This window comes from Meriones unguiculatus, chromosome 16 (assembly GCF_030254825.1).
Source record: "Meriones unguiculatus strain TT.TT164.6M chromosome 16, Bangor_MerUng_6.1, whole genome shotgun sequence".
NCBI lineage: Eukaryota > Metazoa > Chordata > Mammalia > Rodentia > Muridae > Meriones > Meriones unguiculatus.
In genome coordinates, this window is record NC_083363.1 from 30,859,290 (window position 1) to 30,999,786 (window position 140,497).

The following is a 140,497-nucleotide window of genomic DNA, read 5'->3' on the forward strand; positions in this document are numbered from 1 at the left end:
GATGTCTAATATCCCTGAGGAATTTCTTCTGAAACTGACTGGAAAAGATTTGCTTGAACTGGGATAAGGGATTCAAGGGAGGAGGGATGAAGGCTTGGGTCCCCAGTACTGTGACAGTGATGGGGTGCAGATAGAAAGGGCACCTCAGAAGAGAGGTCATGCCAGTGTCATTAGGCTTTGAAAACGTAGTAATGTCACTCTACTCTGGCAGGGCATCCTGAGCACCTCCTACCAAATGTCTCAAGCTGTGATCCTGGGGGAGATGGCTGGGTGCTTATGCCTTAGCCATGCAAGCGTGGGGACTAGCATCTGGATTCCCAGAACCCACGGAAATGCTGAGTGGAATGATGTTCCCTTATGATCCCAGATTTAGAAGTAGAGAGAACAAGTTGGCTATCAAGACTAGCCATGCTGTTAAGCTAGGTTTGGTTGAGATGCCCGTCTTCAATTAATAAGGTGGAAGAAAGATGGAAGGTGATTTCTAGCATCAACCTCAGGTCTCTACATGCATGCACACACAGGCATGTGTGTGTGTGTGTGTGTGTGTGTGAATGAACACCCCTACTATACACATATGAAAAGGGGAGAAGAAAGAATGCTGGCTGCTTCCTTTGTGACTCTAGGGCTGACCGGAAGCTGCCCAGCATCCTGAGAGCCTTGTATATGCCACTAGTCTGAGCAAGGACCAAAACTCAGGATTCTCAATCCAGTTCCCAGCAGATACAGAGCACATTGAAAAACTCACAAGACAAACCACCACGTTCAGGAATTGTCTGTCCAAAACCAATCCAGCCTTGATCATGGTAGGCAGTTCACAAACACAGCGAATGCACTGCAGAGTTCAAATTAGAACCCAGTTGTCTGGCTCCAGGTCCCATGCTCTTGACTGCTAGTTAGTACTTAAAAAATATAAAGGGATGAACAAGGAGGCTGGGAAACAGTGGGTGAAATGAAGACAGGAAATCAGGGATGAGGTGGAGACAGGGCATACTCAATAGAGAGCGGTGTGGGTGGCAGGGCACAGGAAAGTTGTTGAAAGACCAATATGAGGGGCTATGTAGATTAGATGTCATGATTGTGGACAAACATCTTCCTCCCTTCCTTGAGGTTCTCATTCTGGTCATTTAGAGAGTGTGGTGAATGCTGGGTCCAGGATAGCGTACCATAGGCTAGATCCTATGAACTCCTGTGGAGTTTAGTGTTCAAGAGAATAAACTCTAGAACAAATCTGAGTAGACTCCCAGCTCTTCCACTCTGTGGCTGTGCTTCCCAGCTAAACCCTCTCTAAGCTTCCATATCTCTGGCCTCACTGAGTAGTTTCTACTGGACACAGAGCGTGTGTGTACCCCCATGACCCTGGAAAATCACAAGAGGAATCACCACAGTCAGGAATTATCTGTGTTCCAACTGTGAGTTCTCAGAGAACCTAGATGGAAAGGGTTACAACTCTTAGCTCTGTCCGTTCATTTCTACCCACAGTTTTTCTAGTTGCACCACCAACTCTGCAACCCTTTCAGAAAAGAGAGAGCAGAGTGAACACTTCTGTTTTCCCATTTCAGCCATTTTTGTTTGTTTATTTGTTTCTTGGGTTCCTCCATTTCCACTTGCAATTTTTCCAACTGTTCAGCCATTCTCCTAATCCATTTTGAAGCAGAACATGGGATGAAGAAAACAAAAAATCCCCTCTTAGAGAGCAAAGCAGGAAAGCAGCCTCAACAATTTTCTTTTGCTGCCATCTTGAAAAAAGAATATCCATCCCTTCATACCCTGCCATTTTCTCAATAGCATTTGAAGTAAAAATTTCCATTCTGCCTAGACCCTCGTCTGGGTGCCACTTGCAGCTGTTCTGTTGCCACCCTGTGGGTGCTTTTTTCTTCCACCCTTCTCCACCCCTTTCCTTCCACCCTTTCAAACCCCTAACACAAGCTAGGAGAGAAAAGAGGATAAAGGGGATAGGAGCAATGCTATTGTTAGACTGCTTTCCGCTAACTAGGGATGTCAAGTTCCTTGGGGCAAGTTTGATCTTCAGCATCAGGTTATTAATTTCTTCTTGTTCTTTCTTAACAAACTGTGGCCAACAGCAATCAACTAACAACCAACAACCCTCCCTGCCTCTCAGGGCTCTTTCATTTATACACCCCCTGAAGAGTCCCCAGAATCCCAAACATCACATAACTGCAGAAACTCTCTGCAGCTGGCAAAACCATGCTGCTGCTAAAGCATGAAACAAATCATAGCCAGCTGCTTTGGACAATCTGAAGCAGCCCCATATTCCATACATGGGATTAAAATGAAAGCATATAATATTTCCATGTTTTTCAAAGAAGCCAAAATTCTCACTACACAGGACTTAGCTATATTACACTTCTTGGTGCCTCTTTTTATCTCAAACTGTTCATTTTGTATTTTTCTCTTGCTCAGTTAGATCCTTTTTATTGTAACTTTACATAAGACATGTTATTAATAACAATAAAACACAGTCAACACTGCACTGTTTTGAAATCTCCCTTGCCAAAGCTGTGGCCTTGGCTGTCCTGGACTCACTTTGTAAGCAAGGCTGGCCTGGAACTCACAGCAATCTTTCCTGCCTCTGCCTCTCTGAGTGCTGGGATTAAAGGCATGTGCCACCATGCCTGACATCAGGCAGGTTTTTTTGGACAAGGACAAAAAGCAGCCATATTCTTCAACAAAATATCACAAGAATAATCTCTAGGCAACATACTACTAATTTTCTTCTCTGGTACATCTTGATCTGGATTCCCACAGTTCAAATCATCCTCAGCATCATGTTCCATGCTCGCACCAGGATGAGCCCTGAAGTCCCACTTAAAATGACCAATCACTTTTCTAGTCTAAAGTTCCAAAGTGTTCCATATTCCCCCCAGATAAAAACATGGTCAGGCCCCTCACGGCAATACCCCACACTATCAACTTCTGTCTTAGTTAGTGTTCTATTGCTGTGTAGAGACACCATGGCCACAGCGACTCTTGTAAAGGAAAACATTTAACTGGGTCTGGCTTACATTTTGGAGGTCTAATCCATTATCATCATGGCAAGAGGCAGGGCAGCATGGAGGCAGACATGGTGCTGAAGAAGGAGTTGAGAGTTCTACATCTGGATTCACAGGCATCAGGAATAGAGAGAGTCACAGGGCCTGGCTTGAGCTCCTGAAACCTCAAAGCCCACCCCCAGTGACACACTTCCTCCAAGAAGGCCACACCTCCTAGTAGTGATACTCTCCATGAGCCTATGGGGGGCCATTTTCATTCAAACCACCACACCAACCACAGCTCTTTAACAAAATTATCACGTATGGGTCCTAGTTAAGGACTGTGATGAAACACCATGACCAAAAGCAATTTGGGGAGAAGAGTTTTTATTTGGCTTATAATTCTACAGCACTATTCATCATCAAAAGAAGTCAGGACGGGAAGTCAAACAGGGCAGGAACCTGGGAGCAAAGATGATGCAGAGGTTATGGAGGAGTGCTGCTTCCTGGCTTGTTCCTCATTGCTTACTCAGACTGCTTTCTTGTAGAATGCAGGACTACAGCCCAGGGACAGCACCAGCCACAATTGGCTAGGCTTTCCCCCATCAATCACTAATTAGGAAAATGCTCTACAGGTTTGCCTACAGCCAGCTCTTATGGAGGCATTCTCTTAATGGAAGTTCCCTCATCTCAGATGACTATCGCCTGTGTCTAGTTGACATAAAACTAGCTAGAACACCGATGTAAGGCTCTAAGTTCTTCCATATAGTCAGAACGCAGATGCCAGAGGAAGACAAAGACTACTGATACAGCCTCAAAGAGACTTAATGGGAAACCAGTGATGTTCAGCCTTGCCTAGGGCTATACCAGCTCGTTAACAAGCCACCAGTCTATGAGCTGAGGACTTTTAAGGGAGGGACACAAAGAATCTTTCCAGTAAGATATGGAAACTAGGTGGCAAATGCCTTTAAAAGCTTTTAGAAACTAGGCTTGGTGATTTACAGCTATAATTTCAGTCCTTGGGAGGCTGAGGCAGGAGAGTCTTGAGTTTCAGAATGGCTCAGTGAAATAATGAGTTCCCAATTTTTTTTTTTTAAAGGAGGTCTAAAAGATATTAAATAGCCCCTGGAGAGGGCACAATAACTTGAACAACTTCTGTGTGGCCCTAAAATTCCACCCTCTCCCACAAACCCAGAATGAGACCTAGCCACATAGCTAGGGAGGAGTGGCACCCCTGCACATGTCCCCCTGAGAGATTAAAACACGGATACACACAGCATTGAATGAAATGTAGATACTCACCAAAGGGCCACACCACAATCCTGTGGGCAGAGAAGGCAACTGGGCCAAAATATGTTGTCGATGTGGGAACCGGGGTGCAGAACACATGGAAAGGGGGAATAAGGAAGGCCTGAAAAGAAGACGCCTACAAGCCGCATGTACTTTTCAAGCTCGAGGAGTTGGTACAGGCTGTGGGCGAGGGGCAAGCTCATGATGACCCGTGCTCCAAACCTCAGGCTCCCTCTGAGGTCTGGATTCCTCAGGAAGACAGCAGAGCCCCCGGCAAGATTTACCCTTCTTTTTACTTTCTGTTAATTTGTTTTTCTGCACACTATATTTTGATCATGTTTTCCCCTCCCTCAGCTCCTGCCAGATCCCTCCCACTTTCCACCCACCCAACTTCATGTCCATTCTCTCTCTCCGTCGAAACAAAAATTTTGTTTGTTAAGGTTTATCTTCCTTTTAAAGCAGCAGATCTAAGCAAGGAGAAGAGAATCAGACCAGGCCAAGGGCATCATGATTTTGGGGGAATGTCTGTTCACCGACTCTCCCTCAAGTGGACTAAGAGCAAATCTGCCAGGCAGGAAGCTGGTGCGGGAGACGAGGGGGGATCTTATACTTCCAAGGCAACCCAGCGTCTCCAAGATCCCTTCACAGTTCTATTTATACAGAGAACATCTGTGGCCGGGATCAGAACTGTCTCCAGGCAAAGAAGGTGGGAAAATGCCTTGGGGGAGTGGAAGAGATCTGAACTGTGGCAGTTTTTAACTTTCCTGCAAGCAAATGGCATGGGAGGGGGCACGAAAGAGCATGGTCACAAGTTTCCAATCAGCTCCAGTTGTCGCTTTCACTCCAGATCCCCCGCCCTTAAGATACTACTCAGAGCTGCAACCTTGCAGTTTCCTGGATCCTTTCCTCTGCATGAGACCTCACAATGAGAACTCTGTTTTCTTCCTCACCTTCTGGCTTCTACAAAAGTCCCGGTATCAGGTACCAGGCACCAAGTCTCTCTGGGCTTAGCCAGGCTAAGCTCTGACCCCCATTCAGTTGAGCTGCGTGACCACCCACTGAACAGCTTCCTTCCCGTTTCTCATCCACGGGAACGGTGTCTTCATATTTTCTCATTCCCCTTTGGAAAACCCACAAAGGGTTTGCATCTAAAACCCAACCTGAAGGGCCTTAATTCTATTTGCCCTTCTAATCAAATTTCTAATATCATTCAGGAACCCTAGGAACGATCTATGAAATGGAAAGCGATTTCCTAGTCTCTTTTTCTCTTTTCTCCAAGTCTGTCTTTTTCTCTCTGGTCTTCCTACCCATGCTGCTTCAACGGCTTGTCTGTAAGTTGCAACAGGTCAGGATGTGTGAAAACTGGGGGCTGCAATGCCTGCGCCCTTTCTGCTACAAGCAGCTCCTGAGGTGTGTGTGGACCATTTGTCTGTGATTTTGATCTCAAATTCTACTTGAGGGTCCGATCCCTCCACATGGCTCTGGCTCCCAGTCTCTCTCTCCATGAGGACCTGAGCATCGCTCGCTCCTCCCCACCTTCCACAGCCACCTTCAGGAGTCCCAAGAGCACACTCTCCCTAACTCCTTTTTCAATGAACTCAGATTTTATTACAAAAACATGGCCTCATTCAAAGGCCAAAAATCGGCATACCAAATTTCCAAATCCTCACAACCACAGACAAATGATTTCCAGATATCTAAACTCTGCTCTGTGCCCCCAAAGTCTCTTATCTCTAAGTCTCTACTTCCCAACTCTTAAAAAATTTTTTTCTCTCTGATTTCTTTACGCTCTGCTCTCAAAAGAGAAAAAAAAAAATCTTAGGATTATACTGTGAACTCTTATCTAAGGAGTTATAATTTGCTTATTGGGCATGATGTTTAAAATCTAAGTTCAACTTTTATCTTAGGCACTTAGTGTGACAGACAGAAGCACCCAAATCCTAACAGTAACTCCCCAAAGTCTCTAAGAAGGTGTAACCACAATGGCAGATGACTCCAACCACTGTGAAGACTGCCCCAGTGCTCCTACCTGCTGCTAGGGTCCACCCTGAGCTGTGGAGAAACTGGACCCTTGGAGTGTTACTGTCCTGCGTTGCTGAAGATGAGGTGAGGTCAGCCTCTCCACAGAAAAAGCCTCTCATCTTCCGTGCCTGATGGCCAGACTGCTTCTGCCCACGTTGACATGGAGACGCCAGGAACCTGAGACAACTATCTAGGAAATGGACTGTAGACTAGGCTCTGTCATTTTAATTGACACACAGATTCATTTAGATTACAGTTTATCCTTCTCAGGTCTCTGATCACATTGATGGCTGAGCTAATGGTAGTTTGACAGCTAGAGAACAGGCAGTTATCTCCCTACCCCAAGCTAATCCACCATGTTAGTTTATTAGTCAATTCATTAGCTAGTTAAAACTACTAGGTTTGAGATCTCTTATTTTAAAAAGGACAAACAGGTTTGTCTTACTCACAGACCTCATGTTAAAAGATAAACAGGTCTCAGGTGTAATTTTTTTTTTTTTAACTATTCCTTAAGCTAAAGGACAGAATCTGCTCCCAGCAGTCTCACCTACGTCTCATGGTAAATATTTGAACAGGAAGAAAGATGTAAAGCTCACATAAGGTGTAAGGACACAGAAGCTTATGTTGTGAGAACCTAAGAAAGTATTTTAGGGTCTAAGAAGGTGTTTTAAGATTAACAAATACAAGTGAAAACCTAGATGGTTATAAGAAGGTGATTTAAGGTATACAAAAGAATAAAATTGCTTCAGATTTCTTTCTGTTGCTATACTACTGTTGTATTTGAAAGAATCAGACTAACTTTGTAACCTATGTTTCTTTTAATTGCCTTATAACTTATATTTGCAAGTTTTAGGCCCATGTTAATTAAAGCCTCTTAGTGCTTCTCCAGAGAACCGAGAAATGTAAAAGTTCCTGACATTAGCCATCTGTGAGGGCAGAGATAAGGAAGAGAACAAGCAGAGATCTCTACTAAATGGAGAAAAAATCACTGGCTGGCGCCGGTGAGATGGGCTTTGTTTGGAAACTGGGCCAAATGGCCCCAATCCTTCTCCTGACCTTTGATCCAAAGCCTGTAACCCCCACTCCTCAAAACAGACATGGGATGAGTTAATCACCCCCCACATTTAACTGTGGATGGCAGGAAATTCCAAAGTGACTTGAAGATCAGATATTTACGACAGGGCTGATCAGACCTAAGGGTGCCCAGAACCAACCAATTATTTTAAAAGTTAGACACTTCATCCAATCCTAACTTGCCAAGAAGTCAACCGCAGGAGATTCCCGCCTTGTGTCTTTTAAAAACCTAAGTTCTTTGTCTCCCGGTGCCACTCCTAGCTGACCAGCAGGGGTGACCCCATTGTACAATGGTTAAGAAGAGTCTCTTGCGTTTTTGCATCGATGGATGATGATTAGTTTGCTGAGTTCTCTTCATACCTTCTTATATTTAGGCTCTTGCTGGGCCTAACAGTATTAACTGTTCAGAGCTTTGACATTCCACTATAAACCACTATCATAATTCCAAGCTCAAGATTTTAAGTTTCCTTCAGTTTGCCTTTTAAGTATAGACTTAAAAGTTGTTTCTCATTGTGGTAAATTTATATACATCCAGTCTTTGGATAGAGGATAGAAGTCCCTCTTTCATGATGCGTAGTCACACTGAAAATCAAGATCAAGTGAGCTTTTACATCTTCTACTTTATGGTAGGTTTTCTATCTTCCCTGAGCTCACCTTAGAGTGTTCATGCTGTTAAGCCGAAATCATTTTCCAAGCCTCTACTATGCTACCACACAAAGATGTGCATCTACTGCCTTTTTCTACAATGTGTATTTCACTACAGATTGCAAATAATGGTAGTGCTAACATGTCTGAAGTTTGTCTCCGTTTGTAAACTTAAAAAGATTCTTGTAAGCTACAGGAAATCCAGTTGGATCCTCCTCCAGCTAAGTACTGTCAATCAACAGCCTACCTTCCCCACCTATTTCCTATTTCAGAGGGTGGGATCTCCCCTGCTCCCATCCCCTGGTTTTGGGACTCCCCTCCTCATACCTACTAAAACCGTGGGCCTAGAAGCTTTAAATGTACACCTAAGAAATAATTTTCTCCCTAAGCTCCTTACCTTTGTCTTCTGCCCATGTATTTGTTCCAGTAGCCTGTCAAGTCCAGACAGATGCTTCCTGCATCCAAGACAGCCCTGAAGCAGCTACCCACAGGCGCTCCAGTCTAACTTTGTAGACTGTTTCAGCTGGGCCTGCACTATTCTTTTTATCTGCAAATGTTCTCACAGACCTTGGATAGCAGTAAAAGAGCAGGCTCTCCCAGGACTTTGCCAGCATCCCAATTTCCTTAGGGTCCCCAAATATGTCATATGTCATCACCCCCAAGTCAGCAGGAATCAGCCTTTCTGAACACAATATCCTCATTCCCGCTTCCCCTCCCCTAAGGTTGTAATTTTTTAATCAAACCAAAAGGGAGGAATGTTGGTAGGCAGGCGATTAAACTGGGCAGCCCTTAGGAGCCTTCAGGGTCCTGACAAGGTTCTATGTCATCACCTGCACCAGGGGCTTGGGATATAAGGTCGCATATGCCACCCCAGCTGACTCTCTCTGTCTGAGTGTCTCTCTGTCCCTCTCACTCTCTGTCTTTTTCTCAGTCTGTCTCAGCCTTTCTCTCTGTCACTTTATCACTCTCTGTCCTCATGACTCACTCAGACTCTTAACTCCTCTCTCCTTCCCCTCCCCTCAAATAAACCTCCTTTATACCAGATATGTGGCATGGCCGTAATCATTATTATAACAATGATGTCTCTTCAGAGCAACAGAAACCCTAAGACATTCCCCAATTTGCTTTTTGGTCATGGTGTTTCATCACAGCAATAGAAACAGACAGACACTAGACAAAGTTTTTTCTCCTCCTCATTCTGCAGACTTACTCTTCACTCTGGTGGTTGCTTCCTTTGCTGTACAGACAACTATGTTTTTTGACATAGTTATTTACAATATATTATCAGAATGAATATCTTCCATCATTCCTTTCCAATAGGATCTCCACCATATATAGCCACGCCTTCCCCAAATGTTCTTTTGAATACTCCCTACCCCACCGGACAAACCCTACTCAGACACACAAGAAGTGGTGTCCAGTTAAGTCTAGTTAACAGGAACTTGTCATCATTCTCCCTAGCACTTGCTGTTCCTGAACAAAGCATCAGAGTAGTCATGCAGGTAAATTCGTGGCTTTTGGCTGTGGCCTCTGGGCAAGAGGGCCCAGGGACAGTGTACTGGGGCAATACCCAACTTTTATTACCTCTCAGAGATCAATATCTGTTCTCCACGGGGCCATCTGTAGTCCTCCAAACCCAGAGGTCCTTCCAGTCCTCATTTGAACCCTATATGTCATTTTATGCCATCCCTGCCAATTAGGAAATGCTATATTTCTTTAAAAGTTCAGACTAGGGTGATGGCTTAGTGGGTAAATTGCCTGCGCTGACAGCATGATCCCCAGTGTCCCCCCAGGCATGGAAGGGTGCACCTGTAATCCCAGCACTGGGAAGGCAGAGGCGTGCGGGTCTCCAGAGCTCCATGACCAGGGGCTCTAGCCTGATAAATGAGTTTCAGATTTGGTGAGAGAGCCTGCCTCAAAAAATAAAGTGATAGAGAAGGACATCTGACGTCGACCGTTGGCCGCCACAAGCATGCACACACAGGTACACGAGCACCTGTAAGGACATGTGCCCACGTCCACAGAGGTTCATTCTTTGAACTTTTATTTGCCACATTCAGCTAGTTGTTAGAGCAACGTGGGAGAACTACACCCATCGGCCTCTCTGGTAAATGATTTTAGGCTACTTGACAGCAAAGGAAAGAGGATTTTTTGATCAACACGGGCAGAGCTCCAGGTTGGGTCCCAATTTCGCTGTGGTTCTCTATGGCCCGAAGAAGAACCAGGACAATTTGGTTAGGCTTCTCATTTCTCATGAGGGTTGTCTGAAAGTTGGCTCAGGAAAAAAGGATTACTGAATTTTTCCAGAAGAGTTTGAAAAAAAAAAAAAAAACCAAAAAAACAAAAACAAACAAAACCAAAGCAGATCATGTCCAAGGGTAGCTGAAGGGTTTGTCTAGCCAGTTGTTTGGCCATGGTGATCTGTCCCATGTTGAAACAGGAAGATAAGAAGAGCACTGCAAACTTGAGTAGGTACCTGGAGAAGATTCTGGATGGAACATGCTGTCTCTTTGGCTATGACCAGTGAGGCTGTGATGTACTCACAGTAAGATTATCCCCACTGATTTAAGAGGAGGCAGAAAAAGAAGGGTCTCAGTGCCTGTGGCAGATTTTATTGAAAGTCTCTCTCTCTCTCTCTCTCTCTCTCTCTCTCTCTCTCTCTCTCTCTCTCATACACACACACACACACACACACACACGGTAGGATAGGGTGGGGGGGCATAAGAGAGAAGAGAACTGGAAACTGTCTGAATCTTTCTGAGGATTGGGGCTCTTAAGCTTAGAGGGGGAAGGGTTTCCATTCTCCCCTGAATTGGATAGTTTGGGGGTATCTCCAGGGATAGGTAGGAAAGGTAGGAAAGCCGACTGGTTCCTGCCACAGAAGCCTATCAGTGGGAGATTTGACACTCTCAACCTCACAAAGCCCACCATTGTCTTCAAGTACCTTCAAATTGGCCATTTTAAACGGTTAAGCAGAAAGCACACTAATCTAGACCACCTTTTCCCTAAGGGTGGATGGTAGCTGACTCCTAGCCCCTCAGCTGGGATCACCTTGGTGCCAGAAGCTGGGCTGGAGCACAGTGTGTCTTTCAACTTTGTCAGAGAGCTCCGTAAAGCAGGAAAGCGGGGCAGGGCTACAGAGAAAGCACCCTCCTCTCTCACCACTAAACATCTGTCCGTGGGCAGGGGAAGGTGGTGAGGAAGCGGTGCAGCTATGCTGAGATGCCTCCTCCCGTGGGCTAACATCTGATGCTTCCTGTGGGGAAGCGTCTGAGATCTCACAAGCTCCTCAGCTCTCCTTCCTAAGAGGGTTGGTACTGCTAGAGGAGGCATGAGGGTAGGTGCTCCAGAGCTGAGGTCATCCGGTAAATCACATTCCAAAGGTGACTCCTGAAGACGGACATCTGTGATTCTGGAACAACCCTTCTTAACTGAGTAGGCGGTGGGGCGGGGGGGGGGGGTGTCCCACAGCCAATCCAATCCCCACAGGCTTTCAAGAAGCCATGATGGGAGGCACAGCTATTGTGTTGATCTCCTTGAAACATAAGAACAATTTCTTCTTAAGAAGGGAGCACCCACAGAAGAAACTTGTCTCCTAGAGAAAGATTTCTAACTTGTTGCATGACCTGTCCAGAGATCCTTGGAGCTGAGACCATGGTGGGAAGGAAGAAGCACCTTCTCAGACTGTTTTCGTTGTGTGTCTCTTGCTCTCTATTTGCTCGAAGTAAAACTTCCATTTTATTTTTCCCAGCTTTTTTTCCCTCTTGTTCTTAAGAAGCTTCCTCCACATGGCTGTGGTAGAGACTGTGATATGGTCATCAACTCGGCAGGGCGGCTGGTCCTTCCATGAACAGCACAGCTCACATGGTAATGCAGCTTGACATCGAGTTTGGGAAGAACACAAGCACTGAAGACACTTGTTTTGGATATGTCCGTGGTGTCGGTGGCCCCTACCATGTTCTGAATGGCAAACTTCTTAATGGCCTTGTCTTTGGGCCCTCACTGAGCAGGTCACTGAAGCAGATTGACTGTACATGGCTGTAGCTTTTTTTTTTTTTTTTTGAGCAACCATTGTTTCTTCTTTCTTTGGTCAACTGTGAGCCAAGACACAAAAGAAAAGTTATTTATTTTTCAAGTTATTTAACTTTTATTGATCTTTATGAATTTCCTATCATGTACCCCAAACCCACTCATCTCCCTCTCCCTTTGTATTTGCCCTCCACACTTGCAACCCCCCCTCCAACAAAACAAAACAAAAAAAACCCAAAGGGGCTGGAGAGATGGCTCAGAGGTTAAGAGCACTGACTGTTCTTCCAATGGTCCCAAGTTCAATTCCCAGCAACCACAAGGTGGTTCATAACCATCTATAATGAGATCTGGTGCCCTCTTCTGGCATACAGGCAGAATACTGTATAAATAATAAATAAAATTAATAAACAAAAAAAAACCCCACCATCTAACAGTATACCTTTTTGTCTACACATCTTGTAGTTGCAAATGTTCATTGCAATGATTCTTTGGTCTGTTTGAGGCATCTGGCTTCTGCTATTCTATCAATACTAGATTCTCACTGAGACTCCTCTCAGATATCCTGTTTTTACCTTCTGCAGCTTTGATCCTGCAGCTTTGGATGTGCAGGACTGGCCCTTTCACTTGCTCTAGCTGTTCATAAAGGGGGTAGATGCTGTGTAGGCATAAGGTTGTGTAATTCAAATGCTGATTTTTATAAATCCCATATCTGGTTGCAGTCCTTGTTAAGAATCTCCTGTATCAACGTTGTGTAAACACTGCTCTCCAATTGTCCCTTGATATGCCAATAAAGCAGCTTATAGCCAGTCGCTGAGCAGGGGAGATACTAGGGTAGGATTTCCTGCCATCTGTGGGGGGTTGGGGAGGAGTTAAGAGGATGACCTAGGGGACTGAGCCCCAGGCAGAAGTCCAGGGGACATTAGAATGGAGCTAGGAAGGAAAGCTACAAAGTGCAAGTATTCCTGGGATTTTGGCAAAGAGGAAACCAGATTAGTTTAGAGGGTTAAGAATAGAGTAATAAATGCCCAGTTATTATGTTGCAAAGCTTATTAAACAAGTATAATGAGGTCTCGGTAATTTTAATGCTAGGGGAGGGAAGAAACTGAGAAACAAACAATTTTATTAAAATAAGTTTAACAATGTTGCAGTAGGCCAACTCAAAGACCTGGGTTTGGGTGGTAGCTGAGTTGTTCAGTCCACCAGCACTCCTGTGCCACACCACCACAGCCAGCTCTCTCAATCTGCCCAGACGAGGAGCAGGGTCAGCTCTCCTAAGGCAGCTGGCAAGGGACAGTACCTGCTCTGCCAAGCTCAGGCCCTCAGGACTGGCTCATCAACAACCAAGCCACCAGGGCCAGCTCTCCTGCCCTGAAGCTGGCTCTCCCACCTGCCCAGGCAGAAAGGGACCAGTGGAGGGGGCATCTGTTCTTAGTCCATGCCCTCTGGGATACCCACCACCACTACTACCAGGACCAGGGATACCTGTGTGGCCTTTGCTGGTAGCATGGGTCACACACATCAACAGACCCCTGCTGTTGCAGGGACATGTACCCAAACATGACCCTCAGTGGCAGCATGCACTGGGATTTCACCAGGGCCTCAGGTGGCAGCATAGGCTACTCACATCATGCTGTTCCTCACCATCCTTGAACCTCCAGTTCTGCCTCTCTCTGGGTCTTAATTTACAGTTTTTAAAAAGTGTGTATTTCTGTATGCAGATCTGAAAACATGAGTGGGTGTCTACAGAGGCCAGAAATGGGTTTAAGATTTCCTGGAGCTGGAGTTACAAGCAGTTGTAAGGTTACCAACTTGGATGCTGTGATCTTGGCCCTCTGCAAGAGCAGCAAGATGTCTTAACTGCTAAGCCATCTCTCCAGAAGAACATTGCTTAATGAGAAAATTACTCTGCATTTCTAGCCACATTACATATTACACTCTCTAGGTAGTGATAGAAAAGCGGGAAGAGTGGTGTTCTCGGCAACCTTTAGAGGTGTACCTTTAGAGAGCCATGAGAGTAAGCAAAGACCTTCAAACGACACTCTCCTACGACAAATCCACTTTCCTTTGCCCTTGCTTCCTCCCCAGCTTCTGCTTTTTAATTCATTCAACCTTGTCTATTTGACTTACTCTGAAATACAAACTTCCTCAAAGCTGAAAACCTGCTTTGCCTGAGGGCTGTGGTTACGACTGAAGCATCACAGGGATCCTCCAAATAGAAGCCCATCAGCATGGCTGTGGTTCCTAAGTGAGGGTGCATTAACTGGGTTACCCTCAGTTAATCCAATCCCAATGGGCTTTCCAGACACCAGCCACACAGGAGAGCAACAACTATTGTGCTGGCTCTCTTTGAAACATAAGGACACTTCTACAATAAAGCAGGTCACCTGGGATGGAAATCAATAGTTTTCTCTTATCACCACAGGAACTTGATTCACCTATGAACTTAAGGACATGACCTACTGTTACCCAGCTGACTAAAAGTAAACCCTAAGCATCAGACTGAAGCTATCCAACACTGGCAGTCCTTTTCCTTGTGAGAGCATGTTTTCTGGCAGGGCAGGTCTGCTGCATCTCATCTTGAGCTCCCAGTGGTCTGTTTTTTTCCTCACTCCTGGTTTCAAGAGCCACTTGGCATAAATGGAGAATAAGACACAAATAAATAGCTTTCTACAATTTCCGGCTTAAGCACTAGACATTAGGTCTGAGGAATCCCTAAACCCTTTCCTCAGAATCCTCACCACCCCAAAGATAAAAATTCATCATGGTCTTTGTTGCTCAGATTTTGGGAGATCATAAAGCAGCCACTGAAGTCTGTGGGTTTTGCAAGTGCATATGTATCTACGGAAGCCAGGTCAACCCTGGAATGCCACTCCTCAGGTCTGTCCATTTATTTCCCCCCCTAGAGCCTTTCCATTGATTTAGAACTTGCCAAGTAGGCCTGGCTGGCTGCTCAGCAAGCTCCAGGGATTGTCCTGTCTTCACATCCTGATTGCTGTGATTAATCATGTGTTCCACCATGCCTTTTGTATGTAGTTTTTAGAGACCAAGAATTAAAAGTTTAAAGCACAAGCCTGAACAAAGGTCAAACAGGTAGAAACATGTCCAGCCACCTGCAGGGGAGGAACTAGCCATACCACAGTTCTTTTCCTGCCTGCTATAGATACAGTTGCTAGGAAACCGGCCCAGATGGCCAGACCAGAACCCTTTATGACCTTGGTGCTAAAGTAAACCAATCATTTCAAAAGTCAATTTCCCTTACCCAATCGTGTAATGCCAAGGCATGTAAACCCACTGCTTGCAGTTTTTCCCCTTAAAAGCTCTGTTTCCCTAGACTACGGGCTGCATTCCTCTCCTGCTTCCACAGGAAGGTTTGAGACCCAGGCTCAAGCTTATATCCAATAAACCCTCATGTAGTTGCAGCGAAGTTTATTGCTGGTGGTCTTTGGGGCTCTCATGAACTGGGCATAACAGTTTCTAGAGCTCTAGAACTGAAATGCAGCTTCTCTCAGGCTTAGGCAGAGGTAGCCCCACAATCTCAGACTATCGATTTTGGTTTTGCTCAAAATCTAAGAAGTATATCTTCACTCTGTTTAGGTCTAGTACAGAGAAAATGGGGGCTGTGTTGGTGATAAGAGGCTAATTCTACTCAGAGAATTACTTATTTTGATGTCCAAGAAGGGGGACAATTAAAGAGAGCACAAAGCAGAAAGGCCTGACTCCTGACATCACATGTTTATGTCTCAAAGTCACAACTTCAGCATTATGAACACATTTCCAGGCACAGAACATGAAGATTCCTCAGTTGTCATCCATGCTGTGTGTGTGGGTGCACACCTGGCAAGGCAGGAAGTTCGTAAGTTCTTCAGTTGGAGGCTATCCTGTAGCTAGTCTAGGTCTCAAAAAAACAAAACAAAAAAGCTTCCCCATCCCCAAGCCAAACCCACAAAAAAACAACAACAAAACAAACAAACAAACAAAAAAAAACAAAACAAAAAACTCAAAAGCCAAATGAAAGTCAACAAAGTCAAACCACTTTTTAGCATTTTTATAAATTTATTTAAAAAATTGCAATGACATCAATGATCACCTGTATTCCCCTTATTGGTGGGGAGACCTACATAGTTGAGTCCCAAATGAAAATCAAGACATTATTATTAGGCACCCTGTAGCCAGGAGAGGCTGTTGGTGCAGTGGTCTAGACACTGGGGTGTCCCAATACCAGCGCAGTTAAAATATGTACATTTGCAGTTACCCTGCAACAGAAGCACTCAGGAAATAGAGTGCTGTGTAGACCAGCAGCCCACTCCTCCACTCACTCTGTATCTTTGAAGCCATCACTACAATCACAAGAACAAACAAGTAAAAAGAACTAAGTTAAACAAACAAAAAACCGGCCCCACCCCCTCTGGGCTATTGCACTGTGCTAGAATGACCACAATGAAAGGGCCACAAGCTAAGTGCAATGCAATGACAAAATGGCAACCCAAGTATCTGTTTCAAAGGAAATAAAACTCAAACTTGCCTTCCTTAAAGTGAAACTCAGCAACAAAATGAGATTGGGATTATGTACAAACTTATAGACACAAATAAATAGCTTTCTACAATTGCTGGCTTAAGCACTAGACATTAGGTCTGAGGAATCCCTAAACCCTTTCCTCAGAATCCTCACCACCCCAAAGATAAAAATTCATCATGGTTTTCAGTAACATCTGAAAGCTCATATAAAGAACCAGAAGTTTCTAGTGAGTTTTCTAAAAAAGATCAGCCCCCTCTGACCGCTGGAAGCCAGGAGAAATGGCAAGATCCCTGGGAGTAAGAAGAGATGGCTTACTTCATGCTTCTCCAATTAAACTGGTCTCCCTGTGATATTTCTTTATATGGTTCAATTCCTTCCCATCTTTAACACAGAACAAAGTCAAAGAGCCAGTCTTTAGACTTGACTTAACTAACCTCAAAGTCTTTGGAATGTCTGTGTTTGACTTTGATTGCAGAGCAGAAAGGCAGTCAACTCTTCTGAAATACCAGCCTTGTTTTTGTCTTCCAGGCTCAGCATCTACGGGTCTGAGAGCATGTGTGTGTGTGGCTCAGTGGTAGGGTGCTTGTCCAAGAAACATTTCTTGAGGCACACCTCATCCTGGGAATTGTGGCCCAATTCCTGACCCTGCAGGAATCTTCCCAGTCTGTAGTTGATCCCTACAACACAGATGCACTGGGCAAACCTTGCTGCAAGGTCTACAGGGAAAGGAGAAAACAAGTGGAAACTGGCACCAAAGAATCAGCTGCCATGGGAAGAAGTTCACCCCTGGGCCGGAACACAGGCGGGGGGTGGAGCCCACGCCTCTTCTCCACTCTGAGCTCCAGTAGTGCTCCGGTCTGCAGCCAAGGATGACTGCCTCAACACTGCTTGCCGAGGCAATATAAGGAGTGCACCTCAAACTTCTCTTTTAGTGCACATCAGAAGATGCAGTGTGATTTTGACTTGGTGTCTTCAGCTTAAGCTCCATGCCCGGCGTCCTTCCACTGGAGAGTCACACTCTATGGCAGCCCTTGGGCAGACAGGGCACTTGTTCTCTAGTCTGATATGCACAGATCCTTCCATTCCTTCCTCACTCATAAAGCCCATGATTAAATATCCTAGGTTTGCCTTTGTTGAGGAACTGTCGTGCATGTCCTCAGCACCTGAGCACAGATGTTGTGAAGTTTTGTTCTCTACTGGGAAAGTCAGCTGTGAGGTCGACTTACTCTCTAATCTGTCATTAAAGTGGCCATAGTATGAACTATGGCCCAGACGGCCATTAGTAAGTATGAGCAGACCACAGTCAAAGTTAGAGATTCAGCAATGTACCTTTTTGATCCTCAAGGTCTTCTATCCTTTTATCCTGAGTCCAAAATACCCTCTTTGTACTTTCTTGGCTGAAGTAAAAAATACCGACCTAGCATGTGAGCAGACAGTCTTATCAGCACAGGTCAGAGCACTGCAGCTCAGTTGGCTGTTTCATGTCCTAACAGGAAGCCTCCTTCTTTGGGAACCACCTGAGTGCAAATTGTCCTTGCATCAGGCAGCCCGACGTCCCTCCAGAGGATGGGTGCTGTTGACTCCACAGGAAGGCAGGGGCTGTGGCTGCCTTGACTGTAGACCAGGTTGAAAAGGCTGGTCTCCCCTACTGCAATGGCCAACTGGCTGGCCTTGCCACTCAACGTAAGTGCTTGTGTATGTAATGCTGGGCTGGAAAATACCTCCTTTTATCATCCGAAGTCACAAAAGGTCAATGTTGCCAACAGTCTGAAACAGGTCCTGAATGAAAGGGTGAGACAAAGGCTTGCCACTTCAGTTCATCAGCCATGCTACAGCTGTAATACCGAGCTAAGTAGTTTCTGTCCTGAGAAAGGGCAGAGTGCAACCATCAGTGTCTCGTAGGAAGTCAGTCCATGTCCACGAACAGTGGAGAGGAACATGACTCATCAGCTCTGTTATCCTCCTGTGGTTAGGAAACTCGGATGATCTGTGTCATGGCTTCTTCATCGGCTTGGTTTGGATCCTACAAAGACAGCACAGTAGTCCTTTACAGTAGGAACAGGAACTGGCCTCACAACTTAAAGTGCCTAAGTATTCAGAGGCTAGGACAAAGGCCCAGAGTAAGCACAGTGACATGCTCTGCTTCTGTGTCCATATTTTATACGATAACCTTAAAAAAAAAAAAAAAATGGAATCCCATTTTTTTGCCCATGGGGCAAAACTTTTAGTGCTTTTAAAGGGAAGTTAAGAAACTACACTGCATGCTGTAGATAAAGTGTTTCTTCCTTGAGCAGAGGACTGCCCGTTGCTGATAATGAGAAGGCAGGCAACGGAGAAAGGAAAGATTCCATCTCCTTACCTGCATATGAGGACTGTCCTTTTCTTTTGGAGAGAAGAACCGTCCTCCCTCACCACGTTTCCGTGCCATGGCGTGTCGATGCCGAGACTCATGGAGGTATTTCTGAAGAAAGAGATCACTAACTGTTAGTGAGCGCTAGCGGTAACCTACCACAGATTCAATCGTTAAAAGTTCCAGACAGTGGCAATCAGTCTAAGGAATGATGAAGAAAATAGTAGGGTAGCCACTGGCAATATGACTACACTGAATGCTAACTAAAGTAGAAGGGGAAAGCGATGATCATTACCGTCTTCCTAGCACTGACCCTTCCACTGTTTCAGTAACTGACCGAGGTTTGGTTGAACAAATAGCAGTTTAGGAGAGACATCATTTTTATGCCATCTACAGGTATGTTAAATTGGATCATTAGATGCTCGCTAATGTGACAGATGGACTCCTTTAAAAAAAGAGAGCCTCTTTCTTATTCCCTTGGCTCCTTGGCTAGAGCCCAACTGCCATTGTGGACTACAACCAACACAAGGGCACTGCAGTGGTAAGACAAAAGAAAGTCCTCAGAACAAGTTTTCTCTGAAGTTCTTTACTCTAGAGTGGAAAAACCCCTGCTTACAGGCCACTGTGTCACCGTTCTTACAGTAAACCTCCTGCATTCCATTGTTTGGAAGCAACAAGGAAACACACCGTATTCTTGAGGCAGAACTGTGCTGTTTCCTGCCTTGCACTCCCCATGGCATACACACCCTTCTTTCCTTTGGAATCTTCCCTTCTGCCTCTAGCTTAGCACGCGCTTGTCTCCTCTTGAGGATGCGGTGATACTGTTTGGCATTCACGTACAGGGGCTCTTCTTCCAGCATCTCTGCTCCAGGTAAAGGGATTCTCTGGATAGCAGGCACAGAGCCAGCTCCTGGCACCATCTGCATAAACAGGAGGCCAAGTCTGATTAGTGGCATGGAAATTCTAAGTAAAACTGCACGTTCACAGTCATCTCCTTCTGTATCTCCAGTGTCTAGAATAGTCTGGAACATAGGGAGGCATCAGAATGAGCTATGCCTTAAGGATGGAGCTAGCTTCAAGTCAAAAAGTCAACATGAGAAGCAACTTCACATGAGACACCAACCCGCAGCTCAAAGACAGGAGACCCCGTGGAAAGCTCCAGTGCCAGAGAACAGAAATGCAGGAACCACTCTCCTTACCATGACCATTCCTCCTGAGTTGACCACATTGCCTGCCACTGGCAGTGTCACAGTGACAGTTCCTTGCCCACTGCTGGTTGTATTGGTATTGGCTCCCGTCTGAACGATCTGTGCTCCTGCCAAACTGGCTGCTGGGATGGTGATCATGCCTGAAACAGGGACTGTAACTTTAAGAAAACAAAACATAAAAACAAACAAACAAACAGGCACACGGAACAGAAAGGAGAGAGGGTTAGTCCCTTCCACTTGGCCCCGTATACCTCCTGGATAAACTGACAAACACCAGGGAAGAAGGCAAGCACCCTCCTATTTCTTTACTCTGTTTTGCTAAGTAGTCCACCTCAGTTCATTTTTGAAGGTTTCTGTTAATGGTCTAGGGCCCAATTCCAAATAAATTATACTCTCACCCTCACACTGAACAACGGTACCTAAAGGGCAAGATGATGTGGAGGCCTCCCCACTACAGCACCATTCCCACCACCACGCAGTTACCACCGTTGGTTTTCTACGTGGAAACTGCAGGCAGCTCGAGGACCTGGTCACACTCTGCCAGACATCTTGCTCAGCCCAAACTAGTTCTCTCCGATGTGAATAATGCACCCTCTGGATTTGGTACACTGTAAAATTTTGATCTTAACCATCAAAATAGAATCTGGCTGAGCTCTCCTTTCTAGTCTTAGTTAGCTTCCAAAAAATTTACATCTACTTTGAGCATGTCTCCCCTCAAGCCAAATCTACATTTCTCACAAGACATCTTGGCTTCATGCATCTCTTCCTAGGGCAGACTTCTCTAAAGCTCTGCACTTTCTGCATTCACATCTTCTTGGCTAAAATGAGCTCTCTGAGAAGTCTTCTTGCTGATAAGTAAACACCTGTATGGATAGATGTGGCAGTCTAAAACTAAACTCTAGTTGACAAGCAGCACTGGTTGGTCGTATTCACTGGAGATCTGGTGGAAACACTATTGTTTAAGCATGAACTACAGCACAATTCTGATGTACTCTCAGGAACTCAAATGTCCCAGGGCAATAGTGGCAGCTTACCTTGCTGGAGAATCGTGCCATCTGCATTAACTGGCTGGTAGACAATAGTTTGCCCTTCAGCAGTCTGGGCCACTTGCTGTCCCTGGACAGCAATCTGTTGTTGCGTCTGTAGAAAACAATGATATACTCAGAGGCCAAAACCCCACAGAGAACCCAAGCACATTTTGGTGGCTTTCTTGACATCTTATGTGAACTAGGTTCTTTGCTGCTCCATCTGTACTCCTGTGCTGGTGGAGCCGGTACACTCACTTGAGTCTGGCCAGCAGTGACTGCAGTTTGTGGCTGCTGAATGATGATCTGCTGGGTCTGACCCTGCTGGCCTTGCACCTGCACAGCCTGCCCACCTTGGATCTGTATCTGACCAGGGGGTACCAACTGAATCTGTGGAAGAAAATACACAAAAAGGTTAGCACCAAACCAATACTACTCTTGAACAGAAGTCTTGTTCTAATACCAGCTATAAGTTATTAAAGTTTTTTTCCCCATTTTTCAAATAATTTTAAATATTGTTTGGGTATCTACAATTAAAGAATCAGTGTTCATTTAAAAAAATACAATCGGTGGCACAGTTATTTTTTAAAGTACATTCTACTTAAAAATGCACTTTAGCACTTTATAAATAAACAACAACAAAACCAAATAAACAAGCAAACTTTTAAAACATATTCTTTCCAAGCCAAACGTTAAGCTAATGGCAGCCAAGGATAATACTCTGATTAGGTCTTTGAGACAGACAGACATTAGCTGTCAATATTCCTGATCCACAGAAACTGAAATGGATAATCCTCAATTAGACTGGATACAGATCACCATGGCACAAATACCAGCCTTGCCTGTTGAGAGTATCTAGATTGGATTAACTGAGGCGAGAGAACCTATCCTAACTGCAGGTGGCATCTCAGGCCCTGAACTGAACACAAAAAGGCGAAAGCAAGCCAGACAGCAGAGCAGCACCCATCACTCTGCCTCCCGACTATGGATCCATGTATTCCTGTTGCCATGCCTTCCCCTTGCTGGACTGGTTCCCTTAAAATGTGAGGCAAATGCTTCTTGCTGGGAGCCAACAACAGCAGTAGATAGGTAAGGAGATGTGACATTGTATTCCTCTCAATCCTGTCCCCAACCGCCCACTATAACTCAGCACTTCCATGAGTGTTCACCTATCTCTTGTCCACTTCTACTTTGCTTACAGGTTTTGGAGTGCCAAACTCACATAGCAAACATGGAAAGTAAGAGATCCTGTGTGGTAACCAAACCTATTCTCTTTTCTTGTCTTAACAGCTTAGTCACTTATCTGGAGTATCATTAGAAACTTGACAAATTTTGCAAGTTTTTCTTTGAAATCTTCTAACTTGAAGAGGGAAAAAAAGCCTTAACACTTTGTTCCATGAACAGAATCTTGTTTCCTTGAGTACTGGATATAAAACTTTAAAGATTAGGAAGGACCTACAACTCAAAATTTCTAGTAACTTATACTCAAAAATACCCGCAACCCAAGTCAGGATACCTAGCTACTTAAAGGAAATCACTGTCCCTGGCCCCACCTGCAAACCCCCTCCTCCCTTTCTTCTCACCAGCTTTGGAAGCATTCTACCACCGTTTATCTTGAGCATTGCTTCATAGATGTAGCAGTCTGGGAGTTATTTTCAGAAAGGTGAGTCTGTGAAGGACATGCCTAGAGCCTCAAGTCCCCACCGCTCTCCAGCTGACTGACTGCTGGTAGAAGGGAAGGGGAAGGAAAGCAGGCCATGGTGCGGTGTCTTAGAGACATTCTTGAACCACTCTGCTAGGCCACACACTAGCCAGGTTTTCTTAAGGACTCTTGAGTACTACTAAACAAACAATTAAAAATGTTAGCAGCTGACTAAAAGTCTACCTGGTCACGAGTGCTTTGCTCCAGGGTTTAAGGTGGCTAGGGATACTACTTTCATCACAGTACTGTACTTCTACAACAAAGGCAGACAGAGACTAAGCACCAAATAAGGCCTTGGACTCAAGGAAAAGTGAATTATCTATCTATCTATCTATCTATCTATCTATCTATCTATCTATCTATCTATCATCTATCACAACAATCTCTTCTTCAAAGCATCTACTCTGCAGCTAGGCAGACAGCTCAGATGTAAAGCACCTAGTGTATGGCTCGAGGATCTGAGTGCAGACCTTGGTATCCACAGGATCACATGGCATGAAGGTTTGCATCTGCAACAGCCCTGCAGTGGGTCAGGGGTAGGTGAGGCAGATACCAGTAGACTTCCAGAGCTCACAGCTTCACCAGTTAGTAAGAGACTTTGACAACTGACCTGGCCTTCACACGTACATACGTACAAATTTCCACACACACAAATACATACACCATTCATACTCATACCAAACTTCTACTCTGATATATAATCTAAATACTTTAAAAATACCACTCACCTGCTGTAAACCCTGTGTTCCAGACACAGGCACTTGCATGATAGTTTGGCCTTGTCCACCAGGCACAGCCTGGACCATGATCGGTTGGCCAGTTGATGTAATAAGCTGGCCTCCACTGACTTGCACCATTAATGGCTGTCCCTGGACCTAGAATGAAATAAAATATCAACAATGAAATAGTGTAAGACACAAGTGGCTTCATCAAGACAGTCACTGGTCACTGGAACGGCCTTGCTGCAAGAAGGGAACCAAGACAGACTTTGGAAAGTCAGAATGTGTCTGGCCCTCGACCCCAGGGGCCTTCCTATGCAGTGCTGGCTGGCCTCTGCCTCGCGAGTACAGAGACGAAAGGCTAGCGTGAAAGGTTTTTAAACTCTCTTTCTCTCTCTGTGTGTATGCGTAGGTTATGTACATATGCTACAGAGAATAGGATCAGATCTTTCTGGAGATTGAGTTACAGGTAATTAAGAGCTGCCTGACACAGTGCTAGGAACTGAACTCAGATCCTCTGCAGCAGCATGTGCTCCTCAACTATCGAGCCATCTCTCTAGCTTCAAGAAAGAAAGTCTTATGTTCTTCGGATACCTCTGATATTTTTGACAAGTTAGATATTCAAAGGTCAAATATAATGAAACCTATTTAGAGTGTGGAAAATCCCAATAGATGTAAAGCATGTATCACTAAACACAGGCTAAACCCAAGAAAATGGTCAAGTTACCGAGATTTTCAAACTGATACCCAGGAATGGTTTCTGGTAAAGACTGGAGCAGCAGCAATGACAGGGAGGTAATGGTGGTGGGGGATGAGGAGTGAATCCACGTGCAGCCCTGACTTTAGAGGGTGGACAGGAAGAGCTCTGAAAAACTTGCTTGGATGTTCCTCCGGAGTCTCAAGCAAAAGCAAAATATGAACATTAACCTCTATTCTACACTGAAGAGTCCAGGAATGGCCACTGCTTACAGAGTCTACCAATAAAGACTCGTGGAACGGGGCAGGTAAGTAATCTCAGCACTCAGCAAGCTGAGGCATGGGTTTGAGTACAAAATGGGCTGCACAATAAGTTTCAGGTAAGCCTGATGAGACCCTGTTTCAAAACCAAACTAAACTCCAGAAATATTTTCCAGCCAGTTTGTGATCATCATAGTGTTCTTCATAGTCCACCTTAAAATATTTGCAGTTATTTTAATTACCAGAAGCAATGAATCACTGAAATCAGACAGCTACTGTGTGTAAACAAAATTTCCAATTTTCAAGACTCCTGCATCAACAGACCACTCTAGCAAGGAAGTCACTCTACATGCTCAGTCACATCTTGACCTCAATGTGAAAACTTAAGAATACATTTCAGAGGCCAAAACAGAAGTTGCTTTGGATTAAATGAGTCTAACAGGACAAATCCCAAACTCTCATTGTAGAGTCTGTCTCTACTTGAAGGAACGAACAGAACAGACTAAAACACTCATCCTTAGTTCCAGTCTACCTCAACAGCCATCAGCCAACTGTGCTAATCATTTGTCCTAGATGAGTACCTTGCTACTCTCCACCAGAATCATCAGGAGCAGTACAACCTTAGGGCTGTCCCTTGAGAAACTTATCGACTTTATGGCCTATTCATTCGCATTCGCTCCTCTTAAGTCTCCATTTAAATTCTCTTTGATACATTAATGCTTTTGTGTGTTGTGTTAGGAAATTTACCAGAAGCGTTACTACAAAAGTAAAAGAAAGAACTATTTACAATTCTCCTAAAATGATGAGACTCCTCGAGAAGTTCCATCATGCCCATTTCTTTTCACCGCCATCTAGATCGAGTTAAGCTGACACAGCTGTGTTGGTACTGAGCACTGTATGGGTGTGCGGTTCCCTGTGTGAAGGAGGCCAGACGCTGACACTGGATGTCATCTTCTACTGCTTGCCACCTTGGGTTTGTTTGTTTGTTTGTTTTTTAAAGTCTCCTGGGGCTCCCTGATTTAGGCAGATAGGCCCAGGTTCTGCCTGTTTCTGCCTGCCTTTGCTAGGGCTACAAGGACAAACCTACATATTTAAAATGATTTCTATAGATCCAAACTCACAGGTCTTCACACTTGAATATCAAACTATATACTGAGCCATCACAATAGTCCCCAAAGCTGACATAAATTTAAAAACTTAATAAATTTCTGGTTAGGCATCATCTCTATGCACCCCCCAACATGCTATATATGCATGCAATAAAAGAGACTCCGAAGAGACTCTGAAGAGCTCACTGTGCTTACAACAAATGAATAATCACAAGGACTCATGCATGAGACGAGAAGCCACACAGTTAAGAGCATGTTACATGACAATCTCAGACACTGTTTCATGTATTAAAAAGGTGAAGCAAGCAGGAACAGAAAGCTGCTGCACTCTCCGAGATGCCAACTGTGCAAAAAGACAAACAAAGTGACCTCTCATTGTAATATGTGTAAAACTGGCCACATGTCACCACCAAACACTACTAAGTGGCAAGGTTGGGACAGGTAGAGAGGGTCAAATGCTTACAGCAGTAGCTTTCAACCCGTGGGTCACCATCCCTTTGGGGGTGGAATGACCCTTTCACAGGGGTTGCCTAAGACCACTGGAAAACACATTCCAATAACAATAGCAAAATTACAGTTATGAAATAGCAATGAAAATAATTGTTATGGTGGGGGGTCAGCACAAGGCAAAGGACTGTATTAAAAAGGGTCACAGCACTAGGAAGGTTGAGAACCAGCAGCTGACGGGAAGGGGTGGCTCCTGCAGGAGGATCTTGGCAGCACTGGCAATAAAGAGGCCAGTCTGACTTCAGAGGCCCTACTGAGTCATTCCAGTTCAACAGAAGAAAAGGGAGAGCAGCTGAGTCTTGTCAATTTCTTAAAACCTTTAGTTCTCAACAGACCCAGAAAAGACCAATGTTGCTATTCTTATTTTTCACAGGAAGTTAGGATATTTAAGTTGACTATATATGATACTGAAAAACAGCATTGACTAACTCCAGTTTTTTCTTTTTTTTAAGCATATCAATGTAACCAGTAATAACGTTTTGTTTTATTTTTTTAAGAGAGCCTAACTTGGTCACAATCTCTCATTCCTCCTGCCTCCATATCCCAAGTGCTAAAACAAGTGGCATGTACTTCCATGTCCTATGCTAGCACTTAGAGATATGCAGTCATCTTGGCAGAGCTTGTAATTGAGACAAGAAAGGTTATTCAATTCTCAGATAAACTTTGCTCAGTTCAATAGCTGTTTAGCAGTCAAACTGCATTTTTAGCAAAAACAAAAATACAGTGTAGCCCATGTGTACAAGCCCTTCTCCAGTGTAATACAGTTCATGAAACTTTGCCACGTGGCTGGATTGGTATCTAAGCACTGAGTAAGATCTAAAGCCACCTGTAGAATGTTGCTTGTTTCCTGGGACTTCTAAAGCAGCACACTTAGCCTACACTTCTCAGAAAACAAGCACAGCAATAACCACACATATTGGCATGGTACACTGTCATGTTGGTCTGAGACATGTTAGCAGCACAATAGGCATGCGACTTTGCCATTCAACTTGAGATCCAAACACAAACAGCAGCGACAAGCAATGTTCATGCAGTGCTCACGGAGAATCAGAGAGGGCACCACTACCTGGAGGGTCTGGACTTGCTGGCCTGAGGCGGATGCCACTTGGGCCTCAGTCTGCAACTGGACAGCAGTGACACCACCCTGCTGCTGAGAACAGGAACAGGAAAAGCTTGAAATGTATCAGGATGGAAATGTACAGCTCAAGACACAAGATCACTCTGAGGGAAAGGGAAAAATCTCTAAAAAAACCTCATCCCACACAGGAGCTTTCAAAGGTATAGACTCCATATTCAAGCTGTCACGTAGCAAGATCTGTCCCCAGAGTGGGCCTTACGACATACTTCTATGACTTAAAACATAAAACTTTATAATGCAGTTCTTCCTAGGAATTTCACCCTTAATATAAACATACACTTATGTTAAGGATCTTTTTATTTCCTTAGGTTCATAAGAACAAAAGCACCAGGTTTTAAAGACTTGAAACTATAACAAAGTGTTTCTAGGGCTTTAATGCATCTAGGAAGAAGGAACTGTAAGTAGAGATCCAAATTCCAGCCCCAGAAGGCCACTGCTTTTACATCCCCAGTGAAAACTTACTCCTATCCAATTGACTGCTTTAGAGGCAATGTTTTCAGAACGTCAACCTGACTTCCTATCCTGGGGACCCTCACAGGAGAGAGCCCCACCAACAAGGCTCTGCCCATGGGGAGGCCCTCCAAGGCCCATTCTCTAAGGCAGTTCAGGAAGCTGCTAGCGCTATGGCAGAGTGTAGATAGAAAAAGGGCTAGCGAAGCCACCATGCTTAGCTAATCCCTCCTTTAATTAATTAATTAATGTAATTAATCCCTTCTCCTTCATCAGTGGGCTTGAACTCACCATCAGTACTTCCTTCACCCTCCATACTGTTTTGTATCAGTGAACCTCCATTCTGAGGAGAAAACATGCCAAGGACAACAGTCCTGGCCTATGATCAAAGAGAAACAATGTCTTTTTTCCAAAGCTTAGGAGTAGGGAAAAAAAGATTCACTACTATAAACCCAGGTAAAAGCATGAAAAATGTTATCTGTGCCTTAATTCAAACATCTGGCCAACTTTCCTGTGGAAGAAGCCAGCGGCAGGAGCTTCTCACTAATATTTACAGAGTAAGACTCAAATATAATTCTAATATTAAACCACAATTGTTTAAACAGATTCTATGGTAAATCAGAAACCAGTAGCCTGCCTACAATCTGACAATTGTCTGTCGTGGCCAAACCCTTACTTTATCACAAGCTGGCATAAATAAGGGAAACAAGTAGACTGGGTGCAGAGAAAAGCAGAGAAGGTATTCTGACTTCAGTGACCTAGAAAAGGCAATCTACTTTAAAGTGATTTTCATGAAAAACAGATGCCAGGTGGCAACAGACTGATTCACAATGCAACACTAGTCAAGAGACCTAGGACTTTATAAGGTCTGACAGGGCCCACATACTTCTACAGAGTAAGCATAAGCCCGTTGCTGCATCACCAGCTGAGGTAACTGTGGCGGTCAATGCACACGTGCTCCCATACCTGTTGCTGAATCTGGCCAGCCTGCACCACGATCTGCTCAGTGGAACTATTGCTGTTTGTCGTATACTGCTCCATGGTCCGGCCACGTTAAGAGTCCTGAAGCTTTACTCTATAGATCCCAGGCAGCTGCCAAGTAGGGACTCCTATTAGACAGAGAAAGAAAAAGCCTAAAATGAGTCAATCAGGCACTCTTAAGATACTTACAATAACTTATTATTATGTACTATTTTCAGTATTTAGAATATGAAAGAATACCAGTAGGAAATGTTCATATATTCATTTTTTAAAAAAGGACTACACAAGCACAGACATAAAAATACAATGGTCATCCCAGGTTTGGGCCAGCCTGGGCTACACAAACCTTTTCTCAAAAAGACTAACCAATAGAACAAACAAACAAAAACCATTTTATTTTATTTTCACACTTTTAAAGAATTATTTATTTTGGCTCTGTTTCAGTCCACTGTGTATGTGTGGGAAGGGGGTGGGGGACGAGAAATGCAGTTTTACACCATGGTGGCCAGGACATAGAGAATAAAAGTGGCCAGGGCAGATATAGTTCCCAATAAAAAACACTCCCCTCAGTAACCTACTTCATTGGTAGGCCCCACCTACCAATGATGAATGACATAAACCCACCAAGGGATGAATCCACCTACAGAACCCTCAGGGTGCAATCCCCTGTAAACAACTCACTCACAGATATACCCAGGTGTGCTTCACTAATTTCCTGTTTCTTAATCCAGTTAAGCTAATAAAACAACCACCTTTCAGTATTACCAAAATAACACTTAGAAGCACTGTTAAACCATCTCTTGATGGAAGACCTACTTTCAAGGTAGCAGGTCTACTTTAGAGAATTTGTACCACACATTTGGGCCCAAACATGCAAGCTGGAGGTTGTTACTTACTAAGTCCTTAATAAGATTTTAATAAGATTTTGCTTATCAAAATCTCTACTCTAATTGGGCCAAGGGAGGGGGTGTCTTGTGCTTATAATCCCAAGGTAAGATAATAAGGAAACTGAGGTACGATAATGACCACTGTAGTCAGGGCAGCCTTTACTATATAGTAAGTTCAGGACAACGTAGCCTCGAGTGAGATTTTTGGCTACAAACAAACTCCACCTTATATACAGAATCATTATTAATCTATTAAAATATTAATTTATTAAAAACAAAACAAAGTCCCCAGATTTCCTGGGCATAGTGATACAGGCCTTTAACGCAGTAGACAGATCCAAATTGAGGTCTCCACTGGGAGTTCCAGGCCAGCCAGGGCTACTTAGTGAGACCCTATTTCAAACTTCATTAAGTAGCACTAAGTAGGAAAGGTCTAGGAAAGCTTTGGAAGTGATGCTGTAGTCGAGGATAACGAATACAAAGATATGGTATCAGCGACAGCAGAGACAATTAACACTTGGTACAGCAGCACCTGTTTACTGTCCCAATACTCACTCTGGGCATCTAAAACACCTTTTAGTACCAAATTTTATATATACTATTCTTTGCATATTCACCCCGCAGCATAGCCTAAACAGTGAGCCCAAATGAATCTTTTCTTGGTTGATTACTTCAGGTGTTTCTTAGAAATGAAAAGGCACACATCAATATTCAAGTGTGTGCCCAAACAGTGACATTAAAACTTACTTTATGTTCTATCTACTATAATTTCCCTGATACCTCTTCTAGTTGCCTTGTGGCCCTTTCTAAATACCCACATAAATATCCACTCACTCACTCCCACACAGGTAAAGCTAGGATTGCCCATGGCCTAGGAGAGAGAACATGTTTTTTGATTCTGACTTCTCCTGCTTAATGTAAAATGCATTAGTCATGGTTCTCTGGATGAACAGAACTAAAGAATAAATCAATATATATAAGGGGGAGGAAGTAGCAGAATGGCTTACAGGCTTTGGTCCAGCTAGTCCAACAATGGCTGTCTACCAAGAGATAGTCCAAGAATATAGTAGTTGTTCAGTTGGATGTCTCAGCTGGTCTTCAGTATAGCTCAGGAATACAGAAGTAGGCTCTAGCCAGTGAAGGAGCAAGAGCAAGCAGGCAAAGAGGGAGTTTCCTTCTTCCATGTCCTTTATACAGGTGGCCACAAGTAGAAGGTATAGCCCAAATTAAAGTAGCTCTTTGTTGGGGTGATGTTTTTGTGTACTGTATGAAGATTATCCTTTTTACTGTATACTCAAATGCTGATTTCTGAGGTGGGGCAGATTTGACTACAAGAATTTTCATTTTTACCAAGCATTTCCTGTCTCAGTGTTGTGTAGATATTGTTAATAAAGAGCTGAACAGTCTTTACTGGGCAGTAGAGCCAAGTAGGGACTTCTGATCCCAGTGAAGGGAAGGGGAGCCTCATTTGGGGACAATGAAAATGGAGTCGACATCAAAACAGATAAAGGAGGTGCCAGAAAAGATTAAGATGGCAGATAAGGGCCACATGGCTAGAAGTAGGCCAGGCCAGTGTCAGAATATCTGAGTATCTGCCCAACTATTAGTACCCAAAGCTTTTAATAAATATAAAGATCAGGCATAGAAAAAAACCTTTACATTTTACAGATCTTCCTACCTCAAAAGATTGGTATTAAAGATGTCTTCCCACTTCAAATTATTCAATCAAGAAAAATTCTCTGGGAGGAAGGTGGGATGAGGGGGTGGGGGGGATAAGGGAGGGGACTACAGCTGGGATACAAAGTGAATAGATTAATTTAAAAAAAAAGAAAAAAAATTCCTCACAGGTGTACCTAGCCCCTTGGGTTTTAGTTAATTCTAGATGTTGTCAAGTTGATAACCAAGAATAGCTATCACATAAAATTTTCCTGATTTATGTTTTTCTTGCAAATTTCATTTTTATGGCTGTATAAAATTCCATTTTACATATCCATGGCATTTTCATTATCCATTCTGTTGATGACATCTAGGTTGTTTCCGTTTCCTTGGTATTGTGTAAAGAGCAGCAGTATCTCTGAGGTAGCATAGAATCTTCTAGGTACTGAGTCACATGGTAGCTCTATTTAACTTCTTGATGAAGTGGTATGGCTGGGTTACATGGTAGATCTATTTCATTTCTTGAGACCTCTGTAACTCATTTCCACAAATCAGCAGAGTAAAAAAATAAGGCTCTTCTTCCTATATCCTCAATAGCATTTGTCAGTCTTTAGTTTCTGGATGAGAGCCATTCTGACTCAGGTAGGAAGGTGGGTTAAGTAAATTTTAATTTGCATTGCCTTGGTGGCTAAGAATGTTGGTCACTTTTAAGCTACTGGCCCTCTGTGCTGCTTCTGTAAGAGCTCATCTAATGACTGGTAGTTCTAGGGCTGGGAAGATGGCTCAGTGATAAAGTACTTGCCTCACAAGCATGAGGACCTGAGTTTAATCCCAAAATGCCCAGAACACTGGGTGTGATGATGAGTTTATAAGGCTGGGGTTGGGGAGGAAGGGACAGCACAACCCTTAGGGATCCAGTTCAGCTTAATTGGTGAGTCCTATACCAATGAGAGAACTTGTTTCAAAGGAGGTCAGCTACCCTGAGGATGAGCAGTTCCCTTCAACAAACACACTAATAATTTTTGCAGATATTAACCATCTGTCTAAATTACGTTGGCATTCTGTAGGCTTTTCACTTTGCTAAATCTTAATTTCACAAAAGCCCATTTGTCAATTCTAAAGACCCCAGTGACACTGGGTCCTACTCAGAAAGTCTGAATCCTTTACTGCTATACCACCATGGACACACCTGACCTCATGTGTGACCTCAGAAGCCAAGTAAGGTCAGGTCGATCAGTCCTCAGTACTTGGATGGGAGTGCATTCTCTTCTAGGTCTTAAATAGAAAGTGGCACCCCCCCCCCCCCCAGTAATAACTTACTCTTAGTGATAAAAAGATGAATGAGATTATGGAGAGATGAACCAGCATTTAATAGGGTAGGTGGTACACATTGAGTCTAAGTACTAGATACATGGGTATTCATAACACACTTTCAATTTCACTGTCTGTAAATTGCTACATTTCAATATCGGGAAAAATGTTAATAATAATAATAATCAGGCTTATCACCCATAACCAAACAGACCACTGTGTCTTTAGTGTGGGTTCCAATGTACTACTTACCTCACAGATTTCTGGCTCTCACTTGAACTCACAAAGACTTGCAAAGGGAAGATAATATGAATGGCAGAGTAAATGTAATCACTACCTTATTAGCAATATATGCAAACTTGACTGCTACTTTACTAGCATGTGTTCATTGTATAAACAATGGTTTTAAAACTATGCATGTAACCTGTCTGGACCACTCTGACACCATTTTCCACTTTACAAATACTATCCCAGCAGTGTGTGGGGGTGCACACCTTTAACCAGGCGCTCAGGCAGGCAGGCAGGCGGGTTCAAGGCCAACCTGGTCTACAAAGTGAGTCTAGGATAGCCAGGGCTACAGAGAAACCCTGTCTCAAAAAAGCAAAACAACAAAACTTCCAAATAATCTTCTTGTCTTTATCTAGAGTATGCATATAGAGAACATATTTCGTATTTGTCTTTCTGAATGTTTTCTTTCCCTTACTATAATGCTCCATTTCCTTTTGAATGACATACTTTCCTTCTTTGTGTATAACAGAGTATATATAATTTTTTTCTTTATCACTTCACCCATCTGTTGGCACCTACAGATTCCCTAACTTGGTGGTGAAGGGACAGCAATGAAGTGCAGTATGTTGACTGATTTCTCCAGGTGTACGCCCCAAGAATAGTATAGCAGCATCTCTCTCCCTCCACACACACACAATCTATCTATCTTTTTTGAGAACTTGTATACTGTGATGGCCTTTCTAGGTGTCAACATGATAACCTGGTATTAACTAAAACCCAAGCAACTGGGTATATCTGTGAGGAATTTTTCTAAATTAAATCATTTGATGTGGGGAGGCCCATCTAATCTGGCTACACCTTCTGGTGGCAGCCTATAAAAAGGAAATGGTAGAAGGAAGCTTTTGTTCTTTGCCTGTTCACCCTTGCTGGTAAATTTATTCCTTCACTGGCCATACACCTACTTCTGGCATGCACTGAAGACCAGCTGAAATATCCAGCCTCATGAACTGAACAACTACTGGATTCTTGGATTTTGTGTTGGCAGACAGCCATTGTTGGAGTACCGGGACTACCTGTAAGCAACCTTAATAACACACAGTCAGTCTTTCTCTATGTTCTATTACTCAAGAACCCTGACTAACACACACACCAAGTTCCATATTCTTTCAATAGTGGCAGAACTAATGCATACTCCAACCCATGATGCTTATGAGCTATTCCCAATTCCTATCCTCACCAGCAATCTCTTATTTTGATGACAGCTATTCTGACTGCAGTAAGAAGGAATTACAGTATAGTTTTGATTTGTATTTTCCTGATTGCTCACTATGTTATTTTTTAATACATCTACAGGCCACATTTTTTGAGAACCATCTTGATGATTTGCCAGTTTATTGGTTAGATTATTTTGGTTTTCAATTTCTGAATTCTTTCTATATTCTGGATATTAATGCCATCAGATGAAAAGCTTTGGCTAAGTCTGCAGATTTTTACACCAGCCTTTTCTGCCGAGCCAGTTGACTGAGATGGTTGTTGAGAGACTCCAGGTACAATATGGAAAACAGTCAAATTAAGAGGCTCCACTAGGAAAATCCCCGTTTCCCTTGTTTTGTTTTGTTGCTTTTTGGGGGGTGAGGTAGGGGGGTTGTCAAGGCAGGTTTCTCTGTAGCCACGGCTGTCCTGGAACTCTCTCTGTATACATCAGGCTGACTTTGAACTTAGAGCTCCACCTAACTCTACCTTCTGAGTGCTGGGATTAAAAGTGTACACTACCACTGGCCCATGTTTCCAAGTTTACCTGGTGTCTAACACACAATATATCCATCTTGGAACTAATAAAATGATGGTTACAATATAAACAAGCATAGCCTCCATCCCTAAGAAACTCTTGGTAACAGTAGCCCAGACAGAGAACAAAATGAGTTCCTTGGGTACCAGAAGGGAGGTGGAGGGACTGCCCAGACCAGCTAGACTTTCTGCGGGTGTTTTCAGCCTTTTCCTGAAGAGGGGATTGTACAGGTGTGAAGAGCTTTAAAAGCTCAGCAAACATACACACATACAATGATTACACTTTGATGTGAAAACATATAGTAACATTCTCTGTGTTTCAACACTTCCACTAGCCCTATGACCCCTTCCTATAAGACTTTCTTCTTGGCTAAATTTCCATAAATATTCACCTTATCAGATTAACATGTAGAATGGAGCTTGACTTGGGCATGAGGGCAAGAATGATTGTAACACTTAGATTTAACATGTTTATCCTGCTGATACAAACGCTCCACTCTCAGGCCATTGGAAACTACTGTACTTTGAAGGGTAAATCTAGCAGCCATTCTGCATTAACAAAGGAGTGAGGGAGCTTGAAGCAGGACCCTCAGGCTGCTCACGGTGCCCACTTCTTGGCTCTAGTGGTGCTACATGCTCCTGTTTTTGTCAACCTCAGCCAGCAGAACTGCAACACAACCTGACACTGCCTTTCCGCAAGCACTTCTTTGCCCAGGATTAGGCTAGAATTGAGCCAGCTGGAGTTAGTCTGTCTAGTTCTCCCACAAAACTATGAATGTGTTTTCAAAAGTGAGAATATGAATGAATATGAATGAAAACGGATTTATTCTGGCCTTTGAGACATTCTCTTTCCATAGCATTTCCTGCCCATTTAGAAGACACAGAAGCAGTTGGCCAGCACTCACAGGGGTAATCTCTCTGAAGAGATTCAGAAATTCAACTACAATTAGCATGCAACCACCATAGGCCATCTGACTTGATAGTCACGAGCAAACACCAAGCTAGAACCTTTGAAGGCTCCAAATGTGTTCCTATTCTCCACTAATGATGTACCATGAATTAAATACTAAGATTCTAACTTCAAGGAGGCTTTTAAGTCTACAAAGGATGAAACATGTATATTAAACTGCTTAGAGAAAGACAAAGGAAACAAGAGTTTAGAGGACAGAGGCTTTTCCAGGTGAGGATAAACCAAGGAAAACACTAGAAGGTGTTACAGAATTAGATTTAAGTGTGAGAAGATCTTATCCAGGTGATGATAGTCTATGTGAAGTATTCCAAACAAAGGGAAAAGTCTTGAGCTATGTCTAGAGAAACCGAGAGCCTGCACTACTTAAACAATGCAGATGAACCAGTGAAGGTTCCACAGGCTCAAGCAACAGTGAGCAGAGGATAACTGCCTTTTGTCAGCAAAAACATTTGGCAGTTCTTAAGTGGCCAGATGCTTCCATTTTTAAAATAGCAACCTAGGTTAGACACCCAGTCCAAAGACAAGTATATTTTTAAAAAGCCTGAAGCCATGCCGATGCTGTCCCTTTTACTATTGCAAATGTAAGAAATTAGCTCAGTTTCTAGTTAACTTGACAAAAGCTAGGGTCTTCTGAAATGAGGGAACATCAACTGAGCCTCCGTAGACTGGCCGGCCAGTAGGAAGGCCGGGCTTTCTGGATGAATGTGGGAAGGCACAATCACTGCACGCCTGCTGTGGTGTCACCTCTGCACAGGCAGGCTGGAGCTTAAGACAGGCTGTTCAAGGGAGAGGAGCACGCCAGTTAACAGCACCTTTCCATGCAGCCTCTGCTTGAGTTCCTGTCTTGTCTGCCCTTCTTGATGGTCAATAAAATAAACTTCCCCGAGTTGCTTTCGGTGTGCTGCTTATCACAGCAATAGAAAAGTGGGATTTAGAAAGCACCTTAAAGAAACGCTCTTCCTAAAATGTGAGTAAAAGTTGTTCCACTTGGAAGAAGCACTGGATTCGTTTTCTCAGACCCACCATTTAAGAGTACAGTAAATCTGATCTAAGAAACCACACACAGTAGGGTGTGTTGGCACCCGTTATCCCAGCACTCAGGGAGGCAGAGGCAGGCGGATCTCTGTGAGTTCCAGGCCAGCCTGGGCTACAAGGGGAGTCCAGGACAGCCAAGGCTACACAGAGAAACCTCATTTCAAAAAAAAAAAAAAAAAGGAAAAACCAAACCAGATGCAGAAAACAGGTTTTCGGCGTCATCTGAGTAAAAACAATTTCCCTCTCCTAGATAAAAATGTCCTCTTCTCCCCTCCTCCCCCAATTCAGCCATTATTATAAGGGTAGAATCCTTAAACCAGCAACTTTTTCCCCCCAAAGTTTGGGGGAAAATCCACTCAAGGTCACTTTTAACCTCCAGTCAAAACGGTTTTCAAACGTTCCTTTGTACGATCTACAAAGGCAAAAAAAAATCTACAAAAGCTTTTTTTTTTTCAAACTGGATTTTCCCGCCTAAATTCTCAGGGCCCTTTCTGCAACCAATAGCACTATCTGCTGTCTACACGTTTTCTTCTGCAAGGACATTATCCCCTAACGCCCAATCAAAAGTGTGGCGATGAAAACTAAATGGGCTTCCTCATTCAAATGGCACTTCTCGCTATTGCATTAGTCCCCTATATAACACTAACCCCCAGGTATTTATTTTCAACAGTCAATCTCCACCGAGAGGCACGATTCCAGCCTCTACCCTCTCTCCGCCTTGCAGCATTTGGATGATACCCGCCAAAGATTAATGGCTAACAGCCCACGGAAGCCTTCCTCTCGCCCGTAGGTGGTTAGGGGAAAAAAAAAATCTCAGCAAGTTTTTAAGCATCAGCTGAGAAAACGTTCACTCGGGGTTTGGAAGTGTATTAGAAAAACTAGACACCAGTGGGCTGGGCTAAGAATGGAGCGTAAGACTGATACAAAAAGGTTAAATCGGCAAGCCTTCGAAGGAGGAAGCTCACGGAAAGAGCCTTGAATAGGAACCGCGAGATGTGTGTCCCCAATCATTAACAGCGCGGAAGGCTGTCCTGCAAGAGCAAGGTTCCAAACACCGCGCAAAAAGAGGAAGGTTAGGCTCCAGCACGGAGGTGTGCCGGTCCGGCGGGCCGAACGGGGCGGGGAAGGGAGGAAATGACGAGCCAGAAAGGGGTGGTAACGGCGCCGGGCCGGAGCCACGGGGTGGCGGGCCGGGAGGAGGGGTGCGGCGGGCGCACTAACGGCCCCGGGGTCCGTGTTGGGAGGCCGGGTCGCGCGTCTCCGCCCGTCCTCGCTACGGATCTGTAACCCGGCCTGCGCAGGGCCTCAGGGTCCGGGGGCCTCGCCGGGGCCCGGAACGTGGGGACACAGGAACAGCTCGTAGGGAGGAGGCTGGAACGACATAGAAAACTGCCACGGCTCGTGCTGGGCGCTCAGCCAGCTGCCCACCCGGGACCCGGGGATCGGGGGCCAGGGGCGCCTCCGCCACCGGCGCCCGGAGGGGATCCCGCCACGGACCGCCCCGGCGGGCCTCCCCAGGCTCCGAGCCGGTGCGGCTGGCCACCCAACTCCGGCAGCCTCGGCTCGACTCCCGGGCTCGACGGACGCCTGGGCCTCTCCTGAGTGGTCAGCGAGACCCGCCAATCGGGGCGCTGGGGCCGGCTCTGGGCCGCTGGATATTGGCTCCTTATACTCACCGTGCCTCGCTCCCCCGGTTCGCTGCCCGCGCTGATTGGCTCCAGTACCGGACCCCGAAACCCAATCAGAGGCTCCAGCCGCCGCCGCCGCCGCCACTGCCGCTGCCTCGCAAAATGGCGAATCTGAACAAAGGCGAATCGGGCCTCCCTCCAACCGCCTTCGCGCAAGCGCCTTTGAGACCACGCCCCATAACCCGGGTCAAACTGGCCCCGCCCCCTGGAGGGAGCACTGCGCAGGCGTCCCATAGGCCACGCCCACTTCCTGGATTTGACACCGTCTTCCGCCAGAGGACTACGCAGGCGCCTTCTAGAGGAGCCATGCTCTTTTTCTTAAGCACCGCCCAGCGTGATATACTACGCAGGCGCTAACACGCCCGTTTTTGGGTTTTTTTTTTGTTTTGTTTTGTTTTTTTCCTGTTGTCCACCATTTGTAAGGGACACACACCCTTGGGGCCAAATGCGCAAGCGCTCTTCCTCTCAAATCGGGGTCGATATCTTGGTACGCATGCCTGAGCGGCGGCGGGAGACTACGGAGTTTACCGCCGGAAATTCTGAAGCCTTGACCATGGAGAGCCGGCCCGTCTCTCTAGCTAGAGAGGCTTACTTCCGCCCCGTTAAGGGATGGGGGCGGCCATCTTGAGTGCGTGCAATTAAAGGCCTTGGCGGGATTGGTCCGCGTCCGGGCTCTGCTGTTGCTCCGAGGGTTCCACAGCGAACCCTTCCCTGCGTGGAGGAGGGCCTGCTGACGCCCGATTCCTTTTGCAGGTGAAGGATGACCCCAGCACGCACTTCTACGGGACCTACGACTTACCCTCCTTAGGGTAGGGGGAGAGAAAGGGAAGCTATTTCAGACTTTCCTTCCCGCCCCTCCGAGAGTTCGGTACACTGATTGCCGCTCCTTCCTTATTTTCTTCTTAGTCATATCCTCTGGGAAAATACCAGACTGTCCTAAACCTACCCTGCTAGGAGGCTAGAAGAGGGTTCGAAGTAAGGAGGTGTGTCTTGGGGCCGCCTGTCCTTCCGATCCTGGAAAGGTGTGGATACACGTTGAGGAGGTGGGAAGAGCTACGTGGGGGTGTCAGGGCAATCCGAACACGCTATGTTCAGGCTGCCTGAGCGTTTTCACTTTCTTTTCCTTTTCATTAGCAGAAGAAACTCTTTAAATTCTGGAAATAGTGACTCAGTATCATGGCCAGCCGCCTTAATGAAGATCCAGAAGGAAGTCGAGTGCGTAACGGCTATTAAACTTATCGGTGAAGTGAAATTCAGAGTAATTGAGGTCAAAAGCATAAACACTTTTTAATTAAACCAATAATTGGATTCCCAACTCCCCCCTCCACACCCCCCCGTTTGTTTCTCTGTAGCTGATTTACTTAGGAAAGGCTAATAGAATCCTAGGCAGAGATCATCCATCACTTTCCTCTTACAGATACTTTAATATATGGTAGTTTAACTCCGTAAGATGGGAAGGTTTGGCCTTCAGTCAGAGTGGTGAAGCAGAGAAGATGCAGTGGAAGTGGTGCTCTTGTTGAAGATCCGAAAAGAGCAATATTCTGTTTTTAACAAGCCTTTTCTTTCCCTTTGCACATTTTAGATCACTTATGTAAAAGGAGATCTTTTCGCATGTCCCAAAACAGACTCTCTAGCCCATTGTATCAGTGAGGATTGTCGAATGGGTGCCGGAATAGCTGTTCTCTTCAAGAAGAAATTTGGAGGAGTACAGGAACTGTTAAGTCAACGTGAGTTTTGAGAGCACCGTAGCCTATTCCATGCTTGCTGAAGCCTGGTTTGCTCTTCCATTATACTCTGTATATATGTGCATTCAGAGAGATTTCTAGTGACCGAGTGCTTTTAACTTTTAACTTTTCAGATTTTTTTTTTTTAACTTCCTCACAAGAATCGCTTTTGGTTTGGATCTTTACTCTCCCTTTTTTTTTCTTTGTGTGAGTTTGTATTGTGCAGATACATGTCTGGAGGCCAGAGCTTGACCCCACCTCCTCAACTCTATTTATTTATTTATTTATTAGCTCTCCACTCTATATTTATATTTTTGAGACAGTGTCTCGTAATGAACATAGTTTGTCCATTTAGCTCCCAAACTCAATTTTCCTTCCAAAATATTTCACTTCTCTCAAACCTTTGGTTAAATGTAGGGCATATCAAGTTCCATATGTGTTGCTTAGAGGTCAAGATCCTGTACTGAATATTGCTCTATGTTATTTATTTGTTTGTCTGTTCATTATGAAGCAGAATCTTCTTGCCACTTGCTGTATAGCCTAAGCTTGTCCTGAACTCTAAGCAGCCCTCCTAGCTCAGTCTCCTAAATACTGACATTACAGGCATGAGCCATGACACCAGGCTTCTTCAATTTATTCTTCAAAAGGGGGTTTGGGCTGGACATGATAGCAGGCACCTTTAATCCCAGTGATTGGAATATAGAGTGGGGTGGATCATTGTGAGTTCAAGACAAGCTGATCTACATCAGGAGGCCAACCAGGGCTGTATACCTATGAAGAGTGGTTTGTAAACCACTTTACAGACCCCCTCCACCACTTTCTGCTAGTGACTTTAAATCAGGACTATGCATTACAGTCCACCTGGCGCTTCTGAAATGATCTCTCACCACATTTTGGGCCTGTCTCTCCAGAACAACTCCTTCTCCAGACTTACAGGCAGTGTACCATTCATTATATCTCCAGGTGTGGACAAAGCAACTTCTTACTGAGTTTGATTACAGTTATTTAAAAGGATGACATTGAGCCTGGTGCTGGTGCATGCCTTTAATCCCAACACCTGGGAGGCAGAGGCAGGTGGATCTCTGAGTTCAAGGCCAGCCTGTTCTACAAAGCAAGTTTAGGACAGCCAGGGCTGTTACACAGAAAAACCTTGTCTTGAAAAAAGAAATCAAATAAATCAAATGATGACATTGTTTCTGAATAAAAAATGTAATAGCTAAAGGACTTTAAATGTTTCTCATAGCAGAGTGTGGTGGCACACACCTCCAATCCCAGCATTTGAGATGCAGAGGCAGGTGGATCTCTGAGTTCAAGGGCTGCCGGTTTACAGACCAAGTTCAGGACAGCCAGGGCTATACAGAGAAGCCCTGATGGTGTGGTTGGGGCTGTTCCTCATAATGTTTAATATAACTGTGAAAGGGCTGTTGTTGGGACTGGGGCCATGGTTCATTTTTGTAAAGAGCTTGCTGAACAAGCATGAGGGTGTGAGTTACATCTTCAGAGCCCATGTGTTTTGTTTTATTTTTTAAATTAGATAGATATGAAGATAGATAGATAGAGTGCTCTAGAAGAGCAATAACCACTGAGCCATCTCTCCAGCCTCTTTCTTTCTCTCTCCCTCTCTCTCTTTCTCTCTTTCCTTTTCTGCATATAGACATCTTTGCTCCTAATCCTGGGGAGATGGAGGTCGATGGATCTCTGGGGCTCACTGGCCAGCCAGTAGAGCTGGTTCAGTGAGCTCTAGTTTCAGTGAAAGAGTGTCTCAAAAAGAAAAAAAAAAATAATAATAAGGAAAACAAATTCAAACATTAGATGGGTTGAGAATGCTGTTGAGATGGCGTGTGTATCGCTTTTGAAGATGACCTGAATTTGGTTCTTAACATCCACATTGGGTGTGTCGCAATTCCCTGTAACTCTGGTTCCAGGGGATTTGATATCTCTGGCTCCCAGAAGTGCACTGTACTTGTGCATACATGCACAGACCATTTAAAAATAGTAAAAGTAAATTCTTTTACTAATTAGATGGAAAGTATTTGAGAAAGACACTCAACATTGTCCTCCAGTCTCTGTGCTTACCCATATGTGTGCGCACACACACACACACACAAATACCTTGTTGAATAAATATGTTTAACAAATTTTGAATAGTGGTACATTCTAAGACAATTTCTAGACAATAGTGTTAATGTGCTTTAAGTGGGCAGGTGACAGTGCATTCAAAATCAGGTTAGGTATGCTCAGGTCTACAAGAATTTTTTTATCATAAGTGTGGAGATGGACATTTCTGGGGTTCCCCCCCTTTTTTTTTTTACTATTAAATAACTGTTTTTCTTAGAAAAGAAGTCTGGAGAAGTGGCTGTTCTGAAGAGAGATGAGCGATATATATATTACTTGGTAAGATGGGGCCACATCTTCATCCCGTTAGATTGGCAGATAAATGGACTTCCCGGCATTGGTCATGATGCTCCATCCTACACAGCAAAGGATGCCAAACATCTCCCCATTTTACATCAGCTCAGCTCCGGAGGTGTTGGCTGCTTGGAGCACTGAGTTAGATATACCAGGCTGTGCCACGGTTTCATGGTGAGTCCACCATAGGCCTGTGGTCTAGGAGTGGCAGGCCTTATGGAGATTCACTGCCCTTTCTTAGGCACAGGGAAAGGAAACCCCGTCTCGAGAGATTTTCCTGAGGGCCTTTTCTCTGATCTTCCCTGACAAATGTAGAGGCACGAAATGCCCTGCTCCTCTCCTGCCTGCTGGAGGAAAGGGATTCTTTATCATCCACACAGTATTTGGACCCAGAAGAGATACGGCTTCCTTACAGCTGGTGGGGGGTGATTTAGAGCCAGCCCACACAAGCCTTTCTGGCCAGCCAACAGAGCCAGGAAATACTAACCTGTAAAGTGCTGTGCTAAAAGCCAAGAATGATTTTCAGTTAGAAGAACTATCCCTTGCTGTTGCTTTCGTAGGGAAACAAAAAGCAAGGGAACATGATTTCTAAATGAATAGAAGGGCGCCACCTGGGCAGTAAAAGTACCTTGGCACAAGTGTGCCCCTTACCTGGCACACACTTCACCAGTGACCTGGCTTAAGCACGGCTTTCCGGTGCTGTGGTTTTCCTTATTACATGGTAGAGTCTGCTTCTGAGTCACTGGTGGATTTTCCTGTGGCTGCAAAGATAGTGTCATTCTTGCTGTAGATGAATTGGGAGAATTAATCATTAAAAATATGCTTATTCTTTGAATCTTCAGGATGTAGAGGAATCTGGTGGCTTCCTCATCATTGAAGATGTTCTGGGGAGGTGGAACTAATGAGAGTTTGAATCCTCTTTTGTGTTCAGATTACAAAGAAGCGGCCTTCACACAAGCCGACGTATGAAAACCTACAGAAGAGTTTAGAGGCCATGAAGTCCCATTGTTTGAAGAATGGAGTCACTGACCTCTCCATGCCCAGGCAAGTAAATCCTGAATTGATCGGTGAAGTGTAGTCTCAAACTTCTAGGCCACACCAAGAATGTAGACAAGTTACAGGTAGACAAGGCCCAGCTTTTCAGAGCTACCTGCTAAGTTTCGCTGAGGCCACAGCATAGCTGTTTTCTACCCTGAGTTGGATGAATCAGGTAAGTAATGAAAGGCACACACCTTCCGTGGGGAGTGCCCTTGGCCTTCAGACACATCTGTTGATTTCCTGCCATTGTGTTTCAAGTGTTGGCCTCAATCCTGAAGTAGTGGAATCACAGATTGGAGACTGAGTAGCTGCCATTCCTCTCAGGCTACTTCTGATCTCCTTAAATTGAATTTTGTGCCAGGAAAGTTGTCAATGACGTCTGCCTTTTATGCTGCATGTCTGCTTGTGGTTCTTGTGGGTAGCAGTCAGGGCCTGTCCCTGATGTCCCTTTGAGGACTTAAATGATTTGGGGTGTTCAGTGGGCCTTTGCTTCCTGTTGAGGAACTGGTCCATACCCCTTCTCTTTTTAGCACCTTAGTTGTTTTTAGTCAGTGCTGACGACATTCAAGTGACCACATTCAAGATGGTGTCCACACCATCTCCCTTTTTTTTAAAATGTGCATTTGTATTTTGTCTGTATACATATCTGTGTGAAGGTGTCTGATCCCCTGGGCCTGGAGTTACAGATAGTTGTGAGCTGCCATGTGGTTGCTGGAATTGAACCCTGGTGCTTTAGTAAAGCAGCCCATCCCCTTATCCCTTTAATATACTTATGGCTTATGCATCACTAACACTTTTTTTAAATTGCTGTTCAGGAACTTGATTGTCTTGCTGTAAATTTTAAGCTTCCCCTTTGTCCCTAGGGCTGTTGAGGATCAGTACCGTGTCATACTAGAAGAAAGGTGTCAGGCAGTACAGTTGACCAGCTGATTGCAAAGACCTCACTCTTGGGCCACAGCCAGCATTTCTGGACATTCATTTTTTGACTTCCTCTGTAAAGGTCCTCTCCTTGCATCTTCCTTAACATTCTGTTATCTTAAGTGTGTTTTAAACCACATACATTTTCCGATCTGTTGAAGATAGTTTTCATAGAAAGAGGGTAACTGGGCTAGTGGCCTCATGCCAAAGAGTGAAAGAATTAGAAATAATTGGAAAGCAAAGAGATATGATAGAAATAATTGGAAAGCAAAGAGATATGACAGGCGCCTAAGAGCTGTCTTGAGTGGCTTCACATGAGTCGACTCGTAGATTCTTCATTTTGGCTGCCTATAGGTGTGAGGATAACTGCTTTGAATAGAGCTCAAAGGAAGAGGAAAGGAGGAGGAGTCTCCTGAATACTTTAATCACAACCGATGGAGGGGTTTTGTTTTTCACAATCTAACCAAAAGACTAAGAAAAGCTGAGATTTTTGTTTGTCCGTTTTCAGAATTGGATGTGGCCTGGATCGTCTGCAGTGGGAAAATGTATCTGCGATTATTGAAGAAGTGTTTGAGTCAACAGACATCAAGATTACCGTGTATACACTCTGAACAGATGGCAATTCTGGATGGGCCCAGTCTTTTGTGTCAATCCCTACTTGGCTGTAGGACTAAGCAATTGTAGGACTTAATGGCCAGAGGACAGTCGGTGTGAGGGAATCTGTGTCACAGATGAGGGCTTCTGTATTCCAAAAGGATATGGTGGGCACTGCGCCCAAGCAGTGTTGCTGTATTCTTTTGCAGGAGGGTAAGGTCTGTCACTAACCCAGGAAACCAGATAGGTAAGCTGTTCTAGGGCCTGTTTTGTTTGTCCACTACTGGGTTTGTTTGGCTGGTCACTAGGTGGCAGCATTGGTTCTAATTTTTCTTTTAAAGAGACATTATGGGAAGGGTAACCTTTTGAGATTCTTCACGTCTCTTGTGTTTGTACACATAGTGTTAGTTTGATGTCATCAAAAAATCATCATAGGAAAGGGTATGGTTGTTACAAATGTCACCAAGGAGTTTGTGGTGACAAGAGTGGAACAATAAACCTTTCTCTTAGGTTCACTGAGATTTGTGTGCAAACACGTCTGTTTTCTGGATCTTGCGGACAGGCTAAACCTGTGACTTAATTTTGAAGAGCCAGGGTTCACTGGGAAGAGCAACAAGGAAGGAGGGAAGCATGGACAAGGATTGTGTCCACCTGGCTAGAAGGCAGGGTTAGAGTGTGGGGGCTGTTTTCTGTCTGCTGCATAGTTGATGCAGTTGACGTCTCTGGACTTAACAGGAGGCCAGTGAAATAAATTAAAGACTCGGTGGCAAGGTTGGGTTCCAGGTTTGTTTTTACCTCCCTAGATTATGGCATGCTACTAACTGGAATCTCAAGAGCACCACAGCAGTTATTGGTCCCTCTTCTAAAACTGAGGACAAGCCTCATGTGTATGGTAGGAGGATAAAGCCCATGGATTCAGCCAGTGTTACTAGAGCTATTGGGAAAACTAGGAATCCTCCCTACCCCACGATGGTAGTAGTTAACACAACCAGACAAACCAGAGTTTGTATTCTAGTGTGAATGCTGGTTGTTCAGGAATGGGTGATTCTTTCAGTGTGAAAAAAACAAAGTTAGCTGGGCATGGTGGTGCACGCCTTTAATCCCAGCAGAAGCAGGTGGATCTTGTGAGTTCAAGGCCAATCTGGTCTACAGTTTGCATCCAGGACAGCCAGAGCTACACAGAGAAACCCTGTCTCAAAAACAAAACAAAAACACCTAACTTAGAAAGGGCTTGTGGAAACATGGTCTAAGTACTTTAGACACGTGATCTTACACTGCAGCCTGATAAGAGGCAGTAGTTTCAAAAAGTGTTTCACTTTTGTATCTTGGTGCTGTGGGGGAAGTCCATTACTAACTTAGACCAAAGCTACTATTATATCTTATTTGACTGTGGCAAATCTTTACTTTCTTTCTCTACTGTGGATTATATCTGTTGCCTTTCATGTTAGACTTCCTCTCCCACCTGCACTCTATGGAATCATCCTATTGCTTGGTCTGACTGTTGCCTTTGTAAGCTTCCCTTTATTTTAAGGCAATTATAGTTAATAGTTAATTTTCGTCCGGTAGCCTGATTGACTGTCAGTGACTTTCTGGGCGTTGGTGGAGATGTGACCTTGGGGTCAAATTCCAGTGACTTATCACAGATGATGCCTGAGGAAAGGAGAGCAGGCCTGATAACAGAATGGGCACAACTGCTGTGGAAACCCAGTTAAGAGTCTGGCTGACCCCCAAAAATGCAAGTGTGATTTCACTCCTGCAGAGGACTCTGACAAACTTTTTGAGAAATGACACTTGCCACCATCCTGTCATCATTTCCAAGTGCTGCTTTTTGGAGTCTCAAGGCCTGTCTGAACATTTACATTTGCTTGGTCATTGAGATGTGGATATCTGATAAAATTTCATGAGCCTTGTGTTCCCCAACCGCATTATCCTCAAAGGAAAGGAAATGCTCTTCTTTGCGAATAATCCCAGGAGAAAATGTTTCTTTCATTTTTCAGCAGTGACGGGGATGGAATGAGAGCCTTCCGTGTTCATCCTGCTGGCCAACCCTTACAGCTCTGCTGCTGACACCTTATCTGAATCAGTCTCCTGCCTGCCACTGGGTAGACCAGGTTGGCTAGCCCACACACCTCCACTGGGTTCCCTGTGCGTCATCGTGTGTGAAGATTACAGACTCAGGCTGCGTCCTGCTTTACTTGGGTTCTGGGGGTCTGAAACCCGGTTCTCATGTTTGAAGCAAGAGCCTTCCACATGGAGCCGTTGCCATCTCCCCAGCTCTCAAGAGGAAATATTCTAAGATCAGGACCATGGTGAGAAGTCAGCCTGGGAGAGTTAGTTCTTCATTGTCAAACTGGCTTTATCTTCCTAATATCATCACTTGGTTCTCGGCCTACAGTATTCCCTGTGCCCAGTTCCACTGTCTGTGGAACTTTCCAATGTCCAACTTTCTTAAAAGAGCAGGCCACAAAAAACACACCATTTCCTTTATTAATGTTGCTGTTTTACCTTAAAAAAACAAACACCCAGCCCAATTCAAAACACTTTTCTGGATGGATTTCGAAGGTCTGTACCTTGAATCTGAGGATCTTTATCTCAGGTAGCACCCCCGGAGAGGCAGCAAGACCCTCCACCCCCAGGTACCTGGTGCCCACATACAGTTGCTTTTCTTGCCTTCATTTTCCAAAAGGCATGGTTGAATGGATGACAGCCTGAGGTGTGCTTTGAGTTCTCTGAGGGAGGGTCTTGTCCAATGCAATTGGTTGCTGTCAAATGTCCAACTCCAAGTATAATCAGGGAGACAGGCATGCCCTGGATGTCATCTGTGTCACTGCGTCTCTGAGTGGCAGCCGGCAGACCTTCATGGGAAACAGCATGTTACTAAGAGCCTTGCTGACCCCAACAGCCAACCCTCTGAGATAACTAAGGCTTCTTTGTACCTTCCCTGAAAAGATGGTGGATGTCTCCTCCAGGGCCTGTGGCTCCTGTGGGAACTGTTTCCTTCATTGCTTTGGTGTAACCACAACCCTAGAGATCTGTTTGGATTCTGTTCTCCTAAGTTAAATATATAGTACAAATATTCTGCCTTTCTTTGTCTAGCCTCTAACTCTGGTCTGTGTAGCTCTGCCTCCTATATTGTGCTAGCCTTTCTCAAAGCAAAAGATGAAATAAGAGATAGACAAGCTATTTAAAAAATGCTTTAGGAAGGGCTGTTCTTTAGGGGCATTTAGACTCCGTCATAGCTTTTATTTATTTATTTATTTTTGTTAATTTGATCTTTCCCTCAGGAACTCGGAAGACTCACACATATGCACAGAGAAGTGTGCTAATAGGCTCAAGAATATTGGTTGTATCTGTATAGACAAGAAGGAGTTAAATTCTTTTAAAAATTACATTTATTTGTATGTTTGGAGGTTGGAGAATAACTTTTGAGATCAGTTCTCTCCATCATTTGGGTCCCAAGGATGAAATTCAGGTCTTCAGGATTGGTGGCAAGCACTTTACTCAATGAGCCCCCTCACCAGCCCAAAATATTTTACTTTAAAGTAAGCTAAGACATGTAGTTTTTGCTTATACTGAATATCAGTTAAAACTCTCAAAAACTTTTTAATCATCTTTGAAATTCACATTTTTTTTGAAATTCACGATTTTAATGAAAAAAAAAATCCCTGAAGACTTGCTAGTTTGGTAGCTGGCAGAAGTGGCCTATAAAAGCCTTCAAAGGGGCAGGCGAGACAGCTCAAATTAAGATGCTGGCTGCCGGTCCTGACACGGGAGTCCCATCCCCAGAACCCACAAGATGGAAGCAGAGACCAACTCTGGCAAGCTGTCCTCTGACCTCCACATGTGTGTGTTGATACGTGCCCCTCCCACACACATAAATAAAAATTAAACAATCCCATTAAAAGTGGGATTTTTGTGAGGGAGGTCTTTTATGTTTTGTTTTTGAGATGGGGTAGGTAGTCCAGGCTCAGCGTAACTTTCCATTCTCCTCAGTCCACCTCAGGGTGCTGGGAACCCAGGTGTGTACTGCCATCCCTGGGTTATTTTTACTATTGTCAGTGGTCCTGAAAATTGAATCCAGTATGTATGCATGTTAGGAAAGTATCTCACAACCAAACATATCCCCAGCACAACTCTTTGGGTTTTGTAAGCATTCTACTACTGAAAACCCATAACCTAAAACTCTCGGGCTTTTGGTTTGGTTTTGACTCTTGTTTTATTTTTGAGACAAGGTCTTGTTAGATTGCTTAGGTTAACCTGAGACTTGATATAACCCAAGATAGCCTCTAACTCGTGATCCTCCTGCCTCTGCCTCTGTAGTGCTGAGATTCCTCACACAACACCATATTTCTCTCTCCCATGAAAACTGCAAAACAGAATATCTCGGGGTTAAAATTAAGTCAGCAGTCACCATTGTGGTGAGTTTTATGCTGGCTAGATAGTCACTGTGGTGATACTAACAAAAATTTTGGAGGATTTTAAAAGCAAGTTCTGTATTTTCAGGGATCATTCTTGACATCTGTCTTTACTGCTGTCACAATCCAGTGTCCAGTGTCACTTTACCTCATACAAATAACTTTTGGGATCACTGCCCACAAAGTCTTCAAAAGAAGAATAAAAGAATAGACTGAGAATGTGTCTGCTTGGACAGGAAGATGATCAGCTTGAGGGTGCCTGGGCACCCCATGTGCATGCCTAATAGCAAACACCTGCCAACATGAAGCTCCGGAACATCAAGATTTCCAGAACGTGTCTGCCAAGCTGCATTTTCTCTTAAGGGTATTAGGAGTGAGAAACATCAAACATAAACTGAAAAGATTGTCATGGATGCATGCTGCGTCCATGTTTTATGAATACAGGAGTCGTTCCAGAATTAGACTTCAGTAGGAGTGCAATGAAGAGCCCTCTCCATCGCTGGGAGATTTTGATCAGTAACTCTGGCCTTGGGAAGGGGTTCAGTCACAGCAGTTCCTTGGGAGCAAAGTAGATCAGACCAAACTCAAAAGATAGGGAAGGATCTTTTACCCTCTTTCCTGAGGATAATTGGCCTGTTTCTGTGAGAGTCTAATTTACCCTCAGCAAGAGGCCAAATTGGCCTTAATTGTGTCCTAATTATTTGCCTAAACAGCTCATCTTTATTTCTAGTTCTCCTATCACCTCTTGACATCTATAGGAGGCTACTTCTGAGCTGCTGCTTCAGTCACAAACATTTCTTAACCCTTTAGACACTCCCGTATGAACTAGCTCGCTACTCTGAGCTGATCGAGTTTGGTTTTCCATGCATTCCTGGGCAAAATTCTCAGAAGAATGCCTGGTTTTACCCATCCACATAGCAATCACTGAGCAACTCAAAGAACAGATCTCTGAAACCAGATGAGCAGATCTGGCTAAAAATCAAAAGATGAATACGGCTGGAGAGATGGCTCAGAGCTTAAGAGCACCGGCTACTCTTCAGACAATCTGGGTTTGAGTCCCAGCACCACTTGGTGCCTTACAAGTGCCTGTAACTCCAATTCCAGGGGATCCAGTGCTCTCTTCTGGCCTCCTTGGGTACAAGGCATGCACATGGTACATAAACCTACATGCAAGCAAAACACCAATACATGTAATTAAAAAAAAAAAAGATGGAACGAAATTGCCCTCAAGAGTGAAAATCCTGCATTACGGAAGAACAGAGGCTGTGAATTCGAGAATAGGGTCTATAAAGTATCCATAGTAAGGGTCTTGGAGTCTCTAGAACTGGAGTTCCGAGTGGTTGTAAGCCATCATGTGGGTACCAGGAATCAAACCTGAGTCCTCCGGAAAAATAGCCTGGGCTCTTGGCCACTGTGCATCTCTCCAATCCTTATTTTTTATATCTGTGTGTCTGTGTGTGAGTATGAGCAAGTGCGTTCTAGTGTCAGAGTCCAGAGGAAGTGTTAGTCCCCTGGAGCTGGAGTCACCGGCGGTGTGAATCCACTCCGCGTGCGTGCTGGGAGCCAAACTTTTCAAGAGCAGCCAGTGCTTTCAATGGCTGAGCCATCTCTCAACCCTAAGGGTTGGATTTAGGCAAAGGGATTCCGTGGAAAGGAGAAACGAAACAAAATGTACTAAATGTTTCTACAACTAATTCATTCATACAAAGGGATGCACCCCTTTCGAATTGTATTTCTTCCTACCTCACTTCTCCCCCACGTGAACAGTTAATACAGAGACGGCGCCAGGGCACCAAGAAAACTCACAGAAGGCTGAGCTCTGTTGCCTACTTCAAGATGTCTGCCAGTTTCTCCTCATAGTATAGGAAGTTCTCCTGAATGTCCTCCCAGGGCTCAAAGGCCTTGGATTCGCCCTCTTCTTGCTCCACAAAATTCTGCCAGATGTACTCGAAGTCCTGGGGTTTCATGATGCGAAGTTTGCAGCCAGCCTCCTTCAGCTTTTTCAGGGCGGCCTGGACCTCCGGCTCCTCCCACATGAAGAGCCGGCCCACCAGGATGAGCAGGCGCAGGTTCTTGGCCTTGCTGAGGGTTTTGAGAATTCGGTCAGCGCAGGCCGCGCAGGGGCTGGACGACACATACCAGGTGACGTTGTACTTCAGGGCCGGGTCGAAGGCTGGCAGGATGGTATTGAAGAAAGCCTCCTCGGCATGGGCACCTGCGTGCTCATCCTCCAGGTAGCCCCGCGACGCCTGCACTTGGCCTCCTTTGCTCTGTGCTTCAACAACGTAACAGAGAAAGGTCTTGTTCCGCCCGGAACTGTATTCCACATTCCGGAACTGAAACTTAAAGAAGTTGACAGGCAGCCGCTCCCTGTAGGTCAAGGAGACAAGGCAGGGAAGAAGGGAGTGATGAGCAGGCAGAGCTCCAAGACCCATTCGTTCTTCCTGAAAACTGGCCTTGCGTATGCTGACCACACACACACACGCGCAAGCACACACACGAACGGAGTTACAGAGGTTAGGAGTGCTTGTTGCTCTTCTAGAGGACTTCAGTTTGGTTCCCAATATCCATGTTCGGTGACTGTCTAGTTCTAAGAGTTCTGACACCCCCTTCTGGCTTCCAAAGTCACCTGCACATACTCAGGGACATACACACATCAGTATAAAAATACCTACCTCTCAAACAACAGACTCTTTATGTAGCCCTGGCTGTCCTGGAACTAACTATATAGACCAGGCTGGCCTTGAACTCACAAAGATCGATCTGCCTTTACTCCCTAAGAACTGAGACTAAGGGCATGTGCCACCTCGCTTGGCACAAAACTCTTTTTAAAAGACTTTCCTGGGAGAGAGAGAGATAATCTGGATTTGAGTTTGTGTTCTAGTTGTTACCCTAGACCTAGGGTAAGTGTCCCCAGTGTTTCCACTGTTGACTCAGTTTCTCTTCCTCTCTTCTCTCATACCTCTCTCTCAGTGGGGTCTAGTTAGCCCCGCTGGCCTGGGTCTCCAGGTCATCTTGTCTCAGCCTCCCAAGTTCTGGGATGGCAGGAATGTGCCACCCTCATCCTACCCCATGAATGCACCCCACAGCACGAAGCAGCAGGTTGTGGGATTTCTCGTGATGGAACAAGACAAAGATTGAACAGAGTGTTCTGTGCCTTCATTTCTCCTTGCAGCTCTCACAGATGGCATTTTGGTCGTGGACTGGCCTATATCTCATGCCACGATGTTCTTCTCTTGGCTGTTTTTCAATTGAAAGGGGTTTCCCAGGATCAGGGGCTAAGAGTGATCTTTGAGGCAAGTCTCAAGGGTACTACGAGGTCATTAAGCCTGAGTGTAGTGTTGGACCATTTCAGTCTTGAGGGCTTGGCCCTTGGCTACATGGCTGTCATGTAGCAGCTAGGATCTAGTTAGACTGGGAAGCTGCAAATAAACAGCCAGGAATGCCAGAACACTGCAGAAGTGGGCAGGAGCGGACAGATGCAGTGGGGTGGTTAGTTTGTCAACTTGATTTAGAATCACCCAGGAGACACATCTCTGGGCATGTCTGTGAGGCTGTTTCCAGGGAGATTTGCCCAAGAAGGGAGGAGCTATCCTAAAAGGTGGGTACCATCGCATGGGCTCAGGGCTCAGGTTGACCAGAAAGGGGAAGAAGAAGAAGCGAGCCGAGCACCAGCATTTAGTGCTTCTGGCTTTGCGACTGTGGCTGCCATGTTACCAGGCCTTCCTGCTCTGACAGGTTGTGTCTCCTCACACTGCGAGCCCAGAGAAACTCTTCTCCTGTTGCTTCTTGTCAGGCATTTGGTTATAGCCATGTGGACAGTCTTTGGACAAGATATGGGTCTTGAAAGTTGAACCTGGATTCACGAAGCAGTACAAAATGGTTTCTAGTTCTTGAAAAGGGGTGTGCTACAAATGACATCCAGGGAGACCCTGGACACCAGTGGTGACACCAGGCTGACATAGTGCAGCTGGGCATAGCCTGAGATGTAAAGAGCCCTCTACATGTCAGGACATTGGTAAGTAGAAGATTTAAGGAGAGAATAATATCAGGAAGTAAATGGAATAGGAGTAGCCAGGCATTATAAAGAACAGCTTGGCCCTGATTGAAAGAGAGAGAGAGAAGGCATCAGAGTTTACAATCCTGTTCTTTTAAAATTCCATTTGTTTATTTATTCACAAGGAGGGGGCACCCATGTCACATCAGGTGTGTGGAGGGCAAAGGACGACTTGCAAGAGAAGTTTCTCTCTTTCCACCCTGTAGAGGAGCGGGACAGAGCTTAGGTCATTAGGGTTGGCAGCAAGCACTTTTACCTGCTGAGCCATCTTGTGGCTCTCAAAGATTGTTTTTATTTTTCTTGTCTGTGAGTACTTTTCTTAAATGTACAGATTTCCTGTACAGATTTGAAGGCCAATGAAAATGAGATTCTTTTCAGTCAGGAGTGGAAAGGAGAAGGGCCAGCCAGAGGGGCTGCCTTGCTCTAACTGGTCACTGGGCTAAGGTGTGGCTCCCGGAGAGTGCTTGCCTGGCATGCAAGATTCAGCGCTACAGAATAAACGTATGATCTCTGCACCTGCTGCAGAACATGCCCCGTGGCGCCACCAGCTCACTCGGCAGCGCTGTCTCTCTGCGTCTTCTCTTTCCTTAGAAAGGTCAGTTGACCCCAGGGCTTCGGGGGAATCCCTAGTGTCCCAACTTTGGCTGCTTAAGGAGAAGCAGCCAATTCGAAGAGCAGAGGAAGCCCCAGGGCTTTACCTTCCCCTCGCCTCATCACAAAACGCTCTCCACCCAGTTTCCATGCCTCCTGCCATCAAGTTAGTTTCCAATATGGAGATAGATCTGTCTGAGGACCCGGCCCCAGGATTCCTTTATGGCTATATTTAGCTCTCTAAGCCCCTCCATACCTGTCTGGCAGTGTTTATTATTTACTTAACATTTCAGCAGGAGCAATCAGCGGATGTTTTTTTCTTTCCTTTCGCAAGCAAACCCACCAAGTGGAAGAATACTCTTAATTGCAAAGTTTTACTCACCCACCAGGCCACCCTCCAGCTCTGCCTGTCCTGGTGGGGTGTGGGGGAGTGGGGTCCTGAAAATTTTCTTTTCCTGATGATACAGAACTGATGTTATCTTTCTTTCCTTCCTTCCTTCCTTCCTTCCTTCATACTTTCTTTATTTTGTTCTTTCTTTCTTTTCCCAGACATTTTTGGTATTTAAGGACTTTTGCAAGACTCCCTCCTTCCTCAGAGTCCAACCCAGAGCCACCTCTGTGCTGGATCCTGGGGAAGGGAGGGAAGGTGGTAGAAATACCTATGACTACTTGGGACTTTTAGCAGTAGCTGCCTCATGTTATTTATCTTTTCCTGGAGTTCCCAACACTTCCCCCTATGCCCAAAGCATTGTTCTAAGTTTCTCCAGTGTAGCCTCACTAAAAGAGCAAGAATTTGGCCCAGCCAACAGAAGCAAGGGGGCTGACTGATGAGATCAGATGGATGTCTTCTCAAAGCCCCTCCCTCATAAACTCTGACATTTGCCCCCTCCTCTGCTTCCCAAAGCATGAAGAGAGGACCCAGAAACCTTAAACCCATGGGAGAGGAGGAAAGGTCACCTCACTATAAATATCCATTTCTGACCCAGTCCTGCCAGCAGTCCCAGGGCCCGCCCTGCCTCTCACAGGGCCTCTGCCCTAGCTGCTTATGGGAGAACTTGCCGCCTACACTTAACTTAGGCTCAGCTAGAGCCTGTGCTTGCTTGGCTCCTCAGTGGGCTTCTTGATCAGAAGAAGCATAAAGGTCAAATAAGGTTCTTTGAGTGCCCATGGACGACTTCAACCAGGAGAAAGCTGGCAGAGGTCTGAAATCATTGCAGAGAGCTGGATGGCACGGCTAGTTCAGGCAACTGTGAAAACATGGGATAAGCCAACACTACTTCGCATCATACGTTAAGGAAAGAAACAGAGATTTCTAACTTCTCAGTTGTAAACCTTTTCCCTAATGACAGGATATGGCCAAGTACTACCCTCAACCCCAGTAGATTTCACTGCTAAGGGAGTGGACGTTCTGTCTCTGTGTGTGTGTAACTGTGTACATGTGTGCAGGTGAGTGGGAAGGGTGAACTGGAGAGTGACAATGACAGGAAGTCTTGTTTGTCTGCTTTTAGTCACTCATTCAGGTGTAGGTCAGGGGGTTTGATTCCAGTTCTCGCTTGTATGCACCACACACACACTGGGTATTGCAAGGAACAAATAGGGAAACCCAGGATCCTAATACCTAGAAAAAAAAATCTGCTGAGCGAGAGAGAACTAATGTGGGTACATGTAGTGTGTGTTTTTTCTAAAGTGTATGCTTTAAACATTTGTGTTCCTTGAGCACAAATATGCAGCAGAGTAGGGGTCCCTAAAATCTAGCTGGTCAGAGGTGAAATATTTGCTACAAAAGAACCCATGGAGTGGACAGTCCTCTCAGGGCTGGCTGAATATTGACTTGTTTCTGTTTCCCCTTGCCAGAGCGGTTTGGGAGACCTGTGAATGAGGAAAAGTCGCTGCATTCAACAGCCACCTTTCTCGTGCCACCTTTCTCGTACCCCCTTTCAATATGGATGCCAAGAGTGGGCCCAGCCAAGACGAGGAGTGCAGAGCAAAGCAGAAGTTTCTAGAACTAAGGAGAGAATGCTAGATTTGCAGGGCTAGAGGAAGTTCTGTCCAAGGCAAGCCAGAAGTTAGGGTCTTCTCCATGGGAGACACTCTTTCCATACAGCTCTGACCTTCCCAAAGGCCAGGGTGGCAGTTGGTGGACTATTTTCTGTTTCTAATAGCCCATTTCCAGAGGCCAGGGTGAGGAGATGTGGCATTAAAAATAGTGTTGAGGGGGCTGGGCATGGTAGCACACACCTTTAACCCCAACACTTGGGAGGCCAAGTGAATTAGAAGCCAGCCTGCTCTGCCTGGTTCCAGGACAGCTTCATAGCCAGACCCTGACTCTACGGTCTATGGACCTAAAATTCAGTCGCTAAAGTGCTTGCTGGGAAAGAGCCAACACCTGACTTTGAATCCCCAGACCCTAAGTAAAGCGCCAGATGAGGCAGTGCCCTTTTCTGTGATCCTGACATTCCTTCAGAAATGTGAAAGGCGGAGACAGAAAACTCCCCGGCACCCCCTGGGCCAGCAAGCCTGGCAGACACAGTGGAAAACAAAAGACCCTGCCTCAGACAAGGTGAACTTGGGGACTGACTCTCAAGGGAGTTCTCCTCTGACCTCCACATACACATGCTCCCACATTCACACAAATGTATGCACACACACATACACACAAATGGCGTTGAAGGCTCATTTCACAGACATACATGTGAGTTAAAGCATTCATATGCATACAATAAAAGAAGTAAATCTAGAAGAATAAGAAGATGTAGTTAAAAGAGGACTCGTTCTGCCGTTTATCTTCATTCTACCGTAACCCTGTAATAGCAGGCCATGCTTTCTACTGAACATACATGGTAACATGCTTACAAGGATGGTGCTAGGGAGGGCCAGGGTCACTCATGGCACAGATGGAAAGGTGGGATCATGTTGCCCTAGAGCATCCCCGTGTTTGCTGCAAGGGCATGCCTGGAAAATGTTGTCCATCTTGAGAGCTGCAAGTCTCTTTATATTCTGATCTCTGCATAAGAAGCCCTCCCTCCAGCCCAGCTCCTGTCACAGTGGCTTCCAGAGAGCCTGGTACCTGCAAGTGCTCATTCATTAGTCCACTTATTTACCCTACACCCATTTATTGAGTACCAATTGAGAGCTAGAGATAAAGTAATGAAAGGGAGTCCTTGTTCTCATGTCAGAAAGCTATTCTAATGGACGCAAGCAGTTAAGTGTGCAATTCATAGATGGCAAATACTTGTGGATATAAAAGTCATCTTTATGGTTTGCTTGGGGTAGCGTTGTGCTTTGTAGTCATAAGGTCCTGGGGTTCATACCCTGTGACCCTGAGTAACCTTAAGCAAAGTCCCTATACTTCTGAGGTTTATTTCTCTATGCAAATGACTGAGTAATCCAACCTCTCAGATTCTGAACAATGACAGACAATAAGTCACAGCTAGGGTTGATGGAATGAGATATCTTCTCTAAGCCTCAAGTTATATCTTTCAAAGAGCTTTAAGCAAACCACAGAAAGAGAAGCTTCTGGACCTGAGAGAAATATACCCAGCTGTCTGAGAGAAAGAGAAAATAAATCCCCAAGTTGTGATGTGTGCTGATTTTTTTCTTACACCATCGTCATTGTGTGCATGTTTGTCGCACATGATGTGTGCTGTGGATACATGTCTGTGCACGTCCTGCCACCTGTTTGGAGGCCAGAGGACAATGTTGTGGAGCCAGTTCTCTCCTTTCCAGCTTTATGTGAGTTCCGGGAATCGAACTCAGATGTCTGGGCTTGCATGACAAGCTCCTTTACCTGCTGAGCCATTTTGCAAGCCCAATATTTGCTGATTTCGCTCATGTAAATCCTGCACTATGGAGACTTCAAAGTATCGGTGGAAATCACTGGGTACAGGACAGGGAAGAGGTGGGTAGAATCTACTCTCCAGATGGGAGGATCTGGCTGCAGCACACCCTGGGGCTTTGGATGCCTTTCCAGAATCTTCCACCATCTTTCTTTGTTCTTATGCTCAGGTCTGCTTTCTGTCCGTTCATCCGAAACGCCCATGCAAACAGAATCACAATTGACAAATCTCTTCATTCCTCTCCAAACCCTCCTCATTCCAGGCTGTTCCATGAAAAGCATCCCCAAATCTAAGGAGTATTTTAGACCCATTCCCTGTGTAGTCTAGACTGGGAAAGGAGAGGCTTCACTGGCCCTTTGGAAAGGAAGAAAAGGAGAGCTATGGTCCCTGGCCCCACCTCTGGGCTATTTTAAGTATCTGTTTATCCAGCGAGGCCCGGGAGACAGATCACCACAGCTGTTGCCTGTGTCCAGGAAACAGTGCTCCATCTCCATCCAGAAGCACTCTCAGATTCAGAGCGCTGTCCCTCTGTGCCCCTTTCTTTGAGCCTTGGGCTGTGGAAAAACTTCTAACTCTCATTTCCATAGGAGACCTGTGGGCAAGCCACTTGGCCAGGAGTCCCAGGACCTGCCACTTTCTGGTTCTGTGATCTTAGGCATATTGTTCAGTTTTCCCAAGTCTGTCTGTCTGTCTGTCTCTCTCTCTCTCTGCATTATCTGAGGATGAATGAGGGTGAATTAAACACATCTTCCTCAGTATGTTTTGAGAAGCCTTAGACAAATGACCCACCTTGCCCTGTACCTGGGAGAGCAAAAGCTGCAGGGAGTGGAAGGTATGTGTGTAACTCAGGACAGCATGGTCCAGCATGCTTAGGTGTCAGTAAACGAATCCTCTGCCATAGGCAAGCCACTGGAATGGAGGACCCTGCTGGCCTGTTTGCCCTAGGCTTTCCCTGTGTCTATATTAGTCTGTGCCCAGCTGCTCCCTTAATCCTAGGATGAGAGCAAGATTAGCTGGTGAGCAGGAGTGAATGGAAGTTCAATGGCCGCTCACATCTCAGGAACCAAGCTACATTTCCCCCTGGGCTCTCTTAGAAGTCAGAGATTATCTGAGCAGGAAGGGACATTAAGAATCAAGTCGGGTAGCTTCCTCATTTTAGAAATAGGAAAATGGAGGCCAGGCCTGGGGCATCACATGTCAAGCATAAAACAGCAAGTCCAAATTACTACCCAAGCCTGCTTCTCCCCTTCATGCCTTGCTCCTTCTGAGACTCTGTGCCCCGACCCGGCCTTTGCTCGTTGCTGGAGACTGCTGTGGAGGGAACCACCACAGGGAAGAAACTTGCCTCCAGCCCCCCTCTTACTCTGCCTTAGATTTAGCTGCATCTTCCACTCTAGGAGCGGAGAGAGACGAGGAGGAAGGCTACTTGCGTTCATTCCTGGAGATGGCACAATCTGGATGAGAGGGGACCCTGCACATGACTCTCTCCCTTGGGGGCCTGGAGACTGGTTGATCTGAGACAGTTGCTCTAGGCTACACCAAGCTTGTGCACCAGCTCCTTTGTGTAAAAGCTCCCAGCGTCTGCAGTCTGGGCGATGACTGTCTTGCTGGGGCCGTCTTTAAATGTGCCATTCTCAGCGAACCCCCTGGAGCCGAGCTACATGCACAGGGGCAGGTGATGCCCAATACCTGCAGGCAAGTCCAGATGACCACCAGGGGCCCCTTCTCCCTCTCCACAGCCTCCATGCTAACATTCCTCCTCAGCAGGGCACCCATTCTGCCTTTGCACATGATCAGAGACTGCCGTGAAGAAAATGTCGTGTGGTTTCCATTCTATGGGTCTCATCTCCAGAGGCACTCCTCTGACCTTTTGATTAAGGAGTCCAAGGGTCACCTCAAGAAGCTGAGAATAGCTGGACCTGTTAGTATGTGTTTTTTTGTTTTTGTTTGTTTTTTGAGATAGAGTTGAGATAGCCTTGGCTGTCCTAGACTCCCTTTGTAAGGCCAGGATGGCCTTGAACTCACAGAGATCCACCTGCCTCTGCCTCCTGGAGCGTTGGGATTACAGGCCTGTGCCACCACACCCAGCAATGGAGAAGCAGAAGTAGGAAGATCTCTGTGAGTTCAAGGCCAGGATGTTCTACATAGAGAGATCCAGGCCAGTCAGAGTTACTTGGTGAAACACTGATTTAAAAAACAGAAAAACAATACAAACAAACAAACAAACAAAACCGGGCTTGGTGGCACAAGCCTTTATTCCCAGAGGCAGAGGCAAGGGTATTTCTGCCAGCCTGGTCTACAAAGCCAATCCAAAATAGCCATTTAGAGGAAATACTGCCTCTAAAAACAAAGAAACAAACTCCAAGAGGTATTTGCTGCCCTGAAGTCCTCGCTAGCTGCTGGGCAACAGAGCTTGTGACTGACCTTGGGCCCTACCGTGGGTCCTAACCTTCTGCAACCTGCTCAGATCCCACCCTCTCCCAGGCAGAAGACCCCAGCCCCCACACAAGGCTTACCCAGTGACAATCTCGAAGGGCGGCAGGTCGATCAATTCCTTCAGCTTCTCAGGGTCTTCCAGGTTCTCCAAATCATCTCCATTCTGGGAGGCCGGTGCCTCAGCCTCAGCGGCCTCTTTTTTCTGAGCCATGGAGGAACTGTGGCCGAAAAGTGGAGAGTTGCCAAGCCAGCCAGGACCTGATAGCAGAGTCCCAAGCAGCTGTCACCAGCTAAGCCTGGCTGGGGATGACAGAAAGAGGACCAGGCTTGTTGCTCTCACCCACTCAGCTGCAGGTTTTATAACCAGGGCCTCCCTCCCCTGGAGCTGTCTCGCTCATCCTTTTTTTTTTTTTTTAATTGAATGACTGGCGGGTGACAGGGTGGCGGCATGGAAACTCTGGCTATGTCTATTCCCCTATTTATCAGCAGGAGGACAGGAAGCTGGCAGGTGGCAACGGCTAGGCCAACCCTTCCCCACATCTCCCTTCTCACGTACCCAGACTCTGAGCTTTAGGGAAGAAGCCCTCTCAGTGTTTTAAATGGGATGAAGCCTGTGATGAAGGAGGGAATTGTGGAGAATTCCCTCCTTTGTTGTGAAGGCAACAAAGGAAGCCATTCCTGTTGAGGGAAACCAGCTTCAGGAAAGGAGAGTCTTGAAAGGCATGGGATAGAAACCAAAGATTTGAGAGGAGAGTTTCTGTTGCTACTCTGACAGGCTTCTCATGAGCCTAGGTTGCAATAGCAATCGACTACTGGTCTTTTTTCTTTTAAGGAGGTGGGGGTGGTGCGTGGGGGTTGGTCAGTGTGAGCGTATGCTCAGCTGTGTGTGCAGTGGCCAGAAGACTCTATCACCCTCAACCTAGTTCTTTGAGGCAGGGTATCTCCCTCACACTGTCTGAGTTAAACTAGAAGGCAGTAACCCCCACCCAGCCACCCTCAGGTCTCTGCCCTGCTGAAAGGCAAGTTTACAGGTGTTTCGAGGTCACCCAGCTTTTTGTGTTGGTCCTGAGATCCAAACTCTGTTTTCATGATTAAACATGAGCAAGTTTAACCCTCACTGCAGCTGCTGAACACTAATTTTAAAGCTGTAGGGATGTCCAGTTTACTGAGTTTCAAAGTTTCTAAATGGACTGACTGGGCAGTAAGTCTAGTGAGTTACCTGTAGGAGTATGTTTAAGACTCACTATAGCCTGGGGAAGCAACATGTGATATTGTCATACTAAACACAGGGACACTCAGATTCACAAGATGTTGGGGTCCTAGCTTGTGATCATATAGACTTTAAGTAGCATTGGTAGGATTAAAGTCCAGTTTAGTGCAAAGCATAAAATGTTCAGCCCTCACCCCCCCTTCATCAGTCCTGTGCTCATCTGACAAGTGCATACTGAGCAGGCACTCTCTGCTAGGAACTGTCTCAGGCACTGAAGCTCAGAACAGACCAAAGGACGCAGCAAAGGAGAGCCCTACTCTCATGGAGCTTGCATGTATTAGCTGCCAAATAAGCTAAGTAAAAGTATGTGAAATGTTTTGGTAAGTGCTGGAGAGAACAGGCAAAAAGGGATTTGAAAATGACAAAATGCGAGATTACATTAGGAAAAGATGTTTACTTTTTGTTTGTTTGGTTTGGAAAAAGGGTCTCTCTGTGGGGCCTGGGTTGTCTTGAAATAGTAGGCTGGCTTTGAACTCACAGAGATACACCTGCCTCTGCCTCCCAAGTGCTGGCATGTACCAGTACACCTAGCCCTTATTTTTTATTTTTAATTATGTGTTTGTATGTATGTCTCTGTGTGTCTATGTGCATCTGAGTGTAGGTGCTTGCAGAGGCCAGAAGAGAGCATCAGCTACCTTGGAGGTGAAGTTACAGGAAGTTTGAGCTGCCCCATCTGGATACTGGGTTGAGGTCCTCTGCAAGAGCAACGTGTGTTCTTAATCACTGAGCCCCAAGATTATATTTTAATAGGGAAGGACTTTGGAACATAACAGGGGGCATGCTGAAGGCAACAAAGGAAGCATTCATATGCTTATCAAAACGGAAAGTTTTCCCAGCAGAGGTATGGAGGGGTGAGGAGGAGGTGTAGATTTTCAGGGGTGGGTACAGAGGCCCTGAGATTTCCTACTGTCTTTGAGGAAGTAGAAGGGACACCTGAGTGGTTGGAGAGCCTTAGGACAGAAAGCCAGAAGGAGAACAGAATACGGAGGAGCCATTGTCACTGAGCTGATGGGATATATATCCCACATCTGTTTTTGCAGGATCAGTGTAGCTGGTGCACAGTGTGATCCCAGCATTTGGGAGAAGGAGGCAGAAAAACCAGGAGTTCAAGGCCAGCATTGACTATGTGCTGAGGATGAGGCCAGCCTGGGCTGTAAGAGACTCTTCTACAAGCTATAATATATTATATATACTATGCTATGCTATGATATGCTATGCTATACTAAAATACCATACCATACCATACCATACCATACCATACCATACCATACCATACCATACCATACCATACCATAATATATTGGGGGACCCATTAGAAGACCAATCAAACCAGGTAGAAAAGGAATTGAACTGGGGTGGCATTGGAGGACAGCTGGGCAGAGTAGCTCATGTGCTGAGTGCTTAGCAGGCCCTCCAGCTTTCTATATTTGCGGTGGTACAAATGCTGCAGAATTCTCAGGGAAGTGAAAAATGCTGGTTGAAATGAGGAAGGATCCTGATAATATCGGTTGCAGGTAGGAAGGCTGGATACATAACTTGATGGAATGCTTGCTTAGCATATGCTAAAGCCCTGAGTTCTGTCCCCAGCGCTGAATACACCACGGATAAATACATCCAGCACTGGGGAGATGGAGACAGGAGGACCAGAAGTTCAGGGTCATCTTTGGCTATGTAGCAAGTTTATAGCCAGCTTGACTTACATGAGGCATTCTAGGGAAGTGGTCTGGAGCCAGACTAGAGAGGAGGAGTCAGGCCGAGCTGAGTGTGGGACTCTCTTTTTCCAGAGAGTTTTGAGCAGCATAGTGCACCATTAGTATGGGTTCCTAGCATTTAGAGCGCCGAGGACGACAAAGGTTGCTTTTATTACTCGAGGCTTTCTAGTCGGGAAGCACATTATATGTTTGTCCTACTTATTAAATTGATTGCTGATAGTATTCGTGTCTGGAGACTATAAATTTTCTTTGGAGACTCAAACGCGGGATGGAGGAAATAGTGCCAATGACCACAGCGCATTGTCAGTAACAAGTGATAAATAGCTGAGTGTTTGTTGTGACATAAGCATACAGCGTTTAGATGCAAAGCATTTGCTTCATTCTTTGATTTTAATCAACGTTTAGTGAGGGCTCCTATGAGCCAGGTGCCATAGTGAATATCAAGGACGTAAAGATGAATATGCAGGACTTAAGTCTTTATAGCATCTGGGACATTCATCAGGCACTCCAGCATGCCTCATCTCATTTCGTGTCACACACGTGAATTATTGGGCTTACTTTGCAAGCTAAGGGCTGGAAAGGGAAAGGGAACTTGGAAAGGGAACTTGCTCTGTGTGGGACCAACATGGGTCTGTGCTCAGGTCTTCTGCTCCTTCATCCAGTCTCACTCCTAGGGCTGCATCCAGGTCCTTTTCACTCAACATCTTTAAAGTGTTATGGAGATGAGGCTAGGGGAGATGGTGCAGTGGTTAAAGGGATTGCCACGCAAGCCTAAGGGTCAGATTTTGGATACCCACAACACACCTAAAGGCCGGGTATGTGTCTTGGCGCACCTGTGATGTCAGCCTCATAAGGCAGAGAGATGGGATCCCCAGAGAGGTCTGACTAGCGAGACTACCTGTATCTTGAGCTGTTTGATTGTGAGGCCCTGCATCAGTATAATAAGATGGAAGAGTGATGGAGGCTGATTCCTGACATCAGCCCCCGCTTCCACATGTACACACATGGGCACGCACACATACTTAAAATGCACAAACATGCATATACATGCCATAAACACACAAGACATAGAAAAAAAAATAAAGCACTGTGCATCTGAGTTCCTCATCCTCTTTTCAACTCTGGGGATGTGCTTGGATCACCTGAGGAAGACCCACGGGTCTCTGGAGGCCAAGTCCTGTCTGTTCACTGGTTCTCAGGGAAGGACTTTGACCCTAAGAATGTGTTCTTACCCCTTGATTCTCACGGGTAACCTTGGATTAGGAAGGTCAGGGATCCTGATTTACAGTCCCGTCTTAGCCTGATGCAGGGTGGGCTCTTAGGCAGCTACTTCACATCTCTGGGTCTCCGTTTCCCTGTCAAGCTACTGAGCTGTTGCTCTAAGGAATGAAAGTAATGACTAAGGGTGGGTGAGGGAGGGCAGGAGTTTCCTGACTCTGGGAGAGAATAGAGGAGGCTGGTCCTCACTTCTACAGCATCCTTAGATAATCCTTCTCCCTTAGACCTTTTGGGGGAGTGCCCTGGGCCTGTCCCCAGAGTGACGACTGCCAGCTTCCTTTTCCACTGCCCCTTTCCAGCTCCCCCACACCCTCCCCACTGGAGGCCCTCTGGCCAGTGCTGACTATTTATAGCATCTCCTAGGGACCTGAATTCCTCGCTGGTCCCTGGCTCTCCTTTCCAAATCAGGCCACTTTTTCTCATCGGGCCCAGAGTGCAGCAGCTAATCTAGGAGGGATCAGGTGCCAGAAACCTGGCTTCTCTCCATGCAGTTACCCCTACACTCTTTTTTAAGGCTAGCACGCTCTGTCCCCTTTGAAGCCCGTGGAGGCATGGGTCTATCAGTCCTCTCCTGCATAGCGGGGTATTTGATTCAAGGTGACACAAGTAGTCTAGTGGGGGTGCTGAAATTTGATCCCAGCCAAGGCTTTTTCCCACTATTGTCATGATGCCTGGAATTCAGCAGCAGGGAGTGATGGCATTCATATGCCCTGGCTGCTAGCATGACACTCTCCTGAACACCTGCAAATGAACTAATTTATTCCTCACCAGGATATCTCTGGCTGGTCTTGTTTTGGGTGCCCATTTTACTGATAAGGAAACTGGGTGCTGGGGGTTGAGTGACTGGCCTGAGATGGTATCGCTGCAGAAAGTAGAACCCTTGGCTTCTAGAGCTGTTTGTAGCCTTTATCAGTTACTACTGCTGCCAGGCTCCCAGGACAGCTGAGGAATGGGGTGGTGAGAGGAATGGGGGAGCTGGAGAGCACAGAAGGAGTTCTTGCTGAGAAAGCAGGCTCTGGAAAATAGTTGGTACTGAACAGCAGTATGTGTTGTGGTTACAGGTACAGAGACACTCCACCGTTTGGATGGAAACCAAAAAGGTTTCCTCTCTTCACATCTCCTTCTGCTGGTGGGAGCGGCTTGAAGGAGTTCGGTTACCCTGAAAGAAAGGTGCAGACTTTCCCTCCATGGCCCATTCCCCATGGTCATTTCAGAAAACATTCAGGATTTTCCCGGTGGCTGAGGAGGAGGGGTCAGGGCCAGGCACAGGCATTCCTTTGTTCATTTGCTCTTGGAGGAAAACAGAGCTGCCTTCACTGGGAAGGGGGCAGAGCGGCTGGTGGAAAATAGAAGCCCCATCAGGGGAACCTTTAAATTCTTACTCCGTGGAAACAGATACCTCAGGAGTGTGTTGACAGAGGAGGTGTTTTATGACTAGGGACAGCTGGGACCCTAACAGAGTGTTGCCCAGAGACCCAGCTCAGGCGTGCTGCCCCCTCCGGTCACTACCGAGACAAGGAACACAAACAACTGCCTGGGCTGGGCACCAGACACCCCCTGGCGGGCAGGAGCATGCCTTCTCTGGTAACCACTCTGTTGACATAAACATGAGGTGTCCAAGGCTTTGAGCCAAGGCTGGGGACAGGGGTGCAAGGCCAAGGGTCTCCCAGAAATCGGAGGCTGGGCTTGGAGAAGAGACTGAAATCACAAGGCAGACAGGGGTGTGCATTCTTTTGCACAAAACGTAGTAGTTACCTTGTCTTGAGGGACACACTGCCCTGGGCAAATAGGGACAGTGTAGAACTTTGGTCCTGGTTACCACGGTCTTCCATTCCAGTGGCCACTCCTAGCACCAACCAAGCTGCCTGGCATTGCTCAGCTGGAGTCTTTGAGGAAAATGATCTGATAAGAAGATTGTCCATTAGAGTGACTAATAGTGTTCCTCTTTGAAGGGTGCGCGTAAGGCCAAGCAACGAGTTCCTGGAAAAAAACTATGAGCTCAACCACCAACATTCGGGAAGAGAATTTAGCTCTTAAGAGGAGAAAAGGTTTTAGAATGGATGCAGGCAGAAAGGGCTTGGGACTTTGGGGGTGCGCCTTTGGACGATGATTCCTGCATGGGAGGAAGAGCTCAGTGATCTAGTCCCCAGATAATGAATGGTGCTAAACACCACTAAGGCCTCCAGTGTGACCAAGATGGCGTTTTCCTGCTTTTGTGGTGGATGAGATGACCTGTGTGTGTGTGTGTGTGTGTGTGTGTGTGTGTGTGTGTGTAGGAGGGAGGGTAGGGGGGAGGTAATAACGGGATGATTTCAAACTTAGGGCTCTTAAAAGATAGTCGTTCCGGGCTGGAGAAGTGGCTCTGTTAAGAGTTCATGCTGTTATTGCTCCAGAGTGGCAGGGAGGGGGCAGGGAGGGGGTAGCGGGGAGGGGGGTGGTGGGGAGGGAACTGGCATTTACACACACACATCCCTCATTTGCACGATTCAAACACAAATTTGAAAAAGCTTTCTTTTTTAACAAAAAGTTTTAATTTTTGATCCTTGTAGGAAATATGTAAGAGAAGGGACTCTTGCCCCGTAGGTCTACGCCCAAGGACCTGGCCTCTACTGCTGAGAACCAGAAGGTGCAGCTTGCTTGGTAGAGTGCTTGCCTAGCTTACAGGAAGGCCTGTGCTCAGGGCCCGGCGCTGCAAACTGCATGTCACGCCTGTAGTCCCAGCACTCAGGAGGTGGATCAAACGTTCAGTCATCCTTGACGATAAGCAAGGTTGCGGCAGCTATATGAGACCCCGCTAAAACCAAAAAACCCACCACACACATACACACACAAACCAAAAACCAAAACCCAATCCAAACCCAAACAGGGCTGTTGAGATACCTCGGTAGGTAAGGACACTGGCTACCAAGCTTGGTGACATGAGTTTGATTGCCCTGATCCCCTTAACCTACATGGCAGAAGGAGAGAACAGACTCTCAAAAGTTGTCTTGTAACCTCCGCACAGGTCGTAACCTTGAACAAAAACTCCCTTCAGGCAAGATCTGGTCACTGCTGGTCTGTTAGGCCAGAGGTTTTAGGGCAAAGGCCAAGATGTGGACAGAGAGATGCCTGGCTGTCTCTTCCAGCCAGGAGCTGGCACTTGCAAAAGCCCTCGTAAAACACTGGACGAGGCCGACACGGAGCAGACCCTTTGAAGCTGTCAAAATACACCTCTCTTCAGGTTGTTCTCTCTGGTATTTTGGTTGCAGCGATGAGGAAGTTAACTGGAAACACTTTCTGTCTGTTGTAACACAGACACAGAGAAGGCAGAGACAGACGGAGAATGGCCCAAACTATGCAGCATCCATCTTTCTATTTTGTGTATTTTTGAAGATTTTTATTTATGTGTGTGGTGTATGTATGTATGTATGTATGTATGTATGTATGTATGTGTATGTATATGTGCATTCATATCTCATGCTTGTAGGAGCCAGAAGAGGGGATCAGCTAGCCTGGAGTTACAGGTAGTTATTAGTCACCCCACGTGGGGACCTGAACTCCAGTCCTCTGCAAGAGCAGCAAGTGCTCTTAGCTGCTGAGCCATCTCTACAGCTCCTGTTTGATGTTCTTCTCTAGATTCGGAAGAGCATCAGGGCCCAAAGCCAGTTTGTTTGTTTGTTTGTTTGTTTGTTTGTTTGTTTTTGGGGAGGTGGGAACTTCAGTAACGGAGTCCTCAAAAGGTGATAAGCTCAAACTGAGCTTTCATAGAGGGCTAGCTCTCCAGCACTAGAGGACTCTAGACCCCAGGTTTGTGTCTTCTGCTGTCTCGAGGGAAATTAGAGTTAGATCATAGGTGTGAGACATCTTCTTGGGAGGGTCAGCTTAGCATTAGCAAACATTGTGATGTCTGAGATGATGATGATGGTGACAACAGCGGCAAGTACTTCCCAGGTATTCACTTGTCTGAGGTCACATGTGAGAATGGAGCTAGGATAAGAGCCGTTGTTTTGGCCTGGTCAGATGGCTCAGTGGGTAAAGTTGCTTACCACCAAGTCTGATAACCTGAGTTCTAGAACCAAAACCCACATGGTGAAAGAAGGGAACCAGCTCTCCTGGTTACCCTCTGACCTCCCCAAGCATGTCATGTCATATACATAAGTAAATGTAATAAAATATCAAAAATCCAATGAGCTGGATGGTCATGGCACAAGCCTTTAATCCCAACACTTGGGAGGCAGAGGCAGGTGGATCTCTGTGAGTTTGAAGCCAGCCTGGTCTATAGAGCAAGTTCCGGAGCAGCCCAGGCTACACAGAGAAACCGTGTCTTGAAAAACCAAAACCCAAACCAAACCAAACCAAAAACAAACAAACAAACAAAAAAAAAAACCAAAAAACAATGTACTGTTCTTCTCAGGCATAGCTAACATTTATAAACTTAAACTGATTTTTTTTTTTTTTTTTACATTTTTAATTACATCTGGGAGTCAGTTCTCCATTCTCTCCTTCTACCACATGGGCCTGGGATCAAACTTAGGTCATCAAGCTTGGCAGCAACCCTATTTCCCTGAGCCCATGTCACAGGCCCAATTTAAAACCATTCTTAAAAGTTAGGTGTGGGACTGGACATGTGGCTCAGCCACTGAGTGCATGCCACTGCTGTAAAGGACCCAAGTTCATGTCTCAGCTTCTACCTCATATGGTTCACAGGGGACCCAATGCTTCTTGGCTTCCATGTGTACCTGAATTCGAACCTGAACCCACGCAAGTACACACACACACACACACACACACACACACACACACATACACTCAAATAAATCAATCTTTAATAAGTTACAGGTATAAATAGAGCGATAAGCAAAATGAAGTTGTTGGTTTTCCTTGGCCTCACTTATTTTAGGCAAATCCCCGCTACTGAGCCAACCCTAGGTCAGGTTTTAATAGTTTTGTTGATATACAGACAAATCCACACAGATGTTCGCCGTCAAAAGCCAGTCATTTTGGCCCTGTGGCCACAGTTGGGCCAGCTCACTGATCTGAGGGTGTGACTTCTGACCCTTAGTGGGTCTGAGGAGCACTCTCTGGCTCTGTCTCCGAAGTGGCTACTTACTAAATGGCGGCTTCCTGAGTTTTGTGCTAGGACGGCTAACATTGATTGAGTCTTTTCTCTGCACCAGATGCCCTTTCTCCTGTCATCCCGTTCGTTCTTCTAAACAAAGCTTCTAGGTCCTCGTTTTACAGAAGGGAAGCTTGAAGCCTGGCTGCTGGGAAGTTGTGCTGGCCAAGGTAAGGAATGACACCATGCTGGCCAAGTTAATGAGTGGCGGGGTTGGATTCCGTGTGTTAATTAGGTTCTATCACCCAAGGAAACACCAGTGAATTCAACTTCAAAGGAGAGAAGGCTTATTTAGGCTCTCTGGTTCAAAAGCTTCAGTGTGTGTGTGTGGCTGGCTCCATTGCTGTCGGCCCACCGTGCTGGACATCATGGTGGCAGTGTGACATCATGGCAGAAGGCAGCTCAGCTTGTAACAGAAAGGAGGTGGGGGAGGAAAGGCAAAGCCCCACTCCTTCTACCTAGCTGTTCCCCTCCCCTCATGGTCCACACAGATGTGATTCTATCAATAGATTAATTGATGAGGTTGAACTCTATGCTCTCATGACCTCTGACTCACTGAGGACCATGACGTTGTGAACTGACCTTCCCTGGGGAAAAAAAAGGCACAGTTGTGCTGAAGACTCTGAATGATCAGAACTTCCTGCCTGTGAAGGATGGAATGGTGCAGGTCCAGAGCCAAGATCTTTCTTTGGCCACCTTAAGAGACATTCTTCGTGCACCTCTGCATCTGACCTCACGTCCTTTAGGGATGTATTAAAAGACTAATGGCTGCCACCAAGCCCAAGGCTGAGAATGTCAACACACAGCACCTGAGACCTGCAGCAGAGATGTCCATGCTCGTACCCACCTACTGGCCGGATACACCAGTGACCTTGCAAATGATTGATTATGACTTTCTTCGTTCTGTCATCGTAAAAGCTCCGTGAAACTGATTCCACGTTGGAACATGGAATTTGGGGAACCTGAAATCTGTGTTCCTGGGTCGTGCTCGCTCATATTTGGTTCCAGAATAAACGCTTATTTCACTGGAGGTGAGACTTCAGGGGCTTCGTGGTATGTGTGTGTCTTGGGGGCTGTGTGTTCCCATGTGGGGGATACTTGTGTTTTACTCACTCGCTCTCCTATCTGACTTAATTCCTAAAAATATTTATTTATTTTATTTTATGTGTTTGAATGTTTTGCCTGCCACGTATGTGTATGCAGTGCTTTTGTGCTTGGTTTCAGTGGAGGCCAGAAGAGGGCGTCAGATCCCTCGGAACTGCAGTTGCCAATGTTTGTGAGCCGACACGTGTGCTGGGAACTGAATCCACGTCCTCTGCAAGGGCAACAAATACTCTGAACTGCTGAGCCAGTTCTCCAGTTCAACGTCGTCACCATTGTCCTCATCCTTGTCCTCCCCATCCTCCTTCTCCTCATTATTATTATTTTGGAGACAGGGTCTCTCTTATCCTGGCTGTCCTGGAACTCACTATGTACACCAGGCTGGCCTTGAACTCAGAGATCAGCCTGCCTCTGCCTCACCAGAGACATGTACCACCATGCCTAGCATCTATGTTATTATTATTATTATTATTATTATTATTTTCATCTTGAAGCTTTTACTGAATCGTCTGCCAGGACAGCCAGCTAGCAAGGCTCAGCCATGGCCTTTTCATCCCAGTGCTGGGGCTACAGAGGTGTGCTACCGTGCTTGGCTTTTCTGTGGGTCCCAGGGATTTGAACTCAGCTCCTCGTGCTTTCATAGCAAGCACTTTACCAAATGAGCCATCTCCTCAGGCCCTGAAAGCTGTGTTTTTGTATCAGCACCTTCGATATATGAGTCTGGGGCATGTTTCACAGTGAAACCATGACAGTCTGCTTCCAGGGCCAGACTCCCAGCCACTGCACTGTACAACCCTGACTCCGCAGGGTGATCGGACTCTCAGGGCCAGAAGCTGGGCAAGAGACCATGCCTATCAGGCATCCGGCCATTGGCCGCACTGTGGGAAGTGAGGCCCTTTGTCTCACAGTGGTTCCTCATCTGTTTTCAAGTTAGAATCAGAAGAAGTTTCTAAAACAGTGTAATCCCTTTTACATTCCATGTGAAAGCAAGGGGCAGTGGCACTTTGATTTTTTCCCTTTTCAACGTGTGACGATATGTTTATTTACTGGTTCATCCAATCCATCAAAGGTGTTTTAGTATCTACACTGGCCTGTGCCATTCCCTGCATGGTAGAGACAAAGGAAGGCTGACTTCATGTTTGCTCTGCTGGGGCACAGGTTAACCTGCCCGGCTGGGCTGAGCTTCCCTTTATGGAGGAAGGGAGAGCATAGTTCCTCTGGTTAGGGGTGAGCTCCAGAACGGGCCAGTGTGTTCCCTTCTCAACCGTGCTGCTACATGGGGCCTTTCCTTGGCCTGCTTCTCGACAGATCTCATTGCTTCAGAATCCAAATTGAGATCACAGAAGCACTCACTGACTGCAGGGGTTAGACAGGCTCTGAGGAGTGACCCAAGCCCAGAGCCCTTGAACTTCAGTGGGCAGAAATGGTGAAGGGCCCAGCCAATAGAAGGATACCAGGAGCCCCCCCCACCCCCAAATTACAAAGTCAGGCTTGTAGTTGGAGCCCCAGAGACATGCATTTCATAAGTACTCCACAGTAGTGTGGTGCTCATATCCCTATGGCCTTCAGCCCTGGCCATACCTGAGGAGATCCTGGAGTGAGTCTCCCATAAACATTGATATCCAGGCTTCATCCCTGGAGTGTCTGGTTAGTATCAGAAGCTCTCTTGTGCTGGGCATGGTGGTTGATGCATATAATCCTATCATTCTGGAAGTGGAAGCATCAGGAACATGAGTTCAAGGCTAGCCAAGACTACATAGGAAGACCTTGTCACAGAACACCACAAACAGGAGTTAGGAAGGTAGCTTGGTGGTAAAAGTGTTTTCTGCACAACTGCAAGGACTTCCAGAAACCAATACAAAAACCAGACAGGCGTAGAAGATTCTAAGCCTGCAATTCTAGCCTTAGAAGGCAGAGACAGGATCCTCGGGGCAAGCTGAGGTTAGATCGGAAGACACTGCTTCAATGAATAAGGTGATTGCTGGCACATCAACTCAGGTCTCCACAGGCATGAAAACACAGGTACATACACACACCCCTTTACACGTTCTCCCATACACATACAAAGCCATACGTGCATAACACACACACACACACACACACACACACACACACACACACACACGGGAGAAGAACCGGAAACAGCTCCTTTATGAGACCATCCTGCTTTCCGTCATGCCTCAGGTGGAGACCCTTTGTTGCAAGAGGAGATGTCTGGACCTTCTAGCTTGCCATGCACAAGGACACATCCCTAGCTACTGCCTCCTGTCACAATTGAGGGCTTTGAAACATAGGCAAAAAAAAAAAAAGAGGAGGGAGAATTAAAAAATGGAAAAGCCACTGAAGCAATCTAGAAAAAAGGAAGCAAGAGCAAAGGCTGATCACGAAGCTCCTGCTGGCTTCACCTCTCAGCATCCTGCGCTCACCTCCCCTTTTCAAATCTTTCCTTATAATGGTAATGAGCAGATATAAATAATTGAAAATGAAAGAGCCTATGGAAACAGAAAAACAGCTGTTAGCTTCTCAGAGCTCGTCGCTTGAGACTCAGCCTGACTTATGTAAGAGGAGGCACAGCTACGTTATCTATCTGCATATTCTGTAAACATGTATTATATATGTGCTGTATGTGATACTCTTGGCGTATGGACTTTGTATCCCTTTTAAAATCATGTTTATGTACTTATTTATTTGCATGTCTGTGTGTGTGAGAGACAGAGACAGCGACAGAGAGAGACAGGGACAGAGAGACAGGCAGAGAATTCATATGCACTCCACAACAGCACCTGGGTGGAGGTCAGGAGATAACCTGTGACATCTGGTTCTTTCCTCTGACCCTGAGGTCCAACTCAGTTGTCAGGTTGGTGGAAGGTACTTCTCCTGCTGAGTCCTCCTGCTGCGTCATAGTACTCCTTTTTACTTTGCTTTTCTGTTTTGCTTTTATGCGCTCTTTCAAGATTTATTTATTTATTTTGAGACAAGGTTTTTCTGTGTAACCTTGGCTGTCCTGTACTCACTCTGTACTCCAGGCTGGCCTGGAACTCACAGTGATCCACCTGCCTCAGCCTCCTCAAGTACTGTGATCATAGGTGTACACCACTATGCCAGGCTTCAAGATTTTTTTTTTTAACTTGCTGTATAATAAAATTTGAGGATGTCCTCAAATTTCTGATCCTCCTGCTTCCATGTCCTGAATGCTGCTGGGGTTACAGGACTACACCAACACTCTAGGCAAGATTCTGTTTTGATTTTTTTTTTTTTTATTGATCTGGTGTGTGTGTGTGTGTGTGTGTGTGTGTGTGTGTGTGTGTATCACTGTGCTCATGTGGAAGTCAAAGGGCAACTTTTGGGAGTCAGTGTTTTTCCTTTAACCGTGTGGATCCCAGTGATAAAAACCAGGTTTCTATCTGTTTTGATGACAAGTGCTTTACCTGGTGAGCCATCTTGCTGGTCCAAGATTCTGTTTTTGAGCGAAGTGCTAAACCCTGTGCTGGGCTTCGGGAGGCATGCAAGAGGAGAGATGGTGGCCGCCCTCCCCAGCTCCCCAGTTCAGTTCCCATATCCACTCATCACTCCTACAGGTGAAGCTTCCTCTCTGCAGCCCTGGACGCCATGTTTCCATATCCACCACACATCACACCCTCAAGGTCAACAACAGGATTTTATTATGTGTCGGAAAGCACCCCCTCTTTTCTATTTCTCTGACGTCTAAGGAGAAAGGGCAACAGGAAGATCTAGGAGAGCGGCCCCATCAAGTGTTCCCAGCTCCACGGCTGCTCCTACCTCTGGCCATCCTCCTTCCCCTCCTGTCCCCTGGTGCCTCAGTTGCTCTTCTCGGGTGGCTCGGGCTGGTTCATGGGACATAGGCTGTCCTTCCACAGGCGGTAGGTGATGGCGGTGGTCACAGTGAGCCAGGCCAGGTAGGGCAGCAGGAGCAGGGCAGCCAGCTTGTTGATGGGCTGCCAGATAAGCACCATGCTTGCCACCAGCCCATAGAGCAGCAACAGGTCCAGGAGGGCCTGGGCAGAAGCATTGGGAGGCTATAGCTATGCTGTCTCAAGAGCCAGGACCCTCTGCATTTCTACAGTACCCTGACCCAAGAAATCCCGCCCCTGGGGATGCTGCGCACACTATAGGAATTGTGTACTGGTCCCTAGCTGGTTCCTGCTGTCAGCCATCTGATGTGGGGCCCTGTGGTGTCACATTCTCCTTCTCCCAGCACGGAGCACCACACGCCTTACCAGCCCAGGGCTGTTGGCTGCCAAGAAGAGCATCAAGAATGTCCAGCTGAGGGCGAGTTGGAAAGTGTAGAGGCCAAGGGGCAGTGCTAGGGACCACCGGAAGCCCCCTCCCAGGTCCTTCCACACCAGGTAGGAGGCATAGCTGCAAGGAGAAGATGTTCTGTAGGAGAAAGACCTTCTGGCATAAGGCCTCTTAGCTCTCAGTGGAGTACCCTGAGGTTGACATGCGGGCAGGTGGGTGCGGGCATCATTTGAGGGTCAAAGGAGGAGCCAGAGAGGTGGCTTGGCAGGTGAGAGCACTTCCTGTTCTTCTAGAGGACACAAGTTTGGTTCCCAGTATCCTTGTCAGGTGGTTTATAACCTCCTGTATCTGCAGCTCCAGGAGATGCAATGCTTTTTTCTGACCTTCATAGACACTCACACACAGCATACAGTCACACACACACAGACACACACAGAGACACACACAGACACACAAACATAAAATAAAACAAGAGAGCTGGTGGGAGGCTTTGGTTGTCCTGGAGAGAGGGAAGGGAGTCTTGGAGAGGGGAAAGCAGAGGGCTTGTTGGAATCTTAAGTATGCAGAGCATTTCTGCTTGTGGGACCCCTACTTGAAGAGCAACAACGGGGTGCCACCATTTGGAGGCCAGAGTATAGCACACGCAAGGTCACACTGACATTGGGGATTTGATTCCACCCCAACAGGTACTAAAGTCACACACTCACCCCATGACAGAGTAGATGATTGCCCATACCAGCCGTATGACCTTGTGGGGTGGGCACCAAGGCAGCTTCCTCTCATCTTCACACCAATTGGGTATCTGACGAGTGAACATCCAAATCAGGATAGGCCCCAGGAGGGGCACACCCACAAAGACAGGTCCTTGAAGCTGCATTCACTGCAGAGGCAAGATCTGGGAAGGCAGAGAGCATGCTGGGATGAGCCTTCCTCCTTCCTTCTCTTGGGCCTTCGAACTTTACTATTACCTAGCCAGAGTTCCTCATTGGAGGTCCAGTCATGGAGATCCCCCTGTCTTGAGCCCAGCACTAGTCCTGACCCCTGACCCATCTCCATAACCACTACCCTCTCCATTTCCTGGCAACCACGGTCTTATGCTCTGAGCGTACAGCAGCAGCCTCTGGGGAGCACTGTTCTTTATGGGCAACCGCTCCTGAGGCAAAGGCTTCCCTCTCTATGGCCATCTGACTCCTGGAAGTCAGGGCCAGGTTTGATCTTCATCTCCCACCACAGGTAACACCTGGTCAGGCAAATAGCAAGCCTTTATGTAGCAAAGATTGCACCTCACTGAAGCTGACAGTGATCAGACTGTGGGTGCCCCTGCTCTGTAGAGATTTCCTCTGAACCGAAACATTCTCTTCCTGGAAGGAGGAGAGAGGAGGGATGGGGAATGGGGGAGGAGGGAGGTGACAGGAGGGAGGATGGAAGAGGGAGCGTTATGAGGCTTATTTGTTGGTTTACCAGACTGCACTTGGCTGGGACCATTTCTTTGGTTTTCTGTCAGCGCCACTTTTGGGTTGAATAGATGTTTGTCTGCATCTCCCCAGGAAGACACATGGCAACCATGCTGAGTGTAGGAGCCAGAGATCGCTGGGACAATTACAATCCCCAATTGCCCTTCTCATCTGCTTCAATCTTATCTCATTAGACCAGACCGGCACACTCAAGAGGCCCACCCTGGCTGGCCTGGACAGTTCAGGCGTGGCCAACGGACGCTGTGGAGCCCCTTCTCTGAAGCCTTCACTCTCAACTGCCTCAGGAAAGTGCTCTCATCTCCCCACTCCCACAGGTCTGGTCTGCACACACAGGTGTCCAAGTTTCTTGTGGTCGACTCCCAAGGACACAACAGCCTGATCTTCGATGGAAAAAAAAATACCATTGTCTTTTGCATCTCATTTACACATTGCTTTCTTTGTGTGCCATTTGCATATAGGCCAGTGTGTAGACTCTCTTCCTACCAAGGCTGCAGCCAGTATCAATTTCTCACATCTTTATGCTAGTTCAGCTTCTGTCTTAAGATCAATGGAATTGGAGAGAAATAAAAATCGGATTGTTTTCAGTGTTCTAGATTGACTATCAGATCTATCCCTTCCTATCAAGGGTCAGAGACACATTCTGGAGAATCCCGGGACAGGGCTGAACCTTGTGCCTCTCTGTGCATTTTTCTGTTTGGTTCTCTCTGCTTCTCACTGTCTACTGTCTAGCTGCCTGCCCCTCTCCCTGTCTCAATTTTTCCTGTTATTTAATCCAGCGCTGGAGGCCTCCCTCATTGACCATGCTCACCCTCTTTTCTCCTGCTATCCATCACTCCTGCTCCCAGGCCCTCCTCACTTACCTCAGGCACACACCTCCCAGGCTGGCTGCCTGATGATGTATGATGTGTACAAGACAGAAGATGGTGAGGGACTGAAAAGGGGTGGAGCTGGGCTCCTTGCTGATCTGCCTTTCTCAGAAAAGGGTGGTGATGTCTATGAGGAATCTATGTTGCTGTTTGCACAAGGGCTTGTGTTCACAAGCTCCCCATGATCTGTTAGACCATTTGTGTGTGTGTGTGTGTGTGTACATGTGCGTGTGTGCACGTGTGAGCTTGCTAAGGGCTTCCTGTCTGCTGACAAGCACTCTACCACTGAGCTGCTCTTCCTACCCTTCCTCTTATGGCTCGCCTCAGCTCCTTCTTGATGTATGGATCCTTGGGGGAATCCCCCTCAGTGGACTACTTCAGAGTTTGATGTTGAGACCTGGACCTTCTGTAACAGCCAGGAGTCACAATCTGACTGGTACCCATGCTCTCTGTACCTGTGGCCCAGCTCTGTGTCCCCAGGGATGGTAGGGGCCCTCAGATTTCCTGAGAGCTTTTCTGGAGCCAGATTTTCTCCACGTGAGGCAAGTACCAGCTTTGGGAATGAGTTCATGATCCATGAACCCAGTCCCTGAGTACAGCCTCCTGGTTGGCCTATCTCTGTCTGGCTGGAAATTGGAATTTGGCAGATCTCTCCCAACTCCCATGCTGGCAGCAGAGGTGGGTGGGGGATCTGGCAGGCATGGCCTGATGCTTCCTGGCAGTGTTCTACCTCCCCACCACCACGAAGAGGGGCAGGGGAGAGTGACCCTGTCGGTAGGCAAAGTCCACTTTTCTGTATGACTCAGACAGCTTTGTGTAACAAAGACAGGCACCTCCCCTGTTTGTTCCCTGTCTGAATTCTGGGCAGCCTTTCTTGCTAGTCCTCTAGGCACCAGGTCTCCTTTGCCAGGCTGGCTGCTCTCCATGGGTTCCCAGTGACATCCGGGGGGGGCTCCCCCGGGCATGTTTATCTCAGCTCCCCCTTTCCATCTCCACGCAGACACCAGAGCAGGGGGGAAGGGGTTGCAGAGAGGGACACGAGGCTAGAGAATAATTAACTGAAAAGGGAAAGGAGAGAAAACTACTTTTATATTTTCTTGTGTGTGTGTGCTCGCGCACGCGCGCTCCCGCTCAGGAGTGTGCATGTGTGTGCGGGTGCACATGTGTGTATGTGGATAAGGGGTATGTTATACGCACATGGAGGCCAGAGGATAACCTTGAGGGCCAGCTCTCTCAGTTGGACTCCACCATCTTTATCTCTATCTCCCTTTAAATTGTATTTAGAGGCTGGTGAGACGGCTCAGTAGTTAAGCATGCTTGTGGCTCTTGCAGAAGACCTGAACTCAGTTCCCAGCACCCACATCAGTGGCTTACAGTAACTCCAGCTTCAGGGGATCCGATGGCCCCTTCTTGTGTCTGAAGGCCCCCACGTGCACGCGCACTCACACATACATAAACGCATACACATAAGTAAAAATGAAAACAATGTTAAAAATATTTTATTTTATTTGATGAATAATAAGTCCATATTTATTGGGTATAATGCAAGACGTCTTGATATGTGGATACATTCTGTAGTGATCAGATCAAAGCAGTCAGTATAATAATTTCTTTAAACACTATCATTGAGGTTGTGGGAACAGTCAAATCTTGTTTTCTCACTATTTCACAATGTACGGTACACATTGTTTATTACAGACACATTGCTGTACTGCCGTCTCACAACGCACCGGAACTCACTCCTTCCATCAAACTGTCACCGGCTGACCAGTATCTCCCCAACCTCCTGTTCCCTACTTTTCCCAGGCTTTCATATCCGCAGTCCCATGTTTATTGCAGTGCTCTTCACAAAAGCCAAGATACAGAGTCAAGGCAAGAGCCCACGGGAAGGTGACGGGGTGCTGAAGAGGCAGACAGCAGCGAACGGGTGGGCGGCTCCCTTCCCCCAGGGGGCTTTCATCCTAGAGACGCCTTACCTCCTGGACTAGGCTCTTAAGGTCTCAGAGCCTTGAGAAGGACGGCATTAACTATGACTCGCCGGCCGGGGGAGTGTCCGGCCCCCAAGGGCAATATCCGGCCCCGAAGAACCTTGTTCCACCAATTCTGAGGAGTAGGGAGCAGAGAGATAACATTCTTCACGTTTTGTACCTGTGTGATCTCCCCGTGCAGGAAGGATTGAAAAGAGACCCAAGAGGGCCTGAGCCAGCTACCTTGGCTCACCCGGAAAGTTCTCTGAGCTGAGGTCTTGGGTCCTGAGCCGGTGGAATCAGACAGGGGTTGCGTTTGAACAAAATTCCCAGGTGAGTTCTGTGCAGGTCACGGTTGGCTGACAACCTCTTAGGGAAGGTTTCCTCCTCCTCTTCCGTCCTATACAGCCTTTAGTAGGGACCACCACTCACCAGCAGAGGGCAGTGTCAGAAGGGGGTTTCTAGGTGCAAGCCCTGCACAAACGCTGCCTCCCTTCCCCCTCCCTTTCTGCCCTGCCCTGGGAAGTGTATTAATTTCTAGCATCCCCAGCTACTCCCGAGCTTCCCCTGGACTTTGCCAACTGACAAAGACTATCTCCGCCACCCCTCCTTATCGTGAAAAGGAGGCAGGAACCTGCCGGGAAGTGGCAGGCCACACCTACCTGCAATTGTCTGCTGGCCTGGAGACAGGTCTGGCTGACCTCTCTGTTTCTTAGACAGGTAACTATTGCTTCTGGACTGGCTAGCGGCCTCTGGGGGCAAGTCGACATAAAGGTGAGTACGCTTGGGGCCCGTTGCAAGGGTCATGGCTATGGGGCCCAGAGAAGCGCCATTGTCTGCTTAGCCCAGTCTTGGGGACACTCTGCACCAGGAGGGAAGGAAGGTGGTCTTGAGGAAGGGCCGGTGCTGGTGGTGTCAGGAGCAGGGGGATGATTCTATGTTGGTGGAACTGTATATTAGGCTCATGAAAACTGGACCTGAACTGTGTGTGGCCTCATTCATCTTGTCTTATTGTTGCTATTTTCCTGGTACTGGGCCTTGAATCCAGAACCTTGGGTGTGCAAGACAGCAAGACAAGTAAGTGTTCTACCCCTGGGCTACATCCCCAGTCCTCCTTTTACTTCCATTTTTGTTTGCTTGAGATAGGGTCTTACTATGTAGCCCTCCTGGCCTGGAACTTACTATGCAGACCAGGTTGCTCCAAACTCAGAGAGATCTGCCTGCCTCTGCCTCCCAAATACTGAGATGAAAGGCGTGGACCATCATGCCAGGTCCTTACATTTTATTTATTTATTTATTTATTTATTTATTTATTTATTTCCTGAGACAGGGTTTCTCTGTGTATCCCTGGCTGTCCTGGACTCATTTGTAGACCAGGCTGGCCTTGAACTCATAGTGACCCACCTACCTCTGTCTCCCCGAGTGCTGGGATTCAAGGTGTGCACCACCACACTGGGCTAGGGTCCTTACTTTTAAAGACAGATTCTTATTATATTGCCCAGGATGGCCTTGAACTCTCTGTATGCTCAGGCAGGCTTTGAACTTGTGATCCTTCTTCTTTAGCCTTCAGAGTAGTTGGGGTTACTGGCTTGTGCCACCAAGCCCAGCTCAGGCTGGTACTTTCTGTGTCTTCTAAAAACACTTGAAACTCTTATCAGGTGTGCTGGAGGAGCAGGAGAGAGGGAATTGTGTGCAGTGTATGAATAGATCTTTGCAGCCGGCGTCTGGATCTTTGTTCGGAGGACAGGTGACAAGAGAATTCTAATGTCCCTGTTTAAGGGAAATGCTGCCTCTGGACTCTGGAGGTAGACAGATTGGAAGAATTGGGTTCTGAGGACTCAGACATGGAGTTGGAGGATCCAGTGAATTTGTTGTTCTGTGAGCCATTCCCCTAAACTCTGGCTCCTTTCCCTTCTTAGGATCAGAGGCAGAAATGGGGTGAGAGATAAGGCAGGCTGGAAGAGTGGTCTGCTGTGCCCCAGGCTTGATCTGGGGAGGAGTTAAGTTGCCTCAGGCCAGAGAAATGAGCAGGCTCCCCTGAGAGGCCCAGGGGGCTGTGGGATTGGTTTGTGCCAATTCCCCAGGTGGGGCAGCTGGCAACGGGACATGGCCCAGTGGAGTGGAGGGGATTTGGACTCTGGTCTTTAGAGGCCTCAAGAAGGCTGTTGTTATGGCAACAGAGTAGTTCTTCTCATTTTATTTTTATTTATTTATTTTTTTTAATCAGCCCATCCCTGCTACTGGAACCTTGGTGGGCAGGGCATACATGTCATTACTTTCCATTGAACATACATTCCATTACTTTCCATTCCATCCAGAGATGCCTATATTCCTTTTTTAGTTTCTTCTAGTTCCTCGTCTTCCTTCTCCCCTTTCACCTCTTCCCGTTCACCTTTTTTCCTCCTCCTTTTCCCTTTTCTTGTTCTCTTTTTCTCTCCTGCTGTCCTCCTCATCTTTTCTCCCTTCTTCTTCCTTCTATTCTCCCTTTCTTGTTTTTATTTTTGTGCATGAGTGTTTTGTCTGCCTGTGTGTATGTGTACTATGGTCAAACAGTGTCCACAGAGGCCAGAAGAGGGCATCAGATCATTTGGGACTAGAGATACAGATGGTTGTGAGCCCCCATGTGGGTGCTGGGAATCAAATTTAGATCTTCTGAAGGAGCAGAGCAGTCAGTGCTCTTAGCCACTGAGCCATCTCTAGCCCCTTTCATTTTCTTTCTTTCCTTCCTCCCTCTCTCCCTTTCTCCCTTCCTTCTTCTATCCATCCTTCTTGCCTTCCTTTGAGACAGAGTCTCAGTGTATGTCCTGAAACTCTAATCTTCCTGCCTCACCCTCCCAGGTGCTGGTATCACAAGGCAGAAGCACCTTTCTTCATTTTTGCTCCTTTCTCTCTAGAAGTGGGAACCAAGAAACCTAGGAACCAAAAAGGAGTTGGGTAAGTTGGGGTGGGAGGGACTCTAAACTCATCACTCCTGTATGCCTTTAGTTGCCATTTAACAATCCTCCCTCTGTGTCCCTGCAGCAGGCAAAAACCTCTCCTCTTTCTCTCTCTCCCTTCCTTCCTTCCTTCCTTCCTTCCTTCCTTCCTTCCTTCCTTCCTTCCTTCCTTCCTTTCTTTCTTTCTTTCTTTCTTTCTTTCTTTCTTTCTTTCTTTGTTTCTTTCCAGACAGGGTTTCTCTGTGTAGCCTTGGGTGTCCTAGACTCAATATGTAGACCAGGCTGGCCTTGAGCTCACAGAGATCCACCTGCCTCTGCCTCCCAGGGTGCTGGGATTACAGGCTTGTGCCGCCCTGCCCAGCTCACCTCATCTTTCTTATCTGTGAAATGAAGACACGAATGACACCAGCTCAGAGGCCCATGTGAGGATGACATGAGTTAAGCCATTACTATTACGGTTTTTATAGTTGTAACTGTTATTAAAAGTAAAAGCAGAAAAAGGAATGAGGATTAAGGAGAGCTTGCTTTCTTAACTCACTCAGCTTCCAACTTGCCTGACTGGCCTGCAGCCTTGCAGGAGGTCTAGGTAAGGAAGGCTGAGCCTCCTAGTGTTGTGAAAGGAAGGAAGCCATCTCTGGTGAGAAGTCTTCAGTGAGGACTCAGGAGAGACAGGTCCCCTGATCTTCAATGGTGATGATGCCAAGGAGCATCTGCCCATCAGGAAGGCAAAGAAGAGGCTGTCTCTGTTGGGAAGGGAGAGACATTTTTGTAGGTCTCCGGAGGGAAAGAAGTGTCGAAGTTTAGCTGCAGGTGAATGGTGACAAAGCTTCACCCGTATTGGTGCTGGGAGCTTTCCCAGTCAGAGCAGAACTCGGTGAATTGCAGAGGCCTCCTGTAAAGAAGGACATCATGCCGCAAGGAATCCAGCTGCCAAGGGGAGGGATTGCATTCCCTTACAGCAGCTCCTTTGGCACTTTTGGAGCCTCCCATTGTGCCTGATATGCAGCTGGTGATCAGAAGATGCTCATTTTAGTGAGAAGGCTGGCGTGACAGCGTCTAAGGAAGAGCTTCTCAGGCAGGATTGACAGCGCAGAGGTGGTAAGCCAGTCAAGGGCTGTGCATCATCAGGGCTGCAAGTAGCCAAAGCCAGGGGTCAGAATGCCCAGGGTATGGAGAGTTTGGAAGTGTTAGGACTTCACAGGGCTCAAGGGGGAGATAGACGGGGTAGAAGCAGATGCGTGGGGGGGGGGCTGACATGTATACTGGGGGTTACAGAAAGTTCCAGACTTCCAGTGGCTACCATTGCCAGGCTATGAGGTGAGCTCTCAGTGAGCATGTGCTTTGGGCTTACCTCATTTCCACCTCTCTGTAGGCCCCATCTTTTTTTTTTTTTTTTTCTTCTTCTTCCTCTTTTTTTTCTCCTTTTTTTTTGCTTCCACATTTAATTTTTGCTGATCATGCTGAACTGAGCGTATGGCTGGGAGTGATCTTGGACCTTTATGGCAGAAGGAGGGGCATAAACAAACACACATTTGGATAGTGCTTTGTCATCTACAGGTGCTTCTCACATAAACTCACTCCATCCCCATTAATTGCCAGAGAGAGCTTTTTTTCTCCTCCTACCTTCAATAAGTTCAGATCAGAATCATCAGACTGGACTATAGCTGAGTAACAGAGAACCTGCTTAGGATGTCCAAAGTCCTGGGACTCAACAGTCCCTTGGACCAGGGAGATGACTTGGTTTGTAGTGTACTTCCTTGCTTCACGAGAGCAAGGCTGGGTCCCTGGTACCCATGAGAAAAACAGGGCGTAGTGGCTTGCATTAATAACCTGTGCCTTCAGGGCTGGAGATAGGTCCATCCCTGGGGCTCATTGGTCACCCATCCAAGCCTTCTGTGGGTGAGCTCCAGATCCCAGCAAGAGACCCTGTCCCAAAATATAAACAAAGAAAATCAAAGCAAATCAGAGCAAATCAAATCAGAGCAAAGCAAAGCAAAATGAAACAAAACAGCCCAAACCAGGGGCTGGAGAGATGGCTCAACAGTTAAGAGTCTTGGTTGCTCTTCCAGAGGTCCTGAGTTCAATTCCCAGCACCTGCATTGTGGCTTAAAACTGTCTGTAGTCCCATGGGATATGAATCCCTCTTCTGGTGGCCAGGTGTACATGCAGACAAAATACCCACACATGCACCAAACAAACAATAGAAAAGCCTAAACCAAAACCAACCAAACAAAAAACTAGGTGGGAGCTGGAGAAGTAGCTCAGTGGTTAAGTGCACTTGCTACTCTTCCAGAGGGTCAGAGTTTGCTTCCCAGCACCCATGTCAAATAGCTCACAACTGCTTATAACTCTAGATCCAGGGGAATCGGATGCTTCTGGCTTTTTTAGGCATTGTATGCATATCTACACACACACACACACACACACACACACACACACACACCTATATGTAATTAAAATGGTAAAAATAAGTCTTAAAAAAAATCCAAGGTAGATGGCCTGAAGATGATGCCCAAGGCTGACATCTAATTTCTGTACGCATATCCTCCTCTATGCATAGAGGTGTGCACACAATTATAAAGCTCATACAAAGGACATGCTTGCTTCAGAAAATATCCAAGCAATACAGAGCTTGCCAGAATCCATTCCTGTGTTCTCCAGTTGTCATGGTTTTCAGTGGTAATCAACAGAACTAGGACAGGAGGAGCTACAGAACTCAGTGTGTGGACTATAACAAGTCCAGGCTGAGCTAGGTGTAGAGTACTCATGGAGTGAGGGTGGGAAACAGCTCACTAATGCGTTCATACCCACTGCCTGCTGGAATCATATATTTTAAAAATAATTTATTTAATTTAATTCTCTGTGCCTTGGCATTAAGGCGTCAGAATACATGGGACTGGAGGGGTAGACAGTTGTGAGTTGCCATGTGGCTCCTGGGATTTGAACCCGGGTCCTTTGGGAGTGCAGCTAGTGCTCTTAACCACTGAGCCATTTCTCCAGCCCCCGAGATAATATTTTTTAATATGCTCTATTAAATATAAATATTATTACTTTAAAATATATTTAGTTTGGTATTCTTATGTGTGTATATGTCTGTGTGAAGGTACGCCCATGTGTGTGAGTTCCCAGAGAGGTCAAAAGAGGGCACTGAATTCTACGGAGCAAAAGTTGTAGGCATGGATGCTGGGGTTGAATCTAGGCTCTCTCCAAGACTTGTAAGTGCTTTAACCATTGAGCCGTCTCTCCAGCCCCTATGCTTACTCTGTAATGTGACCAATAAAATGTGTCATGTTGTCAGGTTACATAACTGGCTAGTGTTTTTATGATAAGCCACTGTCCTAGACCCTTTTCCATAGTTTACGTCCTCTCTCTCTCTCCACACACACACACACACACACACACACACACACACACGCACGCGTGTACTTTCTTCAGGTGTTGCGCAGGCCCAGGGCCTTGCGCATGCAGAGCCCTCTACCCTAAGCTACGCCCTCAGCCTACACGTGTATTTTACATTAAGGAGATCACAGGTTGCTTTTTTTCTCTTACAGATTTTTTTTTTTTTTAAATGAGAGCTTACAGATTAAAAATAGATTTTGTTTTGGAGATGCTGTGTAGGCCAGACCGGCCTCCGATTCAGCATCTTCCTGCCTCAGTCTCCTGGTTGCTAAGATGGTAATAGGTGTGTATCTCTACCGACTCAGAAGTGGATATTTGGATGGATGAAGATGCTGGGGTAAATTAAGCCATATAACGGCCATAATAACACGTGCAATGACCAGCACGGCTTTGAACTCATGTCCTCAAACTCTGAATACGAGTTGCTTTATGTCCTAGGATTTATTTGCTCTAACGAGGTTGTGTGTGTGTGTGTGTGTGTGTGTGTGTGTGTGTGAGAGAGAGACTGTGTGTGCCTGTATTGGGTAAGGGAAAGAGAAAGGAGCAAGGTAGCACCCCTGCAGGGAGGCAAGCCTTGGCCTCCACAAATTAAGAAGGCCTGCCCTACTGACTCTCTCCACTCTCCCCCCAGGCCCTTGGCCTTGGCTGGTGCAGGGGTGCAGGAGAGCTGGCAGCATCGGGTGACCGGGGGATGAGCCCCCAGGAGAGTTCTGTCCAACCTTTGCAGTTGCTCCTGTTGGTGGGGATCCCCGTGGCCAGTGCTTTCCTTCTGCTTCAGTGCCTTCGATCGCACTGTTCTCGGTGGCTGCTGAGAGCCTCCCGGAAGCCAGATGACCGAGAAGAACCAGTCTCCCCACCACCGTTACCAGAATATGAGCTCCCGAGGCAGTGCCCACCTTCGACGCTACCGGAGGTGGCTTCATTCTACCAGGAACTCCACACGCCCACCCGGGGCCAGACTGTCACCCGCCAGCTGATGCACAAGCTCCTGGTGTTTACTGCTCGAGAGGTGGACCACCGGGGTGGATGCCTGATGCTGCAAGACACCGGCATTTCCCTGCTGGTCCCTCCAGGTAACCCCTCCCGGCCTCCTCCGCAGCAGAGTTCTTCAGACAGCAAGTTAGGGTACCCCAGCTGAGTGCCACCCTCAGACAACTTCAGAATTTGGAAAACTGTATTTAGAGCTTAGTTTTTTTTTTTTTTTTTTTAAATTCCTAAAATGAAATAAAATGCCTTGCTCTAGCTGGGTGGTTGGTGCACATACTTCTAACCCCAGTGCTGGAAAGGCAGAGTCAAGCGGATCTCTGTGAATTCGAGGCCAGCCTAGTCTACAGAGCAAGTTCCAGGACAGCCAGGGCTACAAAACAAACCTAAACAAACAACAACAATGACAAACCGAGAAATAAAACAAAACCCCCAAAAAACAAAGCCTTGCCCTAAAGACAGCCTGTATGATAATTCTCCAAACAGAAGAAGGAAGACTGGTTTGTTGAGTCACACAAATCCCAGCACAAGTAGCTGTGGCCCTGGAAGGAAACCGGTGGCAGCTTTAGGACTGCACCCCAAGTCAGCTCACAGTGGGCTTCCTCAGTCCATCCAGCCTCTCTGTGTTCTGCTGGGTGCCCTCCGTCCTGGGGGCTTTGGGCTGCCCTGCCCACTCTGGCTAGCCTCCTTCAAGGGGCAGAACACGCCTCCTGGCTATTCTCATCTCATCCCTTTGTCCCTCCAGGTGCTGTCATGGTGGGTCGTCAGGAGAGGGTGTCCTTGGCTCTGGTGTGGGACCTGACAGATGCCCCGTCACTGTCTCACAGACAGGGGCTAGTGAGTCCTGTGGTGGCATGTGGCCCTCATGGGGCCTCTTTCCTGAAGCCGTGCACCCTCACATTCAAGCACTGTGCCCAGCAGCTCAGGCAGGCCTGTGTCTACACCAGCAATACTTCCTTGCTTGATGCCAAGGCCTGGAGGCCTCTGGGTCGGCCGGGGGCTCACATCTCCAGGGATGAGTGCCGTATCCCGCTCTCTCACTTCAGGTAGGCCTTTGTTCCTGGCCTGTTCTCCTACATGCCCCTGGTACTGTCCCCGGGGGCCTGTCCTCTTGTTCTGTGTCACTCTCTGGCAGTGTCCTTTCTCTCTGTCTGCCTCCTTCTTATCCTTGTCAGAACTGCCTGCCCCTCTGTTCATCTGGGAAGCTTTAACAGTCTCTTAGGATCCTTGTGTCCCTCTCTCAGGCCATGGAAGTCCTTTCTGACACCCCATCTGTGACCATGTCCAATCACTGTCTCACCAACTATCTGGAGGCGCCTGATTCAACTCATCCCTCTGTCTAGCAGGCACCTGCAACCCACAACCAAAAGGCCCTGGACAGCCTTTCTGAGCTACACACAAGACCCAACACAAAATAGTAGACTTGTTTAAAACTTTTTAAAACTCAGTTGCGTGGTTCTGGAGTGTGACTTTGAGGATGGCATCACGGAGCCTCAATGTCAAAGGGCTAGACACACCTGTAGCGAGTCTGTCCCATCCCCACATCTGTCTGTCTTTTATAGCTCCCTCTCTCTACCCTCTGCCCCTCTTCAGGACTGTCTCTAAACTCTTAAGGGTAGTTCTTAAACCCCCCAAAAACAAAGCCTTGCCCTAAAGACAGCCTGCTATGATAATTCTCCAAACAGAAGAAGGAAGACTGGTTTGTTGAGTCACACAAATCCCAGCACAAGTAGCTGTGGCCCTGGAAGGAAACCGATGGCAGCTTTAGGACTGCACCCCAAGTCAGCTCACAGTGGGCTCCCTCAGTGAGGGTCCCCTTCAGGCTCATGTCATGTCTGTCGTCCATCTCTTAGATGCCTAGGTCCTCTGTTTCCCAGTTTCCTTGTCATCCACTGAGGAGGACATTGTGCAGGACGCCGGAAGTCACGGGGACCCTGTGACTACTTTGTCTCCATTGCCAGCTAATCCACACTGGCTGTCCCCCCAAGTATGTGGTAGTCACTGTGTTGATAACGCTCTTCACTGATGTGACAATGTGCCAGAAGCGACTTAGGAGAGGAAGGGTTTATTTGGGTTCACAGTTCAAGCGTTCATTTAGTCACAGAGGCAGGAGCTGATGGCAGCTGGCTATGCTGCCTCTGGAGTCAAGCCTTAGAGAAAGACATGGCTGTTGCGGCTCCATCTGATTTTCTCTCAGCCCAGGAACCCCATCCTGTCCGTCAGGGTGGTTCTTCCCACCTCAGTAACTCAAACGAGAAGCTCCCACACAGGCAGGCCCAGAGATTTGTCCAGGTGATTCTGGATCCTGTCAAGTGGACAGAATTAGCATCACAGTCATCATGGCCCACTCACTTCTTGACCCTCTAAACCACTCTGTCCCTCACCTGGTCCTCCCTCTATGCCTATTTGTAGGGCTCTTCTCACCCACATACCAGGAGCCTTAGCTGACAGGAGCCTGATGGTCCACGTAGAGACCCCTTAGATGACCAGAGCCTGGTGACGCACACCTTGGGATCCTGGCTTTCCTGGTGCCTATGCATGTGTGTCTGCCACCTTCTCCCTCTGCAGCCTCTACACCTGTGTCCTGGAGGCGTCCCTGGGACAGGCAGCCCGCAAGTGGCTGCAGCTGGCCATGTTCTGCTCCCCACTGGCACCGGGACAGACCCACCTGCAGCTGCGCGTCTACTTCCTGAACAATACACCGTGCGCCCTGCAGTGGGCTATCACCAATGAACAGCCTCACGGAGGACGCATGCGTGGGCCCTGCCAGCTCTTTGACTTCACTGGGGCCAGGGCGGACCAGTGCCTGAAGCTCAAGTACATCTCTGAGGGTGAGGGGGGTGGGCCCCAGGGGTTTGGGATAGGAAGCTCCAGGAGAGGGAGGTTCAGAGCCCCCTTCTGGCCTACCAAGACATCTGGAAATCGCACTTTTCTTTCTTGGACTTGGGTTCTCAGCAGCCTTGAGAGGACCTCCTGGCTTTGTTCACTTTCCTCTGTCTCCCACTCAGCCCTGCAGGGAGCCCACAACAGAGGGATGCTGGGTGGGAGGCTAGCATGGATGACGTGAAAGGAAGTAAGTTTGTCTGCCTGCCAGGGCCTTTCTTAAGGCTTGGACTGCTGGCTGCCGGTGTTTCTGGAATCCTCTGTGTGGCTGTGGACAGGCAGGTTATTTTGTGTGTGTGTGTGTGTGGCATATATGGCTGCTTCTAGAGGTGTGGTAGAGGCTGAGGGCCATTGTGTGTGTGGTGTGGTTTGTGTGTATATATGTGTAGCATAGAAACAACCACTTTGAGGTGCCCACTCCAGCTCAAGGATTTCCCTTGGCTTGAGACCCTTCTGCCTTGAATCACCCTGATGCCTCCCACCAACCCCCTTAAAGACTTGGGGAAGGCCTTGTCCTCTAAGGCTCTCTGCTCTGTCCTCTCCCCAGGTTGGGAAAACGTGGATGACAGTAGTAGCCAGCTGGTTCCCCACCTTCACATCTGGCATGGAAAGTGCCCCTTCCGTTCTTTCTGCTTCCGGAGAAAGGCAGGTATGCCAAGAGCCCCCTTCAATTTCGGTTCTCCCCTCCCAACCATTCCCCTCCCCTCCCAAGGGTTCTTCTGCAACCCTACCCAGAGCCTTTTTCTTGCTCACCTGGCTTGTTTCTTTATGTAGCCAATGAGAATGAAGACTGCTCAGCGTTGACCAATGAGATCATTGTCACCATGCACACCTTCCAGGATGTGAGTCTTGCAGAGGCACAGAGGAAGGGCAGGGTCTTGGAATGTCTGGCCAAGAGAGATGGGTCCAGTACACAGTGAGAGGGCATTTGTCATAGAACTACTATGGCAGATCTTTGAGGGACTTAGACCATCTGGCTCCCTAGTTAACTTTCATCCCGTAGCCCTTTCTATGGATGGATGAATGCATCAGAAGTTTAAAAGACTCAAATCCTACATTACCTCTTTCTCCCAACTTGGGGCAGCTAGGGCCTCTGGAAAACCAGGTTTTCTTCAAGGTGATTGTCCCCATCTCTCTTCAGTGGGGATGACTAGTGAGGAGGACTCAAGCAGGCAGAAGGGGGAGGGGCTGTACATTTCCTTCTCCCTTCCGTCCCACAGCCTCAGGGAAGAGATGAGCATGTCAGGTTTGAGGGTCTTTGGAAAACCCAAGTAGCACCCTGCAGATTGAGGGCATTCAACCTCACACTGTCATTTGGGGAGGACAGTTGGAGGTCAGTCTCCCTGTTGCTGGGTGGTGTCATGTGTCTTGGGCTTTCTCCCGGCTTAGAATGCATCCCGCGTGGTTTTATTTTTCTCAGTGGCAAACCCAAGTTCGACCTGGGGTTCCGGAGTCTGGGAGGCAGAGGGTCCAGGGTGCTGGGTGGGGTGGGGTTTTTATCTTCTGGTGACAGGGCTGTGACAGGTTTGCAGGAGAGTCATGAGGAATGGAATGGAGCCCTTTGGGTGAGGAGTTTCTCATGACCCCTGAGTGTGTTCCCTGTCCCTACTGGCGATTCAGGGCCTGGAAACCAAATACATGGAAATCCTCAGATTCCAGGCATCAGAGGAGGAGACCTGGGCGGCACCACCTCCTGCCTCCCAGCCACCCTTGTGCAATAGGTGAGTGAACGTGGCTTGGCTGCTGCCTGGTGATGTTTGGCACGCCTGTCTCAGCATCTGGAGGTAGAGAGAATGGGAGAATGACTGGGTCTCTCTCTCTCTCTGTGTATGTGGATGTGGAGGCACATGGAGGCCAGAGGTGAACCTTGGGTATTGGTCCTCCGAAGCCACCATCTTGTTTTGTAGATAAAGTCTCTCATGACCAGCAACCCCCGGAAATCTGCCCGTCTTCCCCTCCCCCGTGCTCGGGTCACGAGTGCGTGTCAGCACGCTAGGCTTTTCACATGGGCGCTGATTATTGAACCCAGGCTTGCGCAGCAGCAGAGGGAACAGTCTCGGTCTCAGAGCCTTCTGTGAACACTCTGTCCCCCGCCCCAGGCTACCCCCGGAGCTGTTTGAACAGCTGCAGATGTTGTTGGAGCCTGCCAGTGTCACTGGGAACGACTGGCGAAGGCTGGCCTCGCACCTGGGGCTCTGTGGCATGAAAATCCGGTAAGCAACTCAGAGGCAGACTGGCGTGGGGGAACGTCAGGTCGTCCCGGGAACCGGACTAGGGACAAGGGGGTGACTTAAAAGTTAGTGAACAGCTCCTGAGTCCTTCCTACGGTCCTTTAGGACGGCTCATTCTGTCAATTCATCCTCAACCTCAAGAGTAACTGTCAGCAGACACTCAGTTCCCTAAACCGGCCACCTGCTTTCCTTGTATTTCTGATAAAATCGAGAAACAGAAATTGATTAAAAAAAAAAAGTCACTTCCGGTTTAGCCAAACTGGGCAGAGAGAGCCTCCAGGTCCTCATAACTGTCTTACCATTTAGCCAGGAGACAAAGGCCCGAAGACAAGTAGACCTGCTTATAGGACAGTCTCTCAGCGACTGGGGAAGGTGTCTCGGACCCAGGTTGCCCCAGGGTCTCAGTTCTCTGTTCCAGAGACAGTCTTCCAGGACTGAAGAGAACTGGCAGGCATTAAGATTCCAGTTTTTGTAACAGAGTCTCAGGGGATGTTTGGGGCGGGGGTGTAAACCCTCCACTGCCTCTCCCCCAACCCCCAAAGCACCAGTGTGTCTGAGCCTGACAAAGCCCATCATTCCTAGTTCATTCCTTGCCTAGGTATAGAGTGGAAGCCTTTTGTATGTTCTCTGTGGAAGTCAGCTTTGAGCTCACCTTCCTGTGTGTCTGTTATGTGAATTTTGTAAATGGAAAAAAAAAAGCACATTGAAGAGAAGGATGCCTAGCCAGGTATTCTGGTGTACGCCTGTAATCCCAGTACTTGGGGAGGCAGAGGCAGTCTTTGTGAGTTCAAGGCCAGCCTGGTCTACTAAGCAGGTCCAGAACAGCCAAGGCTACACAGAGAAACCCTGTCTCAAAAACCAAAATGAAAAAAAAAAAAAGAAAAAAAGAAAAGAAGAGCATCAGTACTTGTATAGAATTTAGAATACCTTGCCGCCCCCCCAGGACTCCAAGCCCATTGGTTCAGCATGAGGTCAGTTATATGATGTCTGTCTCATAGTAGGTGTGCAATAAATATTTCACAAGGAATGAGACAAGTCACTGGTACTAGCTTGCCACCCTGTGGCTCAAGGCATGGAAAAGCAGATTATAGGATGATGTGTATACAGCATGTAGCTGGAAGCCTGTCACTTGTTAACACAGTAAGTGTTAGCAATCATAGTGACAGTGTATCTGGGGTTCCCGCCAAGGAGCTCACAAAGGGACCAGTAGAAGGATGACTCTCTGCTAGGTCCTAGAGGCCAGGCTGTGAATGCAGCGGTCCGAGATGAGTTAGAGCCAGATCTTGGAAGCAGAAGAAATTTAAAAAATCATTAAGTACCTGTCCATGTGCCATTAAGTACTGGGATACAAGAGGGAAATAGGTTTTCACCTCCTAGGAGGGCAAATGATCTCTAGCCAGGGACTCTGGGAACTTGAGAATAAGAGCAAGAATTCCTTGCGTCCTCTTGTGTGTGTTCAGAACACTGAAAAGAGAGACACGAACAGTTGAAGCAGAAATAGAAGTATGACCAGAGAATCCAGAGCATGAAGGGACGCCAGATAGGAGGCCATGGAGGCCTAGTCATTTTAGCTTCCGGAGTAGCTGAGGTGCAAAATGGGGGCAGAATATGCAAAGTGGGATAGAGATGAGCCTGAGGGCAGGAGGAGGCAAGGATAGGCTGGAAATAGCAGTGGATCACCAGGTGGTGAATGAACGAGGTAGTCAGGAGTTGTAGATTGGCTGGTAGGTAAAAGGGACTCTGAACTGTTCCCGAACAATGGAGGGTCGCCATAGAAACTGTGAATGTGGCACAACAGAAAATCACAAGCATACGTAAAGCATGAATTTTTTTTTTCTGTGTGTGTGTGTGTGTGTGTGTGTGTTTTAATTTTCATGGTTCCACTGCTGTAATAAAACACCATGACCAAAAGCAACTTGGGGAGGAAAGGGTTTATTTGTCTATTAATGGAAGTTCATGTTGAAGAGATGTCAAGGCAGGAACTCAAGGCAGGAACCTGGGGGCAGGAACTGATGCAGAAGTCATCGAGGGGTGATGCTAACCGCTGTGCGCCCCATGGCTTGCTCAAGCCTACTTTATTATACCACCCAGGACCATCTGCCCAGGGATGGCAGCACACTCAGTGAGCTGAACCCTCTCTCGTCAATCATGAACCAAAGAAATGTCCCCAAAGACTTGCCTACAAGCAATCTGATGGGAGCATTTTCTCAGTTGACCATAGCTTGTTTCCAGTTGACAAAAAAAGCTAACTACACTGTGTCACAATGTCAAAGGTTGCACATTCTCAGAGGCTGTCCCATGCAAGTTTCTAGCTTACTAAGAGGAACCTGAGGCTTAAGGGGAGCCCGGAGCCGTCTCAGCTTTCAAAATCCCGCCCTCCTTGGGAAGTAGGCAAGAACATCCGGAGCAGAGGTCAGGGGTGGAGTGCGAGTGGGTGTTACACTGCTCCCGAGCTTCCCTGCCTTCTTCTCACCGTCCCCCTGTCCCTCGGAGACAGGTTCTTGTCCTGTCAGCGCAGCCCCGCCGCGGCCATTCTGGAGTTGTTCGAGGAACAGAATGGCAGCCTGCAGGAGCTACACTACCTCATGACCTCCATGGAGCGGCTGGACTGCGCCTCTGCCATCCAGAACTACCTGAACCGGACTCCTCGGAGCAGCCCTGCCACGACGCACGGAGGCACCTGGGAGAACGATGGCCTAGAGCTGGATGAGAAACTCTGAGCCTGCCCCGTGGCCACGCAGGGTGCTTCAGGAGGCCATGCCGTGCCTATGAGTTCAGGAACAATGCCGCAGACTCGGGTGGACCGAACTAGAAACCCCGCCGAGGCCTGATGTCCTTGACATCTGCCGCGCCTCCATCAGGACAGCTCTCCATTCTGCCAGCCAACTTTGTCCCGAGTGCAGGTTCCCTCCTGGTCGGTAGGGGGCGCGGGAGTCTGGGAGATGGCGACAGCCAAGCCGGCTTCCAGGATAACTTTAATTTTCCCAGTGAACGGCCAGGTGGCCCTGCAGGCACACCCCAGAGGCCGCCTAGTTCACAAGAATTCACGGAGCACCGAGTCTTAGTACTAAAAGCTGGGATTATGAGGAATGCCGGCTTCTCCGAACTTGCCCTGGAGTCTGTGGTGCTGAATGGAGCCGCACTCGCTGCCAGCTCAGAGCAACAGTCTAAGGACTGGCCCCCTGTTGGTTAGGGGGTGCAGTGCCTGTGGACCTGTGTTGAGGAGGCAGGGCACTGAGGTCGGCTGGCGAAGAGAAGTCTCCAGAGGGGATCTTGCGGGGAGATCTTTGGATAGGGGTTGGGGGAGAGGGTGGGTGTGCAGGGTACACCCAGGGTGAGTGTGTTGGGATGGGTGGCAGCGGGTTCAAGGCCAGATCTAGAGACAGATGGTCATAACTACTGTCCGTGGCCTCCTCTTCATCTCTTCACATGCAGTTTATACCTTGCCTTCCTTCTTTGCTGCTGTCTCTCTCATCACACAGGAGGCAGAGAAGCTTCAGGATGCCCAGCCATATGTTTCTCTACCTCTACCTCCAGTGGAGAGTGGTAAGGCTCTGGCGCCCTCTTCCTGCTGTTGCCCCACCTCAGAGTCAGCCTCATCCTGTTGCTCGGGTCCTTATTGCTTTGTCTCTGTCTAGTTATGGAAACCCATCTTTGTGTTTCTTTCTTTATTAAAAAACCAAATCCCCAGTCATTCCCTCAGGCAAGTGTCTCCGAACTAATGCTGTGTATCAAGGCTACTGAAAGCCTCAGCTATTCCTGGAGCGAATGGGTGAGATGTTTCCCTCACAGATCAAGAGCTCCTTTAGAGTCAGGAAGTAAAGACCAGGGGTTAAAGGACACTCCATCCAGGCAGCTGCTCTGGCTGTTAATACTCTTGCTTACCAATAGTTTCGTTGATTTGCCCAAAGGCAGACAGTCTCTCTGGAAACACTAACAATTTACTTCCGTTTTTATTTAAAATATTGGTACTTTTATTGGTGAGCAATATTAATTAGTAAAACGTGAAAATGCCTTTTTTCATAACTAACTGTTTTGCTAAGATGCTAAGTTTGGACATAGACATGAAGTTTTCATTTGCAGTTATCTTGTGTGTAGATATGTGTGTGTGTGTGTGTGTGTGTGTGTACATACATACATACTTACATACAGTGGAGGGTAGAGGAAGCACTTGGATTCCCCTGGAGCTGGAGTTACAGGAGGTTGTGACTCATTTGACCTGGATGCTGGGAACTGAAGTCCAGTCCTGTGCGAGAGCAGTGTGTGACCGTAACCACTGAGCAGACTCCAGTCCTCGGTCACTTTGGATCGTACAATTACACGAATGAGCATTTTGCAGTTTGCACTTTGGTAACTTGGGTGGCTCATTTCCTCTCTTTTGAAGCAAGCTTTCAGATTTGGGCCCTTATGTTTCTGCCTTGTTCTTTAAGCGTCACTTGTCCCCTTCTGCCCTTCAGCTTCTCCCCACATCACTGCTGCTCTGTCCAGGTTGGTGCCTTGGCTCAGCATTGGCCATTGAAGGGCACTTTCTTCCCTCCTGAAGTTCCTTTTCTGCCCTGCAGGCCAATCAAAGGCATTGCTGGAGTCCTTTCTGGAACAATTGATTTTATGTAGCAGACTAAAGCCACAGGGGTTACAGGAGAGGGGGATCATGGGAGTTCTGATATCCATCATGGGAGAGAATGCTTTCTGGCTTGTGTTGGGGTTGCTAGAAGAACAGAGCTGATGGGATGTATGTACTTTAGAAGAGTGTTCATTGGATTGGCTTACGAATATGATCAGAAACACTCAACCTGGCTGTCTTCACACCAAAGAGACCGAGGACCCGGTAGTTGTTTAGTGCACATGGCCGGGTTCCTTAGCAGTCCCAATTTGTGCCAAAAGTCTAGAGGATTCCTGGACAGCCATTAGTCTTCAGTCTACACCGGAAGGCTGAAGAAGGCCAGGGGGAACCAGGGTTTTGATGCCAGTGAAGAGCTGCAGCCGCCACAGCAGCGACAAAGTTGATAAACCTGCCAGCCAGACTGAATGCATGGAGGCTGAAAGCAGAGCTTTTTCTCTTGGTTTTTCTTTTTATCTGGGCTACCACTGGAAGGTGCACCCCCACAACATGTGGGAGGGTCTTTCCATGTCAAATAAGAAAATCAAAACCAAACCCTCACGGATGAGGCCAAGGCTCACCTTTGAGTTGATTCCAGATCCAGTCAAGTTGGCAACCAAGATTAGTCAGTCACAGGCTGCCCAGGCCAGTTTCTCAGCATGAGTTTCTAGGGCTGGAAACAGGGTGCTTGCACATCCTGGGGCAGGTGCAGGCTGTGTGGTTCCTGTAGGGAGGACCGGCTCTCACCTGGCTAGTACATATTTCCGGAAGCTAAAGTCAAGAGAGGATGTGTCCTAATGTGTATCAGAAGATTTAATGCTTAGCCCCCAATTTTGGGCTTGATTTGAACTGGGTCTTTTTCACCCCTGGAGCAAAGCAATAATAGAAGAGGTTCGCCAAGGGCTGTTGAGCCCACAGGCTGGACAGTAATGTCACAGTGCGACCCAGTCATAGGGAGATTTTTTTTCCCCCAATGTGTATTGACTTTGACTGGAACCATTTGGGCGACTGCTTTGGGCTTCACTTCCAGCCCTTTCCCTAATAGGTCACTTGTCTGGTCCTGAGAAACAGAAGCAGGACTCTGCTGTCATGAGTGTCATGGAGGCCTTGTCTAATCTTGCTCCTGTGGGGTTAGAGTCTGGCCATGGGTAGGGGGACTTCAAGGGTGAGGTGGAATTGGAGCCTCCAGAGCTCACAGGCAAGCCCATCTCTGTATTCGTTCAGGACACCCTGAAGCCCACATCTGTGCCATCCAAGTGAAACACAATGAGAGCCACATGCCCAAGTTCATGTCTTCTAAGAGTCACATCAAAAAGGTAAAAAGAGAGATGCTGAGAATGGCCCAGAGGTGCCCAGCCTGAGTTCAATACCGAGGACCTACCTGGTGGGAAGAGAGAACAGATTCCTGCAGGTTTTCCTCTGACCTCCACACACTCATTATGGCACAAATGTGACTCCCAAATAAATGTAATAAAAAATTTTAAAGTAAAAATTTAAAGTAAAAAGAGACATGTGACCTCAACTTGGGTAATATATTTTGTTAAATTTAATATATCAAGAACGTTAATATTTCTACATAAAAGCATTTAAAAATTAATGGCATATTTAAACAATTTTAAACTTTACTATTTTTAATTAGTGTGTGTGTGTGTGTGTGTGTAAGAGCACAAAGGTGTGTGTATGGGATCAGAGGACAGCTTCTGAGAACTGTTTTTTTCCTTTCACTGATGCCTTGAACTCAGGTCATCAGCCTTATGCAGCAAGCATTTCATTTGCTGAGCCACCTCGCAGGCCTCATTTATTATTATTATTATTATTATTATTATTATTATTATTTCCGTGTCATTGCTATGTGTGATAGGTATGTGCTTATGTGGAGCCCAGAAGGAACTCTGTGGGGCTGGTTGGTTCTCTTTTCCCACCTTTACGTGAATTGCAGGCACTGCACTCAGGTCTCTAAGCTTTAAGATAAGAACCTCTACTTGGGAAGCTGTCTCACTGGCCCATTGGCATATTTCAAGTTATTTTTCATGTTAAATGTCTGGAAGCTGTGATACATTTTATAGTTACAGCACATTTCTACCTGCAAGCTGCTATCGTTTCTATTTGAAATGTCTCTGCAGAGACCATGCTAACTTAAAGGCTTGGCCTCTAGTGTGTCTCCTGCTCCTAAGAGGGAGGTAATGGATCCTTTAAGAGATGGAGCCTAATTTAGGGAGATAATCTTTGGGGAGAATTCATGATAATTTTGATCAGGGCCCCCAGCCTCTTCCTTGCCACTGTCTTTGCTTTTCAGCCACTCTGAGGTGCTCTTCCACACTCTCCCGCTGTGATGTTCGAGGCTATCCCATGGCTAAAGCCACTGTGCTTATCGACCAAGGATGGGACCTTTGAAACTGTGAGCCCACACCTTTCTACTTTGCAGGCTATTTGCCTCACACATTTTGCCATAGTGACAGAAAGCAGCTAGTGTTTGCAAACTAGTCATTTGAAATCTTTTATGTGTATTTATCTTTCGTACAATTTATACCTGAAAAAAGTACACTCATACACAAGACAAAGAGACTGCAAGTTCTTAAAAATAGAATTACGAATTTATGTTAGAATTTAAATTTACTGAAACAAGGTAAAATGGAGATTTAATTACTCAATCGTGCTAGCTACATCTCAAAGGCTACCAAAGCTCTTGATCCAGCAGAGTAAAACTTTATAGTGTTTCTGGGCATCCGCTCATCCATATACATCCATCAACCCACATCACCCATCACCCATCCATTCATCTATCCATCCATTTACTTCTGTCCATCCATCCATCCATCCATCCATCCATCCACATCCATCCATTTATCCACCATCCATCAATCTATCCATCCATCCATCCATCCATCCATCCATCCATTCATTTGTCTGTCTGTCCATATATCCATTCATATCCATCCACTCATCAATATCCATCCATCCATCTATGTGTCCATATCCATTTATTTGTCCATCCATATCCATCCATTCACTTATACATATTTGCTGAGTATATATGCTAAGCCCTGTACAAGTTATTGGTGGTGAAAATTCAATGAGGAAGAGTGTCTTGTTGTCTTGAAGTTTCTGGGATGGAGGGAGCCAGGGGGAAAGGCATTTTTCTTGCATGCCTCTTGCATTTTACTCAGGAATGAAATGGAGAAGACTAATAAGTACCTAGCAAAAGTACTGCGAGGCTGGAGAAATAGCCTAGTTGGTAAAGCGCATACCTTGCAAACCCGAGTTTGATCCTCCAAACCCATATTTAAGAAAGCTGGGTGTGGGGGTGCCTGCTTGGGTGGTGGTACATGCCCTGGGAGGTGGGTACACCAGGGCTCCTGGGGTTTGCTCCAGTCTAGTGAGAGAACTTGTCTCTAAACAAGCAAATGAAAGCACCGCCTGAGGAAGGACACCCACGGTCTTCTCACATACAGACACACAGACACACAGAGTTTACCAGCACTGGTGAACTGAATTATTCCGCCTTCCAATACCACATACCATCTTGTGTTTCAGAGGCTGAGGACATAAAATACACTCCTTAGATAGCCTGCCAACCAGCTGAACCTAGGCAAGACTCCCGACTAGATTCTCTCTCTCTCTATCTCTCTCTCTGTGTGTGTGTGAGTGAGTGAGCGAGTGACTGAACAGGACATGAAGTATTTATTTGAGGAGCTCAAAGTTTGACTCTCAGCTCTCACGTATCTTTCAGCTCTTCCAGGGGGTTTGTGAACTATGGAGGTTCCACAGTATATTGTTTACGCTTTAGCGAATCAGAGACTTAAAGGCCCCTGTCCAGTGTGCCAATGTGTCTTCTCCTGCTCAGGCCATCTTTTATGCGGCATCATACCCCTTCTTTCTGGCAGATGTTAAAGGGTCTGTGATGTCATGAGAGAATACGAAGAGAAAGGGTAATATTAAAGCCTCTCTACTAGACAAAACAAAAATGTGGCAGTCCTGGTTGGGAGATGGCTCTGCAGTTAGGAGTCCTTGCTGTTCTTTCAGAGGATCCAAGCTTTGTTCTCAGAACCTGTATTGGATGGCTCACAACTGCCCATAACTCCAGCTCCAGGGGAATCTGCTGGTCTCTTCTTGCCTCTATGGGCACCGCACTCTGACATATACTCAACACAGACACACCCACATACACATAAGACACAAATATAATAAATATTTTAAAATTATGATAATCCTATGTTGATTCTCTCTTTCCTAAACTAAAAAGCAAAACAGAAAATACGAAAGCCTAGAATTTTTTTTTTTTTTTTTAATATGAGATTTTACGTTGTAGTCCAGGCTGGCCTCAAACTTGCAGCAATTCTCTTGCCTCAGTCTCCTGGCACTGGAATTATAGGTGTGAGATCTAGAATGCTTTCTTTTTAAAAAAGAGATACATCATCTTTAAAAATTTCTTAAATTTAATTTATGTGTAAGAGTGTTTTGCCTGCATGTGTGTATTTGCACTGTGTGTGTCTATACTCGAGGAAGCTAGAAGAGGTTATCAGATCCCCTGGACCTGGAGTTATAGATGGTTGTAGGCACCAATATGGGTCCTGAAAGCAGACCCTTGGGCCTCTGGAAGAGCAACCAGTACTCTTAACCACTGAGCCGTCTCTCCAACCCAATTATTCATCCTTTCAAAAGCCTTACACATGAGTTTATTCATTGCTCAGTATATATATTTGACAGCTTTGTGCATAAGATCATATTGGACTTTCACTTCTCTTATCTGTAGGTAATCTTTCTCATGCTGGCTTTAATCTTGTCTACACTAGTTTCTTGTTAGCAGAGATGTTACAGCTTCTGGCCAAAAAAATATTAACATTAATCTTAGCTGGTTAATGCCATTGTGTTATAGAGATATTAGCCCAAGGACAGGTATATGCTTAATATTAGGCATCAGCCTTCAGGGTGAGAGCAGATTCAGTTTCTAAACATACTAGGAAGGATAGCAGCAGAGCGTAAAGAATAATGTTTGGGAAGTGCTGAAGGTGGTGAAGATGGGATTGTGAAAAATTAAAAGTTCCTTAGTGGAGTAGAGTGGAGAAGGAGTGGACAAAGATCCAGTGAGTCACCCTCCCAGCCTGGGGAATCAGGGATACACATAGGCATACAGCTAGGTGTGGTGATGCTCACCTTTAATTTCAGCCCCCAGGAGGCAGAGGCAGTTGGTCTTTGTGAGATCACGTGGCACCCACAGTAAGGAAGTGGTGGTGGGGGCTACTGCTGCCCGGCTTTCTCTCTCCCATCTACAGTTCAGGATCTGGCCACAGTGGATGTATCTTCCCACTTCCTCATCAATGACCATAGAAAGGAGAACCATCCACAGGCATGCCCAGGGACCATCTACCCCGGGACTCTAGATTCTGTCACATTGATGTTTAGCATCAACCATCGCAGTTACATATTATGAACTGGCAAATTGCTCTCCAAGTCAATGAGCACCACCAAGTTTACCATCGTTTACCACGTTTATCAAGGCCAGGACTCAGAGTAATTTTGCATGTGGGCCTTCAAGAGGCTACTGTTGGCTGAAGGTCTGATAGTATACACTCTCTGTGGTTTGCCTTTTGATACCAGTTGGGGTCCCTCGTCTTGGTTTCTCTCCATGGACTTCTTGAGAGTCCTGGCAATGTGATGGTGACATCATTCATTCCTAGGTGTTCTATTAGGTGAAGACAGCTGTGAGCTCTCTGCCTTGGAACCGCTCTCTGCCAGGCAAGTCAAGAGCATCCTTCTTTTCAAGTTGTTTGAAAATGGAGGAGGCTAACTTTATGTATTCGTTTCTCTTTTCAGTCTGCTGTGTTGAAATATGATTAGATTGTGAAGTGGCTAAATAGAGGTGATTAACACACGCGCTTACGTCATGCGCTGATTTCTTGTGATGAGAACACAGAAGCCCTTACCTTCAGAGGGTTTCAAACACAACATGCTGTTGTTAAGTGTGTTGAAGGAAGGTTTTCTTACTCTTTACCCAGAGGCACCTAGGAATAGCGTTTAATTATTTTGTAGAAGCTTTAACAGTTCAGGGTGATGGTTCAGCAGTTAAGAGTACTGGCTGCTCCTCCTGAGGACTCAGGTTCAATCCCCAGAACCTACATGGTGCCTCACAGCCACCCGTGATTCCAACATCTGATACTATCTTTTGACCTCCAAAGGCACCAAGCACACGTGATAAAAGATACACATGTAGGAAAGGTATCCATATGCATAATATAAAATAAATGAATAATAAAAAAGGGTGTTATGTTTTGTCTGTATGTAAATGTGTGTGTCTGTGTGTGTACTTGTATGGGTTCACACACATGTGTGGGCCACTCAAGGGCTATTGCTCAGGTGTCTTACATTTTATTTCTTTATTAATAAAATATCCTTATATTTTATTCATTTGTTTATCTGTCTATTGCTTTTAGAGACAGGGTCTCTCATGGCCTAGAACTTGGCTGACCAAAGAGCCCCAGGGACCCACTCCTTTTCCCCTCCCCAGGGCTGGTATAACAAGTGCTTAGTACCACACTTTTTTTTTTTAAAGGCATGGGTCCTGGGGTTTAAACCACACTCCTAATGCTTGCTAAGCAACTAGCTTACAAACTGAGCTATGTTCCTAGCCCTGTGGTGCACTTTGGCCCTCATTTCTCAATAGAACAACCCTATAAGGCAAGCAAGCTATTTTGTAAACGAGGAGCCTAGGGCCTGTGGCAGTACAGGGTCAGTATTAGGAAGCAGACAGGCTTGGGATTCCAACATGAGTTCTCTCTTTCCCAGCTCTGTGGCCCTGAGTGGGTTGCTCAGCCTTCTGCTGCATTTCTTTCTTTCATTCTCTGTCTCTCTGTCTGTCTGTCTCTCTCTTGTTTGCTTTCTTGTTTGTTTAGAGACAGGGTTTCTCTGGATAGCTCTGGCTGTCCTGAAACTCCCTCTGTAGACCAGGCTGGCCTCAAACTCACAGAGGCCCGCCTGCCTCTGCCTCTTGGGTGCTGGGATTAAGTGCATGTGCCACCACAGCCTGCCATCCAGTCCCATTTCTGCACGTAGGCTCTGAACCTGCATCTCCGCCGGCACTATAGCAGTATCATCTTCAGAGAGGCCGGGGTTAAAGGAGAGCGTGTGCGTGCCGTCAAAACCGGGGCACCTGGCACTTCATAAGCACTCAGCAGAAGAGGGTGATGGCGACAAGTATTCACTTCGGTGGCAGATTATACATTTCTGTAATTCTCACGGTGTGTCGGTTAGACGTACCGGCGAACACACGCTCCGGGACCCGGAAGCCAGCGGGCAGCCAGCCCTCCTCAACTCACCCACTTTCCCTCAGCAACTCATGCTGGCTGCTTGTGCCCCATCTCCTTACTCCTTCGGCTCGGAGAACTAGCCAGTACTTGGAGAATGCGGGCATGTCTTGGGCTTCCCGGTAGCATCTGTTTGGCTGTAGCTCTCCAGGGAAGCTTTTAGCGAGCGCTTGTTAGCTTGATCAGAAATCAATGGGGAATCAAACCCTGCATGCACTATGTGGCACGTACACACACACACACACACACACACACACACACACACACACACTCACACATCCACATCCACAATCACAAGCTGCAAATTCTTTGGAGCCCACCCCTAAATCCTGCTTATCTGAAGAAGCTCAGACCTTCTCAGGCCAAAACCAGCCCCAGTATGTGACAGCCCCTCACAGTTTGCCATATGCATTGTCTCTTGAGGCTCCTTTCTTCACAAAGCTAAAGGCTGGGGGTCAGAATTGTTTTCAGACTGCTTTGTGGTGTGTGCATGTGTGCGCGTGTGGTGTATGTGCATGCACACACAAATATGGATGTTGGTGCTGCATGGTCTCCTCTTTCACTCTCCACCTTAGATTTTGAGACAGTACCTCACTGGGAGGGGTTCATTGTTCAGGCTCCGCTGGTTGTCCAGCAATCCCTTGGGACCTACTTGTCTCCAACTCCCCACACCCTGACCCCAGTGCTGGGGTTATAAGCTTACAGCACTGCACATCTTGTTCACGTGAGTGCTGGGGGTCCAGACTCAGATCCTCATGCTTGCACCCGCAAACACTTTATCCGCTGAGCCCCACCCCCCAGCACAGTCAGTGGCCAGTGGTTTCTACCTGTGAACAGCCTGGTCCAAACCCAGTCTTGCCTCTTCCGAAGCAGGGACCAGGATGTTGCTACGACAGGTCTGCTCCCGCTCCCACCCTGGCCAGAGTCAAATATCTGTGCTAAATCTTACATCTCCATTAGCTCTCTGTTAAAATACACACCACTCGTATTTTATCTGAAAGAGGTTCAGCTCTACCGCCTTGGTGGAAGTTTATTGATCAGATCAGATAGCTATTACCCAGGGCAAGGACTCAACCATGAAGAGCATCTTAAGGTGCACCTAGAAGGGAGGGTGGTGGAGGGCTAGCTGTGCACCAGCATGCATTTCTTCTTCTTTCAGTGTAAAATAATCACACTGGGCAGGGGGCATGGCGATCCAAGCCCAGCAACAGGATTTGGCCTTGAGAAACAGCCTGAGCCATGTAAGGAGACCTGTTTTCTGTTGTCACTGCTTTCTGATGCAGTGACAAGCGTCCTGGTGTGGGGAGTCATATCTGGGCGTGTATCTCTGTTGGCAGAATGCTTGTCCAATGTGCAGGAAGCTCTTCATTCTATTCTCAACAGGGGTGTTGGCACACGCCTGTCCTCCCAGCACTTAGCAGGTAGAAGCAGGAGGATCTCAAATTCAAAGGTCATCCCATGCTGCACAGAGTCTGAGGCCAGCGTGGGCTATGTGAGGCCCTGTCGGGGGCTGGAAAGATGGCTCAGCGGCTAAGAGCACTGCCTGTTCTTCCAGAGGTTCTGAGTTCAATTCCCAGAAACCTGGTGGCTCACAGCCATCTATACTAGGATCTGTTGCCCTCTTCTGGCTTACAGGCGTACATGCTGATAGAGCGATCATATTCATAAAATAAAATAAAATTAAAATAATGGGGCCATGCCTAATACACACACACACACACACACACACACACACACACACACACACCACATCACATTGGCCCACTTTATCAATCTCCCCTGTCTCACTGCAGTTAGGTGAGTATGAGAGTGGAGGGATAGAGAGATTTCCATGCCCCGTGCTTACAGTGCTCCTCATGGGCTCCTCTGGCTGCCTTTCTTCTTCTCACTGGCAGCAGAAGGCCATGGTGACGGCTCAGTGTCATGAATCCAATATGTTCACAGTTGAAGGCTTGGTCTCCAGTTGGCGGTGCTATTTTAGGAGGTTCTAGATGCCTTGTGGGGGATGGGATCTAGCTGGAGGAAAGTTATGTCACTAAGTCCTCTTGGGCTGTGCCTTGTCCTGGGCACTTGTGATGGTTGTCAACCTAGCAGGATCTTAATTCACCTCTGAGCGTGTCTACAAGGAACTTCGTGGACGGGGTTCATTGAGGAAGACACATTTTCAGTGTGAGTGGTACCCACAGTCCACAGGCAGGGGACCCAGACTGAATGAAAGGAAGAGAGGGAGTGAACCCTTTGCTGCTTGGCTGTGATGCACTGTGACCAGCTGCTTCACCCCATTGCTGTCATACCCTCCCTGTGTGGACACAGAGTGACCCGCTGCCTCCTGTTACTGCTGCCACCCTGCTCCCTCACCGTGTTGGCCGATACCCTCAATCTGAAAGCCACGAGAAAACTCTTCTTTACTTTTGTGTGGCTTTTGTCAGATAGTTTCTCGCGGCAAGTAGGCAAGTTAACTGTTTTGGTTTGCTTTCTGATGCAGTGACAAGTGCCATGACCATGAGCAGCTTGGGGGAAGGAAGGGTTTATTGGGCTTGCATTTTAGTTAAGTGTAAGTCAGAGCAGGAACCCAATCAGAAACTGAAGTGAAACTCTGCTACCTGGCTGGCTCCCAGGCTCACCTTCAACTTACACAGCCCAGGCACATCTGCCCAAGATGTCCTTCCCACAGTGGGCTGGGCCCTCGCATATTAATCATTCGTCAAGAAGCGGCCCCACAGATATGCCCACAGGCAAATTTGACAGGAGAAATTCTTCTCCTGAGGGTCCCTATTCCTGGGTGTTTCAAGTTGACAACCTAGATGAGCCATCACCCCACCATCAACTCTTGCTCTCTTCGCTTGCTCACCATCAGGCAACTGGCCTCTGCCACAGGCTCCCACAGGTGCCCACTGCCATGGTGTTCTGCCTCCCCACAGGCTCACAATCAGCAGAGCTGAGCACTGTGGACCAAAACTGTGAACCAAAATGAACCCTCCTCCTTTGAGTCGCTTACATCAAGTGTTTTTTCACAAAAAGCAAATGCACTCAGCTTCTAGGGTGTTAAAGACAACCCCCATGGGGGGGGGGAGAAAAGCTGCATGGAAATAAGCAGAGTTCCTGACTCGGCCTGAGCAGAGCTGCCTGACAACCAAGAGGTCTTCCCTAGAGAGAGAAGCACTTTTCTGGTCTCTGCAAGCTGCCGGGTTACTGTTAGAGATCATGGTTGTGGCAGCCTCCCTGTGTATCCAGGTTAGACAGGTTTACTCGTGAGGCTGAACACAGAGGGTGATTGCTCAGCAAATGCTGGCTCCTGCAGTGCCTGACTGTTTGCCTTTTGCAAGCTGGTCCTCATCTCTAAGCCGGATGTGGTGAATGGCATCTGCTCTATCTATGCGCAACCCCCAGGAAGCCTGGCCCTGGATTGGGCAGTCACCCTTCCACATAGAGTTCAAAATCAGGTCACAAATTGACCAGGACAGCTGGGGTTGGGATTTGCCAGCAGTCAAGTGGTAGTTCTTGGACCCTGACTCGCGTCAACTCCATGTCTGACTCAGAAACATTTCAGAGTTCCTGAGGGCAGAGGGCACTGTGGACCAGATGGGGCGTATAGTGCCAGTGGCTCGTGAGAAGGACACAGCCAGAGATTCCTAGGTGTTCCTGGATGGAAGTGGCTTGAGGAAGGTAGATGAAGTTCTGCAATAGCAGGTCGAACCATCAACTAGGGTGACCTGTGTGTTAGTGGGAAGCTTCTGTGTTGGTAGATGTTGGGCTTCAGGCCCTGTACAAAGCAGCTGAGGGGCCTTTTTGTTTTGTTTTGTTTTGTTTTGTTTTTCAAGACAGGGTTTCTCTGTGTAGCCTTGGCTATCCTGGACTCACTTTGCAGACCAGGCTGGCCTGATGTCACAGCTATTCATCTGCCTCTGCCTCCCCCGAGTGTTGGGATTAGAGGTGTGTGCCATCACGCTCAGCTAAGAGGTGCCTTTTTAACCATGTTCTCCTGGCACCCCTTAGTCCCTACTCATTACAGGGCATGGCTGGCATACCTGGCTTTCTACCCTGAACTTTCCAGCCTAGGGGCCAGTGGCCTCCCCTCCTCCAGAGGCTCTTCACTACATAATCTGGGCATTTTGGTTCCCTTCCTTTCTTCCTGCCTTTCTTTTCCTCTCTCTCTCTCTGCTCTTGCACCTTCTTTCTCTCCTGCTTTTCTGTCTCCCTTTACATCATGGCTTCTCTGGTCCTGTTCCTTGGGACCTGTGAACCTGTTGAGAGCTACTCCCCAATAAACATGCATTTATATTCTTTTAAGTTGTCTTGAATTAGCTCATTTCACCGCTGAAGGAATGCTTATCAGTAGATAATGTGGAAAAAATGGGTTGCTCTAAAAATAAAGCTGTGATGGACACTACCGAGTCAGGGGCATCTAGGCATCCTAGACTTCTTCCACTTGGAGACGAGGGTACCATCATCTCATAATATTTCTTTAACAACAGAGACCTGTGAGACCCCAAGAATGAGTTAACATGTCTTCAAAACCTTTCTTAGCGCACTATTGATATATTGTTTCAGTTTTTTTCTCAGGCAACAACAATTTTCCACACCATGTTAGAAAATCACAGCTTGGGGCCTGACGATGTAGAGTGCTGGAAAAGCATACCAAAAGCCCTGGATTTAATCCCCAACACCTTCTAAGTGCATGTGCTAGTACATGCCTCTGAGTCCTACACTTGGGAAGTGGAGGCAGGAGGATCAGAAGTTCAAGGTCATCTTCAAGGTTCACCTATTTAACCAGGCTAAGATATTCTAGACCCTATCTCAACAACCAACCAACCAACCAACCAGCCAACCAACAACCAGCCAGCCAGTCAACCGGCCAACAAACCAACTAACCAACAACCAGCCAGCCAACCAACCAGCCAACCAACCAACCAGCTAACCAACAACCAGTCAGCCAACCAACCATCCAACCAACAAACCAACCAACCAGCCAACCAACCAACCAACCAACCAACCAACCAACCAACCAACAGCAACAATAAGAACAACAAGCCCCCAAAGAGCTGGGAGAAGCTGCGGATCTCTGGATCTTAGTGGGGACATGGTGTAGCCAGTTGAGGACTTAAAGTGGGCTTCAGGCTCGGGTGACAATCTGTCTTAAGGAATAAGATAGAGAAGTGACTGAAGAGACCCTGATGTCTGCCCCAGCATGCGCAAATGAGCACACATGTGCATGTGAAGCCATGCACACTGTGTACACACCACAGGAACCGGTATACACATGTGCTACACGTAAATACATGAAAAAAAAAAGTCAAGGTCTTTCCAAGGCTGTCATGTGTCTTTCCTGTCATGTCAGGCACCTGCTGCAGGTGCTCTGCAGTGTTCAGAGCATTCTTGAATGGCATGTGCTTTGCCTAAACTAGCCTATTGCTGGGTAGACTAAGCTTTAAGCAATACCAGTGTCACCCAGGCTCCCCAGCCTTGGCAAGGGAGTGTGTGTGCTCATAGGATGCTGTCAAGTCCTTTGAGTGGTAGATTAGGAAAAGCTTTGATTTGATCCCTGCACTGTCCCCACTCTAGGCAGCCTTGCACTGTCCTTGAATAACTTCCAGCCTGGCTTTGCCATGGACTCCTGATGACTTTATGTATTCCCTGGCAGCTGCTTCCAGAATAAGCTCACTTCGTCAACATTAAATATTTGTTTTGGCAAACATTTCTCTCTCATAGTTATCCCAGGCAGCTCTTACTTAAGGGCTTCTGTACCCTCAGCCTCAGCACCGACCTTCATGTTCTGAAGATGATGATGACTTTTGAAACTTTGGAGCCCCTGTGACTTCCTCCAAACATCTGCGAATGTGTGCCTAGGAGCATGTGAATGCTTTTTTAGCACGTGAAAAAGACTTCTTGTCTTAGCTTGGATTGTCAGTGGGCTAAGCACACATTTCTGCACCTGACAAGCAATTCCTTTTTGTTGTTTTGTGACAGGGTTTCTCTGGGTAGCCCTGTCAGTCCTGAAACTCCCTCTGCAGGCCAGATTGGCCTCGAACTCAGAGATACACCTGCTTCTGCCTCCTCCCAAGAACTTGGATTAAAGGCATGCACCACTACTACCCAAATGTTTTTATTTTATTTTATTTATTTATTCATTTATTTTTTTTTGAGGCAGGTTTTCTCTGTTTAGCCTTGACTGTCCTGGACTCACTTTGTAGACCAGGCTGTCCTTGAACTCCCAGAGATTCCCCTGACTCTGCCTCTTAGATTGCTGGGATCACAGTTGTACACCACTATTCCTGGCACGTTTTTAAAAAATAGCATTGGTCAGTGTAGTGCTTTTCTTTGTGAAGACAGCAGATTTAACCACACTGATAATTTATCACCGAATCACTTCTTACCCTTTAAGAGAATTCGAGACTGCCAACTGCGTTGCCAGGCTATTCCTGGCTTGCTGCCCTTACAATTGGACACAAACAGGTGTTTTCTAAACGTGATGAGATGTGTGAACCGAAAACACAATGTCCTCTCCAGTGTGAGCAGTGTGGTGCTCCAGAAGCTGCTACTGCCTGGCAAGGAGAAAGGAGGTGAAAATGCATGGTGCCAGCCTGGGAGAGACCGACATTCGAAACAGGGTTTCCACCCAGTGCAGCTTGCTTCACACCATTCTGAAGTTTAGGAACCATGAAGGTAATGAACCACTGTGAGCAGGGACCCTCGGCTAATGCCCTGTGTAGAGTGTAACCACCGTTGTACTAGTTAAACCAGGAACGGCAGGGGGCTTCCTCTCACTTGCTCTCTGGCTCTGTAATTTCGATAGGCTGTTTCTATATATATCATTTTTCCAAACTTATTTTGAAAAAAAAAATTACAGACTTCAAGAAGTTGCCAAAATAAAACAGGGGGCTCTCATGGACTTGCTACTCACCCCAAGGGTGGCATGTTTCTGACTAGCGCATTATCAAAACCAGAAAGGAAACACAGGCACAAAACGGCTAGCTAGGCCCTGCTATCCTTAAATCCCCAGCCTTCCAAGAGCAGCTTTTCCTTTGGCTTTCGGGTCCTATGTCTGAGGACTCAGACAACCACGAATTAAAGCTATCTGAGGGCTGGAGAGATGACTCAACTGTTAAGAGCACTTTCCGGTCTTGCAGAGAATGTGGGTCCAGTTTCCAGCATCCATATTGGGAAGCTCACGACTTCCCGTGACTCTAGCTCCAGGGGAGCTGGCCTCCATGGGCCCCACACTCATATGCACAAATCCATACAAAGACATGCAATTGAAAGCAAAATCAATCTTAAAAGATACTGGAAAAGACGATGATGTGAAACAAGAAGGGGGATGTGGAGGAGGGGGGAAGACGGGGGTGGGAAAAGTAACAGGCGTGAGCATGAAGGAAGTACACTATGTGCACACGAGGAAACCTCAACAAGGAAGCTCATGGTTTTACTGTTATATTTTATGTTATCAACACATGCTAGCTTAAAGATTTATGTTATTATTATTTTAAAAATTACGCGTATGCATGTGTATCTGTGTGAGGTGCATGTGACTGCAGTGTTTGCAGAGGCCAGAAGAGGGCATCAGATCCCCCAAAGCTGGAGTTAAAGGCAGTTGTGACTACCTGGCATGGCTGCTGGGAATCCAACTCATGTCGTCTGCCAGGGCAATATGGGTTCTTAACTGTTCATCTCTCTACTCCACATGTGCTAGTTTTTCTTTTTCTTTTTTTCTCTCTTTTTTTTTGTTAAAGAGCAAATGATGGCAATGAAGGTGTTCAAATAATTCGAATAGTCATGTCCTCCCTGTCATTATTCCCTAAACAATACAGTGTAAGAACTATTTACATAGCATTTCCATAATATTAGGCATTATGAATCACCTGGAGATGATTTTGAATATACAGGGGGTTATGTATATATGTAAATATTACATAATTTTATACAGAGGTTGAGAACATCTGTGTAGCTGAGTCTGCAGGAGTCTGGGAACCAATTACCCACAGACAGAGAGGGAGAATTATACTCATTTTCTTAGCATGTATCTTTATACATAATTTTATGATATTTTATCACATGTATAGATTTGTATACCACAAAATCTATTTTGCTTCCTAATAGTAAATCAGGACAGGCCAAGGCTATTGTTATCATGAGAAAAATATATGGCAATCTGTTGGCTTCTTCACCGGAATCATTGTGATATGGACCTGGATGACTCTCTCTGAGCCCTTCTTAGAAGAAGATTAGAAGTGATGGATTGGAGAGATTGCTTAGTGGTTAAGAGTGCTTTCTGATTTCAGGACTGGAGTTCCTTTTGATACCAGCGCCCACATTAGTGGCTCCCAAACACCTCTAACAATAGCTCTGAGGGATCTTATGCCTCCTTCTGGTCTCTGTGTGTACCAGCAATCACACATACTTCTCCCATACACATAAAAAAATGGAGGCAATAAGGTAGTCTGTTGGGGCATGGTCTTGAGCACTGTGTATTCAGATGCTGATTTCCGTGCCCTGAGATCTGGCTGGATGAGAGCATTGTCATTTTTATGAAGAATCCTGTCTCAATGTTGTATAAAAGTTGTTCTCCAGTATCTCTGATTGGTTAATAAAGAAGCTGATCAGCCAATAGCTGGGCAGAGAGGACAGGAGGCAGGGCTTCCAATCCCAGTCAGGGAGTCTCAGGTCCCTGGAGACTCATGGTTGCTTGATGGGCAGCTTTATGGCCATGTATACCTCTCTGGGACAGTCCCCATATGTGAAAGAACACTGCAAGCCTCTGCCTTGTTCAGGCCACAGGATCCTTGCTAAAGATCCCATGTTTTGGGATGGGGACTGTGGACAAAGAGTGTAGTGAACTCCTCAGCATATAAGCATTAAGGGGCCAGGTTGTCCTGTTCATGTAGGACAATCAAGCCTTAGTTTTTCTTTTCTTTTTTTTCTGCCCACCAGCAGTTCCCACCCTCACCTCCAGTACTCCAGAAGTAAAGATAAATTCCTACTCAGCTTGCATTTATGCAAAGGTAACTAATCCTTGGTTATTTGCTATGTTTTATGCAAAGTTAACAATTTATGCAAACATAACTAAGCCTTGGCTAAGTTTTTTGTTTGTTGGTTGGTTTTCCAAAGTGTCTAGCCTGCATTGTAGGTGTGGTTGTCATTCATAGAAGGAAGCAGAGGCTTACAGAGATTAAATGGATGGTCCAAGGTGTTGGAACTAGCCCACTTAGGCTTTGAACCAGGTCTGACTCCAAGGCTAGTGCTCTTAAATTCACCTGTGATCACCATTTAAAGATTTAGGGTGGATAAGAGGGAAGTCAGGGATGGTCCTCTTCCTAAGAGATGATAGTAGGATTTCTGGAGCTTTCTTTCAGAGTTACTTTATGCATATGAGACAGATATGGGAAAGATACATGGATACATCCTGCTCTTTCTCACTTTCCCCATATTCATACCCATTTGGCGAATGGGTGATAGCATCCTCTGTCAGGTGGTCCTTGGCTTTTTAAGAAAGGTAGGTGGGGCGAGCAAGCCAGTGAACATGCTCCTCCATGGTGTCAGCTTCAGTTCCTGCCTCCGGGTCCCTCTCCTTCCTCCACAAGGACCTCAAAGCCAAATAAGCCCGTTCCTCCTCCTTGTTGCTTTGGTCATGGGGTTTATCAAAACAATAGAAAACAAACTAGAACTTTCCATAATATTCCTAGATTTCCCTCTGCTGCAGTGCTAGGAATCGATCCAAGGCTCTCTGTATAAACTAAGTGAGCGCCCTACCACTGAGATCTATTCCAAGCCCAGATCCTTTTTTTTTTTAACAAGTATTAAACATTTATTTTGTGTATGTCTGTGTGACACAAAAAATAGAGCACATGTATGGATGTCAGAAAACAATTTGTAGGAGTTGGTTCTCTTTTTCTATTGTTTGGTGGTTTGAATGGGAATAATTCCCATAAGTTCATAGATTTGAATGCTTGGTCACTAGGGAGCTGCACTTCTTGAAGGGAGTAGTAGGTGTGGCCTTGTTGGAGTAGGTGTGGCCTTGTTGGAGTAGGTGTGGCCTTGTTGGGGGAAGTTTGTTTCTGGAGGTGGGATTTGAGGTTGTAGAAGCCCAAGCCAGTCCCAGTGTCTCTCTCTTCCTGCCGCCTGTGGATCTGGATGTAGAATTTCCAGCTCCTTCTCCCATACTATGCCAGCCTCCCTGACACCATGCTTCCGGCCATAATGGACTAAACCTCTGAAACTGTGAGTAAGCCCCAGTGAAATGTTTTTCTTTATAAGAGTTTCTGTGATCATGGGGTGTCTTTACAGCAACAGAACATTGGTTAATTCAGGTCCTGAAGGCCAGACTCAGGTTGTCAGGCTTGTCAGCAATCAGCCTTACTGCCGAGCCATCTGCCAGAGCAGCCTAGACTTTCTCATGTCTTAGAGTTGTATAATATTACACTGTAAGACGGACCATTATTTATTGAACAGGTGAGTGGACCTTTAGGTTGTTTTCTGATCTTCACTGTAATGAATACATCCTGTGGAGGATGACTCTATGTGGACATCATTCTGCATACACGTAAGCATAATTGCATGAGAAGCTGAGACGCCAAACTTGAGGGCTCAAGGAGGTGTGCAGTTTGAAACTTACCCTTACTTTGCTCTCTGTGGGGTTTGTGCCAATTTACATATCTCTCAAGTTTGTCTGTATGATTTCAACTCAAAACAGTCACATAGGTCAGAAAGGGTGAGGTTTACCCTTGGGATTTAATCCTCTCATCTAGAGGAAGAATTAGGCTGCCGGGGTTTCATGTTCTCTAGTCTTTTCTCTCTGCAGAAACTCTCCAGATATTTGTCTAGAAGAAGGGTAGGTATTTTCTTCAGACAAATTATACGAGTTTGTCTACTACAATCCATACCCAGGGCAATGATGACCCCTAGGACCCTGGGAAGACTCTGAAACAAGCTGGTGGAGGAGGCAGGCTACAGGCACCAGTGAAATATTAATGATAGTATTAAACATTCACAGAGATTTCTGCAGTGCTGGGAATCGGGTTAAGCACTGTATGTGGACCACCTCATCGAAGCCTGAAGATAACTCTCAAGACAGTTACCTCACAGACCTCATGGAAATAGGGGTGTGGAGGGGGTTTCCCAAGGATATAACATTAGCAGTGGACACTGTTGGGATCTGAGCCCTGGTGTCTGATGTCACCCTTTTAACCATGACACCCCAGCACTGTCCCTAAGAGAGCAGAAAGGGAGCTTCCTGACTCCTTCATCCCCCATGTTTGAGGGCTTCCATTCAAGAGACCTTTTTCCCACCCACAGGAGCTGTCTTAGTGTTGGGAAGGCCCAGCCTCTCTAGTTTCCCCTTCCACTAGCATAGTGGAGTTTGGCTTCAGTTTCTCTACCTTTTACATCTTTCATCTTGGTTTCCTAGAGAAGGCAGGAAGTGAAAACTGATCAACAATAGTGACTTTATAGATCTCCCCCTATTCAAGCTCAGTTTGGTAGAATTTCATGTCAGAGGAGCTGAAGACAAAGGAGGAATTTTGTGTCTACAAGACTGTTCCTCCACCCAATCTCCCTCTCTCTCTCTCTCTCTCTCTCTTTCTCTCAGAAAGGATCTCAGTTTGTAGCCCTGGCTGGCTTAGAACTTGCTCTGTAGACCAGGCTGGCCTCAAGCTCACAGGTTTGACTCTGTGACCTGAGTGCTGGGATTAAAGGTGTGTGTGCCACCGTGCCTGATGAAATTAGCTTTTTCTAACTCGGTATGTCCCTACGGTCTACATAATTATCTCCATGTTACAGAAAATGAAACTGAGGCACAGAACTATAGGATGTGAGTAGCAACTAATATTTCAGCTCATTTGGGCCCAGCAGGCCTTCATTTCTCTTACTTTCAGAAAGAAACGTGACTTCAAGGCTACCTTGGGCTACCTAACAAATTCTAGGCCATCCTGGGGCATAAAGCAAGACTGTCTTGGGTGTGGGTTGAGGGGCAGGTGGAGTATGCAATGGACTTCTGATGTCTTTGGCTTATATTTGCTATTTTTCACTTGCTCTCTATTTAAAATTGTGAATTACGGGCTCGGGCTGTGGCTCTTCTGGTAGAGCACTCATCTAGCATGAGTGGAGCTCTGGCTGGAGCCCAGCACTGTAGGAAACAGACACAGGCATGCAAGCAATTCCAGCCCTGGGGAGGTAGAGGCAGGAGGTTCAGGACTTCAAGACCATCCTTGATTACAAGGCAACTTTGAGGCTAGCCTGGGCTACAAGAATCTGTTTCAAAAATAAAAAATCAGAATCACTTGAACGTAAGCTGGAGCCACGCTAATGTTTCCCTTTGAAGGCATCTGTGTGTGTCTTCTAAAGTACCTTCCACATAAGCATAATATCACTCTTGAGATACACAGTATGGTATCTGTCCCACACAGGAGTATTGGTATTTAAATTTCCCCACTGTAGCTACTCTCCCGGTCAAGGAGCATATGTGTCAGTGCCTCGTTCTTAACCTTGACTCTAGAATGTTCGGGACTTCGTGGACACTGATAGTCCTTTGGGAAGATTGCCCTCTCTGTGCCACTGGGCTCTTGGAGGGAATCCCAACCTGGATCTCCCCAGCCTGATTTGATTTCCTGATTGTGTTGGAGATGAAACACCTCATGGGCAGGCCACACTCTTCCTTTTAGTGCTCTTCTTGTGTCTTGTATGATTTCACGTCACTTGGTTCTGTTATCAGAGGCTGTTTGGTCACCTGATTAACTGGTGTCCTTAATAAGCTCACCCTTTATTGTTCTTTCTGAGCTCTGGACTGGCTGGTTCAATTCAGCTGTTCAGACTCAAACTCCTCTCCCAGCTGATTTATTCAATCTGGCTTCTCTCTTGGCCTCTGAATTGCTCTGCTTGGTCTCAAACTAACTCCAGTAATCTGCTCTAATCTTCTGGCTCCTTCTCATTCTCTAGCTCCTTCTGCCTTCACCTATCTTCTCTCTCTGCAACCTGTCTCTCTATTACTGTCCAGGTAAAAACTGCTTCTTCTCTCTCTCTCATTGCCCCTTAAGTAGCTTCCCTTTCCTCTCTCTTTTCCTGAGAGTTGGGCATGTCCTATTCTGTCAAGTCTTTCCCTGATTTGTCACTGTTTCTGTCACTCAATTAGATATCATTTTCAAACACGGGTGCTTCCTTCTACAAACTAACTTTATCTTCATTGTTTGGGATTAAAGGCATGTAACCACCATGCCTGGACCTAAGCTTTTCTTTACCTGAAACTTGCTCTGTACCAGGCTGGCCTTGAGCTCAGATCTACTTGTCTGTGCCTCCTGGGTTAAAGGTGTGTTTGTATTCCTGCCAAATCACATAGACCTACAAGGTCTTCACATGTGATCTTGCCAGAGCAGCCATGTTATGAGTTAATATTCCTCTACAGACCCTTGTGAGGAAATGACAGTAAAATGCTAATTTTTGAATCCCTGAACTTTTTTTTCCCCCGGAGTGGGCGTCTTCTGTAAAGAGCGCATCCCACCTTCCACGGTGTGCTCGAGGAGCCTGTCTAATTTGGGGTCTTAGCTCATGACAAACATTAATGCTCTTAGTCTGGGACGGGCCTTTTGGGCTGGCTCTGAGCCCCCTGCCAGGTCTCCCCTAGCATTTGGACATTGTCTGAGTTTTCAGGACAACCTGATGCTCCAGGCTTGGGATTTCTCTGCTCTGTGGATGGATGGGGCACGTTTCTGAGGAGCACAGATTCCTTTCACAGAGAATGGTATTAAAAAAGCCAAGATCCTGTTGTGCTTGCTATTGTTGGAGTACTGCTGCTCGCCCACCTGCCTTACCCTCCCTTCCTTCCTCCCTCTTTCCGTCCCTCCCTTCCTCCCTCCTTTCCTCTCTTTTTCCCTTTCTCCTTTCTTCTTCCTTTCCTTTTCTCCTTTTTTCCTTTCTCTCCCTTTCTTGTTTCCTTCCTTCCTTCCTATCCTGCTCTCTTTTCTCTCTTCTTCTTTCTTCCCTTACTTCCTTTTTCCTTTCTTCTTCCCTTTCCCCCTCTCTTTCTTGCTCCCTTCCTTTGCTATCCTCCTGCCTCAGCCTCCTAAGGTTGGGAGTTGTAGCATGAGCCACCACTTCTGGCTTTGGGGCATTGCTATCTGTAGGTCTTTTTAGTAAGCGGAGGTAAAATACTTTAAAATATCTTGAATTTAGGGCTGAAGTGACGACTCAGCCATTGAAGCACTCACCTGTAAACATGAGAGGCTGAAGTTCAGTGCTCATGTGAGAACTCGAGCCTCTGTGGTGTGTACATATAACCCTAGTACTCCTGAGCAGAAATCGCACAATTCCCGGCCAACCGGTCTGGGTGGGTCGGAGCATCTAGACTGAGCAAGAGAGCCCATCTTAAAATACAAGATGCAGAACAATAAGGAAAGGAAAGATGCCTGACGTTTTCCTCTGCCCTCCACACACAGGTGCACACATGTGCACACATGTGCAGATGCACATAAGTGTTCATGAGCAACACCACCGCTCATGTGCCCATGTACTCACACACGCTAATACTCACAAGTTTTGAACGTTCATTGATGCTCCCAATTCGAATCCAGCAGTGTGTCCCGCCTCCCCCTCTTGTGATGTCACTGACAGGCCCTTCTCGTTCTGAAGTTAGCACATTTCCTGACTCTATATCCTGCCACACACTCGAGTACTTTCCGAATGACGGAACACCCGTTCTACGGTCACTAAGCCCTCTGAGCGAGGCAAACACCTTGTCACGTTGCCTTTTAAACCGAGACCGTGTCTTCTTAATGGTGGATGGTTACAAAACTGTCCAGAATGGCTTGAATTTTATGACGTTTTTCTATATGGTTTGATATAGAGTTAGACTCATTTATCCCTGTTAAAAAAATTCAACTTTGGGTTTTCCTCTTCTTTCTTTTTTTAAAAAAACCTTGACATGAACATGCAAAAACATTTAAATGTTTTTAAAAAGTTTGTATATGGAAAAGCATACTCAGGAGAATAACAGTCTTGCTTCCAATTCTTCCACTCGACCCCACCCATGCCCTGCAGGTAACTATTTTCATTAGATTCTCATTCCCTTTCCCTGGTGTTGTTGCTTTAAAATAGCACTGAACCAGTGGAGAGGAGTAATTTAACTAAAGAACTGGGTGAATCTCTCTCGTGACTAGATTAAAAAGGCAAAGCAAGAAAATGGAAGGGAGAATAATTAGTGAGAAATAGAGGCAGAATCTGAGCCAGATGCTAGGGACCCGGAGGGGCTCCCAGACTGGAGAGCCTGAGAATTCACGTGACCCCAGAGGCTTTGCAGGTTTTATGTGCTCCTGATGAAGGGGCAGTGGGACCTTCTCAGCAGGATGGAGGAACGATTGCACGAGTCCAGCTGTGTTAGTCAGAGTTCTTTAGAGGACTGGAATGGTGTCTTGGGGCTTTATTGCTCTGAAGAGACATCATGACCACGGTGACTCTTATAAAAGGAAACATTTAATCAGGGCTGACTCACAGTTCAGAGATTTGGTCCATTATTGTGATGGTGGAAAACATGATGGCATGCAGGCAGACATGGTGCTAGAGAAGGACCTGAGAGGAAGAAGGAGACTGTGCCACACTGGGCATAGCTGAGCATATGCGATCTCAAAGCCCGCCCCCACAGTGACACACTTCCTCCAACAAGGCCACGCCTCCTAAGAGTGCCACTCCCTATGGGCCAAGCATTCAAACACATGACCCTATGGAACATACCTATTCAAATCACCACAAACAGATACATATTACAGAGGAGGATTTATTAGGTTGGCTTATATGATACACGTTGGGTAGTTCAACAGTATCTATTTGTATGCTGGACAGTTTGAGAATCTGATAGTTGTTCAGCCCACAAGGCCAGATGATTTGGTAGTCCCAATCTGGTATTGAAGGTTAGAGGACTCCTGGGGAGTCGCTGGTCTTCAGTTTACATTGAAAGCTGCAGAAACAACAGAGTAGATGCACTCACTAGCAAGGAGTGAAAGGAGGCAGGCAAAGCTGCATTGCTTCTCCCTTGGATCTTCTTTGCCTGGACTGCCACTGGACAGTGCTGCCTACTCTGGAGAGTGTCTTCTCCTCTCAGGTCACCCTCTCTGAAAATGCCTCTCAGTTGACTCCAGGTTCTATCAAGCTGATAACTGAGTCCCCCCCTCAAAAAAAGGGGGGGTTCTGGGTGGTGGTGGTGGTGATGTATGCCTTTTAATCCCAGCACTCAGGAGGCAGAGGCAGGCGAGTCCCTGAGTTCCAGACCATCCTGGTCTACAGAGCAAGTTACAGGGCAGCCTGAGCACAGAAGAACCCCACCTCAATAAGCAAGCAATCAAGCAAGCAAGCAAGCAAACAAACAAACAAACAATCAAGTCAGGCAAGGGCCAGGACTCAGAGCTCTGAGTCTTCTTAGGAAGGGAAGAACGAGTGGCAGCTGTCATCAGGAGATGACATGGGCAGATCTCAAAACCAGCTTATGATTTAGAAGTGGCCATGGACACTAGGGAAAGCCCTTGGATCCCGCAAGTGATGGACAAGGGCTGATGCAGCTGTGGGTCATCTGTAGGAAGCAAGGTAAGAAGTATTCTACCTCATGTGAGCTAAAGGTGGTGAGCTTGAGGAACACTGTTTATCTCTGTTTGGCAAGCAGGGTTTAAGTATAGGCAGGGCTGGAGAGATGGATCAGCCCTTCAGAGTGCCTGCTGCTTTTATAGAAGACCTGAGTTCAGTCCTCAGCACCCATGGAATGTCTTACAGCTGCCTGTAACTCCAGTTCTTGGAGCTCTGATGCTCTCTACTGGCCTCTGCTGGCACTGCATGCACATGTGCGCAGACATTCAACAAACACTCATATATGTAAAATAATAAATAAATAAATCTTAAAAAATATTAAAGTATTACTTAGAGAAAATTATTTAATGTCAGCTGAAGACACATTGATGGCACTGAGGTCCAATCACGATTTTGCCTCTTTTTCTTCCAGTGAGGAAAGAGGTTTTCCAATTGGAAAGAACAGAATAAACATCACAAAGAGGAGAATGAAATTAAGGTGTGTGTGTGTGTGTGTGTGTGTGTGTGTGTGTGTGTGGTGATGGTAGTTGTGGGGAGAGTCTGTAAAGCCAGCACTGGCATGTGCAATGAGCTTTGAGCCTGGTGAATTATGTCTGCAGCCTTGGAGGGACTTAATGTGATTTCAGAACCACTGTCCTTAATCTTTGATGAATTATGGGGTGGGCTGTGTGTATACACACAGAGGATGAGCATATGAGCTTTTGACATTCAAAATGAGGAGACAGAGAACTCAGCTGGGTGTTCTCACCTACAGGGTTATGGGGAAAATGTGGCACCTTCAGCGCAGTGGGTTTGAATCCTGGCCCTGATCCTGCATGGGGTCAGGACCAAGGCAAACCCTTGGCAGTCAGATCCTCATTTCATAGCTATGTGGTGTAGAAAGGGTCAAACTCAGGAGAAAGGTGGACTCTTTGCAGAAGGGGAGGGGAAGGGTCTTTTCTTCACTCTTTCCACAGTCCTCTGGCAGCCATGCTTGTGCTCTGTCTTAGGTTGGTTTCCTCAGCAGCAGACCCCAAGGGCGTGGGTAAAACTGTGAGAAAGCATTTCCAGGAAATGTTGGCAGAGTGAGAGGAGGCAGGTCAGCGAAGGTGGGTAAGTTTTCTTTTTCTTTGACCTAACAAGAACCAGCTCCCAGAAGGAAGGGTGCTTTGGTGCTCATCGTCTGAGGGGAGGCGGTCCAGCACAGTGGGACAGTCATGGTGCAGGAACAGGAAGCAGCTAGCCACATTACAGCCACCGTGAAGGAGCAGGGAGTGGACAGGAAGTGGGGCTTGGCTATAAAACCTCAAGGCTTTATAACCCCTAGCGACTTGCTTCCTCCGGTCAGACTACAACTAAAGGTTTCATAATCTTCTAAGACAGTGCAACTAGCTGAAGACCAAGTTCCTCAGAGTGCAGGAGCCCATGTGGGGACAGTTCCCATTCAGACTACAACAGAAGGAAGGAAGAAAGTGTGATGTGAAGTCCCATGGATAGCAACTGTGACCTATCCAGGGGACAGTGTGGGCGTTTCTTCAGGTTTGCCTCCACTGGGCTACATTGACCTCTCCTGCTGCCAGTCACAATGGACAGGAGATAGTTTAGGGGACATGGATCCCCAGAGTAAGGCATCCTGAGAACACGCATCTCCTGAGACCACAGCCCCGTGGGAGGTGTTTCTCGGGGAGACAGGCCAGCCTTGCTGATTTAGTTATGCACGACCTTCACAGCCCAGCCCAGATATCTGCCTGACCACAAAACTTTCCTTCCCTCCTAGACCACACACCCCTGGAGACTAGCCGTAGCCAGACAAAGAGCTACCTGGGACTATTTCTGCTCCCCATGACAGCAGGAGAAATCAAAGCTGGAGAGGCCCCCGGTAATTCTTACAATGTGCGCTGGAAAGGATGTGTGACATCCCGCTCACATCAAATAGGTCAAAGCGAGTCTCATGGCTGTGTCTGTGTCTGTTCCTCCTGCAGATATAGAGCCACTGAGTGTTGAGATTGGCAATCCAGCCTTTCTTGGAAAGCGAATCCTTCATTCTGCCTAAAATATAGCCGTTGTGTGCGAGTTGGATGTCTGACAGGCCAGATTGTCAGAAAAGACCTGAGGGGAGCTGCTGTGTGTGTGTGTGTGTGTGTGTGTGTGCGGAACTGTATTTTCTTCCCCAGAGATGATTTCATGCCTGTTGGATCCATCATGCTCAGAAACCCTTCTGCTGTCCAGCAAGGGCTGCTTAGTAGACACTCCAGTCACACAGCCGTTAGCCACTCAGTTCCCAGCTACCCTGATAAACGTCTGTTTACCTAGGTCCATTTTTCCCCCACTCCTACCTCCTTGTTCCCATCCTTGCCCTCCTTTTCGTCTCATTTTATTTAGTCTTGGGTCCTCAAGATAGTGACTCTGTGCACTCCCCTAACATTTCTATCTCCTAGCCAAATATGGCGGTACACACCTTAATCCCAGCACTTGTAAGGCAGAGGCAGGTGGGTCTCTACAGTATGAGTTTCAGGACAGCTAGGGCTACACAAAGAAACCCTGTCTCAAAAAATGAAAACCCCGAACCAAAAACCAATGATACAATAAAAAAGCAAAACAACCATCCCATCTCTAAAAAACAAAAACAAACAAATCAAAGAAGGGCACTAACGACTTTGGGGCCTGGCGGGTTTTACTGTTTGTATACCCGTGACAAACAGGTCCTGCAGAAATGAGAATATTTTAAAGAGACACCTGTGCCCTCAAGTTGACTATCAGACTGTTGGAACAATGGATCCCAAGAAATTGGAATTTCCCCAGGAATCTCATGCTGGGAGATGAAATGGAAAGACATTTACAACTAGTCAGAGTGCCTGACAGGAAGAGACTGAAGTCCAATGTTAGAGTCGCTACTGCTGTGATGAAACACATGATCAAAGCAAGCTGGGGAGGAAAGGGTTTATTTGGCTTATACCTCCACAGTACTGTTCATCATTGAAGGAAGTCAGGACAGGAGTCAAGCAGGGCAGGAACCTGGAGGCAGGAGCTGATGCAGAGGCTGTGGAGGGGTGCTGCTGGTTGGCTTGCTCCTCTTGGCTTGCTCAGGCTGCTCTCTTATAGGACCACCAGGTCAGGGATAGCACCACCCACAAGAGGCTGGGCCCTCCCCCATCAATCCATAATTAAGAAAATGCCCCACAGGCTTGCTTTCTTCAGTGAGGTTCCCTCATCTCCAATGAGAAGTTTGGAGAAGTGGACATAAAACTAGCCAGGACATCCAGATAACGATGGGTCAGTTGTGGGTGGAGTCACACTTTGACCGGGACTGCTCGTTTGTGCAGATTCCTAGCCCTCTATTTAAAATTTAATCTCACTCGTGACCCCCCAAAATGGATTCTTCTCAGTGTGCCCACATTGAACACATCTCCTTGTTTTGCTTTCCACTTTCAATTGGTTTATTGAAGACGGGTGGCTAAGCTTGATTTCTTGGGGTGTAGAGTGTGACCCCCCCAAGTTTGGTAACATGCCTAAGCGGTGAGCTCTGAGGAAGACTTTGTCTGGGGAACTGTTTCCCTCCTTCTTCTCTTCATCTTTTTTCTTCTCTTGTTTTTATTGGCATGTGTCTCTCTGTGTATGTCTATGTCTTTGTGTGTGTGTGTGTGTGTCTATCTGTCTCTGTGTGTCTCTGTGTATGTCTATGTCTCCATGTGTGTATCTTGTGTGTGTCTATCTCTCTCTGTGTGTTTCTGTGTATATCTATGTCTCCGTGGGTGTGTCTGTGTGTATCTGCATGTGTGTGTATTGAGACAGGATTGCAAGTATCCCAGGGTGGCCTTGATCTCTCTATGTAGTCCAAGTTAAAAGGATGACCTTGAATTCCTGACTCTCTTGCCTCCACTTTCCCAGTGCTGTGGCCCACCAGGCCTGGTTTATACGGTGATGGGGATGGAGGCCCGCCCTGGGCTTCATCCATGCTAGCACCCAGCAGCTAAGCTCCATCTCCAGCCCCTATGTTTGTTATTAAAAGAAGTTTCATACAACCTATTGCTCAGCCATCAGCCAGGAAAGGAACTGGCCCCAGCCTGTGCCCGAGGCTTTAGCCTGTTCTCTCTCTGCTCTTTCCTGTTATGGTGTTGGCTAATTCTCGCTCTTGACTCACATGCAGAGCTGAGCTTAGTGTATCTATTGATGACTTCTGTGGGGCCAGCACTGTATGCTATGATTTTGGGGTCCTCAGAGCAGCAGTGATCAGACCCTCCCTGAAGGGAGCTTTTGTTTGCAGGCTCTTTCTGGGTCACAGCTACAGGAACCCCATTTCCATTCTAGAATGGAGAGCCAGAAAAGAAGCCGTTTATTTCACTGTATTTTACCTCTTTATCAACGGGGACAGTTTGTTTTTCCTTCTGATTCTTTAGATCTGGAATTTCAGGACTGGAAAGGGCTCCCCCGCTGTTTCATTCAAGCAGACAAAAGCCTCAGAGCTTAGCTTCCTACAGTGCATCTTGGCGGTTCAGCATGAAGAATATTTTTAATTGTCGTTCCCAATTAGACACCCTGTACTTCCTAGTGTATTTACCTGACTTTGATGTCTGAACAGGCCCATTCTCTACCTGGCTCTGTTTAGTTGTTTTCACTAGCCTTAGCAGGGTCTTTTTGTGAACTGGTAATTTGGTCCCTGGTCTCTTAGCAACCAGGAACTTTTCCAGCTCGCTGCTGAACCAGACCTTGGAGTTGCAAAGTTTATTAGAGTATTCACTGAAGGATAGTGTCTCTCCAGGAACCAGTGATTTTAAATGAATGTTTGGATAAGACATTCAGCCAGAGTTTCAGGACAGGAGTCCTCACAGAGGCAAGCGAGCACAAAATGTACATCTGGAGCCTGCTATGGTCCAGCTTCTCTCCTGTTCCCAGCTGGCCCACATTTGTTCCCTGTCCCAGTAGTGGCAGGCACTTCTCATCCCCTGCCATGTACCCAATAGGAACCGGGCATGCCTTAGCCTGGGCGAGGTTCACCAGCACGCTGCTTCTCTGCAGGGCCAGCAGCTGGCAACATGGTCTACATACATTTAGGACCTGCCCACTCTGTGTGAGGTCAGAGAGATACACGGATCACAGTGGAGCCTCATAGAACTCACAGTTTAGGAGGAAAGACAGATCAGTGCTCTAGTGCCCAGTGTATGGACAAGCGCTTTACCAAACTGGCCAATCTCCTCAGCGGAGGACTCAATTCTGATGCCGTCTGGCAGTGGGCCGGCTGGCACTCAGGTGGATTCTGTTGGGACAGTCTTCAGGAGTTGTCTATATTTTGCTTGCCCAGCCTAGAGGGTTTGGGGCCCCTGGACTTCCTCTACAGAGGCTTGGGGCTCTCACAGCCAGACAGAAGGTGTATGCTTATCTAAGCCCTCACCCTAGCGAGCACCTAGCTTTACTTCTAAGCATTCGGAATGGATCAGAGGGTAAAGGCACTTCCTGCCAATCCTGACGAGTTTCATCTGTAGAACCTACAGGGTGGGAGGAGAAAACAGACTGGAAAGTTGTCCTCCGATCTCTGCACACAAGCTGTGGTGTGTGCCATATTTCCCTTCGAATAAATAAATACACACAAATAAAACAGCACTATGTGAGTGGAGGGGATCATGAGCAAGAGGGGACACAGACCTGCCTTTTCACTGAAGGAGAGTGGAAATATTTGTAGTCAGGTTCGAAAGCACCACACATGGAAAGGATATTTTGGGGCAGGAGTTATGAATTCCAGTGTGGCACTGCCCTGGTCTTCCTCACTTTGTGAATTTACATTAGCTACCCGTCCTCTCTCGGGACTCTAAATTCTTTTTCAGTACAGCGAGGGGCTCTCCAGTTAATCAGGAGTCCCTTCTAATGAAGATCAGCGGCAGAGTAGGCACCTCACCATCATTTATTGATTATGTATTGACTAGAATGTCAACTGCCATGGAATCAGATGAACTGTTGGATAAATACAAGTCTTGGAATTTGCATGCTGAGGAGGCTAAAGGGCTGTGGTTTGGTTCTGTGGCTTTATAGACAAGTAAGTTGAGGTTGGTTTGGAGGGGTTGAAGGCCTTAAGCCTGGTCCAGGAGTAAGTCAGTGATGGGCAGGGATGCATAGGCCCCAGGCCACCAAAGCGATCTTCCCACTTGCTTTCTACTCACATATTATACAATTACGCATGGAAACACCCAAACACCCACCTTCAGGAGGGCTTTCCTCTCATAGCCCAAAAGATCACCTGTAAGAAGCCATTTGGAAATTTCCCAACATGCGAAACCTGAGAAGTCATTACCTGTGCTTAGAGGCTCATTGGCCAGAGCTGTGCCTGTAGCTGGCATTTCTTGGGCCCTTGGCCCAAGACAGGAGCAGAATGAGAGTAGAGCTGAGAAGTGGGTTGAGGAGAGGTGAGCTTGCTTTCTGGTTTGGGTTCTGATGCATCTCACATCAGCCATATTCAGAAGTGGTTCTTGTGCATATATAATAGAGAGATTGAGTTAAATAATAGATGACAGGAGAGGCCACGGGAGGTGGAGGAGCAAAGGAGAGGGAGTCTAATTTCAGATTAAATTGGAAAGGACACTGAGCCCCTGAGAGAGGGAGCTGGGAAGGCAGAGGAGGCCAGTGGTACCAGGAACAGAAAGAGTTGGCAAGATGAGTCATTGCAAAGCTCATTAAGGCCCTAGAAACAAGAAAAGAGGTGGGAGAAGAGGAAAGAGAGGATGAAGAGAAGTGGGAAGAAAAGGTGGGACAGAAGGAAAGAGGGAAAAGATGAGAAGAAAGAGAGGGGGAGGGATGATGGGAGAGAGAGAGGAAGAGAAAGAGGAGAGAGGGAGAGATCCATCCCAGTATGCTAATAAAAGCAGGCCACTGGGAATTCAAAAGTGGGAAAATGCTGTAATCGCTTTTCAAGGAGTTGCATTATTATATTTGAATTTTTAAACACACACACAAAAAAATAGACACAAACAGACACACACACACACACACACACACACACACACACACACACAAACACACAGACACGTCAAGCATTTCCCCAAATTCCTCCTCCTCTTTCTCACCCTACTTCTCTCAATAGTTGTCTTTATTGCCCTAGAAAGCCTCTCTTCCACTTTCATGTCAAACACACATGTGATTTTATGTGTCTATGTATAGTGTAGGACCCACGAGCAAGAGAAATGCAATAGTCGTCTTTCCGAGACTGGTGTAATTCGCTTAATAAAGCGGCCTCCACTGAATGGGTTTTCCTCCTAATGACAGAACTTTGTTTTTCCTCATGGCTGAGAGAAATCCCGTTGTGTACATAGACCACTTTCTTTGTCCATTCCTCTGTTGTGGGGCACCCGGTTGGTTCCATAATGTAGGGTATTGTGATAGCTGAAGTCACATTTACTCCTGGAGAACAATACAAACAAACAAACAAACAAACAAACAAACAAAGTAAAGATGTGGACCGTTGACCCTTCATCACACAGGGGCTTTTCAGAGCTGGTTAGTCACGATGTGGCCTGACATAGAGCCACCAGGCTGGCTGTTCATGTATCATCTATTGGGCCAGTTTCTCTATTCTCAGCTATTCCTTCTTCCCCACTGTCCCCATGGCTCACTGTCCCCACGCTCAGCCAACTCACCCATGTTGACTCTCCTCTTGCTGCTGTGAGGAGACACACCTTAGGGAAGGGAGGTCTGTTATGACTCCGGGTGTGAGGAGACAGCTCACTGTGGCAGAGTAGATGCGGAGGCGAGAGCACGATGCCAGTGGCCACGTCCCATCTGTTGTCAGGAAACGGAGACGAAGGCCAGTGTCTAGCTCTTGTCCTCCTTTTTGTTCACTTTGGGGCCCTAGCCCTTGCCACCCACAGTCAGGGTGTATGTTCCCAACTCAAGGGACCCAACCTCGAAACTTCCACCTGTCTTCTAAGTGGTTCCATTGGCTGAACTGACAATCAGTCACCTCTGTCACCCATCAGTTACCCATCATCCACCCACCGCGTCATCTACTCACTCCTAAAGCCAGTCCTGTTCTTGCCATTTGCAGACCATACCTGCCCGGGGCCCCCATGCTTTCCTCTTATAGCCCACGGCCTCGATCCAGCCTGTCACACCTGTCCATCTCGGTTTCTGACCCAGCGGTTTCTGACACAGCCACGCTCCTCTCTGCTGCTCATTTTTCTTCTCTCACGGCAGGCACTCAGAGACTCCATTATCTTGCTGCTTCACTAGAAATGATTTTTGTGTAGCCCATGGGGCCAGCCCAACCCAGGCCCCACCTGGCCGCTCTCAGGCTGAGGTTTCCAGGAATTTCTAAAGTTCATTCTCAGCTCAGTTTTTCAGAGGTCTGTAGATTTGACACACCTCCAGCTCCAACAGATACTCACTCTAGAGGTGCATGTTGCTTGCTTGCCCTTTTGCTGTCTCCACAAAGGACATCAATTCCAGAGACATAAAGGGCTGGTCCTCCACTAGGCCAGCGCAGTGGTGCCCAGCAGGATGGAGTCACCTGCCTCAATGAGGAAAGTTCAGGCACATAACAACCAGGAGCTTTCAGAACCTTCACTCTAGTTAGCAGTGCCTGGGTGGAGAAGGGAGACAGAAGACCCTGAGGATCCCGTGTTTGTGAGTTTTCATTCTATCTAGCAGTAGGCACCCGACAAGCCTGGGGGTTCCAACAGAACTCTGGAAACCTGTGAACCAGAGAGAAGGCTGTAACCCTGGGGGATTGAAAGGAAGCCAAGGGTCAGCCCAGCTGGGAGAGAGCTCCACTGAGAGAAACCAGAGCCATACCCTTCCGCACGGGCCTGGGGTGGAGTACAGGTCCCCAGGAGAGGTGGGTGGGGAAGCACCATTCCAGGTCTGACCAAGAACAGGGGCAGAGGTACGGCCAAGATGTGGATTATGCTGGGTTGAAGGGCTGGGTCACTGGGGGTGGGCCTTCAGGTTTTATGCTCGGCCTTACTTCCTGTCTGTTCTCTGCTTCTTGAGTGCAGATGCTATGTGACTACCTGGCCCAAGCCCTGCCTTCCTAGCATGTGGTGAAATGGGGCTGAGGCTGTGAATGCATGATTAATAGGGAGTGGTTGGAAGAGTTCAGAACTCTAGCTGTTGTCTTTCTGGGCAGCTTTACCCTGACACCACAAATAGCTGTTGTGTTTGGCTGTGTACCCTTACCCTTTCTGACCTGGGATCTTTCTTTCTTCCTCTTTTCTTTCCTTCTTTCTTTCCTTCTTTCTTTCTTTCTTTCTTTCTTTCTTTCTTTCTTTCTTTCTTTCTTTCTTTCTTTCTTCCTTCCTTCCTTCCTTCCTTTCTTCCTTCCTTCCTCCTTCCTTCCTTCCTTCTTCTTTCCTTTCTTTCTTTTTCCATCCTTCCTTCCTCTCTTCTCTCTTTCTTCATTCCTCCCTCCTCTCCCTCTCCCTCTCTCTCTCTTTCTCTCTTTCTCTCTGTTCTCATGTAGCACAGGCTAGCCTCTAGCTAGCTAAAGATGGCTTTGATCCTCAAGTTAATCCTCTCAAGTGCTAGAATTACAGGTATGAATCACTACATCAGGCCTTCATTCCCTTTCAGTAACACATTTTCTAAGTAACCCTCAGATTATCTTCCTAAGGCAAAGCCTGGTCTCTTGTTTGTGTTTTTTAAATCTTTTTCACAAGCTCCCAGTGCCATGGTGAGGCTTTTGACCTAACCTCAAACCAGAGCTGTTCTCTAGGACAGGACATTTCTCTCTAACTCTCCAGCTTTGTGAAGGAATTTTTGCTCTGGGTTGAGGGGTGGGCATTTGAAAGTTCCCCTGGTGATCCCAGAGTACAGCTAGACTTGAACCTTCTGTCTTACAGAGCCAAGCGTGAACTCCTGTGTGTGCCCATCCCTGCAATGTTCTCTCTCACCTCCTGGTTTCCTCTCCCTCCTTCTCCCTGGTAAAGCCCCTGTCACATCAAACTTGTGCTGTTCTTGAATGTACAACCCCTCATCAGGCTCCTGGGATGTCACATCAGACACTGGGAAGCCCTCTTCTGCGGGCCGGCCTCCTGGACGCCTTTATTCTGGGTGCTTTCATTGTGCTATCACCTCCACCTGCAGGAGCTCCTTGGCCCATCACACCACTTCTCCGTATCCTCTGAGTGCCTCAGCTGGTACACTCCTCCATTATAACACCTGCCGAGGAGCGAAGCAGATGTGGCGGCTGCTTTCCAGGAGAAGCCGCGTAGTTTCTCGGCATCAGTCTCCCAGTTGCCCGATTCACCAGCGCTACTCATCCTCCACTTTATCTGCAAAAGAGGCTAACAACATCTTCATTTACTGTTTATATTATTTGTGTGTGTATGTGTAAGCAGGTGTCTTCGTGTTCTGTTACTCTGAAGAGACACTATAACCATGGCAACTTTCATAAAGGAAAGCATGCAATTGGGGCTGGCTTAAGGTTCGGAGGTTTAGTCCATTTTCATCACGGTGAAAAGCATGGTGGCATGTGTAGACATGGTGCCAGAGAAACAACAGAGTCCTTCATCTGGATTCAGATACAGGAAGAGACTTGAGCTTTTGAAATGCCAAAGTCCACTTCCTCTAGCAAGGCCACACCTGCTCCCACAAGGCCACGCCTCTTAATCTTTCTCAAGCAGTGCTACTTCCTGATAACCAAGCATTCAAATATATGAGCTTGTGGGGGCCATTCTTATCCAAGCCACTGCAGTAGGGGTGTGTGTGTGTGTGTGTGTGTGTGTGTGTGTGTGTGTGTGTATGTGTGTGTGTGTCTATGTGAAAGCTAGAGGTCAAGTTCAGGTGCTATCTACCTCATATATATATTTTTTTTTCAATGCAGTTTATTCAGGAACCTTGAACAATCCTCGGACCCTGGGGAAAGCCAGCCCACAGCTTAAATAGCCTCTGGGTAGCCAACCCAGGCATGCCACGTGGGCAATGCAGATAGGTCCACATACATGGAAGCAAGCCAGATCCTCGGCCTTAGCCAAATGTGGAATTGTTCGTGACAGAGAGCACTCACCATCAGGAAGGTGGAAGGCGGAAACCAGCTCCATCTTTAAGGCATAGCATTCCGCAGCTCTCTACAGTTCCCCCTTTTTGTTTTAGACGCATCAGGCAAGAGTAGAGGTCTGATCTCTGATATTAGAAATAAATTGGGACTTTGTACCGATGTTTATTTAGGTGTCATCCACCCAAAGAGCATCAGACCCGTCTGATACCTTTTTCTCAGAGGTGGGACCTGGGGCATCAACCCGCATGCAATCAGACATGCTCTTCTCTGGGTCCAAAGCGGCTGACCCTGAGTGCAGTGCTTAGCCTCGCATCCCGAGCGTAACATTTTAGCTTTTTATGGTATCCAACCATGCTTGGGGAGAATGTCCTGCTTCAATGGCTGTAAAGGCCTGAATGATCATGGCTGCATCACACTGTTGTGAGACTCTAATCTTGCATATATACCACAGGCAAACCAAGGAGACCAACACCAGAAGACCAACACCTGCTAACGCTCCCATGCCCGCCCATTCCTTCAGATGATTCATGGCTGCAGCAATCCATGTTGATAATCCTGTGGCTAGTCCTGTGTCCACTCTGGTAGAATTTACTGTGACAATGGCCACTCTCAGCTGCTCCATCGTAGTATCGAATTCTCCAGTCCAATTACCTAAAATATAGCTAGACAATTATTTAGACAGATTTGCAGCACAGGAAAAATTCTCATGTTATATGCTAGTGACTCAAAGTCCAGCATATTTTCATTGACAGCCAAGTTGAGCGATTTGCCATAGGGTATCAATTTGCTCCTGCACGAGGTCAATCCTCTGATTGAACACCATCAAGCTTCCTTTTAGTTGCCACCTCATATTTTTGAGAGAAGATTTTTCACCTTCCCTGGAAACCACTGACCCACTTAGGCCTGGGCTGACCAGCAGGTCAGTCTCTCCTATCCCCACTTCCTGCAGCATAGGGATTAAGCAGTTTTTTTTTTTTTTTTATGTGAGTTCTGGGGCTGGTACTCAGGTCATGATGATTGTGTGGCAAGCACTTTATCAACCCATCCATATACCCAGGCCCCTGCATGAGTTTATTATAAAGCCTCATGGAAATGGCCCAAGGAGAGAGCATGTTACAGAGCAATGATGCAGCCCCGGGCCAGGTACTCCCAAGCCCTCAAGAAATGGTAGTTCCTGGTACTATCCGGTCCTCTGCCACCACACTAGGGCTGTTTAATAGGAATGTTACAAGTGTCATGGGTGTGAGCCAAGTGTGTGTGTGTGTGTGTGTGTGTGTGTGTGTGCACGTATGTGCGCACGCGTGTGCGCGCACATGTGGAGGTCAGCTCCCTCCTTCCATCATGGGATTTGGAGATTAAATTCTGGCCATAAGGCTTGGCAGCAAGTGCTTTTACTTGCTGAGCCATCTCGTCAGCCAGCCCTACACATATAATCTTAAATCCTTTAGTCGTCACAGTTAAAAACAATAAAAAGCAGAGTGAACTTAAGTAGTATATCTTCCTAGAATCAGTTGGCAGGCTCCTAAATGTATCCTCGTTAGCAGTTAATATGAACAGTTTTAATGAGACACTTCTCTCGTTTTTAAAACCTCATCTTTGAAATCCTCTGATTCTGCCGTGACAGCTTCCCCATCTCGCTTTGGGCTCTTGACTTTTTAAGTGTTCTGTGGGTGGCTATCACCAGTAGCTACCGTCTCGGACAGAGCATTGTTAGGCTCTGGGAGGACTGTGGGCAGTCTTGACAGCAGGCACCATGTCTGACGTTTGTCTGCCTCCCTCAGTGCATAGCGGTGTAGTAGGGTTTAATAAATATTTATGAGTTGTTTTTGCATTAACTCAGGGTCACACCATCGGCCGGTCGCCAAGGCAGATGCTGTGTATACAGTCACCGGCTATAATCACAGGAAATGGACACCAGGCAGTGAACTGGACTGTTTTACTCCATCAGAGACAGGGTGGAATGGGGAGGTGGGGGAGTCCAGGGAGTCTCTCCAGCAAAGGACTGAGAAGGTCAGAGCCTGGGCTCAGGGCTGCCAGCTACCGTTATTTGATCTCTGCATAAGTTCTCATGGCTGTGACCAACATCTACGACAAAGCACAGCTAAAGGAAAGGGGTTTATTTTGGCTTGGAGGTTTAGGGGGTACAGTCCCTCGTGGTGGGAAGGATGTGATGGCAGGAATGTGGGGCAGCTGGTCACTTTGCTTTTGTAGTCACGAAGCAGAGAGATGAGTGCCACCCCTCAGCTCACTTCCTCATTTCACTCAGTCTGGAGGCCCAGCCCTACTGATGGTTTGCCCATCGTCAGGATGGCTCTTACCTCCTCAGTCAAACCCTTCTGAAAATACGCTTACAGACACACCCTCTATTCAGAATCCGGTTACTCTGACAGCTAGCGTTAAACATCACTGTTTACCTTCAAAGGAAAATCATGCTAACTTAGAGGCTACCTGACATAGAGGCTGCCTGTCTTACTCACTAACACGGTGAGGTAATATCTCAGGACTTCGGTGGGAGAAAGAGGACTGGATGGGACTTAGGGCATAACTTAGGTTATCCTAACTGGTTTGTGCTTGAGTTCTAAAGAGTCAGGGCCAGGGTCTTGGATCTCTTGGAGCTCCAGTTAGAACTGGCTGGGAGTCAACTAATGTGTGTGCCAGGGAGCCAAATGCTGGTCCTTTGGAAAACCCTCAAATGCCTTCAACTGCTGAGCCATCTCTAGCCTGCTATCTTTTTTGAGATCGTGTGTGTCACTGAGTGTTCAGTTGGGCTGCCTGGCCAGCTGGCCTTGAGGTCCTCCTATCTCCATCTTGCATTGCTGTGTTACAACACGCGTCACCATTCCGGCTTTTGTGTGGGTTCTGGGGGTTCCAAACTCAGGTCTTCAGGTTCTTTCGGCAAAACTACTTTTATCCATCAACTCATGTCCCCATCCCATCCATAATTTGTTTCACAAATCCTGACTCATTGCTTCGATGGGAGTCAGCATTTGCTCATTCATCCGCAGCTTGGTGTCCTCCCTGTTTCGTGCACTGGCCCTCGGATTTATGAAGAACAAACTTGAAATCCCCAAAGAGTGATGGGCCCAAGGATATGGCATCATCAAGCCATGTGTAAGTAGGCCTGTGTAAAGAATTTTCTTCCCAGAACATGGTTGTTCTCAGAGAGAAAAACTGATCCCAAACCCTCATGCATAATGGAGGCGAGTGTCTGTTATGCTGCACTCTAATCAGTTGTGAAATCTGATCAATGCTGCTGTGCCTCATCTGGGAAACAAATGTATTAACTGAAGGGGTGGCGGTGGTCTGGACACCAGCTAGAGAAAAGGGACCCCTAAGGAGTAGCAATTTGTTAGTGTTTTTCTAAGGGAACCGGTCTGGCTGACAGGAACATCCGCTTAGCCTGACAGGTGGGCCCAGGAGGGCAAAAAATGCTAGGCGGTTGTAGCCTACCGACAGGAACCATTAAGATCATCCTGCAAGGCTCTGGCACCCAGACCAGACAGGCTGTATGTGAGAACCACCCTTTCCCTCAGCACCGAACTTGCATCTGTGGACAGGAGGCTCTGCGATTCTTACAAGCTCAGTCGTCTCTGAAATATCGAATTTTCTGGCTAGTCCATCCACTGCTTGAGAACTTGTTTAGTCAGGCCTGCTCTCTGACCAGTAGGGAACCACTCACCAGAACTGCCTCCTGTCATAGAGGAGAGCCTGGTACTGCCACCTCCGTTTCACCCTCCTGCTCTTCTCCTTCCTTCCTTTCTTGTCTTTTGCTTTCTTCTGTCTTCATTTTCTACTTCTCTATTAACCTTCAACCTGATGCATACATGTGCACGTGTATACACATACAAATACACACACACACACACACACACACACACACACACACGCTCTCTTATAGGGTTCCTTCTTATAGGCTTCCTTCCCTCCCTTCTTCTCTCCTCTCCCCCTCCTTCTCTTCCTCCCTCCCCTTCCTCCTTCTCAGGCTGGATGTAGCTGAGGATAGCCCCACCTCCCAAGTGCTGGGATTCCAGGACTGTGCCTCCACACCTACATTATGCCGGGCTGGGGATGGTACCCAGGATGTCCTGCACGCCAGGCAAGTTCTCTAACAACTGAGCCATGCCTCCAGGTTTACAGCACAGCTTTTTGTTTAAACTCTAAGATTCTGTGCCTGCTGGAAGTTCGAGTCCCCGTTCTGTGGCTCAGAGCAGCTCTGAGATCTCAGACGAGCTACTCTAAGCTCTCAGTGACTCACTGTAGAACAAGAGTAATAGCACTGGCCCCACAGGCTAATGTCAGAATTAAATAGTGTGGGCTTAGGGCTGCTGTACGCATTCCCTGTTAGCTGAACAACTAAGGCTCAGTGCCCATCCTGGACCAGGTAGGTACTGGGGCTGGTGGTGGGTGTGGCAGAGGTGTAGATACTTGGTTGGGAGGAGAGGGAAGCTGAGACATTGGCAGGACATCTCAAAGCACACCCAAGCAAACACTGATGTGTTGCCAGGCCTAGTGTCATTCAAGGACATGGGTCTCTGTGTTTTTATTTCTCATTGTCAGGAGACTCACAGCAGTGTTCAGGGGACAGAGGACTTCATCCTGAGTGCCTCGGGGTCTTAAGATATAGAAGCAAGCCAGGCATGGCGTAATCCCAGCACTCGGGAGGCAGAGGCAGGCAGATCTCTGTGAGTTCAAGACCAGACTGGTCTATAAAAGCAAGTCCAGGACAGCCAAGGCTACACAGAGAAACCCTGTCTCGAAAAAACCAACCAACCAAAAAAACCCAAAACAATGATATAGAAGCAACCCCAAAGAAGGATGAAACTCACAAGGAAGGGAAGGGTGGTGGGGGTGGAATGGGGTGAAGGTAGGGAGGTGGTGTGGTTGGCTACTCCAGGACCCAGGACCCATGTCTGCTCCTCCCCAGGCAGTGAGGAGGTCTTCAGTAAGATGCTGTCTCAAATATCCAAACAAAACCAACAACCAACCAACCAACCAACCAACCAATAAAAAAAGCTCAAGAAATGATGTGTGTTTAAGCTGCAGAGTTGGCACTCGAAAGGCAAGTGATGTAGCAAAGGAGCTGGGATAGGGTCTGGACCTGCTGCTAGGCTTTCTTCAGCCCCCTAAAATTCAAGGGGTAGCTGGGAGCAGCTGGGAGGCAGAATGCTTGCCCACCGTGCACAAGGCTCTGTGTTTGATCCCAGAACCTCCAACTCACATGAGAGCCACAACACGGTAAAGAGAGCCTCATTCTTTTCCTTGGTGGAATTTTTTGATTCCTCTTTTGATTTTATAGATCCGAAGGCCATTTTGGACCACCCCCTCACCCCACCTTGAACATATATAATGATGATATCATCAATTCACCATTTTAAAAGCTTCTAATTTGGGCTGGGTGATAGCTCAGTTGCTCACCTTGTAAGTCCAATCCTTTAACAACCAACTAAGGGCAACAAAATAGAACACATGACCCCAGGTGTGTATGTGCTTTTCATCCCAAAGCTGGGAGTCAGAAACAGGTTGATGGTTGGGGCTTGCTGATCAGCCAGCACATCTGCTTGCCAAGCTCTGGTCCAAAAAGAAACCCTTTCTTCAAAGAAAGAAAAAGAAAAAAAAATATATGAACAGTGCCTGGGGGATGACAGAATTGTTTCTTGGCCTCTATACTCAGGAGCACACACACACACACACACACACACACACACATAATCTAATGTCTTTTAAAATGTATCTAATTTTTTCTTATACGTGAGTATATATGTATGTATGTGTACCACATGTGTGCAGCACCCATGGAAACCAAAAGGGGGCATTAGAAGCACAGGAACTGAAGTTTTCGGTGGTTGTAGGCCATCATGTGCGTGTTGGGAATTGAACCTGTGCTCTTAACCACTGATTTGTGTCTCCAACCCCTAACCTATAGTCTTTTAGTAGGTTGATAATGTCTTGCCTTTGTCACCACAAATAACTTTACGACATCCTTACTATTTTTCAAGCAAATCTTGGACCTCTTATTAAACATCAGTCTCCCCGACCCATTGTTACCTGGGTAACCACTAACTTTTCAGTTTCTAAGGACTTGATGCTCCTGATAGATACTTCATATATTTGGAAATACATGATATTTTCTCGTGTGTGTGTGTGTGTGTGTGTATGAACATGTGTGTGTATATGTGTGTGAGAGAACATGTGTGTTTATATGTGTGTGTGAGCATGTGTGTGTGGTATGTTTTGAAGTAGAGCTGGGGCTTGTTAAGAGAAGCAGCATTGAAGGAGAGAGAGATTTGTTTAGAAAAGACTAGTACACACTGTGTATACAGGTACAGCTTCCTGAGAATTGCGCTCATGTGTCTTAGCAATAGCCACACAAATGATTTTGGTGGCTTCTGCACTAATGTCATCAAAGGTTACTTCCTTGACCCTAGGATAGTTTCTGAGGTGCACTGTCAGGGAGTCAAGCTGACAGGTAAAATCATAGGCCACAGTGTTGAGGGAATTCTTAGGATGACCCATGCTTTGACTGTAAGTAACGTTTATGTTCTTGAGAGAGGCTCAGAATTGCACATTTACGCTGGGAAAGGAAGAAATCATGCTTGAAGGTCAGAAGCACTGAGACTTTAAGCCGATCCATACCTATCAGCAGTTTTCCTCAAAAGATCTCTGTTAAAAGCAGCATCGTTTCCACACAGGCAATTCACAAAGCAGGGTTGATGATTGGGATGGAATTCTTGGCTCTTCGCCAAGACCCAGATGCCGGACTCCAGGGTGGACTTCCTTTCCATTCTCGTATCCTCATAGTTTGCCCCCTGACTTTGCATCCTACCTCAACTCCCACCCCTATCTTCCCTCTCTTCATCATAAGGGTTGATGAGGGTTGTTGACAAACTGTCTTCTGAATGGACTTTGCCTCCCCATGGACAGAGAGTCTTGGCCTGTTTAATATAAGCAGGACATGAGAAGGCTGAGCTTGGAGACCAGAGGATTATAATTTGGGTGAACCTCAAAGAAGATGGCATTGGTAGTGGGAGAGGGATTGGAGACGTAGCTCCATGCTGCCACCCGTAACAGCCTGAGGAGTTGGTAGGGACCACTGTTCAGGTGGAGCTAGGAGTCTTGGTTTCTCCTCCTCTGAGCTGGGAGATGGCTCAGCAGGAGTAATTGCTTGATGCCCAAGCCTGAGGACTCAAGCTCAATTCCTGAAACCCCTGTAAGGAGCCAGATGCTACAACTGCTGTCTGTAATCCCAGAACGCCTATGGTGAGAGAGCACAGAGACAGAACTGGCTAGAAGCTCATGGGCCAGAGGGAAGTACAGAGACAGGAGAGGCCCCGCCTCTAGTGAAAAGACCCCAAAGTTGTCATATGACCCTCACATGCATACCATGTCCATGTCTTTCACAAAATAATACTTAAAGAAATAGACTCCTCTTTTTCTATTCTCGCCCAGTATCCCTCTCTGTTGTTGTTGCTGCCTCAGGCCAGACAAGCAACCTCTTTGCTTCCCTCCACTTCTAACAATGGTGACTTGATTCAGCTTTGCACATGACTCAGCAATAACAGATGGCCTGTCACACTTGCGTATCAGAGAAACACTGAACAGTTTTGAAGTGTAAGTATGCACCAGTAAATCTGAAATGTAAGTACATGCCAATAATTTCGAGGTCTAAGTATCCCCCAGACGTAGGTGTGCCTAATGGCTGGCACTTACATGTATTCCAAAATGAGTTACTTTGAAATTCCAGTGTAACCAGCAGTCCTGTATTTTATCTAGCAAGCCCCGTTATCCGAGTGTGACCTGGAATCACATGGGGGTGAAGAGCTGCTGCGCGAGGCAGGTGTGTTAGGTTTTGTGTGTGTGTGTGTGTGTGTGTGTGTGTGTGTGTTGCTAAGAAAAAAAAATACCTGACAGTGGCAACACAACCAACACATGAGGGTTTAGGAGCTGGGGATCTGGTTCAGTCAGTGAAAAGCCTGATGTATAAGCACGAAGACCCTGAGTTTGCATTTGCAGGATCCACACAAAAAGCTGGGCATGGGAGTACTCACAGGTAACTGGTAAGCTGGTCTCTCTCTCTCTCTCTCTCTCTCTCTCTCTCACACACACACACACACACAGACAGAGAGAGGGAGAGAGAAAAACAAGATTCATAAGCTCATGGGCTAGTCAGTCTAATCCAACTGATGTGCCCCTGATTCACTGAGAGGCCCTGTCTCAAAAGACAAAGGTAGAGGGCAATCCAGGAGAGACACCTAACATCAACCTTTGACCTCCACATGCACACACATCTGTACATACATGTCATGTGCACATTCACAGATGAGTAAGTACATATACCACATCCACACACAACATTAACAAAACAGGAAAAAAAAAAGGTTTTTTACTATGGCTCATGGTTTGAGGTTCCAGCCACCATGGCAGGGAAGGCATGAGGGCATGAGCTGGAGGTCACATGGCATCTGCAGGCAGGAAGCATAAAGAGTGAACTCTGGTGCTCAGCTCAGGACGCCAACCCAGGAGCCTGTGCCCCCAATATTTAGCGTGGATCGCCCCTCCTCAGGTAACCCTTTCTGAAAATGCCCTTACTTCTCAGTGGATGACCCCAGAGGTGAGTAACCATAGCAACTCCTAACCCAATAAAGTTGACAAGGATGATCAAACCTCGTACCAGGTTGCAGAGCTGCTCGCTCACACAGGCGTCAGGGTGTCGGCTGTGGCAGCCTACCATCAGAGAGCTTTGATAAGACTCATGGTGCAAGGCTTGGCTCAAGAATGCCAGAGCCCAGGCAGGTGGAGGTTTAAGGCAGGTCTCTTGAAAGCATGCTGTGACTTTGAAATTCTCAACATATCCTGCTCTCCTCATTGTCCCTTCCATCATGCATCTCTGTTTTCTCTCCCCTAAAAAAAGCAGTTGAACTTAGCTTTGTCTGGGTTTCCTAGAAAATTCCAGTCAGCTTGCTACCAAGTTCACAGTCAATATCCTATAGGTGATCTCTTTCTGCTCTGTGTGTGTGCTGCGCCAGTGTGTGGTCGGGAGCAGAGGTCAGTCTGTGCCCTCTGACTCCCTGGTTCTTCATAAGTGGTTTTTGGCTGGGAAAGATTATGGCCATTATCCAAGAGGACCCCCCAAACAAGTCATAACAGTGTGTGTCGGGAGCAGAGGTCAGTCTGTGCCCTCTGACTCCCTGGCTCTTCATAAGTGGTTTTTGGCTGGGAAAGATTATGGCCATTATCCAAGAGGACCCCCCAAACAAGTCATAACAGGCCATATATATATATATTTGGCCACCTTTTCTGCAGTTTTACTTTTTGGAGCTCTTGGGTGGGTGCCATCTGGT

At 46.8% G+C, this 140,497-nt stretch overlaps 5 protein-coding genes and 1 long non-coding RNA gene across 36 annotated transcripts; 2 read left to right on the plus strand and 4 right to left on the minus strand.

Moving 5' to 3' along the window:
* Positions 1–10,154: 10,154 nt before the first annotated feature.
* Nfya (nuclear transcription factor Y subunit alpha) lies at positions 10,155–38,430 on the minus strand. Of its 11 annotated transcripts, XR_009586780.1 has the most exons (11): positions 38,264–38,427; positions 28,698–28,840; positions 27,207–27,293; positions 23,580–23,726; positions 21,408–21,539; positions 21,159–21,264; positions 20,116–20,282; positions 19,663–19,836; positions 18,926–19,027; positions 17,001–18,589; positions 10,155–12,115 (listed from the first exon to the last, which is right to left on the minus strand). XR_009586780.1 is itself a non-coding variant. In XM_060369615.1 (10 exons), the coding sequence occupies exons 2-10, from the start codon at positions 28,770–28,772 to the stop codon at positions 18,536–18,538; spliced, it is 1,020 nt and encodes a 339-aa protein (XP_060225598.1). In that variant the 5' UTR covers positions 28,773–28,840; positions 38,264–38,430; the 3' UTR covers positions 16,084–18,535. The 11 variants fall into 11 exon arrangements, 10 of the variants coding, with proteins under 10 accessions (XP_060225598.1, XP_060225596.1, XP_060225597.1 ...); XM_060369615.1 differs by lacking the exon at positions 10,155–12,115 and having other exon boundaries at positions 16,084–18,589; positions 20,116–20,264; positions 27,210–27,290; positions 38,264–38,430; XM_060369613.1 differs by lacking the exon at positions 10,155–12,115 and having other exon boundaries at positions 16,084–18,589; positions 20,116–20,264; positions 27,207–27,290; positions 38,264–38,430.
* A 345-nt stretch (positions 38,431–38,775) lies between these two features.
* Oard1 (O-acyl-ADP-ribose deacylase 1) lies at positions 38,776–45,477 on the plus strand. Of its 14 annotated transcripts, none has more exons than XM_021637270.2 (7): positions 38,776–39,084; positions 39,182–39,318; positions 39,410–39,490; positions 39,858–40,002; positions 42,335–42,393; positions 43,340–43,452; positions 44,873–45,477. In XM_021637270.2, exons 3-7 carry the CDS (start codon positions 39,452–39,454, stop codon positions 44,973–44,975), a joined length of 459 nt encoding a protein of 152 aa, XP_021492945.1. In that variant the 5' UTR covers positions 38,776–39,084; positions 39,182–39,318; positions 39,410–39,451; the 3' UTR covers positions 44,976–45,477. The 14 variants fall into 14 exon arrangements, with proteins under 14 accessions (XP_021492945.1, XP_060225601.1, XP_060225603.1 ...); XM_060369618.1 differs by having other exon boundaries at positions 39,413–39,490; XM_060369620.1 differs by having other exon boundaries at positions 39,182–39,297.
* A 1,950-nt stretch (positions 45,478–47,427) lies between these two features.
* Positions 47,428–60,657, minus strand: Apobec2 (apolipoprotein B mRNA editing enzyme catalytic subunit 2). Its single transcript, XM_021637301.2, has 3 exons — positions 60,374–60,657; positions 51,180–51,743; positions 47,428–47,813 (listed from the first exon to the last, which is right to left on the minus strand). Exons 1-2 carry the CDS (start codon positions 60,502–60,504, stop codon positions 51,200–51,202), a joined length of 675 nt encoding a protein of 224 aa, XP_021492976.1. The 5' UTR covers positions 60,505–60,657; the 3' UTR covers positions 47,428–47,813; positions 51,180–51,199.
* A 13,731-nt stretch (positions 60,658–74,388) lies between these two features.
* Positions 74,389–77,827, minus strand: Tspo2 (translocator protein 2). Of its 3 annotated transcripts, XM_060369628.1 has the most exons (5): positions 77,345–77,384; positions 76,471–76,864; positions 75,717–75,904; positions 74,988–75,129; positions 74,389–74,765 (listed from the first exon to the last, which is right to left on the minus strand). In XM_060369628.1, the coding sequence occupies exons 3-5, from the start codon at positions 75,884–75,886 to the stop codon at positions 74,568–74,570; spliced, it is 510 nt and encodes a 169-aa protein (XP_060225611.1). In that variant the 5' UTR covers positions 75,887–75,904; positions 76,471–76,864; positions 77,345–77,384; the 3' UTR covers positions 74,389–74,567. The 3 variants fall into 3 exon arrangements, with proteins under 3 accessions (XP_060225611.1, XP_060225612.1, XP_060225610.1); XM_060369629.1 differs by lacking the exons at positions 76,471–76,864; positions 77,345–77,384 and adding an exon at positions 77,806–77,827; XM_060369627.1 differs by lacking the exon at positions 76,471–76,864 and having other exon boundaries at positions 77,345–77,489.
* Positions 77,828–78,838: 1,011 nt separating this feature from the next.
* LOC132648375 (uncharacterized) lies at positions 78,839–79,672 on the minus strand. Its single transcript, XR_009586781.1, has 2 exons — positions 79,561–79,672; positions 78,839–79,453 (listed from the first exon to the last, which is right to left on the minus strand). It is a non-coding gene; the product is annotated as an uncharacterized LOC132648375 (long non-coding RNA).
* On the plus strand, positions 79,452–97,859 carry Unc5cl (unc-5 family C-terminal like). Of its 6 annotated transcripts, none has more exons than XM_060369633.1 (11): positions 79,452–79,650; positions 80,034–80,091; positions 82,156–82,251; positions 86,284–86,725; positions 87,382–87,682; positions 89,205–89,467; positions 90,067–90,168; positions 90,294–90,361; positions 91,140–91,240; positions 91,619–91,732; positions 94,248–97,859. In XM_060369633.1, the coding sequence occupies exons 4-11, from the start codon at positions 86,344–86,346 to the stop codon at positions 94,468–94,470; spliced, it is 1,554 nt and encodes a 517-aa protein (XP_060225616.1). In that variant the 5' UTR covers positions 79,452–79,650; positions 80,034–80,091; positions 82,156–82,251; positions 86,284–86,343; the 3' UTR covers positions 94,471–97,859. The 6 variants fall into 6 exon arrangements, with proteins under 6 accessions (XP_060225616.1, XP_060225613.1, XP_060225618.1 ...); XM_060369630.1 differs by having other exon boundaries at positions 80,038–80,091; XM_060369635.1 differs by lacking the exon at positions 82,156–82,251.
* The last annotated feature ends 42,638 nt before the right edge of the window (positions 97,860–140,497 follow it).

What these genes read in the sequence shown, in the direction of transcription:
- Nfya (XM_021637259.2), bottom strand. Translation starts at nt 28,772, where the DNA reads ATGGAGCAGTATACGACAAACAGCAATAGTTCCACTGAGCAGATCGTG. An exon ending in CTGGCCAGATTCAGCAACAG is followed by an intron (nt 27,294 to 28,697) that starts GTATGGGAGCAC and finishes TCCTGTTCTCAG; the next exon opens with CAGCAGGGTGGTGTCACTGC. An exon ending in TCACTGCTGGCCAGACTCAA is followed by an intron (nt 21,265 to 21,407) that starts GTGAGTGTACCG and finishes TGTTTTCTACAG; the next exon opens with ACGCAACAACAGATTGCTGT.
- Oard1 (XM_021637270.2), top strand. Translation starts at nt 39,452, where the DNA reads ATGGCCAGCCGCCTTAATGAAGATCCAGAAGGAAGTCGA. An exon ending in AGCGATATATATATTACTTG is followed by an intron (nt 42,394 to 43,339) that starts GTAAGATGGGGC and finishes TTTTGTGTTCAG; the next exon opens with ATTACAAAGAAGCGGCCTTC. An exon ending in ACTGACCTCTCCATGCCCAG is followed by an intron (nt 43,453 to 44,872) that starts GCAAGTAAATCC and finishes GTCCGTTTTCAG; the next exon opens with AATTGGATGTGGCCTGGATC.
- Apobec2 (XM_021637301.2), bottom strand. Translation starts at nt 60,504, where the DNA reads ATGGCTCAGAAAAAAGAGGCCGCTGAGGCTGAGGCACCGGCCTCCCAG. An exon ending in CCCTTCGAGATTGTCACTGG is followed by an intron (nt 51,744 to 60,373) that starts GTAAGCCTTGTG and finishes CTTGACCTACAG; the next exon opens with GGAGCGGCTGCCTGTCAACT.
- Tspo2 (XM_060369629.1), bottom strand. Translation starts at nt 75,886, where the DNA reads ATGCAGCTTCAAGGACCTGTCTTTGTGGGTGTGCCCCTCCTGGGGCCT. An exon ending in ATCATCTACTCTGTCATGGG is followed by an intron (nt 75,130 to 75,716) that starts GTGAGTGTGTGA and finishes TTCTCCTTGCAG; the next exon opens with CTATGCCTCCTACCTGGTGT. An exon ending in CAGCCAACAGCCCTGGGCTG is followed by an intron (nt 74,766 to 74,987) that starts GTAAGGCGTGTG and finishes GCTTCTGCCCAG; the next exon opens with GCCCTCCTGGACCTGTTGCT.
- Unc5cl (XM_060369633.1), top strand. Translation starts at nt 86,344, where the DNA reads ATGAGCCCCCAGGAGAGTTCTGTCCAACCTTTGCAGTTGCTCCTGTTG. An exon ending in CCATGCACACCTTCCAGGAT is followed by an intron (nt 90,362 to 91,139) that starts GTGAGTCTTGCA and finishes CTGGCGATTCAG; the next exon opens with GGCCTGGAAACCAAATACAT. An exon ending in CTCTGTGGCATGAAAATCCG is followed by an intron (nt 91,733 to 94,247) that starts GTAAGCAACTCA and finishes CCTCGGAGACAG; the next exon opens with GTTCTTGTCCTGTCAGCGCA.